Source organism: Molothrus aeneus, chromosome 1, assembly GCF_037042795.1.
Source record: "Molothrus aeneus isolate 106 chromosome 1, BPBGC_Maene_1.0, whole genome shotgun sequence".
In the NCBI taxonomy this organism is placed as follows: Eukaryota; Metazoa; Chordata; class Aves; order Passeriformes; family Icteridae; genus Molothrus; species Molothrus aeneus.
Window position 1 is genome coordinate 4,521,984 of NC_089646.1, and position 137,617 is coordinate 4,659,600.

Consider the following 137,617-nt stretch of genomic DNA (forward strand, 5'->3'; position numbering starts at 1 on the left):
TTGGCCAACACCTCTGTGTTCTCTGTCCTACACCTTCCAGAGAAATGGAGAAAAGGTGGCAAACAGCACTGGGCTCTTTGTTGTTTTGGATGCAGGTGAAAAGGCAGTGAAACAGGCCTTACCAGAAAATCCTCTAAAAGTAGCCAAAAGCTTGCTTGGTTTAATTACCAAGGCCAGAAGGGGATATAGAAATCAGCAAGGGCAGAACCAGGATTTCACACCCAGAAATAACAACCTTGATATTTAGTCCACTGAAATAAACAGAGTGTGCTGGAGATGGGATGAGAAACAATAATCTTTGAAACACAACCCATTTTAATGTTTCTTTGGAGATCATAATGAGAACTGTGGAATTACAGGAGGAGATGAAAGTTTCCTATTTAGCAAATTAAAGAGAGGTTTTGAGGTTTTCCAAGAGCTTCAAAACAGAGTGGACCAAAACTAAGTATCACCCAGACTAACCACAGCTCTGGTCAGAAGAACAGATCCAAGAATATTCTCTCTGAGTACCTGAGTCACAGTTGATGGGAGTATTCCCACTGACTTCCCTGAGTTTTGGACACATGTGGAGTTTTTTCCTCTCAGACAGACAATCCCAGACCCCTGCCTAAAGCTGCTACCAGAGGCAGTGTTTGCCTGTCTGCATTCCAGAGCTAAAGCACATTCCAGCCCCTGCCAGGAGGACTTTGCCTCACCTCGGATGCACAAGGTCACCTCACCTTTGATCCTCTGCCTCTGTGTCAGGCTGCCCGAGGAGGGCTGGGGAATGACTCAGCAGCTCCCAGCCCGCTCTGCTTCTCCCTTTAACCGGATTTCTTGCTCCAGTGGAGCTGCTCCCAGCCTGGCTGGAGCTCACATGCCCGATCTTGAAGCGCAATTACGCAGCAGGTGTAAAGGCAGCACAGCGTGCCCCAGGCACCACGGGCTGGCAAATCCTGCCACGGGGAGAAGAGCATCAGGTAACAACACACTGTCACATGTCACCTTCACCTGCCCCACCAGGAGGAAGGGACAGTGAGCTGGGAATGCTGGGGATCTTTGGGACAAGTTTGGTGAGTTCTGTTTGAGTTGCTGAACCCCAGCAGTGACTGGTGTAGCCATGATATTTTCTGAAAAATCCTTTCCTTAGGATTTTTCATCCTGAGAAGATGAGAGGCCTCAGGAACAAAATTATCTGCTGCTGTGGAATGCAACAGGTGGATCTGTGATTGGTCTCATGTGGTTGTTTCTGATTAATGGCCAATCACAGTCAGCTGGCTCGGACAGAGAGTCTGAGCCACAAGCCTTTGTTATCATTCATTCTTTTTCTATTCTTAGCTAGCCTTCTGATGAAATCCTTTCTTCTATTCTTTTAGTATAGTTTAAATATAATATATATCATAAAATAACAAATCAAGCCTTCTGAAACATGGAGTCAGATCCTCGTCTCTTCCCTCATCCTCGGACCCCTGTGAACACGGTCACAGACTGGTTGTCCTGAGCTCATGGGAGATGTAGCAGAAATTTAGAATGGTCAAAAGCCATAAGATAAGTGACCAGTGGAATGACAGATTGAAGGTAGGGCTTGAGAAGTAGCACATAGAGCAGATTTGTCAACTGCTTCCCCTTGTGGGAAGGGGTTTGGCCATCTGTTTTAGAATCACAGAATGATTTGGGCTAGAAGGGATCTTTAAGACCATCTAATTCCAACATCCCTGACATGAGCAGGGACAGCTTCCATTAAGCCAGATTGCTCAAAGCCCCATCCAACCTGGCCTAAAACGCTTCCTGGGATGGGGAATTCACAACTTCTCTGTGCCAGCATCTCACCACCCTCACAGTGAAGATTTTCTTCTGAACATCTTACTTAAATCTGTCCTGTTCCAATTTAAAACAGGTATGGGCCAACACACAAGGTGACAGCCCTAGGTGGTCCATGAGAGTGACTTCAGTAGGAATCTTGCCTGGACTCCTGCCTAGTTTTGCTTCACTCCATGTCACTGGCCTCCCACAATCACGACTCAAAAGTCCCACTGATCACTGCCCCACATCCCACCACACCACACAGCTCAATTTAAAGCCCTTCAGGACCTGGCTCTGAAGACACCACAAGTACCCCCAACACACCTGCTGCTGAAATTCTCCCTGAATTTCAGCCATCATTTATGTACACTAATTAGTACTGGTTGGAGCCCTTGAGAAAAGCATGGATAAATACTAAGAAACTACTTAATGCCCCAAAGCCTAGAACATCTTGGCTTTAGATAGTTTATGCTGTACCATAGTACCCAACTTGCAGCACAGGACACAAAAATAGCTTCCAATGATATTATCACTTTGTTCTAATGGGCTAAATTCAGCCCTGAGGGGCTGTAAAAATTAACAGAGTTTGGCCCAACATGTAGTTAATGAGGATGGTCTATTTCAAACCCATAAGGTACCACATTCTGCCACTACAGATTGGCTGGGAATAACTCACCTCTTTAGAGACACTGTATTCACTTGCAGCCCTGGCTATGTTTGCTCTAAATAGAGGCAGCAAAAATAGACATCAAAAACAAAAACATTTCTTTCAGCCTCCAAATGCCTCTGGCTCTGATTTTGATCTTGCATGCAGTAGAAGCTCAAGTGAGTGGAGAGGTTTATTTCTCATTTGTGTCAGTAAAAATGAAATGGGCCCACTATGTTTAACACTGCTTTAGGATGCAGAACATTTAAGACAGTATCTAGCAACTTAGAAATTGTTAATCTTGGTTCAACAAGGCTAACCTGTACCTCTTCCAATCTCTACCTATGGATAATCTCTTGGCATCTTTTGATTTCTGTACCCACTTAGCTTCTAACTTCCCCTGCCCATACAGCCAGACTCTCCGTGGCAGAAGTCCCTTCTCAGGAGCTTCAGAATCAAACTCATCCAGCATCAGATTTCTAGCTCTGCACAGCCCTCTCTTCATCTCTACAGAGCTTGTTCATCTAGCCAGACCAATATGTGTTTACCTGTTAGAAGAGGTGCATAAGCATGGAGTTTTCTTGGAGTCTGCCCTGCTGCTCCCTCCTTTTGCATCTCAGTCTTAGCCCCCAGCTTGAACTTGACCTTTAAGCCTTTGCTGCTGTCTGTTTGTTCTGAAACAGGGCACAACCACAGAGGCTCAAAATGTACCCTCAGTTCCTGTACCCCAACTCTCCATCATGCCTTGTATTTTCCACAAACACTCTAATAAAAGCAGAATGATCCAGAAAGTACTAAATTTCAAATGAAGTGGTGCCAGATCTTCCAAACAGTCTTGTAATTTTTCATGTGGATGATTTGTGTTAGAAATTTCCCACCTTCCCTCTCCCTCTTACATCTTATCCCAGCTGTTCTTAGAGAGTAAGCTGAGGAAGGATCTCACCTGAATGTCTCTTTTGGCTTCTTGGACTAAATTCAACCAGGGGACATTTTATGGTCCAGAAGCCAACTGCCACAGTCCAGCTGTGTCAGAGTCCTCCAGCCCCCAGAAAAGGGTGACTCCATCCAGACTGCTTATGGGGAAAGATCCCTCAGCCATGCAAACCTCCAAACACCAGCTGGAAACTGTTTGGGGCAGGTCCAGGTGGTCTGGGCCAAAAGTTGTGCCAGGGATAATTCTACCAGTAGAAAGAAAATTCTAGGGGCTCAAAACTATTTCATTATTGTAGATGTATACTTTAAAATCTTCCCATCAGTATATCATGGAAAACCATACTGGATCTCTTTTCTTTCCTGGATTACTTACTTTTATCTTAAGAGTTGTTCTCCTTTTCCCAGAAAGAAAGAGAAGTGTTTACTGCTGATGCAGGCTGAGCTGAAGAGGAGCACATCCACCTCTTTCCTTTGGAATAAGCTTCAGATTTAATTCTTACAGCTCATAAACTGAACTCCCCAAACTTGCTGACTTTCAGCACGACAGACAAGGGGGGGACTTGGGACTGTGAGTGTGGGCTCACACAGACTGCAGCTTTGGAGATGAGGACTTTCCAAGCAGGAGAAAGAGCCCACCTCCCTCCCAATCCAATGGTTCTTCCCTGATACAGACAGCACCTCCCAACACCACTCCACGTTCCAGTCAAGATGAATGGGCTGATAACCAGTTTATTATATTTGATCTTTTACCACATCCAAACACAGTCCATTCATTACTTGGATCACAGAAAATAAAGAGCTGATTTGAGATTCTCATCCACTTAGTCATTTGTTAACTTCTGATAAAACTGAGCTTTGTCTTCTTATCTCTCTTTGCCAAACAAAGAGGCCAAGGCCAGCAAGTGAACCTCATCTTTCACACTACCCTCCTGATTCAATCAGTCACATATTGTAGTTGATCATTAAATTTTTTAGATAACTACTTGCCCTCTATTCTAGGATGTAAGAAACATTTGGTGCACTAACCAGCTAATAGGAAGGAGGAGGAAATGCAAAGCTCCACTGATATCACATCTTTGTTATCAATTTATTTGGTGTAAAACTGGCAGTAATTTCACAATTTATTTGGTCCCTAACCAGATGGAATAGCTTATCTGTGTGGAATGAAAAGAGTCTTTATCCTCAATGTACATCCATTATACCTCATTCCCCAGGGACCATTCTAATACAAGTTTCTCAGCAAACAAATGTCACCATCTTATCTTTTATCATTATAAAAAAGCTGCTCTTTCTTCAGGGAGTTGTGACACCACTTACTACATCTCACAAGTCAGGTTTAAGGCCTAGCCCTTACTCTGTGAGTATCCAAACTTTCTCTCAAATACCAACATCACCAGGTCCATTCTTCTGGCTAATGTTCACATCTGTCAGGCCTCTCATTTGGAGGATATGGGGACTTTTTTTGGGAACAAGATGACATCTCTAGCCTACACTCTTTGAAGTCACATTCCTAATTTGTCACCACATCTAAGGGAAAATGGAAATCTTGAACATTTTGAAAACCAACTTTAGAAACTTCACAATCAATTCTGAAAATCTCAGTGTTGGGCTGACGCCCTAATGGCTGAAAAGCCTGACTTCATTTGGTGGCAGTTGATAAAATTTTGCTCTCATTTTGAACAGCATAATTTTGCAGCAGATTTAATTATTCCCTGCAAACATTTCCTTTGGCTAAGGGTAGATTTACATGTGTGTAACAGATCATGACCTTTCTGCCACCCACCCCAAAGCGCTGGCACCACGTGTGTTCATGGCATGGTGCACACATCACCCTGCAAGACAGGAAGGCAGCTCTGGAGGGTGAGTTGTTGCCAACAGCAAAGAAGTGGTTGGTTAAAAGGGTGGTTAATGTTCTGACATACTGAGTGGTTAACAACACGTCAAGTGGCTGTGGAGAGAACGCTCATATTTACTCAGAGGTCAATTATTCACTCATAAATTTATTGGTTTAATTTCCTTGTAGTCTATTTCCTCTATTACATATTCATAATCATCTTCTCATAAGTTCTCCTCCTACAGCTACTAATTATTCTCTATGTTCACCACACACCCTTTTGTGCCATATAGATGGGGAATATTAATTTCTGTAGAGCAGAGATTTTTTTCTTAATTAAAGCAACGTTCTTTGGAAATAAATGCAACAACCATCAATTAAATTCAACAAATAAGGAAAAGTCATTACACAAAAATGCCAATCAAGATGCTGAGCTGAAATTCAAATGACATCAATCACACTTCTGTCGTTCCAAAACGCTGATTTAATCAATGCAAAGTCCACAGGGCTTCAGTAAGGGAACCATTCTCACACATTACTTTTTATTTCTCGGGAAGATGCAGTTACAGCTCTGTACCTGGAACAATCAAACATCATCTCAGCTACTCTGGGAAAAGGTGTCCAAAAGGTCTGCTCCATGCTCTGGGTGTCTGAGAAATCAACATAGGACACATCTCAGATCTGCATGGTATCTTCACTCCTCCATGTGAACAAGAGCGGGTACAAATAACTGAGGTATTTGAAATATTTCACTGAAAATAAGGGCTCACATCCTCTAGGGACTCAGAACTATTTACTTCTATGGGAAACAATCAGGTGTCACTCCTTTTTCAATGAGGATCTTCCAAGATCCTTGAACCTTTTAAGGTCTGCAAGGGAGTCTTTCTGCATCAACACTTCTCTGTTGTATTTAAAAAAAAAACCAGCAAAGAGGGAAGAACAGTCACCAAGAAACTAGAACTAGATTAAGAAAAGTAATCTGGTGGGTCTTAAAAAATTTAAGGGAACAGGGTAAGAAACTTGCAACTCTGTAACTGGTGATGATGGAGTATTTATTTCATACAGCTACATGTTACATAGGACAGAGCAGTTTCACACGGTCATTCGTGCTGTAGTTACACAGAACAACAACAAAAAACCCATAATGTGCAACTTGCCAATTGTGTTTGGCCCTGAGCTAGAAAAACTTCTGCAGCAGAGGAGCCTCTTGGTCCAGAGGCTGGATTGTGTCCTGGAGCTATCCCATAGATCTGTTTTCCAGAGTGGTGGCCAGACGCACACAAGGCCCATTAAAGTAATTGATTGCTCTGTGAGCTTAATACTTCAACATCCCGGGATCCACAGATTACAGCACGATGCACTGGGTCATAATATATGGCAAATTGCACTGGAGTCAGCTGGCCCTGGCCAAGCAGAGCCCAGGGAGAAGATGGATATCAGAGTCCAGGAAGAGGCATGAGGGATGTGTTAGAAGCCAGCAGCCAGCTGTGCAGAGTTTAACCTGTCGACGATATTTGTGTGAGGGCTGCACGCAGAAAATCCCATCCCATTATCTCCAGAGAGGAAAGAGGGATCATGAAGAGAGAAGGGTGAATTATTAAAGGATGGGCCGGGTATGACTGAGAGCTTATTAAAAAGGGAGGAGGATGGGTAAGTGGAGAAACAGCTTGCTTGGCTGGTTCTATTAAAATCTAAGGCCAGATCCTCTGTGTAAATTAGCATAGCTCCATTGACTCGGGTCGACTGGTTGACTTCTCTGGCTTTATGGCAGTTTACCAGCTGACATTTTAGCCCATTAACTTGAAGCATTGCATGTTTTCCTGGGAGCTTGGTCTTTGTTCTGTCCCCCACTCTTTTTTTTTTTTTTTTTTCTGCCAGAACCGACAAAATTTTTCAGCTGAAACATCTGAGGAACGACATCTCATCAAAGATGGACGTTTCCATGGAAATATGTTTCGGATGAAATTTTTTGAGTCTTTCACAGATAAAATATAAATAACTGGTTGGACAAGTTTTCAATAAATCAAAATAGAAACTTTGCTGGAGAAACTGAAATATTGTTTGGGTTGCATTTTTCCTCTGTTTTCTCAAATAAAGAACATACAATGCCTGAAGAAAAAAAAAAAAGGCCAAAATGAAAATTTGCTGAAAAACTTCCAAGAAGAGACGAAACCTTGTATTGGGTTATTCCCCCACAGATGCCTACATTTATACCCCTGAGGGCAGAAAGAGATGATGAAGAGCTGATGGCAGTGAATGCAAGGCAGAGGAGGGAGAGGGAGAGATAAGCACTCCTGGTTTTTCTCTGGATGAGAGCCTTTTCTTTTTTCTCCCTCTTTTCCCTGCTCCTTCTCTTCCCACTCCTTGCAGCTAGTGCATCAAAATGTAATCTGGTGGAAAAAAAACCCAGAGCAAGCTCTGCCTCCCCTGCACCAGACATTGCTGATAGAGAGATCCTCTGACATGGATCCAGAGGGGTTTTTCTTCCTCATTTTGAACCCTGATTCACCCACACAAAGGGACCAACATTTAATCATATGGGGAAATAGATTCCAGGGGTGAAACTGCTGGGGCTGTTTCCCAAAATATGATCCTCGGGAAGAAGAACTGGTTATGGAAGATTATGCCCTGGAAACCATTTCAAAAATGAATATGTAAAATAAAATAAAGAGCTTTGTTCAAACACATAGAGGAGTCTGACCACAATAGAAGTTGGTAACTACATCCCTGAGGGTCTCATGGGGAGTTTCATCCCAGGAATATTAGAAGAGTAGGAATGCACTGAGGATCCTGGACATATCATTACACCTCCACATGTGCTGGTAGTCCCATACCCCAAACAGCACTGGGGAACCACTCCTGGGGACCTTAACCTGATAAGTTTAGTGACAGCCAAGGCTGTGATTTGCAATGCTAAGAGATTATCAGAGATACAAGACTCAGTTGAATATTTCCATGGCTTTACCTTACATCAACTGCCCAGAAAGTTCTCCATTAATGAAATCACAGAGTTATGGAAATATAGAATGGTTTGGGTGGGAAGGGATCTTAAAGACCATCTCATTCCAACCTCCTGCCATGGATAGGGACACCTTCCACAAGACCAGTCCAACCTGGCCTCAATTGCTTCCTGTGATGGGGAGTCCACAACTTCTCCGGGCAACCTGTGCCAGGGCCTCACCATCCTCACAGGGAAGAATTTCTTCCTAATATTTAATCTAAACCTGTCCTCTTTGAGTTTAAAATCACTTCCCTTTGCCCCATCACTATCTGCCCATGTAAAAAATGTTCCAGCTTAATCAATCCCTGGTTCTGGAAATGAAGTTCCAGCTTCCTTGGCACAGCTCAGAATACCAAAAAAATTAAGACGCCTCCTACGACTGGGGAAGAGAGTTTGAGCTACCAGCTGCTTTGAACATTTGTAGAGGAATACTTGGGGACTGGGTTGCAAATACACTGCTATATTCCACTCTCCAGCAGCCTGAAGTGTGTTTGGCAATATACAAGAGAGAACTGCTGTTGATGTGAAACACCAACCAGAACAGGGCCTAATCCTACACATGGGTGAATATGGCCATGCCATTTTACTGCTGTGCATGAGGTCCCATAAAGAATATGTCACTTGACTTACTTTCCCCACATAAAGAATAAAAGGTATGTTTAAGTCAGTGCTTAGCTTTAGGCAGTGATTAGCTTCTGACCAGCATGGAAATCCCATCTGGAAAAGATGCAGATTCATCATCACTGCCAAAGTGGTATTCTACAGCAAGTGCTAATGCAAAATGAGACAAGAACTACTTACTTTGGTGCAGGCAAACTTCAGCTTTTTCTGTGAGCCTGTTGGGTGAGGTCAGCCTCATTTAAAAAAAAAATGGTTTGCTAAACTATAAATACAATTAAAACCAAAGAGGGTAAGAGGGTGCATATTCAGATTGTTTGAGGGGATGCCAGAGTCTGGCTCTGAATAGTTTTGATTAACAAACCTGGGTCTGAATTGCTGGAGAACTGTTCATTTCGTTAAGCCATTATTCATGGCCTGTGACTGGTCATAAGTAATGTTCTGCATCCTGATGAGAGGATTGAAGCTTAGGCTGGCATGATGAATGCCTGACAGCAGATAATGAATAGTGTACTTCCCTCACAATTCACAAGTGCTCCAGGGTTTCTGAATTGTAAACTACCAGGCCAACTCACTGAACAAGTACATTGAAATAACATTCCCAAAAGCAGCAGGATTTCAGCTCTTTCTCTATGGGGCAGAGCTTAATTTCCTTAAATCAAAGCAGTACAGGTCAAGCAGGTGTCCTAAGAGCTGTTTATTGGTTTTGTCTCAGGCCCAAGCACCCTGCAAATAAAACCCAACCCCTGTGACACAAATCCCTCCTCAGGGAGAAAGCTCAGGGTCCCCACCAGGTCAGAACCCAACTTTCCCAAAAAGTACCATCCCTCCAGGACTCTACCAGTCCCACTTGTAGCCAGAGCTGTTTAAATACTTGCAAACAGCAAACCACATGGTCACATAAATAGCAGCCAATGGAAGCCCAAGTAATTCATTTATCAGTATATTGGCCAGCGGACTGTTTTAATTATTTAACTATTCTGGTAAAAGCTAATGCATAAAGAACCTAAACAGTGTGTGGATCTTGCACAGGGCCTTCAGCCAAGGGGAAAATTCAGGCTGTTCAAAGCCTCCCCTGCATGCAAATGGGTTGGAGAATGTTCCTGCTGCGTGGAGCTGTGGGATGACTGGCCAGGGGCAAAGCCTTGCAAGGGATGCTTGGACCAACACACTGCCATGCTGTTTTCCAGCTTTATCACAGTCTCTAAATACCAGTTTGACTTGTCCCCAAATATATCCCCAGCTGAACATAACACAAGTATGCAAGGAAAGTATTTCATTCACTGACCCAAGGGGAAGTGAACTGTAGGATAGCTGCACTGTGAAGCCTGGAGAAAATCACCTGGGAACATCAAAATGCAGGTGCTGCAGCTGAACACTTGACAGCCAGCCATGTATAGAACACTTTACCCACGGCAGACAAAGAAAAAATTGTTTGGCTTGAGATATTTGTATTTCATAGGCTGATCTCTCAACCACGCTGAAGAAGCAATTAATTGAATTAACAGGGCATATCAGTCTCTGGAGCACTCAACACTGTTGCTGTGACAGGCCTGCCCACACATCTTCATCTGAGCGTGCTGCACCTCTCTGCTTCCACTCCAGCCACGTCCTTGCTGTGCATGACAGCCCTGGCACTCATTAAATTGGTGGCTTGGGACAGGCTTTAGGTTGGGAATGGCTTCTGTGAGAATCCCCGTTCAGCGGGATCCTGCTGGCATGGCAAATCCAAAAATAAACAAGTGGAGGCTTCCCACTGACCCAGTGACCCAGCATGGGTTACGTTTTCACACTTGGCACCTTCCTAACAAACAATTATTGCTCTGGGGCTGCGTGAGGCCATCGTGCACGCTCCGTGAGCCCTTTGTGTCTGCTCAGAGCGCCGAGCTTCCCATCCCACTGACCCACAAGGGCGGGACAGCACCAGGAATTATGGACACTGCCTGTCTTCCAGGAGGGGTACACTATCCAAACAGGACGACCCCCATGGCAGGGAGGAATGATGAGGAGGACTCCATCTGTCACCCTGATTTTTTAAGATTTTCTAAGCCTTCTGATGTTTACATTCTTGTAACGAACTTTCTCACACACTTTCTGTAAATAACTTATTGTTTTGCATTCTTGTATGGAAGAGGAGAATTTGATGGACTGTTGGTTTGTCCAGTGTCACTGGAGAGGTGGCACTGTCACCCTCCAATCCACTGTCACTTTTGGAAATCTATAAATGTTGGAGTCAGAAAATAAACTTCCCTTTTTTCCCCTTGAGAGCAGCAGTGTGTGTGTCGTGTTGTTTCATGTCCTATAGTGACATCCATCTTATCAGAAGGCTAATTAATTGCTGTATTATCCTGTATTATTCTATGTTATATATAATATTATATATTATATAATCTATAATAATCTATATTATATTACACTATATTACATTACCTCTAAACTGAACCTGCCAAGCACTCCACTCTGCTCACACTGCACAGAATCTCGTGACTGTCACTGACAGTCCTGACTCACACACACACACCTGGCCCTGATAGGCCAAGAACCAAAACACCATCACTGTGGGTAAACAATCTCCATATTGCATTCTACTTTTGCACAAACACAGGCACAGCAAATGATAAGAATTGTGTTTTTTCTTTCTCTGAGGTTCAGAGAATGTGAAACCCAGAAATATTCTTGGGAAGAACTGTGCCTTGCTTTTCTCTGTGAAGAGAACTGTGGCTACAGTACACACCTTATCACACCACCCTACCTGTGCCCTACCTGCCATTACCAGGTTGGTTTTCAAGCCCTTCAAAGGTAGCTTGAGCCTCAGACAGGAGAGGGAGCAGCATGGGTAGTCCCAACCCTGCCAGAAATTCCCTGTGTAATTGCAGTCCAATTACTCTTTTTATGCTTCAGTTTTCCACAGGAAATTATATTTCCTTTGACACTTAAAACTATAGATCTTTATGCTGTGGGTCACTTCCTACTACTTTTTGTACAGAACCCAGCACAATGAGACTAGTTTTGACAGGATTACTGAACTATCTTGATCTCACAATCAAATATTTTTATTAAGCTCAATTTCATCCTGGTCGTCCAACATAAGTGCTTCTTCCTGAGGCTTAGACACTTCTGTTATTTGTAGATATTTATCAGGGAACATTTTTCATGGCCTTTTTACTGGAACACAAATTTTACAGTAAAAAGTGGAGGATATTGCTCCAAACTATTGGTGGGTGGCCAGTGCCTCTGGCTTTGGGAATCTCCAGAAACCAGTCAAGCAGCAGCACCTGTGTTGTTTTACATACTCAGAAAAGCAAAGGTATATGGAGCCCTTGCTGCATTCAGACTGGTTCCTTTTTATTACACAGGCAGCAAAAGAGACAATTGGAGAAGACAAAAATACTATTTCCAACGGCAGCCACAGAACTCCTTTAAATCATCTCTGCTTTTCCAATAAAGTGCCTTTTCCCAACAAAGGTCACCAGGTTTCTTTGCAGCTCTCCAGCAGTCAGGTGCTGAAGACTACCCTAGATTTGAAATTCTGAGGGGATAGACACTAGGATTGAATGTCAAGATTCCCTGGGAGTTTTTCTTCAAGGATTTCCTATTTCCTCCTCTTTCTGTAGTCCATTTTCCTTTCCTCTGCCTTACTATTTCCTCCATCTACACTTTCCCCTCATAGCCTGTGTACAGAATTCACAGATGCCTTTCAAAAATCTGTCCTCTTTCCTTCACTCAAAGCTCCTCACTTTCACTCTGATTTCTCTACTAGCCACACAGACCACACCACATCATGAAAAATGCTCTTTCACATTCCTGACACTCTCAGGTTCCACTAGCAGCCACGTGAATGAAATCTCAATTGGAGGAATGGTGTAAGTGGAAGTGTCATAGCTCCAAAGGCTTCAAAGAGTGCCTGTGGTTCCCATGCCAGCATTTTTTGTGGTAGTCACTCACTGCTAGTAGGGTCTGGTATCAGCCTTAACCAACCAAGCCACTTCACTTTCCACAGCCAGCCCATAATTTTAAAAGGCCAATGGACTCTCGGTGATGATGCAATGATGTGTTCTCAGGTGCTTCTCTAGGCATAAGGCCAAAAGCTAAGTTACCATTTATGCAATTTGAAATGAAAAGCACAGAATTAGGCAGTGACTAGAATTTCTCATTGCAATTCTTTAACGTTTTGACTTTATTTTTCCAACAGTCAGCAGGTTTTTCCTGTGAGGAGTCCTTTAAAAAATAAATTAGATGGCTGCTTACCATGACTATCAGTTGACTCAGATGACAGGACATTGCACTTACAAGACCTTTCACGTTCCTCACTCCTCCTTTTCTGTTTCTCAATTAGGCCAGATTCTACTGCCTTTATTCATACTATTGCTTTATTCCATAGCTCACACTAATGATTTCAGCAGTGACTCCTGGAATAAATTACTGCTCCTGTGTGCCAAGATGACCTGAAGTCCTTGCTGAGGGCTGTTTCAGGCCTTTGTCATGACTTTCTTATCCCGTTTCATCCTCCACAAAGCCAGGAGTTTCTCACAGCTCATCAGCTGGTTCCCCCAGAATCAGAAGACAAATACCTTCCCATGTTTGCTGTGCCTCATGGAGAACCACAACTGTGTCACTAACATGGTATGTATCAACCATTGCTCTCATTAACTCAGAAACCCCACCATGGAACTATCAGTAAGAAGGTGTTTGCTGTCCTGTTTTATATGTGACAATGGTCAATGCCTCACTGAATCAGATATTACACAAACATTTCCCACATTTGGGGAAAAAACACTTTTAAAAATGGGTACTAGCAGTTGGAATGAGAATGCTGAACATTCAGAAGCATTTAAAAATATTAACCTCTAAGACTTACCAAAGCATCATGGACCCATCCTATTTCCCTCCAGTGAAAGTCCAGTCAATCCCTTTTAAATGCTATGAAATCCTCACTGGAGCTGGTGCACAAGGAAGAGCCTAATTATGGAGCCTCCTTTAAATCAGTTGGAATCTTTGTAAGCATAAATCATAGAGCAAAATCAATTGTTTCTGAATCATGTCTCAGAAAGAATTACCAAGAGCATGCACAAAGTCAAATCCCCAAAAGACAGAGAATGCCAGAGTTAAGATGATCATGACCTAGTCTGGAAAGGACAGGCTGCTACACTTGATGCTACATAGCCTCAGGGGAATGTGCAGTAACTGGTTACCCCAGTGCCTTATAAAATCCACTCTCAGGCTTTCCACAGTTGCTATTAATAGGAGTTATAAACAGCCACGGAACCATAACATGAGATTAGCTGTTGTTATATCTGTTTCACAGATAAACTCTCTGACAACCAGTGAAACTGAAATGGAAACCAAGTCTCTACAGCAGTATTGGCAGGAATGCTGCAGCAGGATTCTGGAGAACAGAGTGCTCACAATGGGTAACCAGATAAGGGCAGAGCCACCTTTTATCCTGCCCCACTCTTGTGCTCAAGTGAAACAGCACAACAATCAAAAGTGAAGCCCTGCTACTGTTGACATGTCCCACCTCTCATCTCTCACCAACATCAAACGGTTGTAGAATCATGGAATGGTTTGGGCTGGAAAAGACCTTTAAAAGTCACCTAGTCCAACCCCCGGGCTCAGAGCCCCATCCAACCTGACCTTGAATGTTTCTAGGGATGGGGCATCCACCTCCTCTCTGTAGCATTAATATGGTCTAAGGCAGCAGATAAATAAGTAGTTACACTGATGCCTCCTAAATCGTTGGGTTTTGGCCCTGTGCTATTGCTTCTGGAGTTTGAAAGATTCAGAGTAATCTCTGATCTGATCTAGGACAAATTATTTGGGCTAAAGAACTCAGCCTGCTGCCTTCAGTCACCTGGGTTTGATGGAGGGAGAGCTTTGTTACAAATGTTTCTGCCAGCTGCATCCTGGCAGCAGCTCCCCTCCAGCTCTAAAAGGTAGAGGAGCACCTTAGGGCAGCAGGAGACGGTTTAAGCTTGACCAGATGAACTAGGAGATGCAATGAGCACATGAATGGGACTTTTCACCAGCCTCTGACAAGGCTGGAAGATGATTTGTTTGCTTGCCAAAAGAAAAAAAAAAATTAAAAAATAGCAGGCTGCCTTGCAAAGGTGTAGCATTTGCAGTTAGGTAGAACTGGATATGTCACTTGTAGGTCACCTGGTGATGAGCCCTCAGAGCCTTCCAGCTCTGGGTCACCAGCTGAATTCAACCCAGAACCAAAATTACAGCCAGGCATTTTAATTATATGTTTGCTTCCCTCTGGGTCGAACACTTTCCAGGCATCGTTTCTCCTGGGGGTGTCTGACATCTGGCACAGTCAGGCTTCATTTTAGCTGCATTCCTTAATCAAAGCTTCTGGATTAGCAGTCTACAGAAATTTGGGATTAAACATAAATTGTTAATGTTAGTAAAAAACCCATTCACCTTGTCTTCAGCACTAATTTAGCCCAAGGTAAGGAACTACATTTTCTATCATGTGCACAGTAAAAATCCCAGGAGAATAAAAAAGTCACAAGAACTCATAATTTTCAGTGTTATTTTTTTCCCTAAAAACCTTTATTTGGGAGAAAGAAGAGAGACAATTTCTGCTACAGTACTTGAAAGCCAGTTTCATGACTCTTTCTCAGATTGACAGTAATACTGATTCCACCCAAACAACTCAGCCTGAAAGAGACAACTCATAATGTTAAAGTTCAGGACAGTTACAGTTGACTGAAAAAGGGACTCAGAATGGAAATTGTTGTACAACTGCTACGTTATGACTTGCTGCCAGATCTGGAGATAAAACTAAAAGCAGCCATTTCTTCTGATTGATTTGGTTCTCTCTTATCCTTCTGTGGAATGACAATAGTAACATCTAAATGACAGCACTGCTTGGAGTTTTCTCATTTTTTTTCCACAGGAATAAATGCATTGTATTCAAAGGCACAAAATCCTCAGAATTCACAGCACTCAGTGAAACCAAAAGTGATCAAACAAGCACTAGTTTAATAAATTCTGATATGCACACATATGTTCCAACAGGGAATATGCTGTGTTTTACTTGGGTAAAAGCAGAGTCCCAGCACACTTAAAGCTCAACTCTTTTCTCATCAGAATCTCTTCTGACATAGCAAATAGGTCACTGGGTGGAAATCACAGCCACATTTTGAGTAGATTGAGTTAACTTTATGAATGCATCATAAAATGGGAACTTCATAACTTCCTATTGACACTGTTTTACTGTTGCAATTTACCATTCTAATGGCACTATTTAGGAAACAATGACTGAGCTGGAATGAGATAATTAAGGAATAATGTCCATTACTTCAAAGTATACAAAGCAGTAAACAGCTGCCAAACGTGATTAATAGCTGAGGTGAAGTTAAGACATTTAATCAATCTAATAAACCATTTATTGCGAGAATATAGCTGCTTACACTAAGTATGAGACATTTATCTTATTGATACAAACTGCAGTATTTTCCTTTCTTTAGGATATAATATCACGAGACCTTGATTGTTCTCCCTTTAAAGTCAAGGATAAAACTCCCATTGTGGGCCCAGGGTCAAGACTTCACAGAACTGATACCAATGAAAATAAATGCTTCCTTTTAATGTAGAATAGTTCTGCTAAAAACATCCCCTCTCTCCCCCCATTATAAAACATCCTGTGGCATTGAGAGAGGGACACGTTTTAGTAGCAAGGACAAATGTCAGAAGTCATGATGAAAACCTGGATCTCCTATAAGCTGGTGCTGCAATTCCTTGCTAAGTATTGCTTTGTCTGTACCTCCACCTCTGATCTGTGACAGGGAGATGAAACCATTCCCTTGTTCCATGGGATTATTTAGGATTTAGCTCATGTAGCACACAAAGAAACATAGACAGAAGACACTGTACACACTTCAGAGTGTTCCTACAGTGAAACCAGAAAGGATACAACACGGATTGCTCTCGATTCTGTAACATCTATCTCATAGCTGGCACGGGACTGGGAGCGGTGGGGGTGGGAGAGGCTGATCCCACGGCCAGGGGAAGGGACCTGTTTCCGAGGTTACAGCCCGGACAAGAACAGCTGCCTTTCCTCAGCTTCCATTCTGCTTCTCACTGCCCTGCAGGAGTATGGACTTTCTACAGCTCCTTGTGTGCTGCCAGTATCTTCCCTGTTTGCTCTCCACCTTAGGCTGGAGGAGTGAGGCAGCTTCATGGCAGCAGCAAAGGGACAAGCACGGGGAGAGACAGCCCCTCTGGCACATCCTCCCACCCTACTTCCCCCTTTTAAATCACCACAAACAGCAGTTCCCCCTCTAAACTGCAGCAAAGACCAAATTCCTGACGAAGATGAGCACACAGGGAGCTGTTGGACTGGAGTTTTACCACATGAGTTGCAGAAACAATCTTACCAGCATTAAAATCACACAGACCACATTGGCTCGAGGTGAACATTGTGTTTGTCAAGCCTTGCAAAACGTGCTTTTCATCAGACAAGATGTTTCTGTCTCCTCATCCCTGCATAGAAAGGAGGCATTGAAAGGCTTGTTCTCCCACCACACGTTACAATTTCCTTTTCCCTGCACAGAAGTGGAAGGTGTTCTTAGTGCTGACTGACTCCTGAACTTGCTCTGAAGCAATTCTTTTGTCTTAATGGTAGCAGGAAGCTGCTTTGGTTTTTACCCAAATATAAATATTGATACAGAAACTCATACCAGATAATAACAGAGGTATGAATTTATTGTTTCAGCAAAAGCTCCTATGCAAATTAACCCTCAGATAATTAAAAATGCCTGCAGTGCCTGGGCGGGTAAAAGATCAAGCACTTGCAGGGTTACAACATAACCAGAGCTGTGATAAAGCTGCATAATAGCTCAGGAGCAGCAGCTCCCAGCCTTCACAGGCAGCAGGGCTAATTCCACCAGCCAACATGTACCAACTCCTGCTCCTCTGTGCCCAATCCAGCCTGTGAGGGACTGTTTGTAACTGCAAGGCTCTTGTCTGGGGGAGCCAGAGCCAAGGAGCAGGTTGGAACTTGCACAGCTGGATGCAATGCAAGCAGTGGCATCACGCTCACTCCCCGTGCAAGTGTTTGTCATAAGAGTAGGACAGGAAAACCTAAAATACGAGTCCCAGAAACCTGCAATACAGGTATCTCTGCCTGTACTGCTCTGTTGGGAGTGTAAGTTTTGGAGACAGAAAGCACAGGTAGATTTGGAATGATTTTTTTCTACAGGGAAAAAAACACAGTGATTTGAAGGCTTGCAGCAAAGTGTTTAAAATCTGTTGAGTGCAGGAATGAAACAAGGCCCCCGAGCTGTTAAGTCATTTTCTCCAGAAACTGGATGTGGCACTGCTGCAGAGCAGAAATTCCTCGAGGCTGGGCCCATAGTCTTCTTTCACAGTGAGGAAGAGCTGCAACAAAAACAGCTGCTTAAATTGCTTGAATTAAACAAAATGGTCATTTCTGCAACCCAGCTTGGCAGCTGAAAGGAATCACAGAATCCCAGAATGGCTGGGGTTGGAAGGGACTTTAAAGATCACCCAATTCCAACCTCCTGCCATGGGCAGGGACACCTTCCACTGTCCCAGATGACTCCAAGTCCTGTCCCACCTGGCCTTGGACACGTCCAGGGATGGGGAGTCAATGCCATGACTTTGTTACTGTTAGGGAAAACTGTTCATAGATAAATTTCTAAATATTTTGTTAATGTAAATTGTCACTGGTTTCCCCTTTAGTGCAAAAAGAAGATAATTGTAACCAACATTACTAAAAATTCATGTTGCCTGGGTTTCTGCTGGCTACAGAAGGATTTTCCTCATTTATTTAATTAATTATAAAATTATACCTATCTTTAGTGTAGCGAGGTTACAACAGAGGCTTGAATATACATTAGTTTGTTTTTTTCTAGGAGGCACAGGAGGTTACAATTCTTTATTTATGTTAAATACACCACTATGCTTTTTTTTAAAAAGGTTTTCTCTTGGTTTTACACTCTGGCAGCCCCACAAAAGAGCCATAATTTGGGGTGGGCTTTTTCCCCATGTACTTTCCCCAGTATTGGGCCCGAGGCCCTGGGTAATGGCAGGTACCAAGAAGGGTGGGAGCAGGACAGGTACACCATAATTTATATCCTCATGCACCAGCAAACAGCAGCTCTGGGAATTCCTGGAGAGCCAGACATTACTTTTAGGAAAAAGACAGAGGGTATTTGCTGTGAGAGAAGCAGCCAAGCTGCCATCACTACCTCTGCAGTGCAAGAGGGACATGGAGCTCCTGGGGTGGGTCCAGCAGAGGCTACAAGGAAGATTAATGGACTCTTTTGTGAGGAAAAGCTGTTCAGCCTTGAGAGGATGCACTGAGAGGACCTCACCAATGTCCGTCAGCATCTGCAGGGAGGGCTTGGAGCAGGAACCAGGCTCAGCAATGGCACAGGAGGAATGGGCAGGAATGATCCCAGGAATTTCCCCCTGGACATGAGGCAGAACTTTTTGTGGAGTGACCAAACCCTGAACAGATTGTCCAGAGAAGGTGTGGGGTCTCCCTCCCTGGGGATATTCCAGAGCCATCCAGACACAATCCTGTGCCATGCCCTGCTGGGGTCCTCTCTGCCGGAGCAGGGACACGGGACCAGGTGACCCACTGTGCTCACTCCCAAATGGAGTGATTCTGTGATTTGAGCTGCGCACTTGCTTCTGAAAAAGACACATTCACTGGTAAAAAGACTTCACTCCACACGTCTTCTAATAGAAGGCTTATATCTGTTCATGAATCTGTTAATATTAGGTCCAGATGGCCAACGGAGCTGGGAAGGCTCTGGAGCACCAGGAGCAGCTGAGGGAGCTGGAAAGGGGCTCAGCCTGGAGGAAAGGGGATCAGAGGGGACCTTGTGGCTCTGCACAGCTCCTGACAGGAGGGGACAGCCGGGGGGATCAGGCACTGCTCCCAGGGAACAGGGACAGGATGAGGGGGAACAACCTCGCATTGTGCCAGGAAGGTTTAGCTTGGACATTAGCAACAATTCCTTCACAGAAAAGTTGATTGATTAGACATTAGAAATAGGACGCGCCAGTCCTATTGGTGGTGGAATCACGGTCCCGGGATATGTTTGAGGAAAGCCCGCACGTAGCACACAGTGGCTGACAGAGCAGCGCCGATCCCACAGCCCTTTTCCCACCCAAACAATTCCGCCGCCGTGATTTATTTTTTCCCGCGCAGCCCGAGGCGGGAAATGGCGGCCGGGCCGGGCCCGCCCCGCGCCCTCACGGCTGCCCAGCCCCACCCCCGCTGTAAGCCCGGCCCCGGCCCCACCCCCGCGGTGTTGTGCGCGCTGCCCGCCCCGCTCCGCTCCGCTCCGCCCGGCCCAGCCCGGCCCGGCCCCGCCCCGTTGTTTACCGCGCACCGCCGGGCGCTGCCGCTCCCGCCCCTCGCTCCGGACCCGGCGCGGGGCGGGCCGGGCGCGCTCACGGGCTCGGGGCGCGGCGGCGGCGGCAGCGGCGGCGGCAGCGGCGGCGGGCGGGTTGTGGCGCAGCGCGGGGAGCAGCTCGGCCCCTTTCCCCTCCCTTCCTCCCCTCGCACCGCGCTTCCCTCCTCGCCCGCGACCCGGGAACGGGGGGAGGAGGAGGAGGAGGAGGAGGTGGAGGGGGCGGCCCGGCGTCGCTCCGCCGAGCGCTGCCCGCGGGAGGAAGGGGGGCGCGGGGATGAGATAAGCGCGGGGGCGGGCGGCGGGGGGGGGAATGTAGGGGCGGCTCAGGTGGATGCGGGGGGCGGCGTGAGGCCGCGGGGGGAGGCGCGGAGCGGAGGGACGGGGGCTCTTCCCCCGCCTCGGGAGGCGGCGGGGGCTCGGGGGGCAGCGCTCGGCGGGCTTCCCGCAAGGGTGAATTGGATTAATTCGCTTTTTTTTAAAGGGGGGGGGAGGTTTGCGCTCCTTTCCCCCCCCCTTCGCCGTGCAGAATTGGCGCCGGCAAGAGGCCGCTGTGGCATCGCGTTTGGCGTCCTTCCCACCCCCTTCCCCTCGGTTTCGCTCCTGGAGGAGTTGCTTGTTGAGGTTTTGGTTGTTTTGGTTTTTTTTTTTTTTCCGATAGTTTTTTATTTTTTTTTTTTTAACAAACAAACAAACCCGCTCCCCCCCGTATAACCCCCCTCCGCACACAAGCCTGCCTCTGAGAGGGAAATAGCCAGGTGGAATCTCACTCTGTTTCCATGGACAACCCGTCCATTATCACCCAGGTGACTAACCCCAAAGAGGAGGAGATCCTGTCCTGCACTCAGGATAAAGGTGAGCTGCTTTCTATCTTTCTCCGTGATTTTTTTTCTTCCCCCCCTCTGTTTAAAAATGCACGTAGTAACAACTCGCATTCTTCAGTGGCCGTATAATCCTCTCCAGGCTGCTGGGAATAGAGGAGGGCTTGTTGGGTTTGGGCTGGTTGTTGTTTTTATTTTATTTTTTTTTTTCGTGGGATGAAGGTATTTGCGTGAAGGGTGTCTGAAACTGCTTGTTGGATACAGCTGAGAAGTTGTTAAAAGTGTTTAAATACCGAATTTCATCAGTCATAAAAAAAAAATACTCTTGTTCCTTGATGTTTGGGGAGGTAACTTTATAAGGTGGTCAATGTGCAGTTAGTGCCCTGCTTCAGGGAAGGGATACCTGTGCTGGGTGTGTTGGAAGGTTTTGAAATATCTGCTGGAACGATTTTAAATTCTTTTTCCCCCTTCTTTTTTTTTTTTTTAACCAGATTTCTTTCATATATTCCTCCCTGCCTCCCCATTTCAGAATCTGTGCAGCTTTCGGGTTTGTTGGAGGTTACTTGTGCCTCTCAGGAAGAGACACAAGCTACTTGTTAAAGCAGGCTCTGTTTGACTCCTTAGATAAATAGTTGTTGCTTGCGTAAGGCATCACACTTGGACCGGGTTTTACTCCCAAATGAGATGAATCCAGCCTGGCTGAAGGAGCTGCTTCCCTCAAAAGTCTGGATGTTGACGAGTGCCTTTAACCTTGTTTGCTTTCAGAAGCTTGGAGCACTCTTGGGGCTGTAAGTGGTTGTGTTCTTGTGCCTGGTGGGTGAGCAGGAGGGTTCAGGTTTTGGGGGCTTGTTCACGGCTTTGGGAAGTTACTTGGATGTCACTTTTATGCTTTGTGACAGGCAGTGCTGGTAAACAGGGGAGAAGGGGCAGAAATCAGAAGTAAAGAGTTATGCCTCCATGTTCCTTAGTAGGTACGGTCAGATCTCTGAGCAGTCGTCTGAAATGGTAGATTGATAGCTCTCCCCCTGAAATTGGTGAATTTAGTGCCCAAAAAGCTTGCATTTTTGTGTGGCTCATCTTGGAGCTAGTGAGGGCTCCTGTATTGTTGGAGAAGTTGCTCCCAGTTACTTTTGACTGTAAGGCCATACATGAAATCTGTGTCTTCTTGCTTCACTAGTGCTGACTGCACAAGTATGGAGGTAGAGAAAAAAAAAAACAAAAAAAAAAGCCCAAACCACCAGGTTTGGGGGGTGTTTGAACAAAAAATTCTTTATTTTTGGCATAGGAGTGTTTATGTAACTCTCTAATTCCTTTTGCTTGTGAGATGGTAGTTCCACCACGAGGCCTGGTTTGGCTCAAGAGATTTTTGATGCTTTCCTCTGTTTTGGCAGTGTGGAGTGTGGGGTATCTACAGTAACTGAGGTGCTGTGCTCTGCCTGCCCCATCTCCTAAGACCTGGTTTAGGGTAGACGTGTGTGATATTGAGCTCAGAGCTTGTGGTTTTAATCGCCTAGATGATTGTATGTTATGGAAGGGTTTCGTTGATATCTGTAGCAACTGCTTGAAATTTTAGTGCAAAAAAAGCCAGTTGAGACAAGCAGAGGAAGATTTGACAGCTGGGAATAAGAGTAGGCATCCACATCAAACAAGTGGCTTCAGAGTCCTCGGCAGAGCGAGTGAAAATATGCATCTAACTTGCATAACTCTGCAGTAACTTGCATAATGTGCATTGTGTTCTTGCTATTGGTTTGTCTTTGGCAGAAAATCGTGATGGTCTTCTTCGCAGAGAAAGAGCTTTTCAGGCTTGGTGTTAGCAGGGCTGGGCTGGGGGAGAGGGGAAGGAGGGGACCTGGAGTTGGAGATGAGGAAACTCCAGCGTCATCTTCAAGCAGGAGGTGAATTACCATTTTTTTCGGCTTTTGGGGTGTGTGTTTTTTTTTAAACGTGGTTGGATTGACGATGAGCTCTGTGGTAAGACTTTCACATCACTCCAGAGCAACTTTTGCAGCAGGAGAACCGCGGGTCTGTCTGTCCTGGGCTCTGGAAGGAGAGCACTGCCTGCTCCAGCCTCTTCCACTACAGGTTTTCCCGGTGCTGGAGGTAGGCAGCTTGTGGGAACCCGTGGCTCTGCCTGCCTCCCTGGCGTGGCTGCACATCCTCACCCAAATTTCTGTCAGATTTCAGAGCCTTTAGGTCCGGTGAGCTTCGAGAGAAAGAGCCCGGAGCGCAGATAGGGAGCCCAGATAACTCAGCTGTGCTTGAGTCTCTGCTGCTGGTTCAGGGGATGGGTACAAAATGGCTCACAAGTGTGTTAAGGCATAATGAATTAACTCTCTGTTTCATGAAATCCACAATCAGCTGAGGCTGAATTCTGGAATTTTGTGATAAGGTGAAATACAGCAGCACTGTGCTGTGTGAGGCAAAGCTGTTCAGTTTAATGAAAAGCTGGGGTTTTTTTTTTCCTCTGAGTTTAGCATTTGGCTGCAGAAGGAAATTCCAGGGTACTAAGTGGCATGTGTTGGCTTTGGGAATCAGGGTTTCCTTAGGGTTGTTGAGAGCTTGTGTTGGTGTTTGTCGTGGAAGAAAAATCATTTATTTTCTTGTTGTTCAGCTGGAGTGAGGCAGTTCCAGAGTAACTGAGCAGCTGCTAAATAATGCATGTGGATACCTTCAAGGTTTTGATTTTTTTCCCAAGATTTTTTTTAAGCTTTTAATCAGATGTGAGGCCAGCATTTAGCTTAATTTATTTATTAAAATGTATTTATGTTTTAAAAGGAATTCGATGTGCAGTTTAAGCTTTTGCCAGATTTCTCCTGTGTGAGGGAGCGAGGCTGGCAAGAAACAGAGCTGGTTCTCTGGTCCTGGGGCAGTTGTGTTTTTAGTTAAATATTGTGTTTTACAAATCCTCAAGCTTTTTCTTGCTAGTCCAGGTGTATTAAAAATAGCCTTGGAGATGAGTGAAGCTGTGGCAACTTGTTAGGGGGATCTTTTAAACGCTAAGAAGGATTCGTTAACATTTATTTTTTAAGAAATAACAAAAAATTTTGAAGGTGGAAAAAACCAGGTCTTGGTATGTGAACCATTCCCTAATATGTTGCCACATGGTGGTGCACTGGATTTAGTTGTCTGTCAAGATGAAAGCTGAGCATGGAAGGTTTGCTACAATCATATTTTGTTATTATTATTATTGTAATGTTCTCAAATGCCTGTGGTGTTGGTGCTGCTGGAGGATTTTGGTCTCTATTTGTGTTGTTAAATTAGTTCTGGGAAATAGAAACTTAGATTTTCTCAACTGGAAGTGATTCATAGGTGCCTGGAAATTCTTTTGACTCTAAATTCAGAGAGAATTCAATTCTCTGTTAGTTTTTTAAGTAGCAGAAATAGTAGTTCTTTGCAGAATATTTTATGTTGTGGTCATTTGGCACTTCTGGAAATTGGGAACATTAACAAACTTGAAGCTAAAATGGAGACCTAAGTATGTGAAAGGAGTTTTTTTTTAATCGGGGTAAATGTGAGCAGAGAAGAAAATAGAAGAAAAATATAAAATGAGAAAAATATAAATAAAAAGTATGAAGAAAAACTGAAAGTCTGGATCTCTATAAATCATCCCAGATAAAATCAACTGGTTATTTTATTTTTAAATTTGTGTTAGTTCATATTACTCATAGACCTCTAATGTAAAATCTGTATGATTAAATGTACAGAAAACTGAGCAGTGCTGACAGAGCTGCTCTGAGTGTCACATTGAGAGAGTGTGGTCATGGATGGGCAACAGGCATTCAGTCCAGAGAAATGAATTTCCTTTTTTTTTACCTGCCTGCATTAATTTGATCCTCATAAATGATGCAAATTCTTGGCTGTTTCCAAGTGCCAAGTTCAATAGTAGTAAAAAAAAACCAGTCCAGTCCTTCAGGTACCTCCTTCAGGCTGTGGTGGTTTGTTTTCTGTCTTCAGCTACATCTTTCCTGACTTCTCTAAAATTTTCCTGTCAGCTGAGTGTCTATTTTCAGTTATTTAGAGTAACAGAATGTTTTGGTGTCCCTACAGATGTGAATTGTCTTCTGCAATAAATTGGATGAAAAAGGTTCGCAATGGAACCTGAACCATTAGAGTTTTTTTTAATCACAGTGTGAATGAGTCTCTGGAGATGTTTTCACAAACTTTTTTACCTTCTTTTCTTTCAAATAGAGTTGGAAAAAAACAGCAATGAGAGCAATACTCATTATAATTTTAAATAAAGAGTTCTGAAGATCTCAAGTTAAAAGCCAAAATAAATGTCTTTAATTGTGTCTTCAATAAAAAAAACATTTTGAATATAGCTGAAAATATTTTGAATGTACTTTTTTGCCATTACATCACCAGGATTCAGAGTATTCAAACACTTGAACATATGTTAATGATCCTGAGACATTGTCTCAACAGATTTTTATAATATTGACTTCAGAATTTTAACACTAAAGTAGCATTTAAAGGGGAGAAGAAAAAAAAAAAAAAAGATTTGGAAACCACTCCAGCAATCCACTGGAATGTGAATTGCTTGCAGAGGGCAAAATTTTAAATCATTAACTAATGACATAGTTGTTATATGAAACCAGAGTAGCCATACAGTAGGTTTTATGTTCCAGGGAGGCTGTAGTAACCCAAGATTTGATTTAGGGTCCCAGTTAACAGGCAGAAGTGCACTGGCAGATGGGAATGGTAATTAGTCTGAATATCAAATATTCAGCCAGTTTATAACCCCTGCAGTGTGATCATTTCTTCACAGTGCCTGTTGTCACCTGAAATTCCTACTGGTTTCAATGTGGTGATTTCACTAAAGTGTTCAGAAGTTTAACATGCTTTAAAAAAAAAAAAAAAAAAAAGAAGAAACCCAACAAAGTTGACCTACATTTTGTTAATTCAGTATTCAGAAATGCAAATAGCATTTTCTGACATAATCAGTAAAATGCAGTGTGATCGATGCCACGCTTCAGCTCTCAGAGTTTAAGCTGAACATTCCAAATAAGCCTCTGGATAAGGGCTCCATTTGTGTTTCTTTAAAGGGATAAAAACTGAAATGCTGAGAAGGCAAAAGGCCAAGAGAAATGAAACTCCCTGACTTGAGCATTGTTGTGAAGGACTTTCCCGTTGCCCTCGTAGATAGGTTTGACTGTGGGAAGCTTGTTCTCCCTTTGTGGAATGCTTAATTTATGAGCTTGACTGTCCTGTAAAAGTCACCATTCTGACATGAAAATGGTTGCAAAATAGATCTATCTCACCATTTTTATGTATATGTCAAATCTTAGCTGTTCCCTCTGTAAGAAAGTGCACTTTTGGTATCTTTTGAATTTTGAGTTGTTGGCAATGACCACCGTGGTTGGGGCTGAGTATTATATTTTCAATTAAAAATCCAGTTTCAGGCAATCATGGCTATGGAAATGATAACTTAGGGGTTTAATTTGTCCATTTCTCATGCCCAGCCAACAGAACTGGACAGAAAAAATTTGAAATTTTTCTGTCAACAAGAGCTAACGTTTTCTTAAAAAAAAAAAAAAAAAGAGGAGGAAAAGCAAAGACAGTTCTAATTATCTCCATTCTTGCTTAGGTTTTGCCCACTGTGTGAATCAGTGAGGGAAAATGTGGCTCATCCTTCTTTCTTCTCCCTGCCTGGGGGATATATCTTGCTGGGAGGGCAGAGGAATGTGGATGCAGGAAGGAGCAGAGAGGTGCCCGAGTGCTCCAGCCTGTTTGGGGATGGAGCAGGGAATGAAATCCTGCCTGTGCAGCCCAGGCAGAGGCTGCTGGGGGCACAGGGAATAGTTCTGGGGTTTGGCATGGCCTCCCAGCCTGCCCTGAGCACTCCTGACCAGACTTCATCAGTGTCTATTTTCAGTTATTTAGAGTAACAGAATGTTTTGGTGTCCCTACAGATGTGAATTGTCTTCTGCAATAAATTGGATGAAAAAGGTTCGCAATGGAACCTGAACCATTAGAGTTTTTTTTAATCACAGTGTGAATGAGTCTCTGGAGATGTTTTCACAAACTTTTTTACCTTCTTTTCAGACCACTGATGAAGTCTGAGGGTCTCTGCCCACACATTTGGGTGGTTTAGTGTGCCCCCTTATCCCAGCTCAGAATTATTTCCAGAAAGGGATGGAATCTTCCAAGCTGAAACAAGAGAAGGGCTGATACAACTCCAACGGGCCAAGCCTGTTTAGATGTTTATAAAGATCACATCTGGATTGCTGGTGAGGATTGTAAACCATCCCATGCTTCTCAGCAGTGGAAACCTGGCTGGAAGAATCTCCCAGAAACATTCAGCAACATCTCCTAGGTCTCCATGAGTTGGTTCTAGTGGGTGTTCCTGATCTAAACTCTATTTTCAGTGCTCAGCTCAAACATCTCACTGGGTTCAAATGATTGTTTGCTGAACTCCCAGAGCGGCAAGCAGGCACAGAGGAAGAGCCTTTTGTGCTTTTATGTCATCACAGACAAATTTCCAAGAGTTTCATGCTGGAAATGTTAATCTTCTCTAAATTCTGCTTTGCTGGAGTTTGAGGGGAGCTTGCTTTATTTTTACTTGGAGAGGTTGAGGCATGAAATGGACGTGGATGGGATGGATATGGAAAGCTTAAGTAGCATCTAAATAGATCTGAGTGAAAATATGTTCCCCGTGCTCTGCTGTGGTATAATTTTGTCTTTTTTTTTTTGTATTTCTGCAATGTTTGCTGTAAGACAAGAAAAAAAAATCTTAAGAGTTTTATACAGTTCAGTCCTTTCAGTGCCAGCTGCTACTGTGTAACACAAATACAAGCAGTAAAAATATCAACTTTAACCAAATGAGCAGAGAAAGTCCTGTTCTAAAGCTTGTAGGCTTTATTCAGCCTGTTATCAAAATGATCACTTGCAAAGTGCCACTTATTGTTTTCTTTGTACAAGATAATAAAGTATGATTTGTAAAAAGAAGAACCCAATTATTAGAAGTGATTGGCTGCACTAGAAATGAGAATTCTATTATCTAGAAAATTTATGGCGAGCTAAAGCTGAATAAATACATGATAGACTTGGATTCTAAGGGTGTTGGGGGGTTGAAATGAGATTTTTTTTTTCTTTATTTATGTTTTCAAGAAGCTGGTAGTCTCTTCTGAATGTTTATTAATATATTTAAAGCCTGACAGATGGGAAAATAAGACTCTGGAGGACCTATTTTGTACAGAGGAGCAGCCCCAAATAATGGATGCCTGATCAAAATCAAATGTGTATATAACTTGTAAAATGTTTCTAAACTATCAGAACAGGTTTGTAGGAGGCAAATATTTCCTGAACCTCAGCCTGCAGTTACAGTTTGCATATTGATGATCTTGTTTAAAGCCAAGTCCTCTCTGCTGAGTGACTGGCCAGTTGTTTGCTTCCACTGTTGCAAACCTTATTTTCCTGGTAGCAAGGGAAGTATTGATTTTTATTCGCTGCCCTGCTCTCCCCACCCCCGCAGCTCTCTGCTTCCTGACTTGTCCTCCAGGATTCCCAGCGGAATTGGCAGTAAAAAGAATCTTGCTGTGTCCTGGCCTGCTGTAATCAGCAGTAAAATTTGAAACTTTCTTGTTTATTTGATGATTTGCAAAGCTTGGCTGTTCCCTTGGTGTGTGGGACTCCTCCCCTGGTCTCTGGGAGCCAGAGGGAGGGATGTGCTTCCAGCTCTTGAGGATGAATTCCTGCCTTTGGGAACACTTTGGGCTAGATAAATCGGTTTCCATCCTCATAATCAGCATGAAGAAATTGTGCCACAGAAAGGTGCTGTTACAGTGGACATGTGTAGAAAAATTCAGGTGTGGTGGTTTCTTTTTGAAGTAATGTTAGTAAAAAGTTTTTTTAAAAGATACAAATCTTAGACAAAGTCATTCTGAGCATGCATTTAACAATTGGCAGACAGTGCTGCTTTATTTCTGTCCACAAAAGCTGTCTTGTATTTTCATGCCTGAATATTTACATACTTGCATTCGTTGCCCATGAGTGCATGTCCATGTGCTTACCAGGGATCTGATTCCAGGAAGGCTTTCACAGGATCACAGAAGGCTTTGGGTTGGAAGGAACCTTAAAAACCCATCCAGTGCCACCCCCTGCCATGGGCAGGGACACCTTCCACTGTCCCAGGGTGCTCCAGGCCCATCCAGCCTGGCCTTGGGCACTCCCAGGGATCCAGGGGCAGCCACAGCTGCTCTGGGCACCCTGTGCCAGGGCCTGCCCACCCTCACAGGGAAAAAATATCTTCCTAATATTCCACCTGACCCTGCCCTCTGGCAGTTCTGAGTCATTCTCCTTTATCCTGTCATTCCAGTCCCTTGTCCCCAGTCCCTGTCCAGCTCTCTTGGAGCACTTCAGGCACTCCTGAGATCTTCCAGAGCCTTCTCTTCTCCATGCCAGAGGTTCTCTCTTCTCTTCTCCATGCCAGAGGTTCTCTCTTCTCTTCTCCATGCCAGAGGTTCTCTCTTCTCTTCTCCATGCCAGAGGTTCTCTCTTCTCTTCTCCATGCCAGAGGTTCTCTCTTCTCTTCTCCATGCCAGAGGTTCTCTCTTCTCTTCTCTTCTCTTCTCCATGCCAGAGGTTTTCTTCCAGAGAACCTCTGGCATGGAGACAAACAGTTGCTGACACCCTCAACCCTGGGTTTGTCTCCATGCCAGAGGTTCTCCAGCTCTCAGAGCTTTTTTTGGTGGCCTCCTGGTGTTTCTGCAGCAGGTCCACCTCAGTGAAGCTCAGAATGGTGGGTGTAGAGTTTGAAGTTGGTTTGCAGTGTGAGGTTTGGCAGTTTTTCCTAGTGATAGTCAGATAGAGGCATTCTGCAAAGGAGAGGTCAATAGTGACACATTCCTAGAAAATATTTAATCATTTATATACTTGCTTCAGCCAAGCACAAAGAAAGGTCTAACATTTACCACCTGGAGAGAAGGGTACAATTGTAAAGTGTCTCATTACGCCTTCACAAAACCCTTAAAAATTTTTACAAATGGGCTTATGGGACTTCTTTCAACAAAAATTGGTTAAAAATACACATTAACAATTTGATGAATGCAGTGTAAAGCGAAGCATTTCAGGGAAAACACTTCAAGTATGTATTTCACAGGGATTTTTGGAATTAATCTTTGACCTTTTGGGGTTTTTGAAAATTCTCTCCCTTGCCTTGTTTTGCTTTCTTGCCTTTTTATCTTCTCATCAGAAGATCTGGGCTGCAGCAGCTGCCTCTGTGCTCTGATGCTGTTGAAGCTCCAGGGGCTGAGGTGTTTGGTGGCAGAATTGTCCAGGGATAATTCTGCTGTGTCAGTGTTGTGGTAAAGGTTGGACTCTACCTCAGAGATCTTTTCCAAGCTTTGTGGTTCTGTGAGAAGTTGATGTTTGGGGCTGAGGAGGAGCCCTGGACAATCCTGTAGGGACAGATTGTCTCCTGGGAATTTGGTGATGTAGGAGCTGTCTTATAAGGAGAGATGTTCTCTGTGTTGAAATTTAGGAAAATAAAGGTCTTTTGTCACCTCCAGTGGATGTTGTGCTGTATTTAAAGGGAGGAGATGCATGAAGAATAACCAGAATAATAGAGTAAGTGCTCCAGGGCTCTTCCCAGGGTACAGCATGGCTTCAGAGTGAAAGGCAGAAGGTCCCATTTGGGTTGAAGGAAATGTTAGCTCATGCCTCATACAGGTGACCTGCATAACCTGTGAAGAAATGGTTTCCAAAACTGTTTATCTGGGAGTTCCTAAACAGGATTAACTGGCAGCAATTTGCATTTGTTATAACTGATGCAACCTTTTAAAGGTACTGAAAACCAGTGTTAGAAAGGTACTGATTGTGTTTCAGCATATGAATTGTGTGTCATCAGTCATAGAATGGTTTGGATTGCAAAGGACATGAAACATCATCCAGTTCCAACCCCTGCCATGGGCAGGGACACCTTCCACTAGATCAGGTTGCTCCAAGCTCCATCCAGCCTGGCCTTGAACATTTCCAGGGATGGAAATGGGGCACTAGAGGAAGGAAGGGTAAAATTTCATTACAACTGAGCACATCAAGTGTTTGTGCTTGTATTTATCCTGAACTCACTGACACTTTTCCTGTGCTGGGTGCTGGAAGATGATTACCTTTGCCAAGTCATTTGTTGGCCAGCTGCCAGTTCTCATTACTTTTTATGATGTGAAGCTGATTTTGTTGAGAATCCACAAGTTGAAAGTGATTTGGAGAGTTTTGCAAGTGGAGAAAGGGGGGAAGGTTATGTTAGTTGGGGAATTAAGAAAAGAAAAGGAAAAGAATACTGAATGCAATCTGCAGAGCAATTCATTTGCTAATTACACATTGACATAAATTGGAAAGTCCCAGAAGGAGGGGGTTTACAGCATAACTGGAAAACAATTTGCATCTGTGTAGAGGTCTGTGCTTATCCACAAAGGAATGAGATTTTAACTGGATTTCTTTAATCGGGTTTATCATGAGTGCATAGTTATGGGCTTCCTTTTTCCTCACATTGCAGCAGCTCCTGTCTTTCTGGAAGATTCCCTCTTCTGTTGAGATTAGATATGTCAAAGAAGGATGTATGGTGAAGTTTAATGGAGATTGAAAGTGAAACCTAAGAAAAACCAGGAAGTGTCCTTCTGAATTTTAGAGTGGATTGAATACATGAATGTTTCTGGCTCCAGATTACCATGATAAAACTGACAGCTTAATGCAAACTTGGCCCTGAAATTCAAATGCCTTTTTTTTTTTTTTTATCCCTGCCCTCTAAGAAATCTGAAACACTCCAGCAAATTCTTCCTGTCTCTACTGGGAAGGTTGCTAATGACTAATTGTACACACTAATTACATGCTAACTAGTATTGCTACAAAGAGCATTCAGTGTTACTCTTATGATAGTTTGAGGGGTTTTTTTTCCTGTAAAGCTTTCATATTTGTTGGTGCTCAACATGTTACCCTATAGTTGCCTCCACTCTCCCTTTGGTAAACATGTCATGATGAAGAAAAGACAAAAATTTGAACAAAACTAGAAATCAAACTTGACAGTTTTGAAATAGGAATCTGTTCAGGTCTCATGCCTGTATTTACTTGTGCTGCTGCTGCACATCATTATAAATTACCTGTTTAGCATCATTCTGGCAGGCAGGGGAGCTCTGAGAGCAGAATGTTTTTAAAAATGTCACTTGTAGCAGTGATGGATTCTTTTCAGTACCTTTAAATCAATCAGTTGTTTATCCTAAACATAAGAGCTAAATACTGTTACTAGCTCATGATACAAAACTGTAATATTATTCAAAGGAGAAAAATGAGCTTTCAGAGCAAACCTGGCCCAGATGCAGGGAACAGCCTCAGCAGATTCCTGAGGACCAGGTGTCCCTGGATCCCTCAGCCAGGTGCCATTTCCACAGGATGCAGAGTAGCATTCAGTAACTAAAAACAAGAGATCAGAAGGAGGTTTTCATTTATAATTTTCCTAAGTGTCCTTTCAGGAAAAGTCCTAAATAGAATGAAACTCTGCCATTTCATTTTGTGTGATATGCTGGATTAAGCCCTGAAGTACAGAACTTTTTGTTGACCATGTGCAGCTGTGGTTCTGTTCAAATACAGTTTCCACAGTGGTGAATTTCTGATGTCCCAGATGGTTCTGGTTCTTTCCCTCATCACCCAAAATTATTTGTTTCACCAAACTCCTGAAATAACACTTGCAGTCTTCTTAAATTGTAAATCTAAAAATATCGATTGTGACTTTACAACATAAAAAATAATTACCTGTTCTCCCAAATCCAAGAAAACAAAAAAAACAACCCAAACCCCACCCAAGAATAAAATCAAGCCAACCAGAATAAAGCACAGAAAGAATTCCCAGTAATATTAGCAGGGTTATAAGCTGTGAGTGTGAAACTGCTCCTGGAAATGTGGAAGGTGACCTTGTGGTGGTGACCAGGAGGACACAGCAGGACAATTTTTAGCAAGGTGATGTGGCACTGAGCCTGAGCAAACCACTCTGCAGCCCCTTGAGAAAGGGGATGCTGCTTTACAAGGGTGTGCATTTCTCTGAGTGTTGTTTATACTAAAACATAGAAGTAACTCTGGTTTTATTTTGGAAATGCCTTCAATGGGCACTATAAAAGACAGATAAGAGTAAAATAATTCTGGGCTGACTCATTGCAGAATGTGCTGAGATAATCCTGAGTTCCTGTTAAGGTTAATATCTGTTTAGTTTAGGCTTTGTGTATCCTTGTGCTGTGCATAGAGGGTGTTGGAATTCACTTGAAATAGTTTTACAAGTTCATAGGTAAAAAAATCATTATTTTTTCAGCAAACAATGCACATAGTAATAAACAACAACAAAAAAAAAAACTTGATTTTTTTTTTCTATTGCTGATGGTGAAAGGCTGAAGTAAAATGTTTCCACTGGCTACTTAAAATACCAGGTGGAGTCAGATGGGAAAACAAAACTTTATGGTGCTGTTTTTAAACTGTTTTCCAGTAATTGTCAGCCCAATACATGCTGCTCTTTAAGAAAAAAAACCTGCAATTTTTCTTATGAAGATGATGTCTGAAGTCCCACTGTAGGTGGTCCTTGTCTAAAAGCCTTCAAGTAATAAATGGCTTTATCTTCTCTTCTGCTAATAAGGTCAGTAAAGGTTTCTCTTTTGGATAATAATAACAACAAGTTTCAAAGGTGTAAAAATCCTGAGTGGAAACACGTTAAAGAGTTACCAGGTGATTGGCAGCTGCTGCTGCTAGGAAGTGTTGTACAGGAATAAACTCCTTTTCTTGCTTTAATTAGGACCATAAGTGTACAGCAACTGTGGTTGTCTGGGAAGCTGCATCCTGTATTTTCAAATAGCTGCTAAAATGTTGCAGTTGTGGAAATCACTACCAAGTCCAGTGGGCAGATATCTTTGAAAACTTTTGCTTTTTATTTATTTATTCAAAGCAGTCAAACATTGATTGAGGTTTGATGGTCTTGTGCTGGAACAAAATAGATACAGAATATTTCCCTTAGGTGATAAAATAACTGTTTGGGCCCAGTATCCAAAAACATGTTTAAAAACCCACCAAATTCCAAGTTTACTAAGCAACTAAAACACCTTAAATGGTTGTTTTCTTTGCAAAGTCTGCATGAATTAATTTCTTTGTAATCAGTTGTGTTGCATGGTAAATTATAGCAAAAAATAACAAGAAATGGACAAGAGAAATTAATATGAACACGATTTGTGTTCTAGTGATAGGGACCATTAAGTATTGGCTAGGATTTTTTTTTTTATTCTAGAAAGTTTTAGATTTAATTCTAGAATTAAACCTAGAAGTAATTCTAGAATTAACATTTTAATTCTAGGCTTTTTAATTCCAGAAATAAAACCTGTCAGCTGAAGGAAGGGCTTGGATGCTGGACCTAAAGATACTTCTTTGGCAATGTTTGGGTAAAAGTGACCACTAACGCCCTTCCCTCTGGAAAACATCCCATTTATTTATAGCACTTCCCAGAGGATAAATGCAGCCCTTGGAACACTCACAGGAAATAATAGCAATGTGCCTCTAGCCCATGAGCTGCCTCTTGGTCCAAGTGGCCAAATATGCCACTTCTCTTGATTACTGGAGTGACCACATCTCGTTATTCCTGCCCTGTGTGGAGCCAGGAGATGTCCCAGGGCACTCCCTGCCCATCACTGACTCCCCTCTCTGCTGGGGACAGTTTTTTGTTGGTTTGGTTTGGTTTTTTTCTGTGTTTACTCACAAGCACCACTGTGTTTCCACCATCCATTTCAGCCTTTTTCAGGAGAAGCTGAGGCAGATGTTCTGTTGTCTCTCAGCTGTGGGTGTGGGACTGAAAGAGGCAGTGTCCTGCTCATCTCAGATCATCCTAATTTGGCAATAATTGTCTTCCAGACAAAGCTTTCTGCCATCATTGGTGCTTTCAGTTCAGTCATTTGGCTTGCTTGGAGGGGTCCTAAATAATGCAGCACTTAAAAATCTGGTTGGACTTTTTCAAGAATGATCAGGTATTCAAACTGTTGCTGGAACCATTTCCATATCTGAAAAAAGGAAATATTGCTGTGCCTGTTCCTTACCAGGTGCTGAGGAACAGGAGAGTTTTCCTTTTTTTTGGTGGATAAAGTTTGAGGTGAGGGCATCTTGTGTTTGAATAGTTTTTGGGTTTGGTGGGGTATTTTTGGATAAAATAATACTTGATAATGAAAATTTTAAGCATGGCTTTGTCCTGTGTGCATATAAATAAAATGGATTTGAAATCCTAAAAGTTGGTGGAGGAACCACGGGTGCTGTAGGATGACATGAATTTAGGGACTCCATTAAGAGTGAAGAAGCCTGTACAGATTTTCACTGACTTTTGTGCAGAGATAAGTTAAATAGAGTTTAAGATCCTAATTTGTCAGCTTTGCCACTAGCTTTGTCACCCTGTGTGTCAGCGCTGGGGTTTGGCTCCATCACAGTGGAACTGGGGATATGGACCTGCAGAGTGCCACCAGTCTGCTCCTCTTCACAGGAGAAAGGAGGAGAAGAAGAGGGGAAAACTTGGCAGAAGAAATTCAGTGCTTGGTGGTGGTGTTCTGCCTCTCTAAGTTTAGCAGCCTTGGGGGTGGTTGTTAAAATGAATTTTCAGATTTTTGAAACCCAGCGTTGGGAGCAGCGTTAGGTAACGTGCTGGAAGCCCATCAGTGCTGCCAAACCCCCAACACCTGGGTGAATTTACAGGAATTCAGTAAAAATGGAAGAGATTTAAAAGCTCTCCCTGTTGCAGGCAAGAATTGTGTGCTTTGGTCACGGATGAGCTGGAGGCAGAGTATTTAAATTGGGATTTGTGGAAGTTTGATGTCACAGCCGAGTCCTGTCGCTCTGCTCCATAAAGCAAACCTGAGCCCAGCATCAGCAGGGGCTCGTTGTTTTGCCACTGTTGAGAAATTTCTTGTGTCTGGTACACAGCCAGGAGAACAATATAGAGGCTTATGGAAAGGCTGCATTATCCCAGGGGCCTTTTGGATGGATGTCACTGTTTCTATAGGATGGTAGCAAATCACCCATTGCAAAAAGCTGCGAGTGAATCAGATAAAATATCACCAGTATCACCTCTCCTCATTCTTTCTCTGATGGATTTTGTCAGCTGCCTTCCTGAGTGAGTACCACCAACTTTTTTTTTTATGTTTATCCTTCAGCATTGCCATGAAATCTTGTCTTAATTGCCTGTTTCTGAATGAAATTATTTTTGCAAGATCTGGATGCTTTGCGTGATTATTCAGGAAAAGTCTTTGTAAGAAATTTTTCATTTCCTGCTTTTTTGAAGGAAGAGCATTTCCTGCTCTTTTTCCCATGCATCTAAGGGAAATCAATACTCAGGTCTGGAAAGGGAGGGGGATTCATCTGAGATAATGACTTAACACTGGCTGGAGAGGGAAGTGGGATGCTGTTGTGGAGTGAGGGAAGAGATCACATGAACCCTGCATTCTGACTGGATTTATCTTCTATAAATGTTGATAGTCCAGGGAACTGCTAATGGGAAAAAAAAAGTCCAAAGCCTGCATCCCACTAGAAGAATTCCATACTGTCCTGTATTTCTCTTTTAAAGTATTCAGGAAGTATAAATTTGCTGCACTCACAGTAAAATAAAATTTTCATAGCTGTTTAGAACTTTGATTTTATATTATTTTTAATGAATTACATTGGATTTTCAGTGATTTTGGTCTTCGAGGTGCTCTTGTCAGTGGAGAGAGAGATGCAGGAATGGGGAATCCTTGGCAGAGCTGTTCCCATGGCTTCTGCCTCCCTCATACCCACCCTTCTCCTCTTTTGAACTTAGAGCTGGGATATTTTGGAATCTTTTCTCATCCTGCAGATATTTGTGCCTGGCCCCTGTACAGGAGCTTAACTCTGGTTCAAGGGGAGGCATTAACACAGGTATTTGTGTTTGGGCTTGGGAGGGGGTTGAATTTACAGCCAACTTTAAACTCCTGCCCTGAAATCCTCCCTTAGGACCAGATAAAATCGTTCTGCAGACTCAGCTGTGAGCTCAGGGTGTGATTTTGGTGGGGGCTGGTGCATGGCACTAGGGATAAAATTCAGCTCACTGCTGGAGCTTGGCAGGGTGAGATTCATGATCAAAGTTTGCAATTTAGGAAATATTTGCAGGGCATTTAGCAGACAGTGAAACTCTTAACACTGTTCACCCTTTTTCTGTGATCACTGATCAGCAAGGTGGTGTTTTATTTCCACTGGCAGACTGTGAGATTGCTTGCTCTACCTCTACTGTTAATGTCTCAGGAAATAATTTAAGGGAATGAGGATGCTTGAAAAGTTAGGATCTAGAAAAAGAAGATATTTCTACAGTAAATAGAAAACTGAGAAAAAGGAGAGCAAGGTAACTAAGAGAAAACTGGAGGAAAGCTTTTAAGGAGTTCAGTGTGATGTAAATGTCAGTTTAAAAAAAAAGTCACCTTTCAGGTGTCTCACAAGCCCTTTCAAGGTTTTCTTCCTTGGCAGTATAGGTTTTCAAGATAAAAATACTAAGCTTTAATTTTTTTGCTGCAGAAAAGAATTTAAAAGAAAAGGCTTATTGTTCATACAAGACTGGCAGACTAATGTTAGAGAGGGATTTTTTTTTTTAAAGCAGTGGGGTTTTTAACCCATTAATGTTACTTCAGCCATTGTAAATAATTCTTTGAGTAGCTGAGGGTTAGTTTGTGCTCCTGTAATCACATGGAACAAGTGGAGATAAACACCTGTTGCCTGCTTTTGGGGTAGTTACTGTGACAGGGGCTTCCAGGCTCATGGCGCTGCCCAGGAATTCTGGAGATCCTTGTTCAGAGCGGGGCTGAGGATGCTCTGAGCATCCTCCTGTCAAATTTGGATTTTACAGCCTGCCTGGAGCCCTATTTGAGTGTTTAACCACAGTAATTATTAATATTTAGGGGAAATGTATCCTGCTGCAAATAGGATCTGTTGCCTCTTGTACTGCTCCTGTGTCTGTAGCTCCACAAATCTCAGTCCATGTTCTCCATAACCTCCTCAGAATTTGTATCTGCTTAAAATGTTAACCTAGGGGTGCAAAGGACTAATAAAATGATTCTTTATCAAGTGATTCTCTCTTACTCAGGCAGTTCTGCGTTTACTTAAATACAATTTATCTGCAGAGATCCTTCTCTCCCACAGTGTTTGAGGTGATTTTCAGTTTAAAGCCAGTGCTTCATTCTATCCTCACACTTGCCTTGGCTGTATTTATTTCCTGAAGATACTGTGGCTATGGATTCCTCCTTAAAAAATAATAACAATTTTGTCATGCTCTCATCTAAGCCATTTTTTGGTATAGCATTATTATCTGTTGGGAGTAGCTGCCCTATTGTGCATGCACAGCTTTTCAGGTTTTCTAGAGAAAATCAAGATTCCACTTTCAACTAAGTCATACTATGTGTCAACCTCCCCTCAGAATTGTGAAGTCACTTCTTTTGGAAGGGATGTTCCTCTTTTCCAGCCCTCTTTTGATAAAGATTTAAGGTGCTGGTTCCTGAGATGCTCTACTCAAATTACTGAGTGTTCCAGAAAAATACAAACTGTGCAAAGGACTAATAAAATGATTCTTTATCAAGTGATTCTCTCTTACTCAGGCAGTTCTGCGTTTACTTAAATACAATTTATCTGCAGAGATCCTTCTCTCCCACAGTGTTTGAGGTGATTTTCAGTTTAAAGCCAGTGCTTCATTCTGTCCTCACACTTGCCTTGGCTGTATTTATTTCCTGAAGATACTGTGGCTATGGATTCCTCCTTAAAAAATAATAACAATTTTGTCATGCTCTCATCTAAGCCATTTTCTGGTGTAGTATAATTATCTGTTGGGAGTAGCTGTGCATGCACAGCTTTTCAGGTTTTCTAGAGTAAATCAAAATTCCACTTTCAGCTAAGTCATACTACATGTCAAAACCCCCTCAGAATTGTGAAGTCACTTCTTTTGGAAGGGATGTTCCTCTTTTCCAGCCCTCTTTTGATAAAGATTTAAGGTGCTGGTTCTTGAGATGCTCTACCCAAATTACTGAGTGTTCCAGAAAAATACAAACTGTTCAACCACCACCTTTTTTAATTTGCCCAATGATGTATCCAGAAAAATGAGTAGTATACATTCATCCTCATTCTTGAATTCAGCTGAAGTTTGGATTCAAAATTTAGATGACATTCTTTACCTCTAAAATGCTACATTTTCTGCTTTAAAATTCAGCAGTTTTTAATATCCCACAGCAATTTTGTGTGGCACTTTGATAGATTTTCTGTAAAGCACACAGAATCTGGGTGTTTATAATTTCAGTGAGGATGAGAATGGCTCTTGCATAGTGTAGAGTGAATGTGAGGAGGCTTTGGGCAAAAGGGTTCCTGCTCTACAGAAAATTGGAGTGAGGACTTCAGTGGCACAGGGTGATTGTGGCCTCCTCCAGAAATGAGATGATGATCCATAAACAGCTCCGTGAAGAAGCTGAAATGATGGGTTACTTCTAAATAAATTTATATCTGACGACTTTTCCCCTTTTTTTTTATGGTGTTTGTGGTTTTTTTCCCTAAATGTATAACAGCTCAAAATAGAATTTGAGGTTATGCTGTAAGGTGGTGTCTGTGGGGGCTTCATGTACAGAAGGTTGGGTTTTGAGGGAATGGCAGCAGAGGAGACCTTGGTGCTTTGGGTTTGGGGGCATTTTCAACCCTTCTTCCCTTCTGTCTGTTCCTATTTGCTGAAGCTGCCAATGTTCCTTCTGAGATTACAGAAAATAACTGTTGAGAATAAGAAGGGGATTTTTTGTGGCATTAGTTCTGGGAACTCTTTGTATTTTTTTTTAATATTAATTTTTTCCTCTTTTTTTTTAGCTTTTGTGGGTAGGCTAATTTTCCTGCTGCTTGACATTCCTAGGACATGTAGGAAAACCATGTTCTAGGTACTGCTTTTCACCTGTAAGACTCTGTGGTCTTATTTCACCACAGGACCTTCAGAGGTGAAATAACATCATGCTTCATACAGCCTGCTGTTCTCACAGCCTCAAGAATTTAAATAATAATAATAATAATTAGTATTATTATAATTTACTCAGAATATGTTGAATGTTATTTTTCAGTGCAGAATATTCAGAAAAATCAAGGACTAGATATCCCTGTAGAAAATCTGTACCTCATTTTACAAATCCTTGTGCATCCTGTCTTCAAAGAAAAAAAAATATAAATAATTATATATATATATATAAATGTATATATTTAATATATATATTAATATATATAAAATTATAAAATTCCCTTTGTATCTCCCAGTAAGATTCTGACATCTCCTTTTTTTTAACCTTCAGCTTTACATTTTGCAGTGCCCTTTGTTTTATTGCTGTAACACCAGCTAGTCCATAAGAAGCCAAGTCCAAACTGCATCATGAAGGCAGGTTGCTTATATTCTGTTAATTCTCACAAATAAAACAATTTGTGTTAATTACTGCCTGGGTTTCTCACATTATTTGGGCAAACAGCTCTGTTACACTCAACAGCACATTTTCTGATTGTTTGTTTGTTTGGGGAGAGTATTAGTGTTTCCCTTCAGTGTTTTGCTTTAAGATTAACATATCATTAAGCTGCATAATAAGGCAGAGTCTTTATTCTCGTGCAGTGAAATGGCAAGGGAAGGCAGGGCATAGTCTTGCAGTTTAGTCAAGAGAAATGGAAAAAAAAAACCAACAAACAACAACAAAAAAAACCTCAGAAAGTGGATTAGGGGCTTTCTGTTATGGGATAGCAATGCCCAAATTGAAGCATCTGCAGTAAAATTCATGTTTGTGGAGGTGGTTATTTGTCCATTTTTGCCAAGTGTTTCAAAACATGGACTTCTAGTACCAAATGAATCCATGCAGGCAGGTTTTGCACAAGGGGAAAGGTATTCTCTGATTCATCAGCACTATTTAGTATATTTTATATTATATATTTAGTATATTTTATATTACTTAGTATATTTTATATATATATATTAGATTATGCTCTGTGTCTCTGGTATGGATGAATTGAGTTCCCTCTAATAACTGCAGTTTGGGAGATTACCATTTAAAGGAGTCTTTGCTTTTGGAGGCAAGAAGTCAGTCTTTGACAGTGTATTTTTGACATGTTACTGGAAATTATTCTCTGCTGCTATTTCCACCATTTGTTGTGGGGCTCATTTCAGCAAAAACTGAAATATTTTCAGCAAAACTGAACTGTCAGAGCCTCACGAAGCAAAAAAAAACCCAGCTGATCCACATGTGTTGTATCCAGGAGTTAAGCACTTCACCTAAATGGAACAGAGACTTGCATGTCCAAAACCCCTCTTTTTAATGGGGTGCTCCACCTCAAATCCTGTCTTCAGTTTTGGGTTCCTTGATTGATCCAAGAAGGACTTTGAGGGGCTGGAGTGTGTCCAGAAAAGGGAATGGCTCTGGAGCAGCTGGGGGAGCTCAGCCTGGAGAAAAGGAGGTTCAGAGGGGACCTTCTCCTCTATGACTACCTGAAAGGAGGGTGTAGCAAGGTGGGGCTCAGCCTGTTCTCCCAGGGATCAAGTGACAGAACCAAAAGAAATGACCTCAAGCTGCACCAGGGAAGGTTGAAATTGGATATTAGGAAAAATTTCTTCACCATAAGGGTTATCAGGGCTTGGAACAGGCTGCCCAGGGCAGTCACCACCCCGGGAGGGATTTAAAAGAGGTGTAGATGTGGCCCTTGGGGACAGGGTTTAGTGGTGGGTTAATGGTTGAACTCCTTGATCTTGGAGGTCTTTTCCGAACGAAATGAGTCTGTGCTGCACTGATGTGACAGCCTGCTGCAGCCTCATCTGTTCCTTCATGAGTTTGGCTCCCTTTATAACCTAAGTTTAAACAGGAGTTGTATTAGGCAGAAGAAAGACAAACTTAAACCACACAACCTTTCTTTTATTCTTTATGCTTCATAGGACTTTGCCTTTAAAACATGATTCCACATGGAACAGATGACGGCTGTTCCTCTCCTGGCTTTTCTCTTCAGCTCCTTTTTTGACTAGTACCAAAAAATGTAGGACACTGGGCTGTCTACTAGCAGTGCTCCACTTAAAGTTCAGTGAGTAAAAGCTTTTGGCAATCCTGTGCTCTGAAAAGCTGCTTCAGAAGTTCTTGAAACACGTGGGCTTCTTTTCTCAGCATGGAGCCTGGTGGTGCAGTCCTGGTAGTTGTCCATCCTTGTCTGCCATTGATAGTTGGTGGCTTCTCATTTCCTAAAGCAAATGGTGTGTTTGGAGTGAGATTAATATTTATTTTTACGCTTTTGTCCACAAAAAAATGGATTATTAATATGCACTTACATCTTCTTAAAAGGGGTTACACACACAGCCCTATTACTGTAAAAAGGGATCATCAGGCTGAGGGTTTCTTGTGGGAACCCAGGAAATTCCTCTGGCTGCCCTGGAGGGCTCCAGCCCCTGCCCAGGGGGCTCAGAGACCTTGACACAGAGCCCAAGACCCCTGTGCCTTTGATTTTAGCCCTTGGAAAAAACAACTCCCAACCTTTTTTGAAGAATTATAAGTCAAGAAAGTTTAAGTAGAATGATAGGGAATTTATCACAGGGTGAAAAATAGATTTTTGGGGTTTTTAGAATGGGGGCTCAGAGTCTCAAGATGGAGGAATTTGGGTGTGCCTTGTCCTTTTTCCTTCTTCTTCCTAGCCTCCATCTTCTGAGTGATGTTGGCACTTTTAGGTTGGTTTTTTAGATTGGTTTAGAGTAGAAGCTCACTGTCTAACATAGGTGATGGGTATTAAGAAGTTATTGTAAATGTTGTACATGTGGTTTTTAGTATAAAAGATAACACTGCCTCTGAGGTGGTCACAGTGCCTCTGTCTGACCTGCTGAGTGGACCTTGGCAGGCCAGGAGAAAGAATTTTATAGATAAGATACAATAAACAACCTTGAGAACGAGAACCTGAAAAGTTCTGACTCCTTTGACTGCTGGGCTGGGCAAAGAGACTTTGTGACACATCTTGGGGTCACTGTGACCAGCAGAGATCCCCAGAGTTTCTCAAATCTGACCTCCTACCATCACCTTCACAAGTGCCACTCGTTTTCCTTAGGATTTATCCTTTTCTCCCCACTCTTTTTGACTTCATGACCCACTTGTAGAGACAAATGTGCCAAACAGGCTGTTAATTGTTGTGGTTGCTTTAGCTGGGGTCTATAATAAGACATCTCATGATGGAAAGGTGGTTGCTTCTGTTGAAAACCTGATAGATGAACATGTCACCAGCGACACAGAACATGACAAATGTGCCTCCAGTCATTTTCATTCATCACTACAAATGTGATTCTCTTCATCTGCTTGGCATGAATATATATACAGAACAGATTTGAGCATTCCTGTGTCAAGTGATAGTGTAGATTGAGTGTGGTGGTAGAAACATTTGTAGTTACAAGAGCTCTCTTAAGTTTGGGGACCTCCTCTGTCAGCTCTGCAGTGTGGTGACAGTGGTTATTGCTTGACACATGATGGGAACCCCTTGATGTCCCTCTGAGTTGTCATTTGGCCTGGAACATTCTGTTTCTTCTTTTTTTTTGCACTCATTGAACTCTTCAGGTCTTCATTTTTTAGTGTTATAAACAGTTGAGCATACAAAGTGATGTTCAGAAATAGTGTGTAAAAAAAAATCAGCTTGGGAAAACCACAAAATAAATTTGATCTTTTCTTCTAAGGGTGTTTAATACTGATTAAAATATTGGTGACCAGTTTAAATCCTACCTGTAAGGAAATGCATAGGTGTTGTACAGACCCATGTGTTTTACCAATGCACCACACTGGCCTCAAAAGTTCACTTAAGAACACTACAAAATTGCACAAAGGTTGGTTTTTTGGGTTTTTTTTTTATCCTCTCTCAAAGACAGTTAAGAATTAATTTTTAAAAATGCTTAAACAACAAAAAAAAATTAAAAAACACCCACCAAACAATAATAATTATAATAATAATAATTATATATATATATATATATATATATCTAATAGTTGGATTTGGTGTGGTGAAGGGGAGCCTTGGTCCCATTGACAACTTTCTTAAAAGCAGCTGGGCAGAGCTGGTCCATGTTGGATCAGAGGGGAAATATAGATCAAGAGGTGAGTGTAAACCTGAGCTGAATTCCAGATCACTTCTGTGTGCTACTCTGCCTCTCTGGCAAATCTTAAACTCTGAAAAATACAACCTAAAATTGTCTTGGTAGGAAAGTAAGATTCATCCCTTAAGAATTAATAGGCCCCTCTCAAAATATGACTTTCATATTTCATCTGGACATGAAGATTTGTTACAGCCCTCAGGTTTTTAAATATCTCAGTTGTGCATTGGTGAGGAAGGATCAGTGTGAGCCTCATGATGTGGTTGGTAAAAGTGTGGTTGTGAAAGGAAGGGATCAGGAAGATGCAGGGTCTGTCACAGGAGGGGATTTTGGTGGGGACAGCCCTTCACCTGTGACAGGGACACCTGTTCAGTCACAGCCTCACAGAAGGCTTTGGGTTGGAAAGGACCTTGGAGCCCATCCAGTGCCACCCCCTGCCATGGCAGGGACACTTCCACCATCCCAGGCTGCTCCAAGCCCCATCCAGCCTGGCCTTGGGCACTGCCAGGGATCCAGGGCAGCCACAGCTGCTCTGGGCACCCTGTGCCAGGGCATCCCCCCCATCCCAGGGAAGAATTCCTTCCCAAAATCCCATCCATCCCTGCCCTCTGGCACTTAAAGCCATTCCCTGGGTTCTGTCCCTCCATCCCTTGTCCCCAGTCCCTCTCCAGCTCTCCTGGAGCTCCTTCAGGCCCGGGAAGGGGCTTAGAGCTCTCCTTGGAGCCTTCTCCTCTCCAGGTGAGCACTCCCAGCTCTCCCAGCCTGGCTCCATCCTTTGGAGCACCTTTCTGCCTCTTCTGGACTCATTCCAGCAGCTCCTTGCCCTTCTTATGCTGTGGCTGTTGTTTAAGCCACATGAGGACTCTGGAGATGCTGGAAGGGACCGTCCATGGTCTGTGTGCAGACTCAGCACCTGCTGAAGGGCACTGAGATGTGCTTGGTGTGGAGAGGAGCAGTGCTGAGGACCCAGGGCACATCAGTGCCACCTGTATTTGCTGTTTGAAGGCTGCTGTGGGACATCACAGCAATGTACCCTCATTGTGTCCTTGCTCACCTTCAGATTCATGCTGCTGTGGAGTGCTGGGGCACCAGCAGCCCTGGGAAGGGTCTCTGTGACACAGTAATTAATAGCTGAGTTTCATTTATGGGGCTATCAAGAAAGGAAGATTGAGATGAAATGTTAACAATAAAAAGAACTGACAAATAAATGGTAGCACCAGAAAGCTGCAGCAGTGGGCAAGTTTCATTAAAGCTCATGTGTCCCAGAAGAACAGGCTGTAAAATGAGCACTGCTGGTGTCACTACAGCCAGATTGCAGTGGAGAGTTTTCCTTGGAAAACCTTACAAACCTTCACAGGGCCTTCCCTCATCAAGTACCTGCCCTTAGTGGGTGCCCTGTGGTGGGTCAGAGTTTACATTTTTTTGGGGACAGGGCAACCTTACAGAAATACCACTGCTGTGATAGAATGGTGCCAAAGGGCAAAAAGGCCTCTGCTCTCTGCTGCAGCTTTTTAGATACTCAAAGCACTTAGTGTAAGTTTCTACTAAAAGCTAAAAATCTGTATTCTAAATCTATGTTTCTATTTCACTTAGTGGCTTCATATATCTCAGTTTCTCCAGGGGTTTCAGTTCAATCCCTGTGCCCTGAGGGAAGCCCCTCACTCATTCCAACAGGTGAGTGCTGCAGAGATTCCAGCCACAGAGGGTGCTGGTAAAGTGATTTTTTTTTTGGCAGTAGAAACTTGGGGAAGGAGTACAGCATGATGTCCAGCACATCTTGTATTCCAGCAGGCTTTGATGCAGGAAGGGCAGCTGAGAGAGATCCCTAAAGGCACCACAGGACAAGAGTGGGAGGTGGCTCAGAAAGGGTGGCTGAAATGGTGACATTTACCTGAGGTTCAGAGGAAGAAAGAGCAAAATCATGAAAATCAGTGAGAAAATCAGTGAGAAAATCACTGAGAAAACCAGTGAGCTGCAGGGTGGCAAACTTCACTAAGCTCTGAGAAGCTGAAGACATGACTCAGTTCCTTCAGATGCAAACCTGAAAGGAAAACAGGATTTAAGCTGATGATGATGTAGCAGTTTAACAGGTTTTTTATTGTGGAGATGGGCACAGGCTGTGCCAGTTCAAATGAAGCATAGGAAATATTGTAGTTCACTAACTTGATAAGTTTTTCCAGTGCAAGGGGAAGGAAGGAAGCCTGCAAAAAGTCTGCCCTAGTTTCCAATAGGGATGGTTTGAGCAAGAATATTTTTGCTTCCCTGATATTTTTGGATGTTGTTTTTAATTTTTCCTTAATAACTTTTTTATGTTCTCTGTCTTGTGCTTGCCAGAACATGCACCTGGCAGTGGCTGTGGAGAAGGCAAAGGATTGGCAAAATATTGTAGTAATGAAAGGAAGACAAAGGATTTGGTTTGGTGCTCAGCAGGAAAGGGAAGTCACCAACTTCTGACACTAAAATATTGTATTAAACTGGGGGAGGGAAGCTTGTATCAGTCTTTGGCTATGACTTTAATTGGGAGCAGATGGTAAATTAAATCACTGGGTGCCTAGTGGCTGGTGTGAAACTGTACAACTTCAGAACTGTGAGCTGTTACCTTTGACACCTTGGGAAGAGTAAATAAGCTTCTAAAAAAAACCTATAAGAACTAAAATAGTGCTTAGGCTGCCTTATTCATAATTTCCAATTTCAGTTTTCAGAAAGGAACACAGAAACTTGAGAAATATTGCAAGAAACCAGGGAAGCCAATAATACCCAGCAGATTTTTCTTCTCAAAAATAAACCACGCCACAGAGACTGAACTTAATTCTGTAACATGCTAACATGGGGAGCAAAAAGGAGTAGATTGCCAGGAGCTGAAAAGAAGCTTTTAAAGAATAAACTAGAAGAATGTTGCTCTGCATATAAGCTGCTGTAAAATGGGTGCAGAAATGTTTGCTGATGTAGCAGCAGCCGCCTTTAGAGGGATGTGGCAGGTTGGAGTGTCCAGGTCTGGTCACTCATTGATGTCCTGGCTGGTGCAGTGGAGCAGACTCTGACTCTGCAGCTACTGAAATCTGAGGCACACTGGGTGTTTCCACTAAAAATAGAAAGGGACTGGAGGAGCAAAACATAAATCATGTGTTTTTCATATTACTCAATCAGATTATTTCAGGTTTTTGTGGAATAAATCACTGCAAACACCGAGAACGAGAAGACAGCTGGTAGTGTTGGTGGACCTTAGAAAATCCTGAGGTATTTGTAGTAGTCAGATCTGACATGTAGCAGTAAGAAAAAAAAGAGATATATGTCTGTTTACACATTCCAGTGTGACAGCTGATTTGCAGGAATGGTGAAGTTGTTCTGCTGTACCCTGTTTTGGAAGGACTTCTCCTTCTCTGAGCTGCTGTGTAAAGCTTTGTCCTCTGGATTTAGAGTTGAGAGCTTTCCAAGGAGCTGGGAGAAAGCAGAGTAGAAAATCTGACCTGCAATAAAAGGCTGAACAAATTGAGAATTTCTTCTTTTTGTCCTGTGAAGGGGTATCCTGATTTTTATTTCCATATCTGCCCCTGGTTTCTGTGACTGCTGTGACCACAGCATTTCACCAGTGAGTTTGGCAGTAGAAATCACAGTAGTGTGACACTGGCACACAGGTTTTCATGCAGAGAGGGTGTGTTGGTATGGTTAACTCTGCACAAAGTTAATCCAGGTATAGTCACTTCTTTTCCTTTCTTCCCACCTCTCGTTGCTATTCCATTATTAACCATTACATCTGTAGTTGACCACAAAATAAAGAGTGAGGGTTTAAAAGCATCAAGTTCATTCATACCATGGGAAGCATCTTGAATCAGCACTTCAGACAAATAAATCACTGGAATAAATTACTTCAGCTGGTGCTTTAAGCAGTGCCTGTTCTTCCCTCCCTTTTCAGAAAGCACCTTTTCTCTTACTCATCATATTAAATGCTTTTTGCAGAATACCTCCACTTCAAGGAGGATGCTTTAAGGCACCCTTGATTTGAAGGAGCCCTTTGCACATCCCCTGGTATTTCCATGAGTAGCTGCTGTTCCTCAGCCAACCACAGGCATCAAAGAGGCATCAGCTCCTTTGGCTGAGGCTCTTGCTACAACAGTAAACAGCATTTTGCTGCTGTACATCTTAAATGGCATAAAATTATTTAGTGTAAAGCCTGGAAAAGTTGTGCTGATCCCAGCTGAAGGAAGGGTGAGTCTGGGATCCAGGCAATCCTGCCCTTCCAAAGTGCCATGGATGCATTTAAGCAAATTGCAGATGTCTTCATGTGTGGTGTAGGAGTTTTACCCACAGCCAGTAATTGAGGAAGCACCAGAATAATTGGAAAGGATGACAGGAAGGCTTTTTTACTCTATTTTAGGCTATGAGGTTCAGGAAGAAGGAATTGAGGAAGCTGCTGGGAGGGGACACACACAAATAGCATTACAAAACACTGTGTTTCAATTTATGATCCTTGCTTGGTTTTTCTCCCCTGGAACATACTGGGATGAACCTGGCAATGCTGTAATGGCCAAGAGACAGGAGAAGGAGGTTCACCCTTCCAGGCTGAGAAGGAAACTGTTCTGAGGATGGAAGGGGCTGGTGGTGCAGTCCAGAGGCTGGCTTGGAGCGAGCAGGCAGAGAAACTCAGCAGCTTTCAGAGAAAAAGGAGATGAATTAGAACTGTACATGACTCCTTCCTCATTTTACTTCCTTGATCTGATGTTTTGGGTTCCCAGACTGCTGTGGCCAAGCTCAATCTTCTTTCAACCACATCTTCTCCATCTTTCTCCCCATCTCCCACAAGTGCTGCTGCTGCTGCCTCCCCAACCCCACAGGAGGGAAAGTGCTTGCTGAGTGACACTGAAACCTGTGAATAAAGACCTTGGGACCTTCCAGATTTTCTGGCCATAGCGGTGTTGCAAAGTTTGTTTGTACCTTTTAGATTTGGATTATCTGCTTTCTGTCTTGATGAATAATGTTCAGCGTGTTTGTTCAGCTGCAGGAATTTGTTAATCTTTCCTTCAGTTTTCTCCCAGTAAAACAAAAAAAAAAAAAAAAGAAAAGAAAAAAAAAGAGAAATAATCTCACTGTGGAGAATTTTAGCAAAGATTGGATTGCGAGAGCTTTCTGTGCCTTTTTTTCTTTTTTTTTTTTCTTTTTTTTTTTCTTTTTTTTTTTTCTGAGAGAGTACATTTGTAGTGGTAGCTGGAAGAGCAGAGAACTGAATGTGCAGGATTAAGTTTGAGAGGCCCCAGCTTCCTGTATAAGGGGAGAGGAGCTCACGAAGCTGAGGCAGCAGCCAAAAGGAAAAGGGTAATGGACAAACATGGGCTGTGTGGATCAGGGCACTGCTTGCCAGCTGCTTCTGGGGGGACATCCTGCTCTGGGACACCAGGGACCCTGGGGACAGTCACTGTCACTGCAAAGCTGAGCACAGGAGCTGGCTCAGGGAGCTCCTCGTGGGTTTAACAGCTCAGAACGCAACAGCAGTTCATTTCTGAGAGGTGCAGGAGCTCCTTATGGATTCAAGATGATGGCAGAGAAGGAGGAAAACAAGTTAGTGGGGTAAAAAGTAACAGAGGAAATCCACAGGTCTTTAGTGGAAGAGACGCAGGTTTGTAGAGCTTTTTCGTGGATGCTGCAAAACCAAGCAACTTCTCAGTGCAGATTCAATGCCTTGCTTGGAATCCACTTCCCTTTGAAAGCTGGGTTAGAAATGTGTGTGTGACAGGGTTTACAGCTCAGTGCCACAATCTGTGATCTGGGAACAGATTAACAAACTGTGTTTGTAGATAATTGTGTGCAGAAGAGGCATGAGAGAGTCTCTGGTTCCCACGTCTTGCACATTAAATCTGCTTTTTTGGGGGAATGTGAAGAGAAGTCCAACCCAGAGTGAAATCTTTGAATTTATCACAATCTTTAAAATTGTGATAAATTAGGTGAAGAAGTAAACTTTGTTTCCTACTGTTTTGCTGTAGTAATGAGCAGAGTATCCCAACTCATGTGGAACAGAATACCTTAAAGAGAAATTAGAAGTTATTTTGAAAGTGTGTTGGGGGGTGATGGTTGGCTGAAATCTGTAGTTGCAGCCACACAGTCAAGTTTGTAACATTTCTTTCAGTCACTTTAATAAAAATAACTCTTTTGCCATTTCTTCTCTCCCATTTGACTCATCCTTCCACCAGGCAATGCATGGAAATCCTAGAATCATTTAGGCTGGAACAAACCTTTAAAACATTGAATCCAGCCCTTATTCCCGCTCCGTGCTGAGGCTGCCCTGCTGGCCCAGCCCTAAACAGTGAAAGCAAAGTTTCTGCTGCTTAAATTTGTCCTTTGTGCTGCAGATTGCAGTGTGTGCTCTTTCTCAGAGGACACCTTGTCCAGTTCCTCAGAGTGTCATGAACTTGCTGCTGGCTTCCTGGAGAAGATGCTTGAAGCCTCCAGGGAGCTGAGCTCCGACGGTGCCGCCTCCCGCGAACGCTTAAAAATACTTCTCCCGTAGCAGCACGATGGGACTCCTGCTTTCTGAGCCCTGAAACATCTGGGTTCCTGCTCCACAGTCTGTTTATTTTTGTTTATTTTTGTGCAAGCCTGAGAAGGGCTGGGAGCCTGGGGCTGTGGCAGAGCCCTCAGCCTGCGGAGTCAGGGCTCGAGCAAGTGGCACGGGATCGATGCGGTTGCTGTTCTTAGAAGGACTCTCCTCTTCCTAGAAGTTTTCATCCTTTCACCAGGCACTTGTTTCCCTCCCTCTCCTGCCTTACATCATTTTTGCAGCTGTTTTTTCTTGTGGGTTTGGGTTTTATTTACATCTGCTCTTAGTAACGTGGCCTGGAGATGCCTCCTTGAAATCAGGATTCTCCTCCGTGTAAAAAACCTGGGTTTTGTGAATGGCTGAAAAAAATCTGTTCCACTTCAGATTGTAACACTGGGTTATGGAACAAAATGTCTTACACTCCTTATTGTGGATATGGTAAGGAATTATCTTTTTTAATGACAGTTACAAAGCTTTACAGAATTGTTACAGAATTGGGCTGATAAATGGTGAAATATTGTGTTGCAGCTTAATTATGGAGAACAACAGGAGCTTATGGTTTACCCTTATTTAAATATGTACATGAATCTTTTCAAAGTAATAGGGCAAATATAGTACTGTTTCTGGAGGCTTAAAAAGAAGATTTGTGCTCTAATATTAAATTTTTAATGCATTATTCATGAGGAGAGCCAAGCTGAAAGCTTTTTTTCTTCCCCTCGGTGGAAATGAGCTTGAAGAATACATTATCTGTATAGAAAAAAAGAAAAAATGTAAAGGATTCTAGCTCTTGCTAATATTGGTGTGGTGCATGCAATTTCCAATGCTGGAATTTCCTCAGGGAAACAGAATTTGGTTGAAAATAAGCTGATACAATCATTGAATAATTCATACAACATTACTGGAATTCAATTCCTAAAATAAGTCAGGGTAATTCCAGTTAGAATGTGCTTTTTAGAATGATGGAGTGATTGTTTATTGAAGTTGCTTTAAACTCCATGTCTAAGAGTTATTGCCTCTGGTTTGGATACAGGGCTTGGCTGCATATTTTTGTTACTTGTGCCACTTTCAAGCTGGCTTTTGCAGATGTGTGTATGTGCACACCATGTATTCCTGCAGATCTCTGTGTACTTTTGGGTTGTTAAGGCTGGAAAAATGTGTGTGAGCTTTGGAATTTGGAGAAACTCTAAAGTATTATGTAATACATTGCATCTTTTCAATATGGAATATTTTATACCCGGTGCAGACTGATGTTTGTAATTATATTTCCTGCTGTGGTATAACTATAAACAAGAAGTATAAGCCAAGTGACATAATTTTTGGTGTTCTTTTTCCTTTGTACTTTCTCATTGCTAGATCATGCTTAGTTCAGTTGCCTGAGATGACTCCAGGAAAAAAAAAAACAACAAGTTGCATGTTTAAGCAGCTCTAGAGATATTTTTTCCATTGCCTTAATAGAATCTTAAACAACAATTAGTTTATGAATAAGAAAAAGATCAGTAATTAGTAATATCCAAACACCACAATTATATCTTATTTTAAGGCCTAACTTGAAATGTTACTTAAATGCTAAGATTCATCTAGCAGGATTTCCTAGATATGGTTAATGTCATTTCTAGACATTGGATAAAGCAGTAATATTTGCTCTGTGTGATAAGGGAATAAAGTTAGGATGTTACAAGCTAAATGCTCCTCTAGAACCTACTATTAAATTATATGAGCACCTCTCAATTTTTAATATATATTCTGCCCCAAGGTCCTACTCAAAGGCTGTGTGTGTGTGTGTGTGTGTGTGTGTCTCTTGCCTAAGAATAAAACTGAGTCAGAAAATGTTCTGTAGTTGGTTTTTACGCTGGGTTTAAAAAATTAGGAGCAAGGAACTGTTGCACAAAGACTTGGAAGCCGCTTGTCAAAAAAATGGAAATTTGGAGTGGAGCAGAAAAGTGGATCAGGGTTCTCTTTGGACTTGAACTGGTTTTCATGGGTGGGGCTGACTTATTCCCTGTGCTTTGCAGGACATACATCCTATTAAGAAGTACAAAAAGTACGTTTTTGTCACTTGATCCAGGGTTTAGGAAGCCTCAATTCTACGTGCCCAGCTGTCATTTGGTACAGTTAATACCTTCTGGCATTACTTGGAACTTTTGAATTGTCTTTCCTTTTGATGGGAGTGTCCAGAACTTGGGGTTGCAAGAGAAAATACCTGTCTGATACATACTGGGAGCCACATTCCTTCAATATTTGCTGTGAAACTTTCAGTGATGTAAATTACAAACTGATACCGGAGTACCCTAAGCAGAAGAACAGGAGGATGGTCCCAGATTTATAGAAATTGCCATTTTTTAATATTAACCCTGGGTACAATAATCTTGGGGATTGAAGAGAAGATGCAAGGTGCTGATGGGAAACTTAAACCCAGAGAGCAGATACAAACATCCCAGGAGTGTTGTAATCACCCCATGGTGCTGTCAGGTGGTGCTGGAAGCATGTTTTGACATGTGGCTTGTCACAGGTGTTTGGAAATTGTGCTCATCCTTCATTAAAGGCTGGGCTGAAACAGCTTCCCCAGTGCTTGGGCTCAGCTGTAGGTGTGCACCAGCTGGTTAAATAAGGCTTTTGAACAATTGAGTTTCCTAAAATGAGAGAGGGGAAAAAAACCCCAAGTTTTGTGGATAATGTGTTTGCTTAAGTGCTCAGTGGCCAAGGCATCCTCTGCCTGAGAAAACTTTCCACTTTCACCTCTGGGCGAAAGGAGGAAGGAAGAGAGTTTAAAAAAAAACCAAAAAACTCCTGTGAAAGCCCATCCAGAAGCTTTGCCCTGTTTGTGTAATCTCTCCCCCTTGGGAATTGTGTTGTGGTCTTTCAGCTGGTACAAAAAATACTTGGAGCAAACAGTCCTCCACTAAATGTTCTGCCATCAGAATTTTCTGTATGGTGGCATTTTTTTCACAGCACTTCATGGAGAATTCCCAGGGTTCCTCAGAAATCCTGGAGGCAGCACCTGAGAGGTGCAAGAAAATGTGCTGAGTGTCCAGAGCTCCCAGGTCAGCCTTGCTGAGGAACCTCATGTCAAGCCCTAGTCCTGTGTTTTGTTTTCCTTATGAACAACATTTTCCATTTTGCAAGTGCAGATCAGTAGCGTGGAGTGGTCAGGAAATAGCAGCACTGGGCACAGAAGCAGGAGGATTAAATGAAGGGGTTATTTTGCAGCATTTTTAGGATAAGCAAGTTTTGCTGGACTGTTCCTGGTCTTGGCCAACTGCAGTGACTTACAGGAAGGACTGAAGCAGTGATGTGGGGGATGGTGATCTTTCCCTTAACTGTAAATGTTTGCAGTATAAACAGCTGAGCTGTTCATCAGGGCTTCCCAGGGGAGAGAAGAAAAACAATATTGGCATTTTTAGGGTGGGTTCTGGTGTAGACAAATGAGATGCATTGTGCCCTACAAGTGCTTATCAGCTTGGCTTTGTGAGCTCTGCTGTGGTCAGCTGGGCTTGGTGGCTGGGCTGCCTGGAGGGTGAGGAGAAAATTCACAGAAACTACTTGGGAGCTATAATGTTGCAGTTAAAACAAGAAAATAAATCTTTTTTTTTTTTTTTTTCAGTGTCAAGACCCATTACTACCCAGAGATGTCCCCCCTCCAGCTGGCTGGGTCTTGGCAGGAGGTTTTTGGCACTGTCTCAAACACACTGGACCTTATTTTGTTGGGTTTTTTTTGGTAGGGCTGGAATTCCTTGTGTGTGTGGGGACCCGTGGGAGGGGACTCAGGCCTTGATTTCTGCTCCTGTGTCACTGGAGTACAATTCTTCAGCAAAAAGGAGAATGTCCCTGCAGCACTGCAGGAGTTGTATCAAGAGTACAAATCTGGGTATTTGTTAGGTTTTGATCTGGGAAAATCCTGTTGGGTTATGGATTTTACAGAATCCCAGAATGGTTTGGGTTGGAATGGGCATTAAAGATCATCCAGTCCCACCTCCCATGCCATGCAGGGACACCTTCCCCTGGACCAGGTTGCTCCAGGCCCCATCCAACACTTCCAGGGCCTTGGGCCCTTCCAGAGATGGGGCATTCACTGCTTCCTTGGGCAACCTTTTCCAGTGTTTCCCTTGTCATGTTTTTCTATGTCACCAGGAGGAATAAGATCTAAGACAGGCCCTAATGAAGCCAATAATGCAGCTATTTGTCCTCATTCTGGTTATGTAGGAGTGGGAGAAGTGCCAGATATTTATCTTGCTTTGCAGCAGGCATGCCAGAGCATACAGAGCTTTCCTGCTGCAGCTCTGTAGAGCTTTGGGAGAGCAATTGAAATGCAGAATCTGTTTAGATTTGAGTAATTCATTGAATGTGCTGGGGCTGGCCAGAAGGAGCCAAGTGAGCTCTGCCCAAACTGATAGAGCTCAGCCAGTAGCCAGAAAAAAGCTTTTCAAATTGCTTGTGCCGTGGTATGGTACAGAACATAATACTTACTGTTGGTGCCAAAAGGGATTTTTAAAGCTCTCAGGATAAACAACACACCCAGCTGTGCAGGTGTGACTGTGCTAGGCACTGCTTTTCTCAGTGCAGCTTTGCTGCACACAGCTGGGGGGGTCCTGGAGGCACCCCGAGGGTTTTCAGTTAGAAATTGTTGGTTTTGTAGCCCTGTTTCCCTCAGTCTGAGTTACAGCCCACGTGGCAGGGGGTTGTTGTGTGAACACCTGTGTGTGTGGGGTCAGTGCAGCAACTTGAACTGCAGAGGGGCATGGGTGAAGCAGCTGAAGAGGAGTGATGCTGGAGGCAGCACTGCCTGGGCTCCCTGGACTTGGAGCTTGTTACCTGCTGGGAGAGGAGGAGCAGCAAGAGCTCAGCCTGGCTCTCTGAGTGCTTGGGTATTTCTGTAAGTATAGACTTGATGGGATCCAGCATTTATGGGTCCTCATGCCTGGGGTTTCCCATATGAGCTGAGTGCAGGAAATGTGTTGGGTCCATCATCTGCTCAGGGCTCCTGCCTCAGCTCATGGAGAAGCCCTCATCTGCTTCTCTGCCCTGAGCCCAAGTGGGACCTTTGAGAATCCCTCACCTGCTTCTCTGCCCTGAGCCAAAGTGGGACCTTTGAGAATCCCTCATCTGCTTCTCTGCCCTGAGCCAAAGTGGGACCTTTGGGAAGCCTCATCTGCTTCTCTGCCCTGAGCCCAAGTGGGACCTTTGAGAAGCCTCATCTGCTTCTCTGCCCTGAGCTAAAGTGGGACCTTTGAGAATCCCTCATCTGCTTCTCTGCCCTGAGCCCAAGTGGGACCTTTGAGAATCCCTCATCTGCTTCTCTGCCCTGAGCCCAAGTGGGACCTTTGCTATTGAAAGTGCTGGAGGTGAGGCAAGGCTCCTGCTTCCCTAGGAGATGAAATGTGCTTCCTTCACCTCTGAGAACAGCAGGGCTGTAAGATCTCTCACCCCATCCCTGGAAGTGTCCAGGGCCAGTTTGGACAGGGCTTGGAGCAGCCTGAGGTAGTGGAAAGTGTCCCATGGCAGGGTGTGGAACCGGCTGATCTTTAAAGCCCCTTCCAACCCAAACCATTCTATGCTGCTGTGACATGTTTGATGTAAATGGTGAAAATCTGGCTCTTCCATGCCAAGAAAGAAGGATGCAAAGCAGTGGGGGTAGCATTGCATCATCATGTACTAAACACACAGCTCACCCTTGCCTCTGCATCAGTGCTGGAGGAAAGCAGCAGGGATTTTTTGCCAGATTGGGCAGAGACCAGCTGATCTGGAGTGTTCTGCATAAACAGCTTGGGCAGGAATGTAGGCTAAGAGAGGCTGCTTGGACAAGATGCAGAATTAGAATAATTTCTCTTGCCTCATGCCTGGATTCTCTCTTAAAATTAGCACAAAGGCACATGCTGAAGAAGTAAGCTAAGGAAGAGTTTCTGCTTTGTTAATGGGGTCAGTTACAATTTTTTTACCTCCTTTTAGTCTACCTTTGATAAGGTCAATATGTGGCCTTTGTTATGAATCAACATAGTTAACAATTATCATCATTTTTCCTCCAGTAAGCAGCAAAAAATCACTGTACTGTTTTTTTTTTCCTCTAATATAATTAAGGAAACAGTTTATTTATAAAGTTTCTAAACTTGTAGTCCTGAAGACACTGGTTATTTAATATCCTCAGTTATTCATATTTTCTCATGCCTCCTCTGTGAAACAGCAAGTGGGCTGCTCTCAGTGCTGCAGGATTGTCAGGAGTTCAAGCATGGGCATTAAATCTTGTGCATTCCTTCAGTACAAAGTTTAGGATCTTTCAAATAGGTCAGAGGAGAGGCAGTTAAACATGTCTGCAGCTGTTCCAACCTGCAGCTGAATTGTCAGCATGGTGGAGGCATCTGGGTGCTTGTTCAAGACACCAAAATGCTTTTTTAAAAATCCCCTCCTCTTAAAACTTTTTATAAAAAATAATTTTTCTTATTAACTGAACTTCTCAACAGGCAGTAAACTGTGGCTTTGTTCTAGAAAGGAATTGCTGGAAGTTCATCAAGTTTCACTGCTTTTATTTTTTGTCAAAACTGTAGTCACTTTATCATACAAAGCTTGCTGTTTCCTGTATCTTTTGTTTCATTCTTAATCTAGTTTTAACTTTCTAAATATCATATTTCCAGGTGGGAATGTGCTGCTTTTAATGGTCTGGGAATGCTGAACGGATAAAATACTCATGACTCCAAAGTACAAGGTCAGAAGATCTAGGGTTGAATATTTTCCAGCTTATTTCTTGGAATCAGTTGAAAACACAGTTAATATGAAAAAAAAAAAAAAAAGAGTTTGAAAAGTGAGGGAGAGATGCAGCACCAGGGCAATGTGAGATATTTTAGCAAATTATTAATGAGCCTTTGGAATGTGCTTCTGTGGGGGATTTTTCCTTACTTCTTTCCTTAGTGTGTAACAATAGATGCTCTGTTACAGCTTCAATTTTTTGTCAGAGATACCTGGCAGAGCTGCTGTTCTGCAGGTGACACTTCAATTGAAGTGAAAACCCAGGGTGGTTGATATTGTAATTACTTTAGATCTAAAATAGTTACAGAAGATGTGTAGGTTTTACTGAAAACGTAAATTGATCAAAATCCTTTCCAGCTTAACTGGTGAGGGTGGATTCAACAGGTTGAAGAAGAAGGCAGCAAATAAAATTACATTTTTCTCTCTGTAATAGGCATTTGTATTACATGTCTATAAATATTGTAATTATCTTTAAAAAAGAATTTATGAAGAGTAATCCAAGATAGGGTAAAATCTGCTCCATGAAAGCTAAAGCTGGAGAAGAAATGACCTTGGCAACAATTTCTCCAAGTGAGATTCTGTCCCAGCAGATACACTCCAGTGTAACCCAGACCTCTTATTGAGAAATCCCTGCAACAAATAAGTTTATAATCAAAACCTGATGTTTTTATTTTGCTCCCAGAAGGGCTGGATTCAAGTAACATGCTAAGTTATACTTGCTGTATGATGCCTGTAAATTGATTTTAAGAGCATTTTTAGTTGTTAGAAACAGCTGTTACTTTCAGATTCTATTAATGACTGAAGCACAGATAATACAGTGATTCAGGGAAAGTTTCCTCTTCCAAGTGAGTGGGATTCCTCTTTATTCCTTTGTATCTGGGTTTCATAATACAGAGAAATTTGAGCAGGGGCATGGAGGAATGGGGAAAACCAGTAAGGACACCAAATAAATCTACATCTCTGTTTAATTCAGTGTCTTTTTGAAGCTAAGGCACCTCTATTTTTCTTCCAAAACACAAGGTAAATATTTCATATATGGTCACATGTTGTTCCCTGCTCCATTAAGAATCTTTTCCAGAATTTACATGATATAAATGGCTTTGGTTCTGTAGAACATGTCACCAGAAGCAGAATCATTTTAGATGTATATTTTCTCACAGGGTGAATGTTTTATGAGACCTGCACTCAATATCTACAAAATACCAGTGGGCTGAGAGAAATAAATGGGGCTTAGAAAGAGAAGTCAAAGGAACTTCAGAAAAGATGTCCCAGTTTGATTTTTTGCTATTAGGGATGTGTCTTTTGGGGAGCAAACTGTGGATGAGTGAATTTCCCTGGCAGGAATTAGACTTGTAGCCTGGCCCAAAAATATCCCCAGGAGAGAATGAAAAATTCATAAGGCAAAATGGAGAAACAAAACTTTTCTTTGCAGAGACCCTTTAACATACTTTTGCAAGATGAATTTGTTAGAGAAGAGCTGTTCCTAGGAAAGAGAGGAGAAAGCTTGCAAAAATAGACTAATGCTTTGGATTTGATGTCTTGCTAAAGTATTTGCTGCAAAAAGTACCATATAGAATGTTGCTGTCTCTATGGGAACATCTTTGGGCTATATTTAGGAAAATTAAATTAAGCTTATTCTCCTCAGATGAGCAAGGTTTTGATAAGGCTTTGGTTGGAGGTGTAATGGTATTTTTTGGGGGGAGAGAGTAGAGGAATTTCTTTGACCTTTGTGTTTAGTGAACCACTTGTCTTACACTTTTCAAGTCAAATAAAAGAACTAAAGCTGTCACTTCAATTTGAGTCAACCTGCGTGTGGCAGGAGGCAGGAGGAAGCTCTGCTTAATTTCACAATCCCAGGCTCTGAATTTGGTCACTGGGAGGAAAGAAAACCCCATTAAAACCTTTATAAAGACCAATTTATTAAACTGAACTGATCTGATCAGGAAACGAGCTGATTATAGGTCCCATGTCAGGTTTGGATCTCTCTTTGTCTTGCAAAGTCAATGCTTGGGTAAAAGCTGTGTGGCTAGGTGGGGAGCACAGAAAAAAAAGAGGTTTTTGCAGCTCTTCAGTAACTTCTCACTGATTTCATGGCATAAATTCTTCAGGAAAATGTGGCCTGGGGCTGCAGAGGCTGTGTGTGTGTCCGTCCTTCTGTCTGTTCGTACCCGGTGCAATAAGAAAATACTCTTCCAAACAAGCTAAAGAAAAATTTGTTTATCCCTCTTTCTTCTATCAGCATTGGTTCCAAGACTTTTTTAAATATGATGATGATGATGATGATGATGATGATGATGATGATGATGATGATGATGATGATGATGCCAGCTGTGAGTTACATCAATGTGTGGGGTAGCAGTGACTGCCTGGGCTGTGTGACGGCTCCAGGTGCCGCCTGTTTCTTGCCTGTTCCTGCTTTTCCCCTGGGTTTGAGCTGCTGGGGATGGAGCAAATTGTTCTTCCCTGCCTTTCCCAGCGTGTCCCACGTCAGCAGAGGCTGGAGCAGAGCGGATGCTGGACATATTTCTGCTCTATAAACACGTGCTTGTTTACATTCACTTCCCTGCATTCCCACTCGGATCCTCTCCCCATGCCAGAGGGGCTCAGCCCTGCCTGACAAACGCTGAGATCTGGCCATTTTGACCCCGTGTGCTGCTCCTGTTCCCATTTGTTTGTTTCTCCTTTGTCTTCCTTCCCAAGTATTTAACAAATCATTATTAAATATTTTCCAGAATATTTTTTTCAATCAGGCCAACCTTGGAGTGATTGGAGTTGAGATATGCAAACATCTGATCTGGTTGCTTTGTGTGGTTGATGGTGGAAAACAAACTTTAAATGCTGAGTAAAATGGAAATAAAACAATCCTTTTTATTGTAAGCTTCTACTAATATTTGGCAAACCCTCCTCAAGAGAAAGCCTCTGCTGTGGGTGCAGCAGCTCAGGGAACCTCAGCAGTGCAGATTTTGCAGCTTTAAGCTGCCAGGTCTTTGCTGATCCAGCTCCACCAAACCGTGACGTGACACCAACATTGCAAATACATCGAATTCTTTTTATCAGCAGAAAAGGCTGGGTTGGATTCACAGGCCACATCTGCTGGTGAACTTTGTGCAGTGTATTTTTTCCCTCTCTCTCTTTTACTAGAAGAAAGGTTTGTTTGTTGGCGGCTGCTCGGGGCGGGACAGGAATGTAATGCATGCACAGACTGCGCAGTATTTCCTGTTCAACTGCCGCTCCAAACCCCAGCACTGGGAAAACATCCAGATCCAGCAGCTCCAACCTTGCTCAAACTGCAGAGAAACACCACAGAGGCCCAAATGCTTTGTTTTTCAGAAAAACTACCATTTTTAAAGGGAACAGTCATGGTGTGCCGGTGCTGTAAATGGATCAGTGTGTGGCTGTTGCTCTGTAATGTTTATAAATTATTGGGCTGAGACAAAACACTTGAAGTGCTACAGGGACAGGGAAATGGCTCCATAATGGCACTGCAGAAAGTTCTGTTTATTTTGTATCATAATACATCTCCCTAGCATTGCTTGCATGCTTCAGTTAGCTTGGTTTACCACCCAGTTACAAACCATGGCAATCTCGTGGCACTGCAGCTACTTTCTCATTATTTGATGTGTTTTACTTGGCCCTTAAACTGGTTTAAGGCATCACTTTTACACTACATGAGTTTTGTTCCAGGAGTGAAAGATTTCAAGGCAAAAAGCTTGGAGTCAAATCACTTTTGCCAGCTAGTACTGAACTCCAGTGCTGCAAACCTGGCCTTGAGTGTAGTGTGAAATGAGTGTAGTGTAGTGTCAGATGAGTGCATTATTTCTTTAAATTTTTCATCTTTTTTTTTCCTTAAGTAGTTCTGGTCCTTTGTGTTTCAGACTATCAGCTGATAGAAGGGTGATTGTGGGGTGTGGCTACTTACTTATTTACTTACTTAATCATTTACCTCTTTAAGCACATGTGTATTTTGAGCATGTGTGTTCACGGGCTGCTCTGGAAGCTATGAAGTGCTATCACTCTTCTCTAAAAGAAGCAAATACTAGGAAAAAGATTTTACTGTGAACTGTGTATGTGTGCGTTAAAAATTGTTGTATATCCTTGTAGCACCTTCCTTAGTGTGTTCAGTAGTTTTTCAGCCCTGTGTAAAAAGGAAGTGTGCACAGGTAATCCTTGAAGGATGGGGCACGTCCCTCCTGGCTGCTCCAAGGAGAGCACAGGCAAAGCTGGAGGGGCACATTCAGCTCCTCTTTAAAAACTGTCCAGGTATTTATGTCAAAGGCAAAGGTACAAGCACCTCCTTGGTTCTTCTTGCTGGGGGAGTTACTGGAGCTGAGCATCTCCTGACTTCTCCTTTGTATTCTCATCCATCTTCTGATCCCAGTGGCTGTTTCAGTGGCAAGCAATACAGGCACAAGAATGAAAGTGCTGCTTGTTAATTAGTTCCTTCCTGGATTACAGGAGCCCTACTTTTCAGTCCTTTGGAGATACAGATCTACATGTGCTGCTTCTCAGAATTGGAAGTGGTCTCAGTGTAGCCCTGTCAGCTTGTCAGGCACTGGAGCAGGGGAGGAGGCAGCCAAAATCTGCCCTGTTCAATTTGAGTTTGAAGGTATTTTGCTCAGAACATGGTTCAGCAGGTTAATTGGTTTCTTAAAGCAGTATTTAACTTTTGAGCTTCTCTCTGAAATGTGGATACCCCTGAAGCTGTGGATCTGCCTTCAGTCTTAGGGCTGAATAAATGCCAGAGTTGGGCTGTGACAGATGAATTTATTTTTACATGATCTTGCCTAGTAGCAGATCTCCTCACTTGTGGAATACTGCAAAAGATGTTTAAATCATGGCTTATATGAGAAGCTGACACATACATGGAGGTTATACCATCATATACATGTCCAGCCAAACCACAGTGTGAAGGCTGAAGTGCAGCAACAGCTTTAAAAGGTTTTGGAATTTGCCTTGAGATCCATCAGGTTCTTGTGCTGTTTTGAGCCTTTTCATGGTTTTTTTATCCCTCCTTGTCATTTAAGAGGCTTCTGTGTGCAGTTGGTGTTCTGAACATTTACTGGCTACATTTCATGAAGCATCACAGCCCTTACAGAGACAGCAGTGCTGAGTTCTCAGTCGTGTCTTTTAAAAGTGACTTCAGAATTTCACTACCTTTGATCCTTAAAATATGAGCATCCAATAACCAATAGCAGATATTTAATCTAGCCAGATTTGAGGGCTGTAATAAATAATTTATGTAGGGCAAAATAAGGGAGTTTTTTTAGCTTTAAGCTGCTGCAACAGAAACCTTTCCAAAGCTTTGTTTGGTTAGGTAGAGTTCTTTTTTCTTCATATAGCTTTAGCTGATTTGATGGATGAATTAACATCCACCCTGATGATTTTTGTCCTAGGTATTATGTGAAATTGTATTTTAGAGGACTTTGGGAGGTGTGGAAGTGAAACTGTAGTTTTCTGATATCCACTGGATAGCTTCTGTTAGAGTAAGTAATAGAAGGATAAGTTGGAGGAAAAGCAGTTCTTGTGTAGCTATTTCATCCTAGCATGCAGGTGCAGCTCATCAGCTTGTTTTCCAAAGCATCATGGAATCATTTACTAAGAGTCATGTTCAGTTTTTTCCTAAAATTCCCTAAAAGCTCCTAAATCATGTTGACTTTTTTTTTTTCCAGATCCAAGGGCACTGACCTAAAGAAATTCTCTCAAAAATAAAAATAAGTGACTTGGTTATTTTTCCCTCCTGTCCCCACCTACCTTATGTATTCAAGTTTTTTTCCTTGCCCATCTACTCCATCCAGAGCAAACTACTCATGGAATGCCTGGGAAACAGGTTGGTGGAGAGGGAGAGTCAAATGTTTTGGAAAGATTTTTTGTTTCACTAAACTAGTCTGGGATCTCTCCCTTCAAAGTAATAATTTCAGTGGAAAACCCAAAACCTTATTTTTAATTAATTGTGCTGCTGGGGGGAGAAAGATTGCCAGTTTCAGTTGAAATGAATGTAATTCTGGGGTATCACATGCTGAATTTAAGCAGAGCAATTTGCTTGGGCTTTACATGCTTGAAGGTTAAACCAGTTGTGGGTGGTTGTTTCAGGTATGTGACAGTGCTTTTATTGCTGTTTTTGCTGCAATAAAAGGAGATGAAACCTTTCAATGATAAACTGTAAATGGCATTTTGAAACCAAAGTTATGAGAGCATCACATGCAGATTTGGCACCAGGTGTTGTAAAACAATTCCTGTCCTGGTCTCATCACAGAAAGAGGAGCTGTGTCAGCAAGTTGATGATTTTCTATTTAACTGTTTCTGAGGCATGCAGGATATAAAATTTCTTATTTCTGAGAAGATCAGATACAGCCTCTTAAGAAGTTGGAGAAATTGGGCATTTCTAATCATGTATAGATTTTAAAACTGCTTCCTTTGAAGAAAGGCTTTGTTTAATATCACTTAATTCTGACTCTCCTCTTTCCATCCTGTGTTATAAACAAACTGATGGTGAGAGCTCACCACACCCAGATGTTCATTTTATTGCATTTATTGAGTTCATCTGTAAGCAGAGAAGTCTCCTCATTACCCAGTTGATATTATTTGAAGAACTGGATATTGCACTCATTTAATCAGGACAAATCCAGCAGTAATTAGCTGACTCCTGGCTGCAGAGGGGTGGCCTCAGAGCCTTCCAGTCATCCCGAGGTGGCTTCTTGTGGTGCTGTGGCTGCACAAGAATCTGCTTTTGTCATTTCACACCACCACAGCAAAATCTGATGGGGGAAGCCCTCAACTAAACTTTCTTAGAGTACAGTGCATGAGAGGAAAATCTTTTCCTTGGCTGTGTAAGTTGTGCTGCTGCTGGAGGTGTCCTGGTGGGAGAGCACCACAGCCCTTCTGCCTCCTCTTTCCTGTGTGTGAAAGGAGCTTGGAGAATGTGCTGTAAATTGCTTCTATTAGCACCTCTTGTATTAATTTCTGGTTTAACATTTGAGTTAGTATACTGTGTGTATTAATACCTGGGGTTTGTTATGGCCTTTTTCTCCCTGTTCTCTTGGAAACCACCCAGTATGGCTCCATACCTCCCATTTAAGCTTATGTGCTTGCAGTAATTTATTTTAAAAATTGCTTTTATCTTTCCTTGGGCTCCTCCCCAGCCTTAGCAGTGCTATGGGTTTGTTAAGACTTGCCAGAAGACTTCCATAAGCACAGTTCTGGGACTGTCTCTGAATTCCAGACAATTCAGGGATTAACATGCCCTCAGCCCCTGGGTGGCACAGGGGTCCTGGGCAGTGAGGCGTGTCCCTAGAAATGAGACCCTAAATTGGGGCCAGTCTGCACCAGAGTTACTTCCCTTCTAAGACTGTGCTGTTTCTGACCCTGGCTGCAAATAATATTTTACACATTCAGGTAATTTGGCCAAGTGTTTCACTAAAGGCTCTTGCAGACCCCCAGGAGTGAAGCAGTTCTGGATCTGTGCACTCTGCTCTGCAGGGTGGCCTTAAACCACGTGGAGAAGGAAAGAAAGTGCTCAAAATTAGTGAGGGAGAAGGCTATGTATTGGTTGGTGTATGTAAATAGATGTGTGTGTTTATATGGGCATCTGTATATAGATTTAAAATTTAACTGTGAAAAGTTGTAGGAAGGCAGCATGACTTTGAATGACTGGCCTTTAAAATAGCAGATGGAATTCAGTGTAGGTACATGTGACATCTTCTGCATGGAAAGATATGAGAATTCCTGATTTATATTTGCAGTGATGCCTGAAATCCCTTCTAATGAAGAGATCTTGGTGTTATAATCAGATCTGAAAAATCTGATTAGCCCAATGCTCACTTGTTGTAACCCTCAAGTAAGATATTAAGAATTATTAGAAAAGCAAGAGAACAAAGCATTGTGTGGGTGTATAAATTCAAGGTGGAATTCCTTCCTTTCATCCTGGATATTGTGTGTGCTTCCAGTCCTCTCTTCCTGCTTCAAAAATACCAATTAGGGCCTGCAGAAAGGTAAGAAACAAGGATGCTCAGAGTTCTGAAGCAGCTGAACTCTTGGCTGAGCTGTGGACTTTCCTGCCATGTGATACTTTGGGCTCTAAAAGTTGGTGTAGGTGCAAAAAGTGACGGGGCAAGGCTGTGAAAGGGGAATTTGTTGAGGATTTTTGCACACACACATTTGGTGTGTTCGGGTCCTTAAGCTGCACTTGGAGTGAACCTGGGCTGGTGGGAGGGGAGAGCAGCTCCAGCTCACCCTGAGCCTTCCTCAGCCCTCCTGCAGGCACCTGCTGCTCTCAGCCTTCTCTGCTTTCACAGATAACATATTTTCATGTTGTGGGGTTGCTCTGCCTGGGTTTTTTTGGGCCCTGGTGTTGACGTGTTCCGTGTGCAGGGTTTGAGATGGGAAACGTCGCTGAGGTGTCCTCGGTGCTCAGAGTGCTGGGGTAATGATGCTTCACAGTGTCTGGGGAGGAAATCAGCTCCAGAAACTGAGCTTGTAACTTTCTAGCAGATGGAAGGGGGAGAAAAGAAAATCTTCTTTATTTTTTTTTAAATTCCATATGCTGGATGCTGCTCAGACCTGCAGTTTGGATAACTCGGTTTACCCTTCTATTGTTGTTAGTACCTGCTCTCACCTATGAACTTTTTAAGGAATGCCAAACCTTTTTAAGGTTTTGTCCTCAGCATTTCTTTCTCCTTAAAATTTGCTGCCATCCAGAATGCCTAAATTAATGATGGTAATTCAACATCAGTGCTTCTTTGCACTTTTCTAGTTGTTATATTTGTGCTGTCACTGCTTCAAGGAGAAGAAATCCAGTAAACAGCACACAGATTGCAGGTGGCCCAGGGTAACTGAGGAGGGAGGAACTATTTTCCATGATGCACAACACTGTCAGAGTTACTAAAAATGAGATATGGGTGCAAACATCTTCTGTGTGTGCAGTACTTGTATTTTAATGTAACACAGCACATAAAACCTGAAAACTTCTGTTCCTTGCTGCATCCAAAATTATCATTTAAGTCACTGTGAAGCCTCTATAATAGCTTATTAAAGAAAATCCTGTTAAAATAACATCTAAATTAGTGCAAAGACCTGTTTGAAACAGCACTGTGTATGAATGGCAGAATTGTCAAGACTAAAAACCAACATGAAGGATTTTTTTCCTAGTAAAATGTTTCACTAAGTGAAGGGAGTGGCCAGATTTCAAATGTATGATTCAGTCCAAGTATTCTTAGAAGGTTTGAATCAATCAGCATTTTTTTTGTCTAGAGATTTTTGAATGATTATTTAGACAATTTATTGTCTTTTTCTATGGTCAGTAGAGATGATACAAATATCAGTTGTGGAGTGGTTTTTGTGTTCCCATTGATCTGTTGTGCAGCTGATGCTGTGAGTTAGGAATTTAAGCACCCTGCTGTAATTGATACCTGCATTTAAATGAGATAATTTGCCCTCATATTTTTAAGCAGGGGCTGAAAATAAACCAGAAATTATTAGCAAGGTTTCTGTGGCAGTAGCTATAGGCAGCAGGACACAGAGCATTGTTCCTCCTGTTCTAATTTCAGCATATTTCAATTTTTAATGTCGGAAAGGAGTTCTCCTTGCCAGGATTATATTGCACCAACCTTGCTTGTGCTGCAATACCATTTTCTCTGAGTGCTTTGAAAATGTCCTTCCCAACTGCCCAGGTATCCTTTGGGGATTTCTAAAACTGTGTTGTTGCAAACAGAATATGACATTTTGAGAATTAGCCTTTGACTGTAACTTGTAGCACTGGTGGCCAGAGTTCTTTCTGTGTTTTGTGTTTAACTGGAATATTGATAAGTGATGCTGGGTTGGTTTCAGTTTACAGGTGTTTTTTAAAGTAATGAAACACTTCCTTGAGAACACAAATCTCTGCACAGTTCTGACTTCATCCTGTTATCTGAGCACTTTTTAAAATAGTGAAAGTCTATAAAACCCATTTAGTTTTTGATACTGGTACTTTGCTCTTAATAGCAATTAATAACTGAACCTGAGCAGTGCTCACTGCCTTAAAGTGGAAAAGTATTTTGGCAGATATGGAAATGATGGGACTTACTAAGAATTTCATGTACCCTCTAATTTTGGGATTGGGGGGGGTTGATTTCCTACCCAAAGCAGGAAAGAAATACTTCTAAATAAACATTATCTACAAGCCTGATAGTAGATCATTAAAATATTTGGTGAATAAATCAAGTTTTACTTAAAACATTCTAAAACTCTTCTCCAACTCTTTTATTTTATTATTTTTTACTTTAATGTGTATTCAGGAGGTTTTTTTCTTAGGGGAATCCCTAGATGTCTTAGGTGCATTTCTTTTCTCTAAACTATTGCTTTCAATTATGTTTTCATTCCTTAAAAATGCTACCCTTGCTTTCATTCAGCTGTATGTAATTTTTTACCACTTTAGGGTTATTTTTATCCTGGTAGACCAGTGAGCAAGTTGAAAGTCAAGGCCAGGGCTCCTGTTTCTTGAGAACCACCCTTGTTGTAGCCTCTGTGTTGTGTCTTCTGTCCTCCAGCAATGCTGTCAAACAGAGGAAACTCAGCAACATCTCAGAGATTTTCCTGACCCTTGCAGGACTTGTAAATGTTCCACACACGATTGTGTAGTTGTGTAGAAACACTGCAGGAAGCATTTAGTGCATCTCTGGTTTTAGATCTCTTTGCTTCCTCTGTCCAGAGATGAATTTTAGCAGTGAGTTATTTTGTGTAATTACAGTATCCACCTTGGATGTTACTGGGAAAACTCTCTGTGCAGTCTCAGTGTGATTATGCAGAGTTCCAGGATGTCACTGTATGAGTCTGGCAAGGGAAAAAATGTGTTAAAAAAGAAGAAGAGCAGTCTCAATCTGCTGGAAAATCTCTGTAATCTTAAGACTTGATAAAAATTTCTGGGTATAGCAACCCTACATCTTCAATTCAGTTGTTGTAATCTAGAAAAACAGATCTGTACCACATGAATTTATTTTTCTGCTGTGTGTTTTTTTCCCCCAGTGTCCCAATGTAATACCTGGAAAATCTCAGTAATCTTAAGACTTGATGATAAAGATTTCTGTGTACAGAAACCCTACATCTTCAATTCAGTTGTTGTAATCTAGAAAAACAGATCTGTACCACATGAATTTATTTTTCTGCTGTGTGTTTTTTCCCCCCAGTATCCCAATGTAATATCTGGAAAATCTCAGTAATCTTAAGACTTGATAATTTCTGTGTACAGCAACCCTACATCTTCAATTCAGTTGTTGTAATCTAGAAAAACAGATCTGTACCACATGAATTTATTATTCTGCTGTGTGTTTTTTCCCCAGTGTCCCAATGTAATATCAGCTTGAAGAAGCAGAGGAGTCGAAGTATCTTTAGCACCTTATTCTGCTGCTTTCGTGACTACAATGTCGAGCCACCATCCACCAACAGCACCAGTGCTCTGCCTCCTTTGGTGGAGGAGAATGGAGGACTTCAGAAGGTCAGGATTTTGCCTTATTTTGCTGTCATGTGGGTGTTTTGTAAGCAAGGATTAATTCTGCTTCCAAAGGTTTGTCCTGACAGATTTCCCTCGTGGGGAACAGCTGTGAGGTACAGGAAAAAAAATTGCTGGTTTGATGGTGGATTGCTAATACTGACTATTTATCTGGAATATAAAACTGATTTTTCTCTTGTGGGTGTTGGCACTTTACATTCTGTAAACCAGCATTTAAAAACTGACTAAGACACTAAAAAAATGTAGACTCCTTGTAAAATTTCAGCTGCTGAGTTGTCCCCAGCTTTGGTTCCCTTTCCTGGTTACAGGAAAGTTAAAATGTGCCCCACTGGAGCATAGTGGAACCTTCTGAACATCATTTTAAAGGGTTCTCAGTGACATAAAAACAAATCAAAAGAACCATTATTATTTAGACTTTTTTTTTCTAAGCAGTCCACTTATATTCAAGACATACAGAGTCCAGGGATAGCAGCTTTTGGCCATTATTTTTCCAAGTTACTGAGTTTTGTTTAATGAGTTAAATGAATGGATGGAGATTTTAGATGCAAATACAGATAGAATACAAACAGTGCAGCACAAATTTCTTCTTTATAAATCTGTTAACACTGAGAGCATTTGTGTTATGGACTGAAGAATTTCAGATCAATATGGCAAATAATGCCAAAGTTTTCCATGCAGTTCCAGGACTCTGAGGTTGTGAATCCATGGTGGAGAATAATGGCAGAAATGGAGATGTCTCTGAGTTTTTTACCCTTCTGCTTTTCACACAATTTTTCATGTCTGATGCAGCTGATTCCTTCCTTCCCTTGTCAGGTCCATTTTATTCTGGTTTGATTTCTGCTGGTTGTGTTTTGAATTCTGAAAAGCTCAGGAGAAAGAGCAAGGAAGTGTTTGGTGGGAGAGAGGGAAGGAGAGCAGATGAAAGTGATGGAGATTTTGGTGTGGAGGTAAAGTCTGAACTGTAACAGTTCCTGCTGAAACTGCTCTCACAGAGGTAAAATGCCCTGAAAATCCTGCCAAGAGGAGGGATTGTACATGTATTTTTAGACCTCTTCTGCTAGCCAAGGTACATTTTGAGTGAAAGGAGGGAAATCTAGCCTGGATGTGCTGAAGGGAAACTGAGGAGTGTGTAACATGGATGCACACATTCATCTGAGGAAAAAAAAGGGATGGGAAGCTACTTTAATTTTCTTTTCCACTATGCTGGGGAATGGAAAGCAAAAAGAAGTGAGGCTACTGGCAAAACTACAGATGAGAGAAAATGGGACTTCAGTAGAAACAAAAACATAAAACCAAGTTTGTTTTTTCTGTAGAAAAATGTGAGTGAAAATGGTCTGGAGTCAGTAGTGTCCAGATTGCATTTTGCAAAACAATTCTTTTCAAAATGTATCTTGTGCCTTGAGAGGTTGCATGGGTGTCCACACAAGTTTTCATCCTCCTTCTGTGCTGCCTCACTGAGCAGTTCTGGAGTTTTACAATACTTGTACATAAGACCAGGGCACAAATCACAGCATTCCTAAAATGACCAGATCAAAAAGTACAAGATTAAAAAAAATTCAAAGAATATGTTGAAGAGAATTTAATTAAAGAGTGTTTTCTTCAACTGAATGAAAGGCACTCAGATTATTAATCTTATTAGAAGAAATCAATATAGCTGAACTTTCAGGTGGTTCTTGAGGTAAAATAAGTCTGTGACATTGCTATTTTAAATGCTGTCTTAAAGATTAATAAACTCTATATGTGTTTATGCTGTTTTTATTTTGAGTGCTAACACAGTGTAAGTAGGAAACTCTTCTAAAGAAATCAAAAGAGCACTGAAGACTTTTGAATATGTTTGACTATTGTTCCACTGTTGGACTGGTGATTTTGACCAGGAGAGCTGTTTCAGAGCTGTGCAGGCTGCTTGAATTTGGTGGGGTTACACTGAGCATCTTGTCAGGATTCAGAAATAAGTAAGGTGGGGGAAGCACCAGTGGGCCTTGCATTCTAAATTGGTGAAATGAAATGTCCAGGAATGACAAAATTGCCTCTCAGGAAAGAAAATGAAACCTGACAACCCACTGCTTAAATTCCTCTGCTGTTTCATTAAAGCTCTTTTTTTTTGCATTAGTTTCACTGCCAGGTAGGAATTGTTGAAATTCTGTTAAGCTGCTGCTCAGATGGTCACTTGGTTAAATCTGCTCTCTCTTCTGTGTTTTATTAATTATTTATCCCATCATTGTTCACTTCTGGCTGGGCCCAGTCAGTTCATGTGTTGTGACCCTTTCTTTAAAAAATGGACAAAGAAAATTGCACAATAATGTCAAGCAGTTACCACCAGAAATGAGTATAAAATGGCTTGGAGGTACTTCCCTCATGTCTTTGCTGTTCAGTGGAGTTGGTACATGAAAACTGATGATAAAGACTTCAGAGGAAGGGAAGGAATGGGGGAAGCTTCTGCTGATTTCACTGGAATTCAGAGTTCTGTGTTGCTTCTGGCACATTCTGAAGCTGATGTGATAAGCCCACTTCCTTCTAGTTAGGAATCTTGATTTTTGTAAATGCTGCCCTGTTCAAAAGGAGGGAAAGTGGGGGAAGGGTATTTTATGAAGTAGTTGAAAACACAGCACTGAAATTTTGTTCAGAATAATTGGGATGTGTGAGACAATTCTTATTGTTGTTATTATTTGGCTCCAGTAGAAAAAATGAAATCAGTGCTTCAGATTAATCAGTGCTTCATGAGGTGACTTGATGGTGCTTGACATGTCAAGTGTTCTGTCACTTTTTCATGGGGTTGGAAGAAACACCAAATTGAGCATGGTTTTGATTTAAGATTTACTTTCAGTGCTGAATTCTGTTCTGTAAGTGGGGGAAAAAAAAGCCCAAAAACTTCTTTTAAGTATTAAGGTCTCTTTTAAACCTTCTACTCACAGAGCAGCTGCTTGTCCAAGTGTGACTCTAATACTGGTAATGAATGGTCCATTCTGTCTCTAAAGTTTCAATACAACATTTTTTTCAATAATAACTTGTATTTACTGAAACTGTGGCATATTTGTTTTCCTTCAAATGCAGCAGCTATTCAGCAGAGCAGAAGATGCACTGTAAGATGTAACATTTGTGGGTATATCAGCCTGCCTGCAGCTCAGATGCTGAGCCAGATGTGTCACTTGGGAGCACAAAATATTCAGCCTCATGAACTCCTTTATAATATTTTCCTGCCTCTTCTGCAGCAGGCAGCTCCCCAACACCTTCCAGCCACTGTTTTGGGTTTTTTTTTTTTTTCTTTAGAGTGTTGGGAAAGAGAATTGTGTTTTGTTTTCTTTGGGATAAATTCAAATTTCAGTTTCCATTCTTCAGTTAGCAACTTGAATCAATTTTTGTATTTTCTGCATGTAAGTTCTTACTTCTGGGTAAGTTTGTTACCTGACTTCTAAGGTGTTTGTAGGTACAGATTTCATTCATTCAGACTTGAAGGAGGAGTCCAGATAGAAAAAGGTGAGAAAAGCAAGATACAAACTCTTTTTTCCCTTTGCTTTCAGTCGTGGTGGGTGAGGGAGCCCTGACAAGTCTGTGGGCACTTTGCCATTTCACTCCCAACCCACTTCCACTGGAGTCATCCTTGCTTTTGTTTCACAGCAAGATCCAGATCAGGCTGATGGCTCCAGTTAATGAGGTGAAGCATGAATGAGGAAAGGGATTTTTATACTTGCTGGGTTAGAGGAGAAGCTCTTGATCCACACGCAGCAGGGAAGAAGACAGAGGAGGATTTTTCTGGGGGCTACAGCTGCTCCCTCTGCTTTTCCTGTCACTGAATTTCCACCTCACTCCAAAAGCTGTGGCTCCTTCTCTCCACTGCATGATGCCATCATCTCCCAGAGGAATTCCTGTCACTGAATTTCCACCTCACTCCAAAAGCTGTGGCTCCGTCTCCCCACTGCATGATGCCATCATCTCCCAGAGGAGTTCCTGTCACTGAATTTCCACCTCACTCCAAAAGCTGCGGTTCCTCCTCCCCACTGCATGATGCCATCATCTCCCAGGTGGTGTTGGGAAGCTGTGTAGATGCTCTGTGGTTGTGTCCCCAACACTCTCTTCTGCTTCAGGGGTCTCTGTTTATAACATAGTACAGGGAAAAGGATCTTCTCTCAGTCCCACATGAATGTGGCCCAGCAAAATGAGAAAACAGCTTGGAGGGAGCACGTTCTTGAGGTCAAAGTAGCACCTGCTTTGTGCTGGAGACCTTGAGGAGCAGCAGGAGTGTGGGCTCTGTGATGGGGACATCATTAATGACAGGCTTGCTGAGCAGAGGTGGGAATCCATCTCCATGTGGAGGCAGATAGATGAGATTGATGTAAATCATTGTGCTTTGTCTCCTGCTTAACCTTGGCTGATGAGAGCAGGAAGATTGCACGTGTTTGGTTCTGTTGGTCACCATTGAGATGTGGTGTGGAAGGTGTGTTTAGAAAACAAGATCTCCTCTCCATACCTGTTCACAGAATTCCCAGAATGACCAGGTTGGAAGAGACCTTCAAGGTCACAGAGTCCAACCCAGCCCCAACAGCTCAACCGAACCCTGGCCCCCAGTGCCACATCCAGGCTTTGTTAAACACACCCAGGCATGGGGACTCCACCACCTCCCTGGGCAGCCATTCCAGAACTTTATCACCTTTCTGTGAAAAACTTTTCCCTGCTATCCAACCTGTATTTCCCCTGGTGCAGCTTGAGGCTGTGTGCTCTGGTTGTGTCAGTGCTGCTGGAGAAAGAGCCCAGGGCCAGCTGAGCACAGGCACCTTTCAGGAGCTGCAGAGAGTGATGGGGTTCCTCTCTTTGCCCACTTGTTCTGACCTTCTTGGCTTCCCAAAAAGTCTTCTTTATTAAGAGACAGCTTGAGAGTTTGTCAGATCATTTAAGTGTCAAATAATAACTATACTGCTGTTTTAAAAGAGCCTGTCAAGGTCTAGAGCAAGCCTTGTGCTAAGGAAACTAATAGGATAAATCTGTTATTTTGGTCAGCTTCTTCTCTAAAGTGCAATAGCTCCTTATCTTTCAATACAGACTGCTCTGAAAAAAAGCAAAATATTGTGGCCTGTCACTTGGTGCTCATTGAGGCAGTGTAAGTGAGGAACACCGTGCTGGAAATTGTTGTTTCAAACTAAAAATTATGCAGCTAAAGGAAAAGATAGGATTTATCATTCCATCTGTATATAGCATGGAAAAAATAAAACCCATTAAAAAAACCCCTGTATTCAATGGCTAGGGACAAATCAGTTCCTGGGTTGTCTTAGGGATACAATAGGGAAATTTTGGCATTCTAGGAACAGCTTTGTTCTGTTACCAACATCAGGAGCTCGTGGAAAGCCTTCAACAAATGCAGTCATCTGTCATCTCTTTCAACCTCTGCTGCTGTGACCCATTTCCCTTCCTGTTCCAAGGCATTAGGAAATGAGGCAGGACCTTGTAAGAAGTTTCCCAGAGCAGGCTTGTTTTTAAGAAACATTTGCCTGTTCATGAACACTTTTGCTTTCCCAGCAGACTCTTGCACTTCTTTCTTCTTGTTTTTCCTGTTCTCATTTCTCTTACTACTGTTTTGATTTTTGCATAGGTATTTCCAGGGTTCCTCTTAAGAAATTTGCTTGTTTCCCTTTTTTTTTTTTAAATTTAATTTAAGAAATTCTTTGAGAGAAATTAGGCAAACAGTAATGCAACTTTGGTTTTGGGTTCCCATGAAAGTCAGTTCCACTAACAGGACATTAATATATTGAATTATAATTTTTTTTGTATTCTTATTGCTGTTACCCTGAGTAAAACTTGTATTCTTACCAACTTCTGTGTGTGTGTTTTTCTAGAAATCAGGTACTTTTTACTAGTGCCAAGTTTTTGATAGTTCATGGTAGTTGCTCCTTCAGGTTCTCAGGATTTTCGGCAAACTTCAGTAAAAAAAAAATCTGCTGAGCAGCACTAAAAAAGAGCACTTTAAAAATAATACAGAATTATTTCTGTTTGTCAGTGATGTGTCAACACTGGTAGACTTGAAAACAAATAAGCATGAGGCTTCTTCAGCTGGAAGAGGCTGTTCTAGAATTGAAAACAGCCCTTTCAATAATTTCTCTGCTGGAAATCACAGCCTGTGTTGCCCAAATATTAAAGAATAAAATCATCTACCCAAGCAACATCTATGCTAGAAGGATCAGCTTCCTTTTTTTTTTTTTTTAATGTGCTGTGCCCACCAGAAAATAAAGTTGTTTTTGAAGTATTAGATCAGAAAACAGAATTCTAGCTTCAAAAATCTCTTACAAATTTGAGTGAGAGTTTGAGAAAATAGAATTCTAGCTTCAAAAATCTCTTAGATATTTGAGTGAGAGTTTGAGTGGAATGAGAGTTGCCCATTTGAGCCGGGCTTTGTCCATTTTGGGGCTGTCCTTGTTTCTGGATGTCCCAGGATGAGAAGGAAGGATCAGGTTGGCCAAGAATTTCCTGCCTTCTCCCAAGGGTAGTGCAAAAGTTGAGACCATTGGGAGCAGCACTGGCAATGCTGGATGGAGCAAGTGGAATTCCTTGGATTAGTTTAACATCATTGTTGACCATCCTCACGTCCTTCTCAGACATTCTGCTGTTGCCTGAATAAAAATGCTGTTTTTTCAAGTCAGTTGTCTCAAATGAAGGTGGGCTCAAGGAGTGGGGTCCTGCCAGGCTCTGGCTCAGCCTCTTGCTGCTGCAGTGCAAATTGACAAATATACCCATTAGTAGATCTGAAAGCTGAAAAAGTTCCAGTAAATACAGGTACTTTCTTATTGTCATCTCTTATTAATCATAGCATGGGTTTTATCAGTCCAGTCTCTTAAAAATCATAAATGGCAGTGTACTAACAGATCATTTCAGCAACTAAAATGCAAAATCCTCTTTGTTTTGTTTTTTGTTTTTACCCTAGTTTCTTGACTACTTGGAACTTTTGGTTTAAGATGTTTGAGTGCTACATTTACTGCTCCAGACCTTTGTTCTACCCTTTAAAAGCCATTACCCTTACAGTGATTTTTTTTTTCTTTTTCCCCAGGGTGACCAGATGCAGGTCATGCCTATACCAAGTGTATGTATTTTTATCCCTTTTTCTTTTAATAATTTTCATGACTTTTGCTTTGATTCATTTTATGTTGCAGTCTAACAGGTCTGTTTTGTGTTGCATGTTAACAAAAGGGTTTTATGTTCTGTCTGTAATGTTGTATCCCCAGAGGTGGATTGAACTGCATGTCTTCTACAGGGACTGAAAGAAGAGTTTGGGTTTTATCTGGGTTTCTTCTGAATTTTTAGCCTTTTGAAAACACATGACATAGTCTGAAAATTATAACAAGAGGCAAAAGGTGATTCATCATCATTATGTGAGACACAATTACAAAAACCTTTTCCTCTCATTTTCCTCTATATACCAGTTGAAAAGAAGAGTTGGAAACTGCATAATTTATTTGAAATAAGTCACATTTAGAAAACAGAGCACACTGACTGTTGCTCATCCCTGCACTTGTTTGAGACGATGCTCTTGGTATCAGCTGCTGCTTTATGAGCCTCAGTATTTCTGTTTATCTTTCCTTGATTAAACTTGGAATGCTGTTTGGCATCTGAATTATTTTTCAAAGCTAAATAAAAGGAAGAAAAAAACCAAGTCCTTCAAGCTGAAGCTTTTAATTTAATTAGTTTTAACCTTTTTTGGTCAAAAAGCTGCTCTTTTCTTTAGAAAGATGAAGGCTTAGGCTTTGTAAAGCTGAAAATACTTTTTTTTTTTGAGCTCCTTTGCTGTTTACAAGACTTCATCATTGCAGAGTTTCCCAGCAAACAGCAGTGCTGATGTGTGGAGATAATGACCCAGCCCTCTTGTTTGAGATATTTGGTAGCTTTTAAAGACCTGGATATTCCCCAAGATGCCATTCTTTATCTTCTTTCCCTTCCTTCTCACGTAGCCCAGCATTCCAAATCCTGCTGTAAGAATCCCCCTGTCTGTGCTGCAGTGCACCAGTGCCAGGAGATCCCTGGGACTGGGCACATCTTCCCTCTTCCAACAGCTTTTCTTGGGTTTGAGAACTGTTGGAAATTCCTCTTTACTGCTTACCTGTTATTTCTGGTGTGGCTCATGCATGGTGTGTATGCAGGCAGGCATGGGCATGCATGTGATTTGTATTTCTGCAAGTCTAGGAATAGAAAAACCTCAAATGTAAATCAGAAAATACTGATTTCCAAACTACTTTTCTTTTTTACATACCTGCCAAATTCTGTTAGGTGACTGTAGTTGCTCCACCAGGAATTATTTGAACATGAAACATGTTCTGGCTGTGCTCTGACCTGGAATAAAACCTTTCCCAAGAGTGACTGTAGGTATTAACAGAATAAGAATTCAAATAGAACAGAATTTTGGAAGGATAAATGAGTAGAGCTCTGACAGGTACAGAAATTAAATCAGATGCTTTGTTAGAACACTGTCTTTGCAATGTTAAAGCAGTGCTCTGTTAGATTTGGGCAGTGGTAGGAAAATGAATGATTCAAGAAGGGCCATCTTATTTTTCCTCCTTTTTTTATTATTTTCTTTAAGCTCAGCTGTGATTTTGCAGACACATTCCCAGCACTAACAAGGCAGTAAAATCAACTTCTCCCTGCAGTCATGATGTAGAGTTCTGAGCAAGCAGGTGACTTTAAACACTCCTTCCCCTTCTCCAGTGCCATTTGATGCTTCTCCTTGCAGCAGGACAGGGCAGTGTTGTCAGGCAACCATGGCCCTTGGGCACTGCTGTGACATTTACTCCCAGGATCAAAGAGCTGCTGCCTCTCAGGAGCCAGCCAGCAGCACTGTGTCATCAGCTAAATAAAGCTGCAAGGGAGCTGCACATGCAGGGAGTGCTAGGAAGGAAAATGCAGGCTTGTCTTAGGAAAAACACCTAAAATTGAAGTGTTGCTCTGCTGGTCTTAGGAGGGGTGTTGGTCCAAGACAGCTCTCATTTTGTGTTTCAGACCAGTTGAGGCAGAAATTCTTGATTTTCTGCTACCTAGGGATGAGAAGTGGGGCTGTGTGAGCTGCAGTGTCTTGTACAAACCAGGAGAAAAATCTTCTGAACAGACCCAGAGCTTGGTCACAATTCAGTGAACATTTACATTTTACAGGGCTGGTTGCAAATGTCATCAGTTCAAGTGTTCAGAGATTTCCTGAGTGGCTCTAAAAAGAGCTCTGCCCACTCCCCACTTTCAAATTGAAGCCTCCAGTCAAAATATGAGGATTTCTGGAGCTTTTTTGTGCTTTTTATTGTGTATTAAACCTGGCATTGTGCTGAGGTCACCTGTTTGAAAGCTTCCATTGCTTCATGTGCAGTTTGCATTGCTTTTATTTGCATTTATGTGTGCAGTTCAGTGAAGTGGATCTTCTGCTCAACCAGATTTGTCCTGTATTAATTGAACTGGATTGAAAAGTTTGACTTAATGTGAATTTTTGCTTGGTTATTGATAAAGGTGACTGCTAAACAAGAAATATTCCAGCTTCAAGTTAGTTGCTTCAGAAAATAGAAACACCATTACTTTGGAGGGTTTTTTTAAAATATGAACTTTACTGTGTTTGTAACTCATATTTTGAAACTGTTTCCAGTTAAGGCATAGGTTAAAGAGCAGCATAATTGATTATTTCCTTATACTGCAAAATTAATTATTTTTAGGGCTGAAATAAACACAGAATTTTTAAAAAGGCAAGCCCAAAACATCCCCAGCTGACACATTTTGATAGACCTGATGACAAATGTAAATGTAGCTCAGGATGCCTGTGTTTTCATGGATTTTATTCAGCTTTGTATGGAAAGGATAAGGTACAGAAATCATACAGTGGTTTGGGTTGGAAGGAACTTTAAAAGATTATCTCCTTCCAACCCTCAAATCAAAGCAGACCCATAGCAGCTTCACTATTGTATATTCTTTTGAATGAAGATGGAATTCTTTTGAATGTAGATGGAAATAAAAAGCCATGCTTATGCAACAAATTAAATGAGATATTGTCAAACTTCAACTCTTAAATGAGTTGGAGTGTCCACTTTTGTTCAGCTTAAAATTCCACTGCTAAGGAGTGGTATCAAAATTATCCCTCAGAATCCCTGCAGGAGTTAAATCTTAGCACAGGGATATTGGGACTTTTTTCCACTTGTCCTCACCTACATTAGCTAAATCCTTATTATAAATGTTTGTAGAAGAAATTTTGGGAGCTGCCTGCTCCACAAGAGGAGCTGGCATCTTCTGGCAGCTGTGTTTTAAGTAGGAATGATTTATCTTCTGTAAGAATATTTCTGCACATAGCTGCTGGGAGAAGCTGTTAGCCCTGCAAGTGCAGCCCAGAGTGTGAGCAGAGGACACAAACAGTAAATTAATGTGCTGCACTTGAGCTTAACAGCACTGCTAGGACAGAGAGAATAAAAAAAGGCTTATTAATTCTGATACCTGTGGGAAATACAGGCCTACAGGGAGTAGAGCTGATGGTTGTTCTGTACAGTGAATTTCTGCAAGATTTGTGTTGACCAGCTGTTGATGCTTCAACCAAAAGTCCTGTTCTCTTGCCGCCACCATCCCCTTTTTTTTTGTTTTTTTCTTAGGGAATTTACTATTTCCACGGGACTGAAGCAGTGCAGCAGTCGTTCCACTACAAGGTCTGTTGAGCTGATCAGCCCTGAGACCTGGCTGGAATGCAAAAATCCCAACCAGTGACTAGTTGAATTTGTGTACAGTTTGTGTCTTGTTGGAATTGAAGAGCAAACCAGTGGGATAGCACGTGTCATTTTTCTGCTGAGTTCTGTGGAAGGCTTTGTGCAGCCTTTTGGGGGAGTGTTGCATAGTAAATATGAGTTGCTGTTAGCCACAATGAAATATTTTTAATCATCTCAGATGTCTTGAAGTGATGTGTGTAAAAAAATAAAAGACATTGTCAAACTTCCATAACTATTCACTGTTAACTGTGATGGAAATCTGGTATTTAGAACTCTTCTTGGGTATGTCTCCATTAGTGAGAAAATTAAAATACAGTGTTGAGTAATGCTTGTTTCTGACTAAAAGCTTTGCTGCCCTTGACAGGTGGAAATTGCTTTAGATCAGAACGCTTGAACAGCAAAACAAATGGGCTGATACTTTGCATACAAATCCTTTCAAGTTCCTAAAAGCCTCAAAAATGCCACCCTTGCTCCCAAGTCCTTCACCAGCTATTTAGCAGCCTCACAACTTGCAGTGGCTTCAGCTTCAGAATAATTTCCTTCTCCCTATTATCAAAAGGTGATTGTTTTCACAGTTGAGGGCAACAGAATTGCAATTTGTCAAATGGAAAATTCATTCTTCAAAAGTGTGAACTTAAGGACACAAGATCAGGTTGAACTCAAGATGCCAAAGCTTGTGGGAGAGTTGGTTGTGCCCTTCTTAGATGAAGTTAGGTCAGAAACTGCACATGATCTCCTAAAGCAGTACTGAAGAGGGAGAGGAGCTCCAGCAGTGACCAGAATCTCTGTGTGGGTACCACAGGGGAATTGTGCCTCTCCCAGCCACTGCTTTTGGGAAAGCAGAGGTGCAGGTGGGTGAAAAAAACAGTTGCAGGTCACCTCACTGTGTACATTCAGGGAATTTGGGCTCTCAGAGATGAAAGTTCTTGCATTTTGTAGACCTTGGTGTGTGTCCATCCTTTTCTTGATGACAAATGCAACAGTTTGCAGCTAAAAAAATAAAGATATCTGTAAGACAGTGCTCATATTTTTCCTACATGCATTGTTATGTGGAAAAATATATAGTTCCATTTATTTTCCATAGATACAGATATTTTCAGATATTCCTTGGATAAGGAATTCACATAGCAGAAGGAATTTCTGGCTTTGAACTGCCTGTGCAAATTAATGTAGTCAAAAATTCAAAGGAGATAAGAGTTTTGAGTACAATAAACTGAGCTATTATTTTTTTTAAGAAGTATGTTTAAGGTTTCCTGGGATGTTCCTACCTTTTTACCATCCTCAAAGACAAGAACTATTGGAACATGGGTTCTGAAGATTACTGTTTTTAAATGGGTCAAATTTTTCTTTCTATAAGCTTTTACTTTATTTAGGTTGCAAGTTTGGATCCTTCTTAATATGAAAAACTGAGGTGGGGTGCTGAATACCTTTTAGGCTTTGAATAGAAGGAAAAAAACCAAAATTCTTTAGGTCTGGTTCTAGCTGCCCACAAGCAGAGGTGGAACTGAAGCAGCTGTGGGGCTGTCCATAACCTAGCCCAGGGTGTTGTATAAATTCCAGCCTGCTTGGGTGGCTGTGGAGCCTTTGCAGGCATTAGGCAGAAGCTGTTTTAATTGGAAGGTCCTTGTCAGATGTGTGCTGAGAGGAAATGCACTGAGAAAAGTGGTTTTAGGCAGGGCAGCTTCCAGTTTGCTGGCTGAGGGAACTGTTGTCAATGTTAATTGTAAGGAACTTAATCAATTGCAGTGAATGCTCCTAAAAATCCCCCAAGAACTCCTGCTTTAGCTAAAACCACTTAAATTAAGTCCAGAATCTGATTTGTTAGGTGCTTCATTTAAGAGTTTATTAGGCATCACTGGCCAGTATCTATCAAGGTGATAGATTGAATTGAATCTATTTAACCACTTGAATTCAGCCAGTGGTTGATGATCTGTCCTGGCTGCTGGAGGGTGGCCCTGCCTCACCTGTGTCACCCCTGCCTGCACAGGGGTGGCCTCAGATCTCTGCCAGCACCCCTGCAAAGAGCAAACCCATAAATAAATATAAATGATAAATGATGAATCCTCACCAGAGCCACAGTGAACAGATAAAATATAGGAAAAGAATGGAGTTAGAGTTGTGTATCCAAGACTAAATTAATTTAATTTCCTCTCTGTCTTAAGCTTCTCCCTACTGATGCTTTTCTCTAAAGCTAATCCTTTTCTTTCATCAAAAAAACCCCAAGTGGCAGCAGTGTTTCAGCTCCAAATGGAAGCATTCTCTCCCATTTCTGTGATTTCAGAAAATAGGCAGTACCAAAATCTAAAGCAACGTATTTCTATTGCAAACTGGGGTGTTGAAATGGGAAATGATCCAAAGAATATGAGACTCTGCATTGCTTTCAGAAAAATTATCAATTCATGGGATTGGTGCCATTTTTAGTAAGGGCAGTGTGCTGTAGAAGAGCCCAGTTCAGGTTCTTCACTGCAGGTTTAATACCTTGACTGGGAGCATAATTCACATGGAAGTTGATCTCCACCCTCCTAAGTGGTAAAAACAAGAGTGAAGACATGTCCTGGAAGATAAAATTAGTAATGCTGTCTTCCATCAGGATGGATTCCTCAGTTTCAGCATTTTTCATGGCAAACAGAAATAATGATTTGTGTAAATGTCCATCAGCCTGATATGGCTGCAAATGACATTGACTGGAAATAGGATAACAACAGCAACCAAACCAGGCATTGGGAAAAGAGCCACTGGAAAAAGATGTTGTATCAAATATCCTGGTTTTATGATTTTTTTTTTTGATAGTGGTGATGTTTTACCATTTTCATTTCCAGTGCTTTGGAGGTCATGCTAAACAAGGCTCTAATTTAAAAAAGAAAAGTTTGTATGGGTATTGCAATTGCATGAGCCATTAATATCCATACATAAACTTGGGATGAGCCCAGAAAATCATTTGATTTCAAGTCATGTATTCCAGCTGCCAGTAATTAGTAGAATAGTAATGTTGACAGAAGGGTGCCTCTTCCATAGATGTTTTACTTTCTTTTTGTTGTCTTCCTCTTTTCTTTTTATTTATAGCCACCAGCTAAATACCTCCTGCCAGAACTGACAGCATCAGACTATGGGAAGAAGTGTGTGGTCATTGATTTAGATGAAACTTTAGTGCACAGTTCATTTAAGGTAAGTAAATTCAAAAGGGATCTCTTGCAGCTTGAATCTGTCAGTGAATGCTGCAGGAGCTGTTAAGCCTCTTAACACTTGAACTCCTCTTACATCCTCTGCCTGGGAGTCCTCATTGCCTCTCCTGTGATTATTCATCCTAATTTAGCTCTCAGGGGAGTAACAACAGAGATTGCTTTCTTAATTTAATTTTATTTTTTTGAGAAAATCACACTGACTGCAACAAGGCCTGGAATAGGCATTGACTGCAGGGCTTTAAGTATTCCACCACAGACCTGTGTTTTGGACAGGTCCAAAAATTTGTTGCTTTGAAAATAGGGGTTTGTTTTTGCAGTTTAAATAATGCCATAGTTAGTGTAGGAGAATGGAGAATCAGCACAGCTTTCTGCTGGGTTAGATGTACCTTAAACCAGGAGATTTTGGGCACCAGGGGTGGCTCTTCTCTCTTGCTGGAGGATGTTGTTTTCCTGATCCCAGCAATTGTTTTTAGGTAGTTAGTTTTCAGAGCAGGAAAGCAAATACCATTTAGCTGTTGGTGGTGAGTCAGTCATCTTCAAGAAGCAGCTTCTGTAACCCTTCAGAGTTCAGCATGTGCTGAAGGTACTGGTATTTTTTCTGTTGTTTAAGTAGGGCTGAAATTAGGAGACTTCAGAAATACAGAGTCTAAATTGGCTTAGGGCACTGATAGCATTTCTGGTTAGTACAGCTAATACTGATAAAGCATCTGCTGGTTTTATACATTGATTGGAGAATTTATAAAAATTGATACTGTTATTTTACTACTCCCAAACCAGATTAACCACCCTTACAGTCTTCTAGCTGCTTGCACTGCATTTTTCACTGGAAGCATCAACTCCACTTTTTAATCCTTCACTTGTTCATTGCCAATATTTAAAATGCAAACTTGTAATTCATGTTGTGGTTAGAATTTGGCAGCAGCGTCTCTTTATTGACTTAAAGAAAACCTTATATGGAAATATTAGAACAAATATTCCTGTGCCTCAGACTGAAATGAAGATTTTTTTTTCCTCTGTCTTTGTTGTGCCTGATGGTACAAAATAATTTCTTGTACAGGAACCTCCATGCCATATTTGTCTTGTGTAGCCAGACTGAGCTTGCTCTAGAGAACTTTTCAGGGAGATAAAATCCACAGCTGGATTGGGAAGGGAGGAGCCATACCTTCCTATTTAAACAAGAGTCAAAAACAAGAAGGGAAAGCTCAATGTAAAAGTCTAATTGTGTATAATAAAATTGAAGTGTTAGGCTTATTGTTACCTGAAAGGTAAAAATACAATTTTGCTTTCTGAGTGCTGTGGGTAATTTTGTGCTGTGATTTTTTTTTTCTGGTTTTGAAACAAAATGAGATGCAGTTTAAGTGGTTATTAGTTATTTTTTAAACCATTTTAAAGAAATGCATGTTTAATGGTTGACACAGTTGCAAATCTCTCTTGTAGGACTGAGATTTGCAGAGTGTTTCTTAGAGGCCTCCTTTTAATCCTCCCACATTCAAGTGATATTTAATGGGTATTTAAATGATGTTGAGTAGATATATAAGAAAAAACCAAAAGATTTTTCTGCTTGATGATGAGCACTGAATAATGTTTTGTGTGAGGGAAAGAAAACTGGTCCTTTTTTGTGTGAGGTCAGTAGAGTTGGGCAGATGTTGGAGTTTCTGCAGAATTGGAGTTTTAGGGTGACAGTGGTGTTATTTCAATATGAAACCCTGTGATTGAGGGTGTATAGGAGAAAACCAAGTGCTGGAGGAAATTAATTCAGTTGTTCAGAGGCTGGCCCTGTCCAGTGGTGCTGTCTGGGGTTTGTTTCACGAAGGGAAATTCTTCAGCTGAATTCAGACCATTAATTGCCATCATTCCAGTAGAGCAGGGGTTTGAGCACCTGGGTGCACCCTGCTCTGCCTGGATAGTCAAGTTACTTTTGTAGTTTTTTATTTTGTAGGAGTTTGGGGGGTATTTGGGGGATTTTTCTTCCAATAAAACATATCTGCTCTAACCAGGTAGGTCCCCACTTAAAAGCTTGAAAAGCATACATAAATTTGAGAATTTTAGTACAAAAGGCATTATTTAAAGCACCTGACACTTTAGAATTTGTAATTCTGTTATGAAATAGGCTTCATATTTCAAATGCAGATTACATGTTTTTTTGACACCACCAGAGAGGCAGAATATTTAAAGTGCTCTTTATGAAAGCAGCAACATCTGAGGGAGGGTAATTCTCATCTTTTTATGCCCCTGCATATTTGTGAAGCTTTAAGGAGGTACTGGTCTTTCATGTTAGGTGCATATTAAAGGAATAAAGTTTGGGGTTCTTTGGCAAGAGTAAAAAAGGAATAGATAGACAGGGTAGTTATCATTCCCATCATAAAACAATAATAGAAGCAAAAAATAATAAATTATTCAATAGAGGAGATGTAAACACGGTTTTGTGTAAAATGTATTAAACCACATGCAAGCCTGGAATGTAGTCCTATTCAAAACTGGCAGTGAAACACCTTTAGAACATTTAAAATGCTGAAAGTTTGGGGTTTTTTTAATACAAAAGTTCTAACTGAGCTGAAGATTTTCAGTGGAAATGCATTCCCTTCTTCCAGGCTCTGTGCTTCCCATTGGAGGCAGGGATGTGCTTCATGTGCCCAAAAACCTTTGCCCAGCAAATTGCTGCAGACTTTTCTCCTCTTTTCCCTCCCTGAGGAGCACAGAACTCCAGGCTGTGCTCCTTTCCTTACCACCAGTGCCAACAAGAAAGCAACAAAATACCTGAAGTAGAAGTGGGGGAAAGTGGGGGAAAGAAACTCCCACCAAATTGGGAGTAGTTTGGTGACAAAGTCTGAGGCTGAGTTTTATTTGTTCGCAAAAACCAAAGTTGCTCACACCGAATGTGGTTTTCTCTGGCATCTGGTTGATGTTGCTCCTGATAGGATTAAATTCTGTAAAAGCTGTAGTTTTATCAGTGGATTTCAAAACCTCTGCAGCTTGCAGTGACCTATTCTTTTTCTGCTGTTGCTGCTGCAGAGTGTTTCTCTTGCTGAAGGGAGTCATGCATATATAAATCCTTCAAGTGTGTGCAAGCCTCTTCAAAGTCTGCAGGCAGCTGGCACCCACTGGAAAACTGGTGGCTGAGGCTTCTTGACAATTCGTTTGAGGTTTGTTTTTTTTTTAAGGTGAAGCATCAGAACTTTGGTGTACCTGTTCTGTGGCTGTTGGAGCTGCACAGTATCTTCTTTATCTGAAGGGCTTCATGCAGGGAGCAGATGGGAGCTTCCCCTCTGTCTTTTTCCACAGCAGAAAGGGGAAATTGCTCAGTGTTAGATAAGAAAAACATAGATTGATCTGTGTGTATTTGAGGAATTATTCAGATCACATCAGCACAGGGGTCAGTAAGAGGTCTGTTGCCAATCCTGGCTGGTCAGGATGAGAGGTTTCTGTGTATCCTCTCCTGTGCCCTCAGACCCAGCACTTGCAGGTGTCAGATCAAACCATCTTCTTTATTTCTTTTCTCCTGAGAAAGGGTGTTTCCCTCCACAGAAATTCTTTGTGGTCACTTTGCTCTCCTGGCAGGGAGGTTGTCTGACAGGGGAATTAGCATCTGGTTTATCCAGGGAGTGGGATCAAAGTGCTGCTGGCAGGTTAATACTGCAGGATCCTCTTTTCCCACCATTTTTTCACAGAGCACCTGTTTAGACTCCCCAGTTTGTGATCTGCTTCTTAAATCACTTTACCTCAGCTGCTTCTCTGCTTTCTTGGCACACCTTTGCCCCCCCCCAAACGAGTCTAAAGTCTGTTTCCAGTCCCACAAATACTTCAGGGGCATCTTTTTGCTGGTTCCTGAGATCAGCCTGCTGACTGATCCAGAGGAGAGGTGGGACCATCTGTACAGATCTCCCAGAGCTGAGTGAAGATGTTCTCCAGCCTGGGCAGTATCCATGCAAGATACTGGCTGTGAATCAGTCATTGTCTTTGGCTGCTCTGTCTTAGCCATTTCCAGGCTGCAGGTGATGGAATGAGCTCCAGGCAGGTTTACATGACTGTTTTTTTAGCATGGGCACAGTGCATGAGCTGTACCTAAGTGTGGTGTCCACTTGAAGCAGTAAACACTGGCAGCAGCCTGTTCCCAACTGCCCCTGCTGTGTAGCCAAGATTAGATTATGAACTCCTGAACTGTCTACAAGGCCACTCTGCTGCTTTCCAAGGCAATTTTACTTGACTGGCAGCTTTTCACAGTAAGTCTTGAGAATTAAGTTGTGTTCAACAGGCTGGAAAAATGGATTCAAGGACTCGGGTAGAGTGTGCCTGCTCTTCCTTTTGGAATTAAAATGCAATTTTACATGATTAGCTTGATTGAATTGGCATGTTTACAATCCTTTAGTCTTGTTGCAGCTGTTGATTCAAATATGACCATTAGGTATTTTACCACTGTATTTTTAATTTAGTACCAGTTGATACCCTCGAGTAGATGGTGTGCAGTACACAGTTGATTTTCTTGATGGTCATTTATCCATAAAGACTGGATGGAAGAGTTTATCCAAAGAGATGTTTTCCTGATGAACACACTCAGTGGTAGTGAGGGTTATTCAAGCAGTGAAGCATGCTAGGTTTTATGAGGCTTAAAAATAGGAGAGAAAAGGGAAGGGCAGCATCTGAAATTACAACTGGGAGCTTCTGACTCGTGTAGGAGCACACACAGAGTGGATATGTGTGCTCAATAATGATTATTAACTTGTTTCTTAGAAGTTGGTACTCTTCCCTTTCATGCCCCTGAAATTTTCCCTCTAACCATTTTATTTTTAATGCTGATTATTTCCTTGTCATTCTTTCTAGCCAATTAGCAATGCTGATTTCATCGTTCCTGTTGAAATTGATGGAACCATACATCAGGTAAGTGCTGGTTTTTCCTTCAGCATTGTGTCCTGAGTCCCAGAATGTTCTCTTCCTCTATTTGCTGCTTTTTGTCCAATAATTTCTCTTGCAAAGCATGGAAGCTGTGTATTCTGGAATGCAGACAGGCATCCCTGTGTGCTCAGGTGGAGTCTCTCTCTCAGGATTTCAATACTCAACTCTTTGTCAATTTTAAAACATATTCCAGCAGGAAATGATGTAAGGATGGGGTTTCAAATGTTGCTGGGTCCATAAAAAGCTGTTTGAACACCGCATTTTTCATTCCTTCCAACATAAATAGGACATATGTTTGCTTTAATATATGTTGGTAGCTCATATGCTAAAGGTTATTTATATTTTATAAAAGTATAAAAGAAGAATAGGCATTTATTCAGTTTTTGTGGCAATCTGTGTTCAATTTCTGTCCCCTTTTATTCCTGTAAGTAATTCAAGTTCCTCTGATAGGAGTTATTATATACTTCAGCATATTTGAAAGGTCTGGACAAAATCATGAGGAGACTGATTTCTGTGTCTTACTCTTTAAGAACTTCACTTAAGGCTCTAAGAAATGGTTTTGAGTAAATGCAAAACACCCATAATTTGAAAATCTGTCCCCTCCATGTATCTTGGATTGGTGTCTTCAATCAGTGATCATTTCTGAAGGATTGAATCAAATAAATTACAGTGCTGTTACTTTCCCTCTTCAGGCAGACATTGAAGTTCTTGCTGGAGATGAATTAAACAGGTTAATGTCAAGTTGAGCCTTTCTCATCCATGAACTCTGTAAATTGTTTGAAACATCTTCTGTTGGGTGTTACAGTTAGCAAACCTTCCCTCCAGGTGATTTAACAGAAATTTTAAGTACTTTAAATTCTGAGATGTTGTTTACATATTATCTTTATGGATTATTTCTACTTGGACAAAGAGGTTTGTATATTTTAAGAGGTTTTATATTTTATTTGTATATTATTTCTTGTACTAATTGGTGGGTCATAAAGATATTTCATAATTTTGTCTGATTTCCTGTGATGGAAGCTCTCCATGTATTTATCACTCTTAAAATGATGACTGAATATCAGTCAGTGGACTGAAACGTGCTTTAAAGTAATAGTTGTTTTTATAATTGTTACACTGTGCCTGTTTTATGTAGGAAAAAATCAATATCTGGGGTACCTCTACCTGTAATGTTCCCCAGAGCTGATGCTTACAACATTTAAATGATGTTTTGGAGATTTTTTTTAATCCTGATTTGATGTGGACTTTATCTCTGTTTGGTGCTGTAGAACAGACAAATTCTCTCTCCTAAAATGTTACACAAAGCTTTTGAAAGTGAATTTTTGAGTGGCTTAGAGTTGTGATCACTTAGCTTGTCAGGATGACATATTTACATTTGGAGACAAATCCCAATAAAAGTCTTGGGCTTTATAGTCAAACATTTCAAAAGCCTGTTGTTTTTCCATTCCCTGCTGCAAACTCTGAGATTCTTCACCAAAAATGATGCAGTTTGGCACTTGGACATGACTCCATGTGGAGAAAAGAGAAAATAGCAAGAAAAAACCCCTGAAAACAAACAAAAACCCATAGCTGGGTCCAAAGGGAGTGGATTTGTGCATCTCCTTCTCCTCTGACAGAGGTGGTCTGGTGAAATTGGTCTCTGTGCTTTGCTAGAAAGTCCCTGCATGATTTTCAAGGAAATTGCTTCACTCTTTGAATTTCAAGTTCTTAGCCTCTAAAGTAGATAAAGACTTGGGGCACATTTGGATGGTAAAAATGAAGGTAATTGTAAGGAATTTTGTGATTCTTGAAATAAAGGTAATCTGTGTGGCACACAGGATAGGCAAAGCCTGGGTGTGGAATACCTCTTGTGATATTGCTGACATGCAGGAATCTTCTCTTTTTTGTTTTGCACTGTGATAAAGGGCAAAAATGGATATTCTGGCTGAGTGTGATGTGCATTAACACAGCCTGTAGAGCTCTGACAACCTGTTCCCACTTCAAACCTGTAATTCTGTAGTCACTTAGAGCATAAATGAACTGATCTGAGCAATTTCTGTCATTTATCAGGATTTGTCATCTGTGTAATGCGTGTCCATTTTCTTAAGCAGTTCATAAACTCCAGGATTAATCACTGACATTGAGAAATGTTTCCACCTGTGCAAAATATCCCAGGAGATGGGAAATATTGTGGAACCACACTTTCCATAGTGCATATCCCTGTTTTACCAGTGGGCTTGGTACCTTATCAGGCAGGAGGTTGACAGATTTTTATTGTCCTTGACCTCTGCCTTAGGCAGAACCCTAGTGGAAAGGAAGTTTCCTTGCTGAGAAACACCATTTCAGAGGTGCTCATTCATATAGAAACTTGGAATTATATGAGATTGTTCAGCTCTCATATACCAAAAAATACAAGTTGTGGCAAACAGAATTGCTGTACTCCTGAAAGAGTTTTGAGATTGACTTATCTAGCAAGTTTTTTCATGGTAAATGCTGGTTGGGTTTGGTTGGTGGTTTTTTTTGCAGTTCAACAGAAGTCTTAAAAAAATCATGTCTTTAGTTTGGGGAATTTGCTTTCCCTTATATAATTTATAATCCAAAGGTCAGAAACACTCTTGGGGTTTTTTTTATAGGGAGGACAATTCATCATCCTAAAGGGTGCTTGGGTAAACGAGCTTCCCTAGATTAAAAACCAGCTTTTCTTAACATCCCTTCTCCCTTTCCCATCTTTCTTTCTCCAGCCTAAATTACCTCATCTTTTGAAAGGATTTGTCATTTTATTTTAAGAAGGAAATAAATCAAGTGTGAAGGAACCTTCCTTTGTTTCTCCTGTGGGTCTCTGGATGCCTCCAGAGCTGCCCATCCTGGGGCAGCTGAAGTTCCAGGGATGAATCCCAAATTTCCACAGAATTCCCAGAGTGATCAGGTTGGGAGAGACCTTCAAGATCATCGAGTCCAACCCAGCCCCAACAGCTCAACCAAACCCTGGCCCCCAGTGCCACATCCAGGCTTTGTTAAACACACCCAGGCATGGGGACTCCACCACCTCCCTGGGCAGCCATTCCAGAACTTTATCACTCTTTCTGTGAAAAACTTTTTCCTGCTATCCAACCTGTGGTGGTTCCAGTTGTTGGTTTCTCTGGGTCTGGATTGAAAGCACTTGAGACAGTAGTTCATGTTCAGACTCAGGTGTTTATAATTTCTTATCAGTAAAACAGTCTCACTGCTGTGAGCTTTTCATTAGAAGGCACAAAATGGCCAACAATCTCTTGTTCCAAGGTCTTTCAAGACTAAACTGTCCAATTCAGAACTGACACCTGGATTATTTTCCCTTTTAACCCAATCACTGATCCCACAGAGCTGCAATGGGGACTTTTCTGCCCAATTACAAAATGCCACCCAAACCCATGGAGAAGGAAGAAGAAGAAGCATGGAGCAGAAACCCAGGATGACACCCTGTGCCCTCCATCTTGCTGCCATCCACAACACACTAAAAACCCCAAAACCTCAATTTCTCACCCAGTGACACACCTGCACTGCTCTCTATAATCTATTTCACACTTTTGTGGATTCCAGTCTATCTTGAAATCCAGGAAACTTTCTCCATGAATGCAAAGTCAGTGCTGCCCTGGGGGTCAGGGCAGCCCAGAGCAGACAGAGAAACATTCCCAGTGCCCTGGGTTTCCACACCAACCTAAACTTCCCCTGGTGCAGCTTGAGGCTGTGTGCTCTGGTTGTGTCAGTGCTGCTGGAGAAAGAGCCCAGGGCCAGCTGAGCACAGGCCCCTTTCAGGAGCTGCAGAGAGTGATGGGGGCAGCCCTGAGTCTCCTTTGCTCCAGGCTGAGCACCCCCAGCTCCCTCAGGGCTTCCTCACAGGGTTTGTGTTCCCAGCCCCTCTCCAGCCTCCTTGTCCCCTCTGGATGTGCTCAGTGTCCCCAGGTCCTTCCCAAGCTGAGGGGCCAGAGCTGGGCACAGCACTCCAGGTGTGACCCCAGCAGTGCCCAGGGCAGGGCCAGAGTGACCTCCCTGCTCCTGCTGGCCACACCATTCCTGAGCCAGGCCAGGAGCCATTGGCCTTCTTGGCCACCAGGGCACTCTGCTTTGTGCTGGCCCAGATACACAAGGGAGGTTCTGCTGCAAGCTGCCCCTTCTGGCCACTCCTCTCATTCCACTCTGGTTCTCTGGATGAAAGGAGATCAGAGCTGGACCTTCTCTCCCAAATGACAAGTGGGGAGTCCAGTGGAGTGTGTTGGAGATAGAGGAGGCTCGTTGGGGGTGGAAGTGGTGGCTGGAGATGTTCCACCTGTTGTGCACCTTGGTTTAACTCTGCAGAACACACCCTCTCCTTTGGACCCACCGACCAAGAGCAGAGTGACCACAGCCCCCAGACCAGAACTGCATCAAATACAGCTTTAATCCCCAAAGGGTGAAGCTTTTTAGGGAATGCTTGTCCTTCATCTTTCATCCAAATTGAATTCCAGTGCCTTGTGCCTTGCTTTTGGTGTCCAAGAGTAAAGAGGGCAGCCAGGAAGAGTTTGATTTGGTGTTATTTTGAATTTTATTTTTAAATACAATTGGTTTATGGAGTAAAACTAATTTTTAAGTATTTGATTGAGGTGAGGTGGGAGTTAATTCAATTAATTGCTTATTTTTAATTGTTGAAAGCTGAAGGAACACTTGGCATGTATACTTTGAATATAATACCCAAATTTCTTTTCTTTTTTTTTGATGATGGGGGAAAAAGGCTGTTTGAATAATAAATTTCCTTCCTGTAAAGCACAGAATTCATGGATTTTCTTGCAGGAGGCTGTGGCCTGGTTCAAGTAATCCAGGATAGGCTGTATCCATTCTAACTGGCCTATTCTTGGTTACTTGCACTGGGACACAGCCACAGCTGTGTGACCCAGGACTACGAGGGACACGTGGGATTTTCTGCTCAGAAGAGACATGAAACAGGAGATTACAGGAGTTGGAGTTGTCATGGGCAGAATTTTTGGCCATTACTTGCAGATTTCCTCATTGTAGAGCTGGTTTGGAAAGGCAATTTTATGTGTCCTGTTCAATTGGTTGAAAATGAACTGGGTTTGTCTTTGGGTTTCACAAATACTGAGTCTCTGTAGGTTGAGGCTGCTTTGAGGTAGAGAAAATTCATGTGGAAGTATGAAATGCTTGAAAACAATTAAAGATAATTGCTTGTGTTCTGCCATTAGCAGCTGTAAGAATCCTGTGGAAACATGCCTAGTGCCTGATTTGTGCTTAAAATGTTGAGTAGGGTTCATTTTCAATAATAAAAAAAAATACTGTATTCCTCTAAATTCTTGCTATGCTAAGGAAAAAAATTAGTGAGCATGAAAGGATGGATTTTTTTTTAATGCCCTGAAGACAGTATATAAATCTCAGGAAAATGCCAGGAGCCAGTTAGTCTAGAGATTTCAACTGAAGACATCAGGCAATGGAGGAAAAAGCCAAGCCACAAACAACCATGCAGCATTGAGATTCAAGTCCAGCCACTAACAAAGTAAAGGGGAAAAAATTCCAAATGAGAAGGAAGAGGAGAAAAGAGCTGCACTGTCAGCTGAAGAAAGCTTTCTATGTGGAGTAAACCAAAGAGATTTTGTAGCCCAGGATACCAATACATTTTGGAGTTGCTTCCAGGCTCTAAGTAGGACTTCTCAAAGAAAACTTCAACTCTGGAGAATAACTATCCAGAGTATTAAGATATTTTTTTTCTGCCAAAAAAAAAAAAAAAGAAAAAAAAAAGTGAAGGAATTGGGGCTTTGTACAGAGGGAAATAATTAAGGGAAAAAATTGGTGAGACTTCATCTGAAGAGATGACATTTATTATTAATTAGGCATTTAACATGAGAAGCAAATCTGTTGGCCAGATCCCAGTAGGAGGAAAAGATTTAAGGCATAGCAGAGGAGAAACTCAAGTAGAGGAGGCTGTGAGTGCTCTGTGGTGGATCAGGAGCCCTGAACTGCAGAATGGAGACCATCCAGCTAAAAATGCTGTGTATCCACAGCTAATCCTGAATTAGGGGCAGAATTAGGAACCCTAAAAAGAGCCAGAGGAGTGTTTATTGCCAAGGCTGCCAGTGCAGCTCAGGGCTCTGGGGCTGATTTACAGAGTGCTCCTGATGGAGGAGGTGGCTTGTGTTGCAAGCAGCAAAGTTCAGATCCTTGGCAGGGAGTTTGTAATTACATTCCAAGTGGAAATACTTCAGTGACAGGGGCAGAGATAGGGATGGAGAGCAAAGAGGAGACTTCTTCTGCTGAAGCTGGAAGCACTGGGCTTTAAAAGGGAAATTAATATTAAATTCCAGCACTTACTCTCCAAGAATGATGTTAAGACTCTGGGGTGCCCCTCAAAAATAAGTGTAGGAATAAAATTAAGGCTAAAGAATCAAGAACTTAATTATTAACTTGGATCCTGCTGTCTTTCCTGTCACATCTGGGAAGTTGGAAACTCTCAGGATACCCAAAAGCAGAGGGACTGCAGCTGTCTTTCTGTCTTTAAAAAAAAAAATAATTCAAAGGTAGTATCTGGAGAGGAAATACTACAGCAGAACTTTGTGTAGCAAGAATTAAATGAAAAATTAATTGCCTTGTTATAGGAGAGGAAATTACTTGGTTTATGCCTGGTGAAATACAGGAAACATTGCTTTAATTATCTGGAAAGAGAGTGGTGGTGAAGTACATCTGTTAACTGTCTTTAATCCATAAAATGTCACCATTATTTGATGTGTTAGGTGCTACTGTGGTTGTTTTAAAAAAAAAAAAACAGGGTTATAAATTGTTATCTGTATCAAAGTTTGAATGTAATGTTTATGGGGTCAGAAATAGTTTAGATAAATTTCATAGAAATAACTTAAAAGAGATAAAGACTCCATGGTATGATCTGTATGCTGCATAAAGGGGAAAATTAACATTTCTGCTTTAGTCATTAAGGTACAGCTCCTCATATGTGTTTTTAAAAAAACTTTACTTTCAATTTTAGGTTTTCAATTTCAATTACACAGTTTCTTTTTTTCTTCTTTTGCTGAAGGCTTTAATTGTTACACTTGAGTTCAAGCTGCTGTTTCCATATTTTTCTCCTTCAGGCTTTTTCTCTGAGTACCTTGATTTTTATTTTTTTAATCTCTTATTAATAGGAATCTAGTAAAATACATACAATTAATCTAGTTTTACATATCAAAGAATGAAATTCCTGAAATAGCATCAGTCTTGCAATTCTTCCTGAATTCAGCTCTATGCCAGACTTCTCCTCTTGAAATTTCCAGCATTAGGGATTATTTGCCAAACAAAAGAAGATAAAATGCTGCCAATATTTTCTCTCAAACTTTTAATCTAACTGCAAACAAGACAGATAAATATTTTTCAAGCAGACTCCCCTCTCCAGCTTCCCAGTATATTGTGAGCTGTTTCCAAGCTTTCTGAGCAGCACTTTCCTTGTTCTGGTATCTTCTGTGAGCACAAAATCATCTTGTGTGCTCTGCAAGGAGAAGCAGGGAGGCTTTAATAATCTGCTAATCAGGTTGTTGACAGCAGGCAGCCAAGGCAGTGCTAAAAGGCTGCAGAGCACTGCTGAAGAGGACAGAAATCCTGGGAATTTGCCATCTTTTGGCAAGGTCCTCTTTAGAAGATGCTGTAGACTTTGTCAGATTTCAAACCCAGCACTTTTAGGCTTTCTGCATGGTGCTGTGAAGATTTTTGGTGAAAAAGGTTCCCTGTAGAGCTGGAGGGCTTGATCACTCTCCATAGTGAGTTATGGTACTTAGCACCTGGAATTTCAGAAATGAGAGAATCAGCCACAGAAAGAAAACAGGTCCCTATTGAGCAATTCCTGCTGTCAGAGAGGTTTAATCAGATTTATTCCTTCTGTGGAGCTCCTCAGCTTTCCAGCACCAGAATGGGTTTGGTGGAAAGATCCAGATCCTCACTTCTTGAGAAGCCCTCCTGTCTCCCTTTGCCTTTAATGAGATTTTTTGAGGAGCACCCTCCTGATGATGCTCAGTGTTTGCAGTTCCATAACCAGCAGGGGCTTGGCAGCCTGTGTGTGCCAATCTCTCATTATTGGAGCTCTACTTTTATCTTGCATACTTTCCTTTTTCCCCAGCATTTCATTTGAACTGCTTCCCTGTTAACTTTTGTTTCAAGTGCTGGCATTGCAGGAGTGGTTTTGTTTTTTTGGTTTTTTTTTCCTTTTCCTTGAGCAGCATCTGACCTAAATGCTGTTATCATTCCAGGTTTATGTATTGAAACGACCACATGTGGACGAGTTTCTTCAGAGGATGGGAGAGCTCTTTGAATGTGTACTCTTCACAGCCAGTCTAGCCAAGGTTTGTTCCTCCCTTCATCTCTTTAACCCTTATGATGCTGGTCAGTGGACTTTTGGTTGGGTTTTCTATGGATAATTATTTCCACAGTTGGTACTATCTTAATTTTTCCCCTTCTTTTCTGCTTCTTTGTCTGACAGTGTGTACTTTGTCTGCTAGTGTGTGGGTAAGTGTTTCCATGGTAACACCATCACATATGGGCTTGTCTCATAATGTAGCCTCCATGCATTGCTCATGATGCCAATATGAAAGGCTCCCAAGTTACCATGGTTATAGTGAGAAATTAGAACAAATAGAGTGCCAGTGAAGGGGGAATGAAATAAAACACCGAATTAAACCCTGTCTACACCATCAACCAGTGACTCAGAAACTCACTGGAAATTGGGAACCAAGCTTCTTGCTCTCTTGAGGTGCAATTTCAACCTGGAGTTAGAAAATGAAGCCTTTTTTGCAAAGCTTGAAACGTCCCCAGGAATATTTTGTGCCCTCTGGTCCCGCAGTAGCAGTAGTGGCTTGTAGGTAGTTTTTGTGGTAGATGTTCCAGTAGTAGAGTGATCTGGAATTCTTCACTTCCTTCAGTGTATTGTATTTGTGGTGTCTTGTTTGTAAAATGACATTGGTTATTTCTAAGTAGTGCTCTAGCATGGCAAGCTTTTGCTCCAGCCTAGTGTAGAGATGGTGGCAGGGGACAGGACCCTGATCTTCTGCAAAGCCTTTTTCCCTGCATTCTCTTTACCACATACTGTTCAGTCATGTTGAGAAAATCCTAAATACTGCCCCAGTTTCATACTGAAATTATGTGCCTTATTTCATAATCAAAAGATGATTGATTTTAACATCAGGTTTTATTCTTGGTTTAAAATATAGGAAAATGGTGACTCCTGTTGTGCAATAATAAGATGTAACTACCATTTTCAACTATGTGGTTATTCATGTTTGAGTTTATTTGGATACTTCTTCTTGGTCACTTTATATAAATTGTTGGATTCTAAGCTGTGCCTCACTTAAAATACCATCTTATGTATAAAATGAGAATTTCCCTGGTATTGTACATGAGTATTTTTATTAATAACTTCTTTGGCTGATGCTTTTTGGCCTAATTATGCAGTTTGGTAATATTAAGAGTCTTGCTGACCCAGTTGCTCCAAGGGCATCATTTGGCAGAGCCACATCAGGCTCAGATTGGTTCACTGCAGTTTATCTTCAGAGGCACATGGAAACAAATCAGCTGGGGAAAAGCTTCATATTGATTTTCTATTAGCATTGGCTGGTTTTATGGTAATGGCAGGTGAGATCTCTGGATCCATCAACCTCTAGAAAACTCTCAGGTTAACTCTTAAGCTGGCCCTGAGAATAAAACCTAATTAATAAATCACAGAATAAATATTTAGAGTGCAAGTTAGCCTTCTCTATCTAGAAAGAGAATTGTCCTACTTTTGCTTTATCTCTTTATTAATCACTTCAGGTTTGCAGGCAATTGAGTTAATTAACAAGGAACAGGGACGAAAATGGAGAAAAGAGGCATTTTATCTGAAATTGTGTCCCTTCTCTGTGAAATCAGCCTTTTCTGCATGTTGCTAACTTGATGTTTCTGACTTGTATTTTTAAGTATGCAGACCCAGTAGCTGACTTACTGGATCGCTGGGGTGTGTTCAGGGCAAGGCTCTTTAGAGAATCCTGTGTTTTCCACCGAGGCAATTACGTGAAGGATCTGAGTCGACTGGGCCGTGAGCTGAGTAAAGTTATTATAGTAGATAATTCTCCTGCATCTTACATCTTCCATCCTGAAAATGCAGTAAGTATTCTGAGTACTCCAGCCTAACTTCATCTCTCTGGCCCTTGCCCAGGTTTTGTGATTCAGAAAATTGACTTTTCAGAGCACTCTGTCAGATTTTGTGGGTTTTTTTAGGCTGCGGTGGGTTTTGGGGTTCGCTGTCAAGTGGTGAAGGACATGGGCAAAGTGATCTTGACAGAGTGTCACAGCCATGACTGCTCCTGTGCTCTGAGCTTTGGCTGCTCCCTTGAGCTCCAGCAGTTTTGAGAAATACCAAGTGGTGTGGAACCTGAAAAACCAACCCAGCTCTAAGAAACAAAGCTGCCCTGCAGCACAGATTTTGTTCTTTGGAGTAGTGGTTGCAGAAAGAATGGTTTGCTTGTGTTGTATTTCCAGGCACCCCTGACAAAGGCAGGAATGATGAATCTGACTCCATGTTCTCAGAAGGCTAATTTATTACTTTATAATACTATATTATATTAAAGAATACTATACTATACTATACTAAAGAATACAGAAAGGATACTTACAGAAGGCTAAAAAGATAATAATGAAAACTCCTGACTCTCTCCAGAGTCCCAACACAGCTTGGCCCTGATTGGCCAATGAGTGAAAACAACTCACAGCAGAATCCAATGGAACAATCACCTGTGGGTGAACAATCTCCAAACACATTCCACATGTGAGCACAACACAGGAGAAGCAAATGAGATAAGAATTGTTTTCCTTTTCTCTGAGGCTTCTCAGCTTCCCAGGAGAAAAATCAGAGAATGTGAGTGCCACATGCTTGAACTTCATTTTGGGTACTCCTATCTTTTTTCATTGTGTGAACAATATTTTATTAGGCAAGATAATAAATGATTTACTGGTTGCTACTGAGATCTGCATTTGTTGTAAGGGAAAGAAGGGAAAAAAAAACCAACAAGATCCTGTTGTGTTGTTATGCTCCTCCCTCAATTATTTTTGTCATAGCTCCATAATTAGAACTGTTAGTCAACAAGTTAATCAAGGTTTAGGAATAAGGATAAAGGGCAGGCAGCAGTTCTGTAGGGCAGAACAATGAGGAGCAATGTGCATTTTCAGTGTGTTTGTACTGGCTCTAGGAGCTCTGAAGGAGAGGTCTGGGGTGCTCCATCCATGGCTGCAGCCAGCACAGCTGCTCACATCTGCTTTAGCTGCCAGGGGAGAAGCTGGAACTCTTAGATCTGCTGACTTTTAGACAACCAGGCTGTGCACTGTTTGCTTTGATGTTTTTAGGCTGCCTTCTTTGTGAACTGTTAAAAATCAATGTAGGAAATCTTTTATTAAGAACACTGCTTTGCACAGTCCTGCCTCTCCAGAATCTTTTTTTTTTTCTTTTTTCTTTTTATATCAAGAGCTATTTATCTTCCAGCAGTCAGCTTTCAAGTTCAGATCCTAATATTGTGATGCCCTAAGTGATAGGGTGAAAACATTTTTCTGGTTGGTGCCACACATGGTTTAAAGCTGCCATTTATAATAACCAGGACCTGTAGCTCTAATTTATGTTCATGGTTAAAATTAAGAACCTGATCCAAGATCATCATTTGGTATCTTGGAAATCAGTGCCAAGGAAATAATGAGCTGTAGAAATTTGGGAGATGAAATTAAGGGCCTTGTCAGAGTGGTTTAATCATGTATAGAAAAGTGCTGCTGGCTGACTGATACTGGAGTCTCTGCAGAAACCAGAGCTTGTAACAAGATCCAAGATAGTCTTGGAAAGACCTCAGTGTGCTGAAGATACACAGAACACCTTCCCCAAATCCAGCCTGCATATTTAAGAAGGGTTATTATCTGTGTTGTTCTCTGACTGCACTCACTAGATCTAACATTTTTACCTGAACAATGTTCTGCCCTTGCAGTTAAACATTTCCTCCAAACCCCATGCTGGAAGGGGTTGTTGCTGCCTGCCTGTGCCTGGTGACTCACTCTGATAATTCTTACAGGGGAAAAAATAAACTTGCCTGCAAATAAAGTGTCAGTGCAGCTTCATAAGCTGTGCCTGCCTTCCAGTCTGTTCTGGATACCAAGGAGGCAAAGCAAGGAGAGCTGCCCAGTGTGGGGTCATGTGGGTCACCTGGACATGCAGGTGAAGCTCAGCTGTCCTGGTTGGGCTTGGGGTTGACCCTGCTGCTCCACCTGCATGCTAATGAGTAGCTAATTGCCATGATGATTACAGCATGGTGGTGATGGTTACAGAACACCTACACAGACAAAACTCACGTGTCTTTTACATCATGAAACCCTCTCAGTGTTTGTTGGTTGCTTTGTTTCAGGTGCCTGTGCAGTCCTGGTTTGATGACATGACAGACACAGAGCTGCTAGATCTTATTCCTTTCTTTGAAGGACTAAGCAAAGAGGAAGAAGTTTACAGTATGCTTCATAAACTCTGCAACAGGTAGCCCTTAACTCTGACTGACTCCTGCTCCTAGATTGCAGTTGCTAGAGGCTGTCTCCATCTCTTTCAGCTCTTTCAAATGTAAGCTTGGGGAGGTCACCCCAGTCAGAAGTGCTACTCTTGATCTTCCTGTTACATTGGACACGAAGGACAATCATGAGTGATGCTATTAAGCCTTCAGAAGCCTGACTCCTAAGGTCATGTGTTCAGACTACTTTTTTAAAGGAAAAAAAAAAAGCTATTTTAAATGGGACTCTTTTAATTAATTTCATAAATGGACATCTTTTACTGGATCAGCTTTTCTTAAAACATGCCAAAAAAAAAGAAGCTTGTATTTCAGCAGTTGAATTTCTCTCCCTTTCTTCCCCTCCCACTATGCAGACAATTTTACCCCCCTGCTTAGAGCAGTTGACCTGACTCTGAATTTTTTCTTACAGAATGAAGTGCCTTTTTGAATGTTATTTTAAGAAAAAAATTCATTTTTGTATAAGACGTATTTCCAGACATCTTTTAGTCTTGTATTGTCTAAATGCTTTAAAAGGAAAAAGGAAAAAAAAAATTTATAGAGCACTGTAATATATAACAAAGGAAAAAGTTGAAACCAAGATGCTGGGTTCCTGTCTCCACGATGACAATGAGTTGTGTTACACTTTGTCATGCTCAGAAGGTTCAGGCGGTCGTGGGAGGGGTGAACTGGGGTCATTAACATGGTTGTTTCACTGATGAGGATTTTGGGCACAGTTTTAAAACATATCTGCAGTTGTTTTGAGTATTTAGGGAGTGATGGAGTTGAGAAGATGAGGTGGCTGATAGACCTAAAGCACCTTTAATTGCAGGCAGATGAAGTTCTGCTGTCTCTGCTCACGCACAACTGCCATGCCTCTTCTTTTTTGGAAAACCATTATCTTGGGAGAACAGCAAGGAGATCTATTTATTAGCTTAAGAGTCTTTTCTCAAAACAACCCATCTGGGGAAGCTGGATCTACATTGAGCTGTTTGGAGTACTTTTTTCTTTTCATTGCTGCTACTGTATACTCACCAAATGGAGTTGACCATCGGCTGTTATACTGTTTTTGCCACTGTGCCTGTGCTATGAGACATTTTCTGTAAGCTGCAAACTTGGGCAATAAATAAAATGCAGGCTTCATAACCCACCCCCATGGATTAATCCATTGGTATCTGATATACCAGTTAAAGGTGACCTGTAAGGGATTTTTTTTTTTCAATTTTTTTTTCACTTAAGATGAAGCTCTCTCCTTTTTTTGATACATGAAAATGCAGGAAGTTTGCTGCCCACACCTTTGATTTCTATTTCTTTTTCCCCAAGGTGGAAGGTGCAGATTATGAGCTGTATCAAGTCTTGCTGGAAGGGCAGAAGTTACTAGCCTAGACTAAAATTGATCCTCTGGCTTTGGAGTTGAGTTAGACTCATCTCTGAATCTGAGAGCCTGCTTAACATCTTCTGCAGTGCCATAGGTATTTCAGATGAATGATTTTTAAATTTTTTATGCCTTTGAAGAACAAGGCACACCTTTTTTTCCCTCCCCCTTTCCAGTGTCACCTTTCAGTTATTGTCCACAGCAGAAATCTGCAAACATAAAAAGTGCAGCTGTGTTTGGCTGTCATCAGAGAAGACTAAATGGATTATTTGGTGCTTCTAATTAGCCTTGTGCTAAATTCTGAATTGTAGACCCCCTTTGCCTTTTCTCTTTTCCTTGAAAAGTCCCAGTGACTTGGGAAAAAACCAAATTCCTTTGTGATGGACCTGGGGCTTGTGATCCTCGTCTCAAAACCATTGGTGAAGCAGCTTAACAAATCCATCTGAGAGGGGCAGGCCAGTCTGCACAGGCAGTGAGTGGGTGCTGGTGGGTGCAGTATCAAACTGAGCCCCCCTTGCAGTGCAGCTGTGCTCCAGCTGTGGCTGGGCCCAGGGGTGCTGGAGGCAGTCCCATCACACCCATGAGTCTCTAGGGCATCACCCTTTTGTTTCTTAACCAGCTGGCATCACCTTAGTACTGTATAAATCTGTGCCACAACAAAAAGACAAAGTGTCGAGTTTAAAAATGAAAAATCTGAAAAAAAAAAAGAAAAAAAAAGCCTACTTTGTTTAAAATATAACAAAAAGAAATCAAACAAGAAAAAGGACGTGTGGATTCTGGTTAGTCCATTAACGTTTACTTTCAGTTTAAGATGGTTTAATTTTCTATTTGACTCCAGAGTAATGAAACTATAAGCTGCCAAAAAAAAAAAAAAAAAAAAGTTGTTCTCTGAGCAGTATTTTCAACTGTGCCTGTGGCTCCAGGGCCCCAGTGCAGTTTGCAGGGAAGTATTCAGGTTGTAGTTAGTCGTGCAGGTATGAGAGGAATGGCTGAAGAAATTCAAAGACTTGTTCTCGTTAGCATTAGACCAAACAATCAGACCAAGAGTAAATAACCCACGAGCCAGGGCCGTGTGACAGTTGTGACCTGTGGGACGTGAGACAAACCGTGTCACCCGTCTGCATCTCTGCAAGCAGCGATTTCATGAACCAGTTGCCTTAAGTCTGTGAATGAATGTTGATTATATTATTAATGTGTCTTGTATTGTTTTCCAATCCACATAGAATGGGCAACTGAACTTCTGCACCAGCCTCTGGAGGAACAGTTCTGATGATGTTCTGTACAGCCATACTTGTACTGTATCATTTTGGCTCTTAAAACCCCCCCAAATTTTAAAAAACCCAACTTACTGTAACTTAGTACAGCATTAAAATGACACTTAGTGACAATACAAAGACAAAAAACGTAGCACAGCTTTGATCTCTGTTAGCATTAAGAGTATTTTCTATAAGTTCTCATCAGTTCTATTTTTTTTAACCCACCCAACTTGTATGGGAATAAAACTCAGAGTGCTCTGCAATCAGGTTTGGACTCCCCTGGGTATTCAGATTTGGCCAACAACTGTCACAGTTGTTTATTTTGACACTATCATCATACTTGAAATTTCAAGTGTTGAGTTTGCGTGGATATACATACGCTATATATTTAGAGTTTCTAGATTCTGAAAAAAGCAATAGAGTTCTGTCCATAAAGCCAGAGAACGAGTGGAATGTTTGTAAAATTTGCAATACGGGTATTTGATTGTATTTTGAATACAAGATTTAAAAAAAAAAATCAAATAGGAAAAAAAAAAAAACAACCCTTGTTTCCTAAATCTCTTGCATATTTTGAAGTGCAGTTACTGCATGCAGGTCACCAGGGCTGTTCTAAACCCTGGGTTTCAATTCTAGTTCTGGATATTATAGAAATATTACAAACTCTTTTCCCAGTTGGTCATTCTAAAGACATGCTGCCTGGCCTGAAGTTCTGTTGTCCTTTTTATGTTGGGTTAAAAAACCGGTTTTTTTGCCTGTATGGGTATTTTTAAATGAAGCTGTAAGGCAGAATGCCTTAGACCCTTGAAACCCAACAGAAGTGTTCACAAAGAAATTGCCATTTGTAACCTTAGGGCTGTGCACAGAATCTTTGGTCACACCACGAGGCGTGGCAGGCTGGGCATGGGGAGGTGGTGGCAAATGTACAATATTGCTGTGTTCATTTAGGTAGCTTTGGAAGAATAATTTTGTCTCTTTGTTTCGCCCTTTTGATCTTTATTAAAACAGCAAAAGTTGTACGTGGAAGAAACTCAACACCTGGAGGCGTTTTTGGTTGTCAGTGTACGCAATCACTTTTCTTACAGCATGATTTTGATTAGACTGGTTGGGGACAATAAAGTATCTAAATGACACTGGTGTGTGCTGATGTTGCAGCTTTTGAAATTTCAATGTAAAAAAGAAAAAAGAAAAAAAAACCAAAAAAACAAGAAAAAGAATCTGTAGCTGTGTGACTTCCGAAGGCGTAACCCTCTGTTGGACAGATTGTTTTTAACCTAATAAACCACAGTTCTGCACAGCCCTATTTGTAAAACAAAAACAAGTTTGTGCCTCTGATTCCAAGGTGCTGTGATGTTTTTTGCCTTTGTGGGGTGAGGAGGGGCAGGTGAGGCTGGCGTGGGGCAATTGCTTCAAAATCTCTGGGCTAACTATGCAAAACCAGCTGTCAGTTCTCTGTTTCACATGATGTTGTAAAATCCCAGCTGACTCTCTCTTATTTCTTGTTAAAGATCTATTGGGAGCTCCTCAACAGAGGAGTAAGCAATGGAAATGTTTCTTTTTTTCTTTCTTTTTTTCCTTTATTTTTTTCCTTATGATGGAGCTGTTTACACTTTGATGCAATGAACAATCCAGCAATACTTGAGAAACACTACAGATACCATATGAGTGTTTGCAGGAGAGAGAAGTGTTGTCAATCAGGTATTGAATGGTTTCTTTACTGTCACAAATAAAAACTTTTAACAATATAGTTACTTGTGCATGTAATACTTCTCTGGGAAAAAGCATTTCTGCACTTCTCCTTCAGTAACAGGCACTGATTCAGCAGGGGCTTCACTCCTGCTAATGCACATCCATGTCAGAGGGTAAAGCCACCCATCCCTGTCCCAGCCTCGTCCCCCTGTCCTCTCTCAGTCACGTGCAGGACTCCTCAGTGGCTGCCCTGGCACCTGCTTGTGCAAACAGAGCTGATGAACTGCTGATGAACTCTGCTGAATAAATTGGTGGCGACTCTTGCAGATGTTCCAGCTATTTAGATCTCTTGGATGAGATCATACAATAATTTGTTCAAGTCTCAAAGCTGTGTGACTTCTTTTGAAGGGCTTACTTCAGCTACTTGAATAGCTGTTCTTAACATCACTGCCATATCCACATGAATATCTGAATAAAACACTTTATTTGGTTGGAAAAATCTATTTTGGGACTTTTTATCTGACACAGTAAGACTTAGGCAGAGCCTTCCTTTCTAGGAAAGGCACATATTATTGATGCTTTATGAGCACAAAACCTCAGGCCTGTTGGAATTAGCAACTGGCTCAAGATAGCACGTTAGTTGCAATTTAAAATACTTTTTAGTTAGTCCTATAATTGGTTGGAATGACCTGGCCTGCCTTTACTTTGTACTGGTTGGTCAGGTTTTTGATTATTTAGGTTTGGCTTGGTTTTGGTTTTGTTTTTAATTTTACCAATCTCCTTAGCTGCCACTTAGGATAAAGATGAGGATAAAGATGCCTTTCTCTTATTTTCCACTTGGTAAAACAAGTGTTTCAAAATTGATAAAACAGCTCATTTATAGTGGTGAGAAAGCTCCTGTTGTTCTGTGCTGACAGAAACCAAGTGTCTGCACAACCGAATACACAATAGTCTGTACACCTAAAGGCTTTCCAGTGGGTTTTCCCCCTTTTTGTTGTCTTTTTGACTCAGAAGGAAATCCAACTGCTCTGCAATTCCCTGCAGGGTGGGGTGGGGCTGCTCCAGGTGGGATGCAGCCTCCAGCAGTTTTCCTGGCAAGCAGCCTTTGCCATCCAGACTATCCAGACTTCCACCAGCCCAGCCACGCTGGCAGGAGCCCAGGACTGTTCTGGAAAGTTCTGGACTTCTCTGGCTCTGCTGGCTCTGCTGGAGAAGCAGGGATCAGTGGGTAACCCAGTGTTTTGGACAGTTGTCAGCCTTGGACAGCTGCAGGAGTTGTGTGGGGAAGGAGCTGTGCTGGGAGCAGGGTGTCCGTGGTTGAAGCCGTCCGTGTTCAGGGCGTTTCTGAGCGACACTCAGGGGTCAGTGTGGCTCCACAGGGCAGGGTTCCCTCTGCACTGCACCCCAGGGTCAAAAGGGGAGGTTTGGCCATGGCTAAAAGGGGCTCACAAGGAGTTTGGGAGGTGGTGGCTGTGGCTGTGTCCCCCTGTGGTGCCTCCCAGCTCTCCCCCCAAACCAGCATCGCTCGGTTTTGGACCCAGGCTTTGGTTTCATGGCATGGACACACCTGGGGATGGAAAAGGCAGGAAAAGCTGGACACCAGCACAGCTGGCACCCATCACCCTCCTCACCTCGGGCTGCACCCCAGCAAGGACCAGGCTGCTGCTGCTCAGAGGGAACAGAGGAGTCACCACTCAGCCAGACACGTGTCACCCCCTCAGAGAACCTGTGTCACCCCCCTGGAGAACCTCTGTCCCTCCAGATAAAGAGGGGCTGATCCTTTTGTCCCTACAAACGTGATGTCACCGCCTCTGAATTCCCAGCCTTGCAATAAATGTTGCACTCAGAAGCTCAGGGGGGTTGTTGGGGAGTTGCTGGCTTGACAATGGGTTGTTTTCTTTGATTTTAATGAGCTTTTGTGATGAAAACCAAATTTCTTTACAGTGTAACCTTGTAATTTTTTTTTCATGCTTTGATTCAGTTTGACAATAAACTATCTGTGTTATTTTTTTTCATTCTCTTCATGTCTGATAATGCAAATAATTTAGGTCTGTTCCCAGAAATCCCCTTTTCTCTGTCCACATGCCATTCTCTGTGAGGAAAGCATTGGGAGGGGGAAGCAAAGACTTCAAGAGAATCAGGCCAGAAAGTTCTCATTCCATTCTTCTCAACTCTTGGGAGCTACTGGGCTTTACTAAAGATGAAAGCCTTGACTGCTGAGCACCAAGGCCTTCTTCCTGTGCCAGCAGATTTGGCAGAAAGGCTCAGCTCCTGTTCCTTTTGGTTAACCTGCTGAGGTGTGGATAAATCCATCTGGCTGCTTTCCAAAGCCACTGAAGCCTGTAAGATGGAGCTGAGAAAAGCAAGATCCTGGATTGTGGGAGAGGGTGAGGGGACAGGAGGAAACCTGATGGTGGCTGGGGTGGGTTCTGTACAAACCCCTTCCAGTCCCGGCAGGCAGCACCCCCTGTATGATGCCATTCCCAGCATCCCTGAGACAGTTTGGTTCCTCACCTGCCTGTGCTGGCTTTTTAGGGGTAAATGGGGCTGAGAGTGGATCAGGATCACTGCCTTCCTCCCAGGCTGTGGTGTCACCTCTCTGTGGCAGTGTCTGCTGTGAGTGCTGCTGTTGGGCAGCTGAGCTGGCACAGGTCTGGGGTCACCCGGTGTGCAGCAAACATTCATCCCCTGAGGGAAAGGAGAAGCTGGGGGAGCTGCTGGAGCTGGATGGGGTCAAGGTGCCCACGGGAACACCACGTGTTTCTCACCTGGCTCATGTCTCTCTTGGGTTTTGTGTTGCTGAAATGGCTCCTGAGGTATTGAAAGTCTTTTTTCCCAGCCCCACGACCGAAGAAGAAGTCGAGGTTCCTCAGCTCTGGTTTTCAAGGCTGTTTATTTTCTCTTATCTATGACATTCTTTCTCTGACCTGCTGAGGTCTGTCCAGCAGGTTGGTTTGTGGCACACTGACTGCCCTTGGGGCACTGTTAGTTTTTCATACTAAAAACTACCTGTACTTTATTTACAATAATTTTCCAGTACCTATCACCTATGTTAGACAGTCTGTCTCTACTCTAAACCAATCCAGAAGTGCCACCATCCCAGCAGAAGATGGAGGACAAAAAGAAGAAAAAGAAGAAAGGACACACCGAGATTCCTCCATCTTGCCTCTTGAACCCCCATTCTAAATCCCCAAAATTCTACTTTTTCACCCCATGAAAAATTAACTATCATTCTACTCAAACTCTTGTGGCTTGTAAATCCTCACACAAAGCTGGTAATTGTTTCCATGGGCTAAAATCAAAGGCACAGGTGGTTTTGACTCAGTGCCAAGGTCTCTGAGCCCCCTGCCAGGGTCTGGAGTCCTCCAGGGCAGCCAGAGCAATGTCCTGGGTTCCGACATGTCTCGAGTTAGGTCTGCATGGAAGGATCAGGCTGAAGAAGGTGGTTGCAAGTGAAGCATTTGCTGCAAGACAAACCCACAGAAAGGTGAAAGTCTGGCATTTTCATGTGTGTTTTTAATAGGAAAATTATTTTATAAATGCTGTTAGGTTTCTTTCTTTCTAATCTCTACCTGATCCCCTGGTTAATCCCTGCTGTACCCTCAGAGACTGAGAACCAGAGATCTGTGTAAAATTTATCTGTGGGGTTTTTAGTGCATCTTTCTCCTTCACAAGCAAATGCATCTAGAAGAAGAGAGGGAAATTTTTGTCAGAAGAACCTAAAGAACCCGTTTAATGACAGAATTACAGAATCATTTTGGTTGGAAAAGAGTCACAGCTGCGAGGGCCCGGGTGCTGTGTGGGAGTAGGGCTGAGGCTGAGCACGTACAGGTCCTGCCCTTGGCTCTGCACCACAGGGCTGGAGCTCTGTGACTCTTAACTTTCCTTCTGATTTTTCCTCTCAATACTGGAGCCCTGGTCTCACTGGAATCCTCTGTACCAGATCTCAGTCACCCTCAGCAGGCTGAGATGAGTAACCAGCCCTGACCTGCTGGATAGATCTTGGAATAACAACCAGAGGGATCAGGCAAATGCTCAGGGTGATGATGATGCTTGGAAAACAATCGGATTGTTGCATCCCAAAGAGGAGCATGAGGGAGGAAAGTCTGGATGGCTCTTGTGGTGGGGATTGTGGTGCTCCAAGCCGTGCCATGGTCTGGCTTTGACGTGTCAGTGATGGAAGTCTTGGAAAAAGGCAGGTTTGAAAGGCTCTGGCCGTGCAGGGCTCGGTCACACCACGAGATGGTGCAGCCGGGCAGCGCTGCCCTTTAAAGGCGCCCTAGAGGAAATTTAAATGACTTTATTATCTCATGGAGCATCACCACAGCTTTGGATGTCTGAGTGCCCTGAGGGCCAGGACTGTGCTCCACAGGTCATGGATAACGCCTCCCTTCAGGTAAAAAAATCCCTGTTGGTACTTCAAAATCCCTTTTAGTACTTCAAAAGCAATTTCTTCATTGCCCACTTATTCCTGAGTTTCTTTTGACAAAGGAACTGGTGGCTCCACACCTGAACACAGGATAAGCATTCATAATAATTCTACTCACTGGTTATTTTTTCTTCCATGAAAATGCAGAAATATGTGACCAGAGCAGGAAAATAAAAGAGGGAAATCAGTGTTTCTCAACTAGTTGAGCTCTAAATCATGTCCTTACACCTCCCCTAGTGTGCTAAACCATTTTTTCCTCCAAAAGCTTCGCTGCTCACCTTTTTTTTTTTTCAAGCAACATCATTTTAAATTGAGCTTTGGCTGAAGTTCACAAGGAGAACTGTGGACAAATGTTGAATCTCCAGGAGGGGGAGGGAAAAAAAAAAGAAGGAACAGAAGTGGTGCCAAGCTGGCAGGTGTGTGACAAGGCACATTCCCTGTGCCAGTTCCGCTCCCTGCCAGTGTCCTGGGAGCGGGGGCGAGGGGACAGGGCAGCCAGGGGCACAGGGACAGGGGACAGCCTGCACCCAAGGGTGGGACCTTTCCAGGGAATGGAAATGGAATCCTTGTTAGTGACTGCAGCATCTGCTTCTTGGGTTTTTTGGGAGAAAGGTGGGTTTGCCAAGCCATTAGCCACCCCTTTCAGCCCATCTCCTTGGCTTTCTGCTCTCCTGGTAGGCTCCTTCCCACCTGGAAGCACCTGAGTAAAGGCAGAGGAGTTGGGTCCCTGCTGCCTGGGGATGAGAAGGCTCAGGGGGCTCCTCATCACAACAGCCCAGGGCTGAAAGGTGCCACAAAAAGGATGGAGGCTCTCTCCTCCCCTCTCTCTTCCCACAGAGCCGTGGAGAAGACAACAAGGAAGTTGCCCCAGAAGAGGTTTTATCTTGACACAAGAAATCTTTACAGTCAGGGAAAATCATGAAAATCATTTTCATGAATCATGGAAACAACTTCCCCAGGGATGTGGTGGAGCCCCCAAGGCTGGAGGGTTTCCAGGTGGGACTGGACATTGATGGAAAGCCTCACCCAGGCTCCCTTTCCATTCCATGAGAGGCTGGAGCAGACGATCAGGATCTATTTCAGCTTGGGCTCTCCTTTGATTCTGTGACTCCCATTCCTCACCCTGCCCCTCCTGGCAGGCTGTGCCCAGGAATGGGGTGACCATGGTGAAGCAGGGGGGGCTCTGCAGCCCCAGCAGCTGAGGAGGAGCCACCCAACCTTGGCTGTTTCCCTCTGGCTTGGATGATGCCAGAGCATCGGGGGGTAGCATGGGATGAGAGATCTCTGAAGCCACGGCTTGGAACTTGGGGTTTATTGCAAAGGGCCTGGGTGCAGGGCCCTGCTGGGAGCTGCCAGACACAGCTGGAGCAGGCTGAGAGAAGAGAGGGGGAGAGAGGATGAGAGGGTAAGAAAGTAAAAAGGGGTAAGAGTGCGAGGTTCCCGTTACAATACCATAAATCTTCTTCTGTGTTGAATATTCTAATTCTCACTAACCAATCTAGTACAATATAGAAATCCTATAGCATTTACATACATCCTATAAGAATCATTACATTACCATACTGTGTTACATTTTAAACCCTAAAAACTCCTCTTTGGGCCCCTTCTGCCAAGCCAATGGGGTCTGCTCTGACCCTTGGGCCTGTCTGCAAGCAGAGGGTGTTGTTCCATCAAAAGGGGATTACCTTCAGCTGGCCACACCATTGTTTTCCAGTTGTTCAGTAACTGAGGGATCTCAAAGCTTGCTTTCATTTCAATCTCACTTATAGTTTCCATATTCTCAAAATCTTTTGCCAGGCAATCATATTTATAACGCTTTCCTATTTCATCTTCCCCAACAGATGGCTCCTCCTCTTTTGCCTCAATTCATGAGAGCAAGACTGCCCTAAAAGTTAAATCCCATCTGGGATCCCTGCCTGGGCCCAGTTCCTGGCTTTTCCAAGAGACACCTTTGGTCCAGCCACACGGGACCCTGGGGCTGTTGGAGCTGAGGGGAAGCTGCTGCAGGGAACTCTGCATCTCTGTTAGCAAAACAAAGACATTCTTGGCTGCTAAAATCAGATTACCTGCAAATCCATGTTCCCCATGGCATGCAGGATGAAGGGGTGTAACTTGATGAATGTTACCCAGCCAATATGAAAAATTTAAATTAAAAGGAGAAAAATTCCTTGACAGGCATTTCTGAACCTTTGCAGTGTGCCAGGGAAAAGGTCAGGCCCCAGTTAATGATTTGATGGTAAATCTGGGTCTCTCCTAGATCCAGTTTCTCCTCAAATTCTTTCAGTTCCTTGGATGGTGTTGGGGCACAGGCACTTCTCACTTTCACTTGAATGAAAGGGAAGGAAATTATCTATACCTCATTGTCTTGGTTTGGAAAGACAGGAGTCTGCTCAGGAAGGCAGGAGCCTCCCCTGAAATGGAGAATGTAAACCCTCCCCACCCCTCCCAATTGCTATGAATTTGAAATTAAGGGGCTCTCAGGCAAAAATATGGGAGCAGGAATAGCAGTTCTTTATTAGGGAAGAAAAAAAAAATAAAAGGATAAAATAAACAATGCAGTGCACTAGAACAACACTGACAGAGTCAGAACCCAACCTGACACCCTGTGGGTCAGGGTGCTGGCAGCAGTCCCATTGGAATTGTGGCTCAGCCCTCCTGCAGTGTCAGGGGTGGCTCTGCTGGAGCAGGGATCCTGTAGAAAGGTGCAGTCTCTTCCTCTGAAGATCCAGTGGAAGAAGAGGCAGCTGCTGTTCCTCTGGGAAATCCAGTGGAGAAGCTGTGCTGGTGTTCAGAATCTCCAGATTATATCCAGGTAGGAATGCTTGGCTCCTCCCTCTGGGCTCACATCTCCCAATGGGATGCTGTAGTTCTTATCAGCCATGCAGGGACATTCCATGGCTGTTATCAGCAGATGTCCCCTCCTGAGGGAGGAGTGGTTGTGATCACTCAGAGAGAGATAAGGCAAACTGCTCACTTGACTAAAGATAATCTGCCATACAGATGGTAATAAAATACATCTTGCCTTGCAGCCTGGAGCACTCATTGTCCAAGGGGTAAAACCATTCCACAAATAACAGATTTTCTTTTCTAATCTGTAAAGGTTGTGGCCTCATGTCATTTAATTCCACATCACTCTTGTTCTCCTGAAAGTCTTTGGCTCCTGGGGGATGTTTTTTATCTGCCTGCAATGAGTCAGCTACAAGGCAGCAAAGGGAGCCAGATTTTCTAAATTTCAGCTTTATAGAAAAATCAAGTTCTTCTTTTAACTTTTTCATAACCAGGTTGTCAGCTGTGACACTTTGTTGTGATGTTTTTTAAAATAATGAATTTGATGTGCTTGCTGACAGGCTGGATCACACAGGCACTGGGTTTGTGTGCTGTCACCCATTTTTAGGGATCTCACTACCAAAATAGGTCTCAGCTCCATCCTGGAGACAGCCAGAAATGCTGAAGCAGAGCCACTAATTAGTCATAATGGTGGGTTCTTTTCCCTGATATCATCTTGAGCTTTAGAGCAGGTACCTCCTGAGAACTGATGTGTGATTATCAGTGAAGCAGAAATGGGATCATGAAGAACCTGGGCAAATGAAGAGAGCAGCAGCTCATCCTCCAGCAAGTGGAGCCCATCCTGGGCTGCATCACAAGGATTGGCACCAGCAGGTGGAGGGAGGTGATTCCCTCCCTGCTTTGCCCTGGTGAGACCCCTCCTGCAGGGCTGGGAGCAGCTCTGGGGCTCCCAACACAACAAAAACCTGGAGCTGCTGGAGCAACTCCAGAGGAGGCCATGGGGATGTTCCAAGGGATGGACCCAGGCTGGGAGGGCTGGGGGTGCTCACCTGGAGAGAAGAAGGCTCCAGGGAGAGCTCAGAGCCCTTGAAGGGCCTGAAGGGGCTCCAGGAGAGCTGGACAAGACAAGGGATGGAGGGACAGGACACAGGGAATGGCTTTAAACTGAAAGAGAGAAGATTTGGGTTGGATATTAGGAATAAATTCTTCCCAGTGAGGGTGGGCAGGCCCTGGAAGACGTTCCCAGAGCAGCTGTGGCTGCCCCTGGATCCCTGGAAGTGCCCAAGGCCAGGCTGGATGGGGCTTGGAGCAGCCTGGGACAGTGGAAGATGGAACTGGATGAGTTTTAATGTCCCTTCCAACCCAAACCATTCTGGGATTCTAAGAGATCCCCCCTGCCATGGCCCTGCTGAGAATGACAGCAATTAGAGATGAGTCAAAGAGCTCTGAGCTGCCTCTTTAAATGCCAATATTTTATCCAAACAAACCTCAACATTGATTACAAACTACAAACTTTCTGCTCCCCTCTCCTATTCTTAGGAAGCTCTGGAACAATGAAAAAAAAGTCAGTTTTTCAACAGCATTTTCAAGGTTCATAACAATTCTGTGATTATTATTTTATTTCTTTTTCTTTAAACAAGCAGCAACTGCAGTTTTACTGCTTTATCAACCAACAGCCTTGAGGCTGTTATAAAAAAAGCTGCACTGATGTAATGAAAGAAACACAGAGATGGGAAAACTAAGGCTGCTGCTGTACCAGGGAGCTGTATGTGGCCTCTGAACATTCAATTTTAGCTTGCAGGTAGCCTAAACCACTATTCAAGGGAGAGAAGGGGAGACAGAGGCTGAATTCTAAATGATCCCAGTCCAGCTCTGTAAATTATGTGAAAGCACAGCCCTATTTTCCTAAATGCTCAGAGCTTATCCTGATGCTCTATTTAAAATTGCACAGTGCAAGGTGGGAGGGGAGGATGACTGTGTCAGGCAGGAGGGAGGATGGGGAGCACAAGCTGTCAGGAGCTGGAGCTGCCCTCAGATCTCCAGCAGCAGCTTCAAAGCATCAAACCTGAGCTGGGAAACATGCAGGAGTGGGGAAAATAACATCAGGTGCCTGTTTCACAGAATTCCCAGAATGACCAGGTTGGAAGAGACCTTCAAGACCATCGAGTCCAGCCCAGCCCCAACAGCTCAACCAAACCCTGGCCCCCAGTGCCACATCCAGGCTTTGTTAAACACACCCAGGCATGGGGACTCCACCACCTCCCCGGGCAGCCATTCCAGAACTTTCTCACTCTTTCTGTGAAAAACTTTTTCCTGATATCCAGCCTGTATTTCCCCTGGTGCAGCTCGAGGCTGTGTGCTCTGGTTGTGTCAGTGCTGCTGGAGAAAGAGCCCAGGGCCAGCTGAGCACAGGCCCCTTTCAGGAGCTGCAGAGAGTGATGGGGGCAGCCCTGAGTCTCCTTTGCTCCAGGCTGAGCACCCCCAGCTCCCTCAGGGCTTCCTCACAGGGTTTGTGTTCCCAGCCCCTCTCCAGCCTCCTTGTCCCCTCTGGATGTGCTCAGTGTCCCCAGGTCCTTCCCAAGCTGAGGGGCCAGAGCTGGGCACAGCACTCCAGGTGTGACCCCAGCAGTGCCCAGGGCAGGGCCAGAGTGACCTCCCTGGGAAAAACAGTGCTGGGAAAATCCTCTCTCATCTCAGGTCAGTCCAAGGTGGGAATGGCCAAAAAGTCATTCACAGAATCATGGAATGGTTTGGGCTGGAAGGGACCTTAAAGCTCATCCAGTCTCATGGGCAGGGACACCTCCCACCAGGCAGGTGAGGTCAGTGTTTCCCTTGTGTCCCAGATTGCCAAGCAATGTGTGCTCTATCACCATCTGTCAGAGCTGGGGCAGTTCTCTGCTGTCCATGGGGCAGATTTTTCGTCCATGGGGCAGATTTTTCTTTATCTCTCCCCCAGCCAATCCTCCCTCCAGGAGATCTCTGCTGTCCATGGCCACTGAGTGTCCCTGCAGGGCTGATCCAATCCCATCATCCCATGGGGAGATGCTCCGCCCAGGGGAGGAGCCAAGCATTCCTACCTGGATATAATCTGGAGATGCTGGAACACCAGCACAGCTTCTCCACTGGATTTCCCAGAGGAACAGCAGCTGCCTCTTCTCCCACTGGATCTTCAGAGGAAGAGACTGCACCTTTCTCCAGGATCCCTGCTCCAGCAGAACCACCCCTGACACTGCAGGAGGGCTGAGCCACAATTCCAATGGTTCTGCTGCCCACACCCTGACCCACAGGGTGTCAGGTTGGGTTCTGACTCTGTCAGTGTTGTTTTTATTTACTGCATTGTTTATTTTTTTATTTTCATCCCTAATAAAAGAACTGTTATTTCTGCTCCCATATTTTTTGCCTGAGAGCCCCTTAATTTCAAATTCATAACAATTCAGAGGGAGGGGGTTTACATTCTCCATTTCAGGGCAGGCTCCTGCCTTCCTTAGCAGACTCCTGTCTTTCCAAACCAACACACCTTGCTGTTACCTGCTCCAGCTGATGTCTGCCTCCACCAGAGGTTTGTAACACAGCTTTGCTCATCCTTCAGCTCCCCCAGCCTGACCAGAAGTGCTGCTTACACAATATCTGAGGGAAAAATTGCTTTAGCCATGCCCAAAGCCCCCTGGAAAGAGCTGAACCCTCCTGTCTCAAGCTCAGCTACCTGAACTGGGGGGGCTTGGAAGGGCTTTCCAAGCATCATTTCTTGCAGCAGCTTCCCCAGGGAGAGCCCTTTCCTGTGAGGATTTGGTGGCTGCCTTGTGTGAACTGAACTGTGGAGCAGGAGGGGGATGAAAGCAAGGCCCTGTGTTAGACACTGCTGCTATTTTAGGGAATCTCCCTGCAAAATCACCTCCTCTGTCAGTGGATCTGTGGACACAGCCACACCTGAGTGATGCTCCCCCAGCCAAACCAGGGAAGGGTCTCTGAAGCCATGGAGGAACAACCTGCAGTTGAAAATCCAGGAGGAGCAGAAGAGAGTTTTCCCTGGGAGTGACTGAAATCAGAGGTGTGAGCAGGGAGATCTCCTTGAGTGACAAATCCAAGCAGATCAAATACATGAATAGAGGGCAGGGGGATAAATGAGGGGGTAATGAAGTGGGAGTTGGTCTCTTCTCCCATGTAATAAGGCACAGGACAAGAGGAAACGTCCCCAAGTTGTGCAAGGAGAGGTTTAGTTTGTGTCTTAAGGAAAATTTCCTCACCACAAGGGCGGTCAGGCATTGGAACAGGCTGCCCAGGGCAGTGGTGGAGTCACCATCCCTGGAAGTGTCCAGAAAATGTGTAGATGTGGCCCTTGGTAGTGCTGGGTTAAAGGTTGGACTCATGGATCATAGATTAATTTTTCCAAATTTAAAGACTGAATGATCCTGTGCAATGGATGACAAGGTCTAGCTGGATCTCCTGTGCTGTGCTTCAGAAGGAAAAAAACCCCACGAGTTTAAACCAACAAAGCATTGCCCAAAAAATCCCCATCTCGTTCAAGGAAGGGGGGTTTTCAAAAGGGGAGTTCCATAAAAACTGGGAAATCAGTGCTGCTGCTCTGCTGGGTGCCAGAGAGGCTTCCACAGAGCTGTGGTCAGTGCCAGTGGGCCCTAGGGCAGAAATCAGAGATAAAGTGGGCTAGGAGTGCCACAGAATGGAGTGTGGAAAGCACAGGGGGAGAAAAACACCACAGAGAGAGGCTCTGCTCTCCTCTGGTGTCCCTGCCCATGGCAGGGGGTTGGAACTAAACAATCTTTAAGGTCCCTTCCAACCCAAACCACCCCAGGACTCTAGAAGAGGGGGAAAGTTGTTACCAGGATAAATTCCTGGCTTTCAGCAGGATGTCTGCTTTGTGTCACATCAAAAAGGAGGATTAATTCTCAACACAAAAACGAGATTTCAGCAATGTGTAAGGACAACCATGCAGCTCCATCCTTCCTGCAAGGGCATGTGCTGCAGCTGGAGTGGGTGATTTCTGTAGATTTCTCTTCTCTTCTCTTCTCTTCTCTTCTCTTCTCTTCTCTTCTCTTCTCTTCTCTTCTCTTCTCTTCTCTTCTCTTCTCTTCTCTTCTCTTCTCTTCTCTTCTCTTCTCTTCTCTTCTCTTCTCTTCTCTTCTCTTCTCTTCTCTTCTCTTCTCTTCTCTTCTCTCCTCTCCTCTCCTCTCCTCTCCTCTCCTCTCCTCTCCTCTCCTCTCCTCTCCTCTCCTCTCCTCTCCTCTCCTCTCCTCTCCTCTCCTCTCCTCTCCTCTCCTCTCCTCTCCTCTCCTCTCCTCTCCTCTCCTCTCCTCTCCTCTCCTCTCCTCTCCTCTCCTCTCCTCTCCTCTCCTCTCCCCTCCCCTCCCCTCCCCTCCCCTCCCCTCCCCTCCCCTCCCCTCCCCTCCCCTCCCCTCCCCTCCCCTCCCCTCCCCTCCCCTCCCCTCCCCTCCCCTCCCTTGCCTCAGTGGGGACACCCCTGATGTGTGTCACCAGCACACACCCTGGCACTGTCACCAGCACACAGCCTGGCACTGTCACCAGCACACAGCCTGGCACTGTCACCGTGCTGTAGGGGAAGCTTCTGCCCCCCCCCCCCCGCATCCCTGGGGCACAAGAGCATCTGCAGCTGGAATTTCCTGGCACAAAAGCAGCTGGGCTCATCCTCAAAAGCAAATTATGTGGGAGCTGCCAGCAGCCAGGAAAGGGTTACCTGCTGCTGCTCTGCTGCCAGGGAGTGTGAGGTGCAAAGCAGCCCAGGGAGGAAGATTGGAGACTTTGGGAAGTGGGATCCAGCTGGGAAGGCTGATCTGGGACAGAGAAAGGGGATGGAAGGAAATAACTTGGAGCCTGCATCATTGGAGATTTGCAGTGGTTTGGAGCTTGGCTGGAATGGCTGAGAGCTGGGGCGTGGGCTTTATTGAATAATCACCATTTTCTGGGTGAAGTGCAAAAATGTTCCTGAGAAACCTCTGGGTTTTCACTTGTTCAGACCACACATTTCCTGTGTGTAAAGTGTGATCCTTCAGAAATGTCAGGTCCTTTTCTCCTTGGGCAGGTTATCTGAGCAGCAATCTCTGTGTCCTCTGAGCTCCCCAGTCCCTGTGTCCCTGCAGCTCCCCAGTCCCTGTGTCCCCTGCAGATCCCCAATCCCTGTGTTCCCTCAGTTCCCCAGCCTCTTTCTTCCCCAATCCCTTTGACCCTGCAGTTCCCCAATCCCTTTCTTCCCCAATCCCTGTGTCCATTTGTCCCCCAATCCCTGAGTTTCCTGCAGTTCCCCAATCCCTTTCTTCCCCAATCCCTGTGTTCTCTCAGTTTCCCAATCCTTTTGTTCCCCAATTCCTTTGACCCTGCAGTTCCCCAATCCCTGTCACCTGCAGTTCCCCAATCCCTGTGTTCCCCAATCCCTGTGTCCCTGCAGTTTCCCAATCCCTGTCTGCCCTGAGTTCCCCAATCCCTTTGTTTCCTGCAGTTCCCCAATCCCTGCAGTTCCCCAATCCCTGTGTCCCTTTGTTCCCCAATCCCTGAGTTTCCTGCAGTTCCTCAATCTCTGCAGTTCCTCAATCCCTGTGTCCCTGTGTTCCCCAATCCCTGTGTTCCCCAATCCCTGTGTCCCTGCAGTTCCCCAATCTCTTTGTCCCCTGTGTTCCCCAATCCCTGCAGTTCCCCAATCCCTGTGTCCCTGTGTTCCCCAATCCCTGTGTCCCTGCAGTTCCCCAATCCCTGTGTCCCCGCAGTTCCCCAATCCCTGCAGTTCCCCAATCCCTGTGTTCCCCAATTCCTGCAGTTCCCCAATCCCTGTGTCCCTGCAGTTCCCCAATCCCTGTGTCCTTGTGTTCCCCAGTCCCTGTGTCCCTGCAGTTCCCCAGTCCCTGCAATTCCCCAATCCCTGCAGTTTCCCAATCCCTGTGTCCCCTGTGTTCCCCAGTCCCTGAGTTTCCTGCAGTTCCTCAATCTCTGCAGTTCCCCAATCCCTGTGTCCCTGTGTTCCCCAATCCCTGTGTCCCCACAGTTCCCCAATCCCTGCAGTTCCCCAATCCCTGTGTCCCTGCAGTTCCCCAATCCCTGTGTCCCTGTGTTCCCCAATCCCTGTGTCCTCGCAGTTCCCCAATCCCTGCAGTTCCCCAGTCCCTGTGTTCCCCAATCCCTGTGTTCCCCAATCCCTGTGTCCCTGTGTTCCCCAATCCCTGTGTTCCCCAATCCCTGTGTCCCTGCAGTTCCCCAATCCCTGTGTCCCTGTGTTCCCCAATCCCTGTGTTCCCCAATCCCTGTGTCCCTGTGTTCCCCAATCCCTGTGTTCCCCAATCCCTGTGTCCCTGTGTTCCCCAATCCCTGTGTTCCCCAATCCCTGTGTCCCTGTGTTCCCCAATCCCTGTGTTCCCCAATCCCTGTGTCCCTGTGTTCCCCAATCCCTGTGTTCCCCAATCCCTGTGTCCCTGTGTTCCCCAATCCCTGTGTTCCCCAATCCCTGTGTTCCCCAATCCCTGTGTCCCTGTGTTCCCCAATCCCTGTGTTCCCCAATCCCTGTGTCCCTGTGTTCCCCAATCCCTGTGTCCCCGCAGTTCCCCAGTCCCTGTGTCCCTGTGTTCCCCAGTCCCTGTGGCCCGTGCTCGGTGCTGTCCCTCGGGTCCCTGCCCTGCCTGCAGCTCCCAACCCGTCCATCCTGTTCCAGCCGCTCCCTCGCTGCTGCCCCAGTGCCCCAGGGCTGGGCTCCTTCCTTCAGGGACCGGAGATGATTCATGCCCAGCACGGCAATGCGGCCCTGGGGGCAGCCTTGGGGCCTCTCCCAAAACCCTGCTCTGGAGCTGCTGCGTTCCTGTGCACAAGGAACGTGGAGAGAAGGCCTGGAGAAATCCTGCCCAGGAAATCTTTGAGTAAAGAGGACTCGAGTCCCACTCTGGTTTTGATCCTGAGCCTCACCCAGATCCTCACTGAGCAGAGAAAACATCCCAAACCCAAGCAGATGTGCCTCAAGGGCCAGGGCTGCTGCTCAGGTGTGAGTGCCCTGCCCTTCCCTCCTGCCCTGGCTGCTGAGCCTCGGTGCCACCCTCCTCTTCCTCCTCCTCCTCCTCCTCCCTGTTTGCAAAGGGAGTGATGCCCGAGCAGACACAGGGGAGGGCCCAGTGCCAGAGCACATGGATGCCACCAGGTGTGTGGGGATGTCACAGGTGCCATCTCTGCCTGTCCCCAGGCAGTTTTGGTGAGCAGGGAGATTGCCTGGCACGTTGGGTTGCGTTGTGTGCTGGCGCCCCTCTGCTCCACTGGGTAATGTGTTCATCCAAATCAACCCAGCCCTGGGTGTAAGGAGAGGAAAGTTCTGCAATTCTCGTGGTTTCCTCTGGTGCCAACAATAGGTGAGACAGCCCTGCCCTTGAGTGAGTGCTGCTGTCCAGAAGAGCCTGGAAAAATCAGAAGGAGACACAAGAATCCAGCCAGCTCCTGCTGAGGTGTGGCACAGGGATGTCCCAAGAACAGCCTCTCACTTGTGTTAGGAGGAGTCCCACAGGGAAGTAACGTGAGCTTCTTGTTTGGTGTTCAAACACAGTAACCAGAACTTCCTGGGAAAAGGCTCTGGGCTCAGCTCAGCTCTGAGCTGGTTGTGTGAATATTCCAGTTATTCTCATGGAATAACCCAAAAAGGCTCCCAGGAAGCACTGGGCTTATCAGCCTTGTGGCAATGAAAATGAAAAAAAAAAAGAGGGTTTCAGGCAGCAGCCTGCTCCTCACCAGCCTGCCATGCACAGGCTGGGGGTGACTGGGGGACACCAACCCTTGCTGGCACCCAAGGCTGTGGCTGGAGGACACCAATTGTGAAAAAATGTGTATTTTATGATTGGCTTTTTGCAAATATTAAAATGAATATTATATGTGTTGTGTTAGAAAGTAATGCTGTATTAATTCTCTTAAGTAGAGTGTTAAATATAGTTTTAGGTTATAAAAAATGTTAAAATAGAAACTATGCTATGTAGGATAACTTTTTTAAAGAAAGGACTCACAGTGACATAGCAGCCACAGGACACCTGAATCTTTCAGAGAAAGAGAATTTATTGCCCCATTATCAGGAGAAACCAACTTCTTCCCGCCTCAAAGGCGCTGTTAGGATTCAGAGGAAGAAGCTGACACTGACCAGACAGAATCCTGTGTTTGAATGGAATTTATGCATCATGGATGAGGTGTATGAATATACAACAGGTTATTGCTTTTAAGGGTTAATCCTCTGTTAACCTGGGTCCTTTTTCAGGCTTATGCTGCCCAGAAAAGGTACCCAGACGTCCCTAACACTTTGTTTCTATTGTCTCATATTGTCCTAATCCAAATTGTCCAAATTATTATTACTCTAATTGTATTACTATTTTTATAACCATTTTATTCCTATTAAAATTTTACAATTTTAAAAACAAGTGATTGGCATTTTTCACACCAATCCTTGCTGGCACCCAAGGCTGTGCTGGCCTTTTATCTCCACATGCAGCACAGCAGGTGTGGCCCAGAGGGGACAGGGGACACAGAGCTGGGGCTTCAGCTCTGGCTTGGACATTTTGGAAATCATTTCTGACAAGGCAGCTGAAGTCTATGGACTGTGACATTGCTCAAAAAATGGCTGCTTGAATTCCTCACTCAATGAAAAGCTGTAATAATAAAATGAGACTTGCACTTTATCTTGGGTGTATAGTTTGGTGGTAAACGTGGCAGTGCTGGCTTAATGGACTTGATAACCTTGGAAGTCATTTCCAGCCTTAACTAGTCCATCTTCCATTTTTGAGAAGTCATTTCCAGCCTTAACTATCCTCTCTTCCATTTTTGAGAAGATCTGTGGTCCCAGCCCACCGTGTTTGTGCTCCTTGGGCCGATCTACAGGAAGGAGGTGGAGATGGTGATGCAGAACTGCACGGGGAGGTGTGCACAGCACCTGGTGGGGTGCCTGCCGTTCAATCATCAGCTGGAGCGGGCTCTGGTGCGGATCATCATCCCTCTGGAGCTGGCAGCAGGGGTGGCAGAACTGCTCCCTGCACCCTGATGTGACCAACACCTGACACGGGGCCTAATGGGCCAAGGAAGGACATCAGGCACTGACTGCACCCCTGGGGACTGCACAAAGCAGGGAGGGGTGACAGCAGGGTGGCATTTTCCCAGCCTTTAGGGGTGGGTGGTGGATTTTTGTTGCTCCTTCCTGGTTGGCACAGGCAGGGCTGCATTCCTGCAGACAATGGCTCCACCCGGGCAGCTCCAGCCCTGGCCACCCTCTGTCCCCCTGGCTGTGCAGGCACAACCTCAGCTCTGCCTGCAGGTTCTGGGCTCAGGAGCTTGCAGGGTTTGTCCTCTGTTGGGGAAGATGAAACAGGGAAGCCTTATAAATATGATTGCCTGGCAAAAGATTTTGAGAATATAGAAACTATAAGTGAGATTGAAATGAAATCAAGCTTTGAGATACCTCAGTTACTGAACAACTGGAAAACAATGGTGTGGCCAGCTGAAGGTGATCCCCTTTTGATGGAACAACACCCTCTGCTTGCAGACAGGCCCAAGGGTCAGAGCAGACCCTGCCAGCTTGGCAGAAGGGGCCCAAAGAGGAGTTTTTAGGGTTTAAAATGTAACACAGTATGGCAATGTAATGATTCTTATAGGCTGTATGTAAATGCTTTAGGATTTGTATATTGAACTAGATTGGTTAGTGAGAATTAGAATATTCAGCACAGAAGAAGATTTATGGTATTGTAATGGGAACTTTGTCCTCTTACCCTCTCACTCTCTCATCCTCTCTCCCCCTCTCTCCCTCTTTGGGGCCTGCTCTGAGCTGTGGCTGGCAGCTCCCAGCAGGGCCCTGCACCCAGGCCCTTTGCAATAAACCCCAAGTTCCAGACCTGCCTTCAGAGATCTCTCATCTCCATCCATCCCCACCATCCCACCCCTGTCACTCCCACAGTCCTCACACTCCTGCACATCCTCAGAGCTGGATTCATGAGCTCTGTTAGCAGATGTGAACAAGAGCAGTGATGAACTCAGCTCAGCTGCCAAACCTACTGGCCTGGAGAAATCTGTTTTGGGGAACAAACTCAAAAATCCCAAAGAAAAATCCAGATTATCTCCCAGGGCACAATTCCCACCTGGCACAGGAAAAGGACATCCCCTATGCTCTCCACAGCTGCTGTGCTCCTCACAATTTCCTGGGAGAGGCTGGTGGGCCCTGGCAAAGGCAAGGGTTCAGGATTTCACCCCCATCCCATCCCCAAGCACACACTGACTTTCTGTGCCCACACGTGCAGCCTGGCCACTGAAGTGAGACAGGTTAAAAATTAAGTTTGCAAGGGAGGGTGGGGTTATTTTGTGGGCACTTGGGTATGGACTCCAACAGGAGCAACCAGATTTCCCACAGTTGTGAAAACTTCTGGTCTGCCTGAGGAAAAAGGGAAATAAGGAAAAAAGGAAATAAGGAAAAAGGAAATAAACAGTGAGGGTGAGAGCTCCAGCTGCCTTCACCAGTAAAGCAAACATGTTCCAGCTACCTCAGCATCCAGTGATCCTGACCCACAGTAAAACCATTGGGATTGAAACCCACTTGGATTGTGAGTGCTAAAGGGGCAGCCTTGTACTCTGCAGGGGAGAAACCCAGGCTACCTCTCCTGCAGGATGGGCTGTGGGGAAACTGAGCCAGCTTTCTGCTTGCTGCATGGACATTCCAGGTAATCCTGTCCAAAGGGCATAAATTACCTCTGTTTACCTCAGCTCCTGTGTTAGAACAAGGTATTAATCCCTCATCTTGCTTGCTCATGGTGTGATTCCCATGAAAGGACAGTTCCAAGGGACCTGGACCTCGAGGGTTGTCCCTGCCCCAGCACAAGTGATTTCCTCCTCCCCAGGATGCCATGGGATGACCTTTGCCAGGCTCCCACACCCATTAACCAGCGCTGGGGCTGAGCCTCCCCTCTCTGTGAAATGTCTCCTTTCTGCTGGATCCAGCTGGAAATGGCAGAGGCTCTGCTTGATGACCCTGACCAAAGTGTGCTGGAATTTCCTGGGTTTCATAAGGTTTTCATTAGGGCTGTGAGAGAGCCCCCGAGGTTTTGTGTAACTCCTAAACCATCCATACAGCAATTTGCAAAACTGCTCTCTTTGCAGGGGCGTTGGGTGTTTACTGATCCTCTCTGGTTTTTTTTTTCCTTCCTCTCCCACTGTCTCCCTCTTCAAGGTGCACACATTGCTCTGAGGGAAACATCTGATCCCCACTGGGGCTGAAGGGGTGGTCAGGCATTGGCACCCAGGGAAATGGTGCAGTCACCACCCCTGGAAATGTCCAAAACCACCTGGATGTGGCACCTGGGGACAGAGTTTAGTGCAGGACCTGGCAGTGCTGGACTCAATGATCTGAGAGGGCTTTTCCAGCCTCACTGGTTCTGTGGCTGAGGGACAGGGCAGGGACAGGATGACCAGGAGGAGGCTGGGTACCATTACCAAGTGCCAGGTTTGTGTTTAGGTGATCTGGGTGTCACAGACATATTTTCTGAAAAATCCTTTGCTAAGATTTTTTTCTCCTAAGAAGCTGAGAGGCCTCAGAAACGAAATGCAAATAATTATCTGCTGCTGTAGAATGCAACAGGTGCATCTTTAATTAATCTCATGTAATTGTTTTTCATTAATGGCCAATCACAGTCCAGCTGTCTCAGACTCTCTGGTCAGTCACAAGATTTTATTATCACTCCTTTCTATTCCTTGCAAGCCTCCTGATGAAATCCTTTCTTCTATTATTTTAGCATAGTGTTAATATATAATTTTCCTTTAATATAATATATATCATAAAATAATAAATCAGCCTTCTGAGACATGGAGTCGAGATTCTCATCTCTTCCCTCATCCTGGGACCCCTACTAACAGCACCACAATCTGGGTTTGGTTTTTTACCTTTATTACCCAGTTCCTGCCAGTGATCCTGGCTGGAAAACCTCTGTGTGCATCCTGTGCTCCCTCCCTGCTGTCGTCCCTGTCAGGGATGAGAATGTCAAGCAATAATCCCTGCTGCCTTCTTGGGACAGGAAAACATCTCAGTGCAAAGCTCCCACAAATGCCTTACCTGGGATTAAATCCTGAATCAGGATTTAAGGTCTCTAGAAGATTGCAATATGATATCAGGAAACAGCAGGTGATAGTCCAAATGGCTCAGCCAGCTGTGGCTGGAGTGCCACTGAGGAAAACCCTCAGGAACAGGACCAGGAAGAGCCCAGCTTTGTTTTCCTGCACGTTGTTCCCCCATGGTTACTCTGTGAAGCTGCCCTCAAACTCACCCTGTCAGACTGCATCTCTTTCCCTAAAGGATCAGCTCCTGCTGAGCCTTCACTGCCACCATCCCTTCCCTAAAGCTTCTTGGCATTCTGGAAAAGCTGGCTCCTTTTCTGCAGCAGCAAAACCAAGTTTTTCCCAGCACAAACCTCCTCCATCTTTGCAGACATAAGCCAAAGAACAAATTGTGCCCATCAGCATTAGGAGAAAGGTTTAACAGCAACAAGGGGGTGATGGGCCTTGGGGATTTGGGTACTTCTGAAAGTTTCCCCAGACAAAACAATGGTGTGAACACATCCAGATCTGGCCTGGGGCCCATGTGCTGCATTCCTCCTGGGCTGGAAGGCAGCCAGGGTGTTGGGATCTCTAGCTTGTCACAGTGACCCCAAGATACATCAGAAAGTCTCTTTTCCCAGCCCAGTGCTTGAAGAAGGAGTCAGAGCTCTTCAGTTCTCGGTCTCAAGGTTGTTCATTGTTTCTTATCTATAAAAAAATTTTCTCCTGCCCTGCCGAGGTCCATCCAGCAGGACAGTTCCAGTTCCAGGCACTCTGCCTGCCCCCAGGGCAGGGTTATGTCTTTATACTAAAAACTACATATACAATGTTTACAGTTACTTGCCAATACCCATCACCTCTGTTAGACAGTGAGCTTCTACTCTAAACCAATCTAAAAGTGCCACCATCACAGCAGAAGATGGAGGCCAAGAAGAAGAAGGAGAAAGGCTGGACATGGCCCAATTCCTCCATCTTGCCCCCGGAACCCCATACCAAAAACCCCAAAATCGACTTTTCCACCCTGTGATAACTTCACTGTCATTCTACCTAAACTGTTGTGGCTTGCTGATCTTCATCTAAGGTTGGTAATTTGCTCCATGGGTCACAATCAAACCCACAGGTGTTTTGGGCTCTGTGCCAGGGTCTCTGAGCCCCCTGGCAGGGGTCCTAGCCATCCTGGCCAGCCAGAGGGATGTGCTGGGTTCCCACACCAGGGCTGCCAGGTCAGGGTCCCATCTGGGCTGTCCTGCTCTCTGAGGGCACTGCTGATTCCGTGGTGGGAGAGTTAAACAGGGAGAGGTGCAGAGGAGCCCCCAGTGCCCCCAGGGGCAGCTGCCCCTCCTGTGCCACCTCCCCTGCCCCCAGCCAGCTGCAGATTTACCTCCTGGAAGGGGATGGCAGCTCTTCTGCTCCAAGACAGAAGCCTGGAATAAACCTCCTTCCCAAAGACTGGGAGAATGTAATTGTCCCAAATGTAATTCTGGAAAACATGCTGCTGGTACCTCCCTCTGCAAAAACTCCAGCCAGAGCTCACAGGGACAGACCAAGGGACATGATACAGCCATTCCATCTGCTGGAGTTGTATTCTCTGAGGTGTTTCTCCTGGCTAGCAGAGACACAGAGTGGTGCATCCCACCTCCAAGGGTGGGTTAGAGACACTTTAGGATGCACAAGAGGGTTCAAGACTGACCAGAAGCCCTGTCAGACCTTGCTGTCAATGATGCAAGAAGTTCCCACCTCTGTCTCTCTCTCAGGGGGTGCTTTTGCCCATAAGCCTGGGCACACATGAGCCCCATCTCTCCAGTCCACAGCCCAACAGGGATGGCTTGAAATGGATTTTGCACTAATATGGCCAAGCAATCAACTGGAATAACAGCTCCAGGTTTGTCTCATGTCAGAAACTGCTCCTGTCTTCACCTGCTGTGAGCTGCTGGCCCTGGAAGGGTGAACTGCACCTCCAGAGCTCTTCCAAAGCTCCTCCTGCCCCAAATCAGCATTCACCCTGGTGCCCTTGGCTTGCCAGGGCCACTCCTTTCTCCAGAACGGGGCCCGTCCTGCCCCTGCCTCCACAGAGTCTGCAGCTCCCAGGGCTCAGAGCACAGCAATGCTGCGACCAGAGGAGCCCCTGACTGCCAGGAGGTGACCAGGGGAGGATGCAGCCACTCCCTGTGGCTGGAGAGGTGTGTGACAGCACTGCTGGGGACTGCAGCACAGCCACACTCCTGCCCTGAATGCCCAGGAACCTTCTCCTGCCCCCAGATATTCCCATCTGCTGCTGGGAACCATTCACCAGCACCCTGATGCCTGTCAGGGGCTGCCCACAGAGCTCCAGAACAGGATCACAGGATCATTTAGGTTGGAAAAGGATCATTTAGGTTGGAAAAGACCCAAAAATCAAGTCCAGCTGTAAACCCAGCTGTCGCAGACATCTTTCATGGAAAATCCTTTCCTTAGGATTTTTCCTCCTGAGAAGCTGAGAGGCCTCAGGAACAAAATGTAAACAATGGTTATTTGCTGCTGTGGAATGCAACAGGTGCATCTGTGATTGGGGTCATGTGGTTGTTTCTAATTAATGGCCAATCACAGCCCAGCTGGCTCGGACAGAGAGTCCAAGACACAAACCTTTGTTATCATTCTTTGCTATTCTATTCTTAGCCACCCTTTTGATGAAACCTTTTCTTCTATTCTTTTAGTATAGTTTTAATGTAATATATATCATAAAATAATAAATCAGCCTTCTGAAACATGGAGTCAGATCCTGGTCTCTTCCCTCATCCAAGAACCCCTGTGAACTCCATCACACCCAGCACTGCCAAGGCCACCACTAAGCCCTGTCCCCAAGTGCCACATCTCTATCTTTTAAATCCCTTCAAGGATGGTGACTCCACCACTTCCCTGCTCAGCCTGATAACCCTTGTGGGGAAGAATTCTTTTCCCAAATATCCAACTGAACCTCCTTTGGCACAACTTGGAGCCACTTCGTCTTTGCTTTTGTTACCTGGGAGAAGAGACCAAGCCCCAGCTCCTGTCAGGGAGCTGCAGGGAGCCATAAGGTCTCATCTGAGAGATGATCTGGCAGTCAGCACACAAGTATTTGCATTGCCTTCTCAACTTTTCCCCCACAGCCAGGGGCACAGGAGGTGAGGGAGCTGGGGGTTATAACCCAATCCTCCTCTATCAGACCAGCTGTTACACCTGCAAGAGGCACTATGCAGATTTTCGTGTGGACATTATGATTTTTTAGGGCAGAGAAGAGTCTGAGTGAGGCTACATGAGGGACTTGCAGGGAAATGTCACTTGGTTGGGTTGTGGGTCAAGGGAAGCTCTCCTGAAAGCTTCTCAGAAATTCATGCAGTGCTTTTGCTCTTACAGGTCAGGGTGTTTAACCTCTACTGATGGCTGAAGCACTGGTGTTTTGAGCAGCTTGTGGGGTTTTTTTAACTCCTTCCTTTGCTTTCCCCAGGCAGGAGGCCCCTGCTGTGTTATCTCATCTGCAGGGCTTGGCCCTTCCCTCTTCCTCCCAGAGCTCCAACCCAGCAGCAGGCTGGAAATACCTTTGGAAGGTGTCACTTTGCAAACACATCCTTGGCAGGGCCTGTTCCCCCATGCACAATGTCACCCTTGTCCACAGGAAGGTGGGATGGCCCAGGCTGAGGCAGATGTTGGGCCATTCTGGTGCCAGACCCTGAGCTTGCAGTTCTGCTCTCTTCCTCCCAGCAGCCTCTCATTAACCCAGAGTGGACCTGTGACAATGCTCTCAGTGTCCTGGGCTTGCCCTGGGACACTGCCAACAGCCTCATCTGCCACCTGCAAGCACGAAAAAAACACCAAACCACAAGGTCTGTGAGCTCTGGGAATACCAGGGCCAGGATTAGGGCCAGGACACGAGAGCAGCAAGTTGAGCACAGCTGGACAGGGACATCTCAGATCATGTTTCAGTTCTGAATCAGGCCAGGCTGTTTTCCACCACTACTGAGTTAAACTGCTTGGAAATAATGTTTTCTGCTCTATAACCCCATGGCATGACCAGAATTAGCAGGAAGCAAAAGTGCCTACAGCTCAGCCCTAAATGAGCCCACGTTTTATGATGAAGATCTTTTATTTCCCTTTGGCATTGACTGTTCTAAACTGCTTTGCACATATTTCTGCAGAGCTGGGCTCCTTAAAAGCTCACCAGGATAATTTAGTGCTTTTTCACTGTGGCACTAATGGAGAGGAGGAGAGGGCAGGCAGCTCAGGCATCACCTGTGTGGGAGCCTGAAGTGCATTAGCAAAGCTCTGGGTATAGCAATGAAAACTCCATCCCAGAGCTCAAATCTGTGTAGCCACAGCCATGGAAGGGACTTGATTTACATCAGCACAAAAAATTCACCCAGATACACAACTATTAATGAAATCCTTGGTTCTGGGGATAACAAGTCCATGTGGCAAAAAGGGAATGGGAAAACACCATGATTTGGTGCTGATCCTCCAAGATTCCAGGTGTTTTCACCCCACCTTCCAATGGCTCCCAGCAGATCTGCTGGAGTGTGACCCTCACTGCTGGGACAGCATTGGGTGGACTCCAAGGATAAAAGCAGACCTTGATGCAGGTCCCCATCCTCTGTTCTCCCAAATGTAATTTTGGAAAACATGCTGCTGTACATCCCTCTGCAAAACTCCAGCCAGAGCTCACAGGGACAGACCAAGGGACATGATACAGCCATTCCACCAGATCTGCTGGAGTGTAACCCTCACTGCTGGGACAGCATTGGGTGGACTCCAAAGATAAAAGCAGACCCTGCTTCAGGTCCCCATCCTCTGTGGACTGGAGGAAACACAAAGCATTGTTCCTCTGTCCCCTGCAACAGATGAACACTCTCAGCATGGTGGAATGAAAAGAATGACATGAAAACAATGAAAAATGAAAGGTGAAGGCTGTTACAGGTTTATGAGCTATAGCCTGCAGACATAAAGGGAGAAATCACTTGCTAGGAGGTGGTTTTACATCTTAAACCGTGAAACTGAGACCTCTGCAGTGATCCTCTCAGAAATGGGCACACCCAGGCTGAATAAGCAGGTCCAGCCACACCCTGGTTTGCAGCTCTCTGTGGTCAGTGGCACACCAGGCTGCAGGCAGTGTCATTGGTATTTTGGGCACTCCTCCCACTACAGCTCCCTGAGGTCTAACAGTGGCCAGTGGATGGGACCTGTGGGAACTGTGGTTTAAACCTCTTCAGCCACCTGGTTTAGCTGGTGAGCTGATTCATATTTATTTTCAGATTGTGGGGGCTAATCTAGAAAATTCAGGAAGTGACAAGGGAAAAATGTATCTGAAGGGAAGGCCTTGGACAGCTGCCAGTCCTGAGAGGTTGTGTGTAGTTTCCATGCTCAGAGATGTGCAGAGCACAGCTGGACACAGCCCTGGGTCCCCCAAAATCGCCATCCTCAGAGATGTGCAGAGCACAGCTGGACACAGCCCTGGGTCCCCCAAAATCGCCATCCTCAGAGATGTGCAGAGCACAGCTGGACACAGCCCTGGGTCCCCCAAAGCAGAGCTGGTGGCTGCTGACAAGGTACCACATGGTTCCTTCTCCAGCCAGGGATGTTCCTCTATCAGCAGCACCAAGCACATGGCAGGCAGGAGCAGCTGGGAATGCCAGGAGATGATTTTTCCTCAGGTCATCCCCAGCCAGTGAATCAGCCAGCCTTCAGTGGCTGTGATTTTACATCCACCCCTCACAGGTAATTTTTTTCTCAGCAACGAGCTGTAAGTGTCCTCACACAGAGCTTTGTGCTGCTGAAGGTGGCTCAGCAAACCCTGCTGGGGCTGCCTGGTTTATCATTACTGCTCCCCTGGGAGGACAGCCCAGTTAAACACTCCAGTGCTCTGTTACATCCCTAAACCTGCGGGCAATCCTCACCCGGGGCTCCTTGGGGGCACAGGGACTCCCAGCTCGGCCTTGCAGGGAGAAGAAGAGCAGGGATCTTCCCCGACCACTTTTGGAACAGCTTTGCCAAAATTCGGGACGGAATTTTGGGGACAGTCAGAGCCAGCGAGTGGAGCTGGAATTCCTTGTCCCCAAGGGTTAATGCTGAGCAGCACCGCACCTTGCTTTGTCCCGCAGAGACCGAGAAAAGGGGGGGGAAAAATCCCTCCTGTGCCCTCCTAACCTGGACAGAACAGGTTTTTAATGAAAGCAGCACTTAATCACCATTCAGGGAATTCAGAGCGGGGGATACTGGATGCAAACAGAGTTGGTTGAAACTCTCCCGGACCGGCTCCCTCTTTGTCCCTCTCAGAGCCTGGGAATGGGTGTGATCTCCGGGTAGGAGTGTCTCTGCGGTTAAGTAGAGGATTGAATTTCCGAACAGGGCTGTTCCCCGGCTGACAAGGTAGCAGAACAGGGAACAAAAGTGCCTTGAAGCTCGGCGGGGAGGAGAAGGAGGCGCTGGGCTCTGTGCAGAAGGAAGGGGACACCTGCGAGGACAGCGCGCACTTTGCAGCAAGGTAAGCGAGGTCCTGCACCCCGCCGGCTTTAATAAGGCCAGAACTGTTTGATTACTTTTTAATGTCAGATGGTAACAAAACAAAAAAAAATTAATATCCTTCATACTTAAAAAAAAAAAAAAATTAAAGATCCTGCCCTGTTACAAAGCAGGATGTGTCTGCTGGAAGGAGCCCACCCTGATTTACATCGTTTGGGGCTGGAACGAGCAGCTCCGAGCTTGCCAAGAACCCGTCCGGGCTCCCTCTCAGCTCCGAGGACACGACTTTTCCTTCAGCTCTCTGCACAGCCTGGCTTTGATTTCGTGCGTAACCTTTGTCTGGGCCTGGATTGTTTTGTGTTTTGCTGCCGTGGGGATTTCCAAAAGCTCTCCCGCCTTTGGGGCGCAGTTATGGGTCCAGGCAGCCGCGGAAAGTCTTTGGAAGTTCCCATCCATGGGTTTTATTGTCATCCGATCGACAGATTGCTAATGGCCAGGCTGCTGTGCTCTGCAAATAGAATGTTTTCTCATCCTGCTCGTTCCAGATGCGAGCTGCGCTGAGATAAAATTGAGTTGTAATGGAGTTAAGCTGCAGGCTCGCTTGCCAGTATTTTTCTTAGGCGTGCCTATTAGGAACATAAATATTTAACACAAAGGAGAGCTGATATGAATTAGCATCTGTGGGAGGTTCACGCTTATTCAAGGCTGCCCTAACGCAGATGTAAACAAGTGTTAGAGCAGCTGAAGCAAACTGGCCCCGCCAGAGCAGCGCTTGGTGCTGAATCATCCAGGTGCGTTTTACTCACCGCAGCGAAATGGGCTGATAAGAGCCTGCAAAGTGGAGATTAGACAGTCAGAGGGGTTCCACCGCTCTCCCGGGATGCCAGGTGGAAGGCAATGCAAGGACAGGCAGATCAGAAAAAACACATAACCATCCTGCCTCACCTTCCTCCTGGCGCAGCCAGGTGAGCCTCCCCTCCTCCTCCTCCCTGCACAAACAGGATGCCTTTATCCTCCTCCAGCTCCCTTCTCACCAGCAGACACAGAGGTCTCGTGATGGTTTTTTCCCAGGCACGACTTTGAGGCAGCGCTTGCCAAAGGCTCCCAGCTGGGAGCAAAGGTTTTGTGCCGTGGCTGTGAGCAGTGCCACCCTGATCTCCTGCCTCCTCTTGATCTTCTGCTTAGGCTGGGTCAATAAATCCCTGCTCTTGCATGGCCAGGGATGCTGAGGATGTTCACAGTGTCCTCCTGGCCTTTGCCACAGAGCTGTGCAAGTTTTTCCGCACTTTCAGCATGGAAATTGTTCTCTTTTCTGTTATGGAGCCCCCATCCTAATTATTGGTGGTGATCCATCCCCAGCTGAGAGGAGGCTGGCTTGGACACCTGCCCCATGCTTGGGGCTCAGCTGTGTGCTGGGCACATCCTGCTGGACCAAAAGCCTTCCCTCAGTTTCCACAGAGTTGAATATGTGGTGACCCACTTGGAAACAGAGCCCTGAAATGCTCAGAGCAGTGCAGGGAGCTCAGGGCACAGCCAAAACTTTGGTGTTACCTACCCCAGCTGTGGTTTTGTCACCCCTGGGGAACACTTGTGCCACCACTGACCCTGCTCAAGGCTCCTCCTTCAGGACATTTTTGTGTCAGCCTTGTGAGGCTGTCACTGGGCTGACACAAGGCACAGGTTGGGCTTTCCATGTGTGAAGTGTCCATCTGCCCAAGGAAGGACCCCAGGGTAGCCACACTACACCCAAAATATCTCTTGGTTTATTCACATATCTTCTTCATCCTCTGTTGTCCCCTCAGAGGAGCAGATCCTTCAGTCACAAAGGGAGACACTCTCCCACAACTCAGTAAAACCTCTCCTCTCTCTCATGAGCTCTCTCTCTCCATACAAGACAGCCCTGGAAAGGGGCCTAATTATGGTTTATCCTGAATGATTAAACATTTCTACTGTATTTCCACCCATTCTGGGTGTGAAAGGGATGCAGAAAAGGGAGAATATTATCATTTAAGAGGAGAATATTATCATTTAAAGTCTTTGGCATCTTTCACCCTGAAAAGTCCAGGCATCAGGGAATATGCATCCAATTCAGTTGCCTTGATTTCCAAGGATCTCTGCTTGTAACAGAAACTCTCTCATTTGTTATCTGCCTTCATCTGAGCCTCCTCAGGCTTATCTGAGGCAGAGCTGGGTACAGTGACAGTGGAACTTGTTATTACCTTATATCCACATCAGGGATGTGACACTGACCTTAAATTGCATGGTTGGGCTCCATCCTGGGCAGCTCCTGTGGAAGGACCTATTCACAGCACTTGACCTCTTCTACCTAAAAATGTCCTCTTGCCATGCCCTGGGATGAAAGGAGAGGTTTGTGCCTGGCCCTTTATTTAAAACTGCTCTTACAAAAACAGCTGCACAGGGTAGGAAACAGGCAGGGCTGGAATCTGTGTTCTTTTTTGGGTTGGAGAGAGTGTCTGGGTACCCGTCTTTCCTTTGGGAGTGTGCAGAGCCTGAATTACTGTCCTTTGTTGCTATCCCACCCATCCCAGTCTGTCAGATGCCTGGTTCCCTTCCTGGTGCTCACACAAAACTGCCCTTGGCAGCTCCAGGTGAAAAAGATTGTCCAGGCTGAGTGACTCTGCCTGAAGCTGTTTCTGCAGCATTTTCAGGGCTGTTTTACTCACCTGCTGCTCTCTCTGCTTTCATCTCTGCCCAGAGGAGCTGAGTGGCCCCTCCAGGGTCCCAGGAGAGCCAAGAGCAGCCTCAGAGCCCCGCTGGGGTTGGAAGGGCTGGGTGACACAGTGACAAACACACCTCAGGGGTGGGGTGAGCACCAGCCTGGAGGTGACACTGCTGCCACAAAGGTGTGTGGAGCTGGTGTTGCACTGAGAGCAGATCCTGGGGAGGGCTGGCTCTGCTTCTGAGGCCTTCAAGCTCAGCAAGGGCAGCTCACAGCCTGGCTCAGCAGCCATCCCAGTGCAATTTTGGGCTGGGTCAGTTGGTCCTCTTTTGTTCTGACACAGATCAGAGTTAAGAGTTGTTAGAGTTGTGTCTGCCAACACTCACAAGGGATGAGCTTCCCTTTGCTGCTTGAGAAACAAAACTTCCCCCTGAATAAACCTTTTATACCTCACTGGGCCAGAGATGGAAGTGCTGTCACCCACAGAGCACCTGCTGAGGTCCAGGGCTTTTCGCTTGCAATCCAAAATGGAAACCTGCTTCGGGTTTTTTTGGGGTTTTTTTTTTTTTTCTTTTGTTTTGCTTTGTTTTGTTTTTTTGGGGTTTTCTGTTTGTTTGTTTGTTTTAATGGAAGTCCTGGGTTTCTCTTCCCAAGCTTGATGTCATGCTTGCAGGTCTGAACTGGGACAATACTGAAACAGTCCCTGCTTTTTGGTAGTTAATATTAATGTTGCCACTTCCCACTGGGAAGCCAATGCTCTGGAGCCAGTTCTCCAGCTGGTCTGAGTGGAGGCAGAGCATCTCCCCTGCTCCATCACCACCAAAAGCAGGTCCTGTGGGCAAGGGCTTATCCCACTGCACTCATTAAACTGTGCACCAGGGAAAAGCTGCTCTTTGTCTTGCCCACATAGACGTGTGAATTCTTACAGTAATTACAAAACTGTTACGTGCAGCAACAAAAATCCTAACTCTGAGCCTTGTTTTTTGAGAAGGGGGGGCCTGTTGGGCACTGGCAGCTGGGTTTAAAGGAGGTTTTATTTATGGCATTTGTCTCAGTTCATGCTGGCAGAATGTTGGGGCACAGTGGATGGGACTGAGCCCCAAACTCTGGAGGAGCAGGAGAGCAGTGTGGCAAGCTGGGCTCTCCACCCAGGGGTTTTCCTCTTAGGCCAAGGGAACAGCAAGTCCCTCCTGTCCAGGATTCACTGGATCTGCCCCAGAACAAACACCAGGATGAGGGGAAGCACCCAGGGGAAGCCCTGCTCAGGCTTGTGCAGCTGACACCCAGGAGAGGGTGGATAAATCCCAGTCTCCAACCCCCTCTCCTCCCCTTCCTCCAGGCTCTGCATGGAAGCTGTGGCCTTTTCCTCAGTTTCAGCTGGGAAAAATGTAATTTTTTTTGAGGTTTTCTTCTTCCTGTGAGCTTTTGAAGAGCAGGTGCTCCTCTGTGAACAAACACACTTTCTCTCCTCCCTGATGTCTCAGCTCTGGTTTTATTTAACCTGCAGCCATGGGGTTAAATAATGCTCTGTTAACATGCTGATGTGGGAGAGGGTGGTAACTGTTTTTGTGGAGGTGGTGAATAATTGGGAGTTAGTTGGAACCTGAACCCCTTCCCTGGAAACCAGGAAGAGGAGTTAAAATGGCTTTGCTTTCCATCTGTGTGCATCTCCTGCATGAAGCCCTGCCTTTGGATGCAGGGCTGGTCCTGAGCCAGCAATCTCTCCCTTTCAGGAGGAGAAAGAGCTAAAAGAAAGGGGAGATTTGTTCTGATGAATTGGCAAGCTGCCTGCTCACCTTTCCCTTGGGATGGCTCCGTGCTGCTGCTGACTCACAAACCCCACGGGGAGGGGCTGGAGGTGCAATGGATACCTCTGAAGGAGGTGTGCACCAAGCTGAAATTTATTATTTGGCAAAAATGCACCTGGCACCACACCAGCACAATGCAGGAAGTTTTTAACATCTTCTTGTGCCTGTTGTGGGGTTTTTTTGTTTTTGTTTTTTTTTTCTCATGGATCTTCAGAGAGGTGGGTTTGCATAGCATTGAGTTTGTTATCAGTCACAGGGGCTGATCTCAGGGAGAGCTTCCTGCAGCTCAGCCTCTGCTGCTGCTGCTGCTGCCTGGGAAAGCTTTGAGTCTTTTAGGGCTGCCCTCAGCCTGCAGAGATCCTGCCTGCCTGCCTGGAAGAGCCTCCTGCTTTCCAGGGCATCCTGGGGAAGAAGGATTTGCTGGGAAGGAATTGAGCCAGGAGCTGCGTGGGTGCTCTGACCTTCTGTAGGACACCAAGGGGACCCTGCCAGCCCCACCTTGGCCAGAGCTGAGCTCTGGGCTCCACATCCAGCCTGATGAATGTGGAAACTCAGACCACATGACTTGGGAGCTGGGGCTGAAGGCAAAGGTCTGGTTTAATTGTCAGTGCATTGTTCCCTCATTGTGAGAAGTTTGCTGGGACAATGCAGCTCCCTCGTTCCCAGGACAAGCACTCAGCTGGTAAAATTTTAGAGGGAAGACTCAGAAATAGCAGCAGTTTGAGGGAAAAAAACAATCTGCTCTTACCAATCAGTTTCTCAAGACCATCTGCTTAAAGATCAGGCTGCTGGAACTGCACCAGCAGCGAGATAAACAGAGGGGGACAAGGGGGATCACGAAGAGAGGCGTGGAGAGATGAGCAACATTCCCTGGATGGAGTAAGGTGTTGAGCTAGAATTTATGGCAGGTGCAAACACAGCTGCAGTCAAAGTCAGAGGAGATAAATCATGAGATGCCTTCCCTTCTAAATCAGCAGGAATTTGAAGAGGGAGATGAGATACAAATTGAGGGCTAGTGCAGCTGGGAAGGTGGCTGTTTCCCAGCAGCCTGGGATTTCCTTGTGCTCTTTGCTTTTATGTTAGGAACAATGGAGGGACTGGAGGATTAGTGCAAAGTCCATCCTCAGAGGAGCTGAAAGGTGAAGCTCACAGCCTCAGTGGTTTTCTGGGAATGACCAAGGATCAGCTGCTAAGTCTGAGATGCCAGAAGGGGCCAGGAGGTGAAGGCACAGGTTGTAAGAAATCACATTAAACCAGAGGTTTGTTTCTTGTAGGGCCTGGGTTGGAGATGGGGTAAATTTCCAGGGTTCAAGGGCCAGAGCAGCTGGGTCCCAGAAACACTGGTCAGCTTTATTTCAGACAGGGCAAAATGGTTATTGCTCTTTCAGAGCCTGAGGGATTCCTTGGCTAGATGAATCCAGGTTTCTGCATCCTTTGAATTCACTGAATAGGGAATTGAAACCTCTCCTGGGCTGTAGAGCACTTAGAGCTTGAGAGGCCATCATTAACATGAAACCATCTCTTCATCCCATGCTCTTATATCCTCACTCACATTCACCTCAGCATCCCAGCCCACGAGCAGAGAACAGAAAACACCAGTCTGCTGTGCTCTGGGGATCCCTGGCAGCCATTCATGGAAAAAGGGGAAATCCTGCCCCACATCTCCAGCCCTGAGGAGAGGAGCCCAATCTCAGCTCATCCCATCCAATGCCCCATCTCAGGTTTTGATCCAGCACTACTGAAGTCTAAAATAAACCCTTCAAACCATTTCAGGATCCATCCTGACGATCCTGTAGCATGGACAGGGGATCTCTTCTGACCAGTGGAGGTGGCTGAAGCACAAGGGCCAGTCCAAGTGTTTGTTTTATTGCCAAAGCCATGGGAAGGAGCAGCTTTCTGGAAATGCAGCACCTGAGCAGCAGCTCCTGGCCACAGCCACTCAC

General features: G+C 43.8%; 1 protein-coding gene across 4 annotated transcripts; it reads left to right on the top strand.

Annotated features, from left to right (window-relative positions):
* Nucleotides 1-20,620: 20,620 nt before the first annotated feature.
* On the top strand, nt 20,621-106,468 carry CTDSPL (CTD small phosphatase like). Of its 4 annotated transcripts, XM_066550677.1 has the most exons (9): nt 20,621-21,065; nt 68,697-68,851; nt 75,897-75,929; nt 79,450-79,503; nt 82,624-82,725; nt 87,561-87,617; nt 95,858-95,950; nt 97,557-97,742; nt 100,016-106,468. In XM_066550677.1, the coding sequence occupies exons 1-9, from the start codon at nt 20,990-20,992 to the stop codon at nt 100,139-100,141; spliced, it is 882 nt and encodes a 293-aa protein (XP_066406774.1). In that variant the 5' UTR covers nt 20,621-20,989; the 3' UTR covers nt 100,142-106,468. The 4 variants fall into 4 exon arrangements, with proteins under 4 accessions (XP_066406774.1, XP_066406792.1, XP_066406782.1 ...); XM_066550695.1 differs by lacking the exon at nt 79,450-79,503; XM_066550685.1 differs by lacking the exon at nt 75,897-75,929.
* The last annotated feature ends 31,149 nt before the right edge of the window (nt 106,469-137,617 follow it).

What these genes read in the sequence shown, in the direction of transcription:
- CTDSPL (XM_066550677.1), top strand. Translation starts at nt 20,990, where the DNA reads ATGGACAACCCGTCCATTATCACCCAGGTGACTAACCCCAAAGAGGAG. An exon ending in AGAATGGAGGACTTCAGAAG is followed by an intron (nt 68,852 to 75,896) that starts GTCAGGATTTTG and finishes CTTTTTCCCCAG; the next exon opens with GGTGACCAGATGCAGGTCAT. An exon ending in TCTTCCATCCTGAAAATGCA is followed by an intron (nt 97,743 to 100,015) that starts GTAAGTATTCTG and finishes GCTTTGTTTCAG; the next exon opens with GTGCCTGTGCAGTCCTGGTT.